The 141,492-nt window shown below is 35.8% G+C and overlaps 15 protein-coding genes across 25 annotated transcripts; 8 read left to right on the top strand and 7 right to left on the bottom strand.

Moving 5' to 3' along the window:
* Window positions 1–25,941: 25,941 nt before the first annotated feature.
* LOC110629682 (cytochrome P450 CYP82D47) lies at window positions 25,942–27,826 on the top strand. The gene is made up of 2 exons (XM_021776770.2): window positions 25,942–26,923; window positions 27,000–27,826. The coding sequence occupies exons 1-2, from the start codon at window positions 26,000–26,002 to the stop codon at window positions 27,630–27,632; spliced, it is 1,557 nt and encodes a 518-aa protein (XP_021632462.1). The 5' UTR covers window positions 25,942–25,999; the 3' UTR covers window positions 27,633–27,826.
* Window positions 27,827–33,801: 5,975 nt separating this feature from the next.
* Window positions 33,802–39,817, top strand: LOC110630496 (ER lumen protein-retaining receptor erd-2.2). Of its 3 annotated transcripts, none has more exons than XR_006348312.1 (7): window positions 33,802–34,136; window positions 37,396–37,595; window positions 37,965–38,105; window positions 38,203–38,283; window positions 38,851–38,978; window positions 39,258–39,347; window positions 39,559–39,817. XR_006348312.1 is itself a non-coding variant. In XM_043949935.1 (6 exons), exons 1-6 carry the CDS (start codon window positions 33,911–33,913, stop codon window positions 39,295–39,297), a joined length of 816 nt encoding a protein of 271 aa, XP_043805870.1. In that variant the 5' UTR covers window positions 33,802–33,910; the 3' UTR covers window positions 39,298–39,488. The 3 variants fall into 3 exon arrangements, 1 of the variants encoding a protein (XP_043805870.1); XR_006348311.1 differs by having other exon boundaries at window positions 39,522–39,817; XM_043949935.1 differs by lacking the exon at window positions 39,559–39,817 and having other exon boundaries at window positions 39,258–39,488.
* Window positions 39,818–41,023: 1,206 nt separating this feature from the next.
* LOC110629868 (nuclear transport factor 2) lies at window positions 41,024–48,739 on the top strand. The gene is made up of 10 exons (XM_021777045.2): window positions 41,024–41,246; window positions 41,582–41,637; window positions 41,737–41,874; window positions 42,388–42,676; window positions 42,777–43,021; window positions 43,216–43,396; window positions 43,546–43,667; window positions 43,756–43,815; window positions 47,353–47,416; window positions 47,997–48,739. The coding sequence occupies exons 2-10, from the start codon at window positions 41,596–41,598 to the stop codon at window positions 48,284–48,286; spliced, it is 1,431 nt and encodes a 476-aa protein (XP_021632737.1). The 5' UTR covers window positions 41,024–41,246; window positions 41,582–41,595; the 3' UTR covers window positions 48,287–48,739.
* A 5,730-nt stretch (window positions 48,740–54,469) lies between these two features.
* On the bottom strand, window positions 54,470–57,169 carry LOC110629909 (galacturonosyltransferase 8). The gene is made up of 3 exons (XM_021777116.2): window positions 56,861–57,169; window positions 55,276–56,523; window positions 54,470–55,019 (listed from the first exon to the last, which is right to left on the bottom strand). The coding sequence occupies exons 1-3, from the start codon at window positions 57,017–57,019 to the stop codon at window positions 54,744–54,746; spliced, it is 1,683 nt and encodes a 560-aa protein (XP_021632808.1). The 5' UTR covers window positions 57,020–57,169; the 3' UTR covers window positions 54,470–54,743.
* A 1,728-nt stretch (window positions 57,170–58,897) lies between these two features.
* Window positions 58,898–61,450, bottom strand: LOC122721245. The gene is made up of 2 exons (XM_043949780.1): window positions 61,402–61,450; window positions 58,898–59,925 (listed from the first exon to the last, which is right to left on the bottom strand). The coding sequence occupies exons 1-2, from the start codon at window positions 61,448–61,450 to the stop codon at window positions 58,898–58,900; spliced, it is 1,077 nt and encodes a 358-aa protein (XP_043805715.1).
* A 1,459-nt stretch (window positions 61,451–62,909) lies between these two features.
* LOC110629051 (wound-induced basic protein) lies at window positions 62,910–64,167 on the bottom strand. Its single transcript, XM_021775898.2, has 2 exons — window positions 63,966–64,167; window positions 62,910–63,276 (listed from the first exon to the last, which is right to left on the bottom strand). Exons 1-2 carry the CDS (start codon window positions 64,034–64,036, stop codon window positions 63,204–63,206), a joined length of 144 nt encoding a protein of 47 aa, XP_021631590.2. The 5' UTR covers window positions 64,037–64,167; the 3' UTR covers window positions 62,910–63,203.
* Window positions 64,168–73,845: 9,678 nt separating this feature from the next.
* LOC110630189 (ethylene-responsive transcription factor-like protein At4g13040) lies at window positions 73,846–81,344 on the top strand. Of its 5 annotated transcripts, none has more exons than XM_043949786.1 (8): window positions 74,027–74,645; window positions 75,339–75,451; window positions 75,758–75,888; window positions 76,637–76,721; window positions 78,301–78,349; window positions 79,485–79,665; window positions 80,665–80,786; window positions 80,870–81,344. In XM_043949786.1, exons 3-8 carry the CDS (start codon window positions 75,866–75,868, stop codon window positions 81,013–81,015), a joined length of 606 nt encoding a protein of 201 aa, XP_043805721.1. In that variant the 5' UTR covers window positions 74,027–74,645; window positions 75,339–75,451; window positions 75,758–75,865; the 3' UTR covers window positions 81,016–81,344. The 5 variants fall into 5 exon arrangements, with proteins under 5 accessions (XP_021633239.1, XP_043805721.1, XP_021633243.1 ...); XM_021777551.2 differs by lacking the exon at window positions 78,301–78,349 and adding an exon at window positions 74,758–74,860 and having other exon boundaries at window positions 74,033–74,645; XM_021777547.2 differs by lacking the exons at window positions 74,027–74,645; window positions 78,301–78,349 and adding an exon at window positions 73,846–74,005.
* An 804-nt stretch (window positions 81,345–82,148) lies between these two features.
* LOC110630501 lies at window positions 82,149–94,985 on the top strand. Its single transcript, XM_021778025.2, has 4 exons — window positions 82,149–82,438; window positions 82,531–82,644; window positions 93,630–93,734; window positions 94,443–94,985. The coding sequence occupies exons 1-4, from the start codon at window positions 82,336–82,338 to the stop codon at window positions 94,706–94,708; spliced, it is 588 nt and encodes a 195-aa protein (XP_021633717.1). The 5' UTR covers window positions 82,149–82,335; the 3' UTR covers window positions 94,709–94,985.
* A 486-nt stretch (window positions 94,986–95,471) lies between these two features.
* LOC110630500 (FHA domain-containing protein FHA2) lies at window positions 95,472–99,595 on the bottom strand. 2 transcript variants are annotated; one of them, XM_021778023.2, is made up of 3 exons: window positions 98,835–99,595; window positions 96,775–96,941; window positions 95,472–95,917 (listed from the first exon to the last, which is right to left on the bottom strand). In XM_021778023.2, the coding sequence occupies exons 1-3, from the start codon at window positions 99,442–99,444 to the stop codon at window positions 95,708–95,710; spliced, it is 987 nt and encodes a 328-aa protein (XP_021633715.1). In that variant the 5' UTR covers window positions 99,445–99,595; the 3' UTR covers window positions 95,472–95,707. The 2 variants fall into 2 exon arrangements, with proteins under 2 accessions (XP_021633715.1, XP_021633716.1); XM_021778024.2 differs by having other exon boundaries at window positions 96,775–96,932.
* A 1-nt stretch (window position 99,596) lies between these two features.
* Window positions 99,597–103,057, top strand: LOC122721534 (DNA-directed RNA polymerases I, II, and III subunit RPABC5). The gene is made up of 4 exons (XM_043949406.1): window positions 99,597–99,785; window positions 100,326–100,384; window positions 102,165–102,259; window positions 102,634–103,057. Exons 1-4 carry the CDS (start codon window positions 99,750–99,752, stop codon window positions 102,657–102,659), a joined length of 216 nt encoding a protein of 71 aa, XP_043805341.1. The 5' UTR covers window positions 99,597–99,749; the 3' UTR covers window positions 102,660–103,057.
* A 2,413-nt stretch (window positions 103,058–105,470) lies between these two features.
* On the top strand, window positions 105,471–110,613 carry LOC110629463. Of its 2 annotated transcripts, none has more exons than XM_021776444.2 (2): window positions 105,471–106,087; window positions 108,965–110,613. In XM_021776444.2, exons 1-2 carry the CDS (start codon window positions 105,831–105,833, stop codon window positions 110,352–110,354), a joined length of 1,647 nt encoding a protein of 548 aa, XP_021632136.1. In that variant the 5' UTR covers window positions 105,471–105,830; the 3' UTR covers window positions 110,355–110,613. The 2 variants fall into 2 exon arrangements, with proteins under 2 accessions (XP_021632136.1, XP_021632137.1); XM_021776445.2 differs by lacking the exon at window positions 105,471–106,087 and adding an exon at window positions 106,110–106,544.
* A 1,697-nt stretch (window positions 110,614–112,310) lies between these two features.
* Window positions 112,311–116,248, top strand: LOC110629092 (oleoyl-acyl carrier protein thioesterase 1, chloroplastic). Its single transcript, XM_021775960.2, has 7 exons — window positions 112,311–112,753; window positions 113,504–113,637; window positions 113,727–113,840; window positions 114,291–114,386; window positions 115,406–115,493; window positions 115,611–115,679; window positions 115,770–116,248. The coding sequence occupies exons 1-7, from the start codon at window positions 112,415–112,417 to the stop codon at window positions 116,034–116,036; spliced, it is 1,107 nt and encodes a 368-aa protein (XP_021631652.1). The 5' UTR covers window positions 112,311–112,414; the 3' UTR covers window positions 116,037–116,248.
* A 2,734-nt stretch (window positions 116,249–118,982) lies between these two features.
* LOC110629093 (E3 ubiquitin-protein ligase RNF4) lies at window positions 118,983–121,188 on the bottom strand. 2 transcript variants are annotated; one of them, XM_021775962.2, is made up of 6 exons: window positions 121,027–121,188; window positions 120,701–120,767; window positions 120,256–120,535; window positions 120,115–120,187; window positions 119,835–119,965; window positions 118,983–119,408 (listed from the first exon to the last, which is right to left on the bottom strand). In XM_021775962.2, the coding sequence occupies exons 3-6, from the start codon at window positions 120,493–120,495 to the stop codon at window positions 119,181–119,183; spliced, it is 672 nt and encodes a 223-aa protein (XP_021631654.1). In that variant the 5' UTR covers window positions 120,496–120,535; window positions 120,701–120,767; window positions 121,027–121,188; the 3' UTR covers window positions 118,983–119,180. The 2 variants fall into 2 exon arrangements, with proteins under 2 accessions (XP_021631654.1, XP_021631653.1); XM_021775961.2 differs by lacking the exon at window positions 120,701–120,767 and having other exon boundaries at window positions 121,027–121,187.
* A 2,047-nt stretch (window positions 121,189–123,235) lies between these two features.
* Window positions 123,236–126,094, bottom strand: LOC110629609 (cell division control protein 45 homolog). The gene is made up of 2 exons (XM_021776657.2): window positions 125,642–126,094; window positions 123,236–125,502 (listed from the first exon to the last, which is right to left on the bottom strand). The coding sequence occupies exon 2, from the start codon at window positions 125,209–125,211 to the stop codon at window positions 123,424–123,426; it is 1,788 nt and encodes a 595-aa protein (XP_021632349.1). The 5' UTR covers window positions 125,212–125,502; window positions 125,642–126,094; the 3' UTR covers window positions 123,236–123,423.
* A 1,024-nt stretch (window positions 126,095–127,118) lies between these two features.
* LOC110630313 (RPM1-interacting protein 4) lies at window positions 127,119–133,316 on the bottom strand. Of its 2 annotated transcripts, XM_021777743.2 has the most exons (5): window positions 132,902–133,316; window positions 130,025–130,089; window positions 128,253–128,822; window positions 127,560–127,751; window positions 127,119–127,454 (listed from the first exon to the last, which is right to left on the bottom strand). In XM_021777743.2, exons 2-5 carry the CDS (start codon window positions 130,058–130,060, stop codon window positions 127,425–127,427), a joined length of 828 nt encoding a protein of 275 aa, XP_021633435.1. In that variant the 5' UTR covers window positions 130,061–130,089; window positions 132,902–133,316; the 3' UTR covers window positions 127,119–127,424. The 2 variants fall into 2 exon arrangements, with proteins under 2 accessions (XP_021633435.1, XP_021633436.1); XM_021777744.2 differs by lacking the exon at window positions 130,025–130,089 and having other exon boundaries at window positions 132,902–133,308.
* Between the last annotated feature and the right edge of the window lie 8,176 nt (window positions 133,317–141,492).

The following is a 141,492-nucleotide window of genomic DNA, read 5'->3' as shown; positions in this document are numbered from 1 at the left end:
AGCCCAATATTAATCCTCAATACATAACCATACAATACCTTACTGTAACGACCCGGAAACCGGTACCCCTTAGTAACGGTCCGAACCATCACTGGCACTAGGATCCAGATCGGCTTAAGGCCGCCGGGACCCGTAGTCAGCCAACTATACTCTCTGTGTACCTGATAAATCCCATACATGATACAAAAACGACTCAACAATCCTGTAAAACTCTGTAGGCTTAACTGCTGCTACTCAGATATGTCAATCTGAAATGGCCCTCAGGGCCTATACCAGGGACTACTATCTGCTGTGGGTCAAGGGATTGAAACCCTTTTAATCTGTAACACATCCCATTGGTATCTCATCAAAGCCATACGTTAAGCCCAACTCACACATTTCGCATCAAGAAGCGTAAAACAGGATGCATGTACAAAGGGATTAATCATACAGCACACTATGACAAAGACACTAGAGAAAGCACAAGTCTATCCAGTAAATGACAGTACATATCGACACATTACATGACAACTAATCTTTTAATTACATCATGTCCACTATGCTATTACAACCATACATTCATGCATCACTGTTCTCTGTACTCTTGCTGACTTTGACTTCCCATAGCTATCTCAGAACCTGCAAAACTGGGGTTAAGGGAGTGGGATGAGCTACTACAGCCCAGTGAGAAGGAACAGTAAACAGTTCATTAATTACATGCTTTCATGAAATGTATCTCATCACAAACATATCACCTCAAGGATGAACTTGTCACCATAGCCCTCTACATACATAATAGTATGTCCAACTGTGCCAGGGGCGATTAGGCCTCACCTGGACTACTCTGAAATAACTCATATCATAACATGTCCAACTGTGCCAGGGGCGATTCGGCCTCACCTGGACTACTCTGATCTCTGATCTGACAGACTGTCTGTCTAACTCATAGTACCAGGAGCGACCTGGCCTATCCAGGAGCGACCTGGTATGGCTACCTCATGCCATAACTCTGTATCTGTACTCTGTGCTCTATCAAGGGCTAAGGATCATCCAACATTCATCCATACAAATATCATCTTATGCAATGTATCAAATTCGTGAAACGAATGCAAGACAACCTAATATAACACATGGCATTTTATGCATGGAGCATGCTAGAAGTATGTCATTTCTGAATTTAAAATTATAAAGTGTAGTTCCACTCACCTGTAGCCTCTGCTTGGCTAACTCTGGGCTAACTAGCTCTGGACCAACTCTAACTCTGAAGCAGCTACTACTGCTAAATACCTCGTTTTTTCGGGTCCAATCCTACAATGAAGGACTTAAATGAGGTACCAAACATACTCTATACACAACAGATAAACATCTCTTATACACCTTCCCAAAACCCCTCTAAAACACCTCAAAACAAGCATGCAAAACAAGCAAAGGAAGGCTGGACAGGGCACCTTCGGCAGCACCTTCGGCAGCACCTTCGGCGGCCGAATGTCTCCTCCAGAGACGAAAGTCAGGCATGTTCGGCGGCCTAACTTGGACTTTCGGCGGCCGAACCTGAGTTCATCCAGAACTCAGTTTCGTGCACAAGGACGCCTGCCAGTCCCTCCATCACCTGCTCAGCCCTCAATACATACATGTAACCCCTCTAAAACATGCATAAACACTTTAACAAGCATAAAGGAGCTTAAAACAACTTAAACTCCACCAAAACAAGCTCACAGCACATAATCATGCTTTCACCATGAAAACATCAAACCCAAACTCTACAACCTAAACATGCAACTCTACCCTTAACCTCTTTCAAAGCTGGTAAAACCAATAAAACAAGTATAAAGCACTCTCTTACCTCCTGAAACTAGAAGAGGAACAACTTGAACTCAGCAAACCCCCTTCACAAGCTTCAAACCACCAAAACCTCTCTTTTCTCTCAACACCTTCAACACTCGTTGAACACACTCAACCTTCTGCATAAGCTGATAAAAGCTTGCAAATGAGTCAAGGGAGACGTGGCCTAACCTCTGGTCATGATCTGGAGGTGAACACCTGGCCAAACCACGGACTGAGGAGTGTGCACAACTAACCGACCACCTCAGCTTCGGCTGCCGAAACTGCATGCAAAACCATGCAACTTTCGGGGGCCGAACATCACCTTCGGGGGCCGAACATTGGGCACTTTCGGTGGCCGAACATTAACCTTCGGGGGCCGAACATGACAGAAACTCCTTTGGCCAATTCTCCACAAAACTCAATCAACAGCTGAAAACATTTGCACAGTTTAGAAATAACTTCCATTTACCCTTCTAGAACCTCTGACATCTCTGACTTCCACCGGACGATAGAAATTCCGATGTCTGAATCTGATGGGTATTACATTCTTCCCCCCTTTAAAAACATTCGTCCTCGAATGTGCACACAACAAACACACATGCATATAAGCACGTAAGGAAAGCCTAACACCTTCCTCTGCAAAGAGACACAGAGATTACTGATGGAAACCCTCTCGGGTTATCTAGACTTCTTGACCCTTAACTGCTTAATCTGTGTTCACACTTTACACTGATTGCTAACGTTTCTTTCTCTTTGACTCTTCTTCGTTGTCTTCATACTCTTCTGCCCTTGCCTCTAGCTTTACCTGTCTATCTATTTCATGCCCCAAAACCGAACTCGTCTGAGAGAACTTGGCCTCGATGCCGTGTTCTCGTAAATTCTACACTACGTCGTAGATCATGGGCATGCTTCTCTTTTTCTTTTTTTTGTTTTTTTACTCAACTGGCTTCTTCTCTTTTGATCCCTGCTAACTATACTGGACTATCTCTAGCTCTCTAGCTCGCTAGCTTTCGAGCTATCTGTTTCTATAGGATAAACTGATAAACGACTTCTGACTGAGGGCAGCTAACATCTCATCTGCCTCACTCAGTAATATCTGTCTTGTATACTCAGAGTCGCTGAGCAGTTTATTGTACCCTTTACCTCTGGTATAGACTCTTTACTACAACTCTGATCTCAGCTCTATTCACTTGCTTTTCTCTACCTCTCAGCACATAGTGTCTGAATCTCAAATCTATCATCATCAATTCGACATGAGAACACCTGTCCTTGGTAGTGATTTTGCATCAACTGCTCACAGTCGTTACAAAATCTCAAGGTTTCATCCTTCGTTTCTCACACCAACACTGGAACATTTCAGGGTGAGGTCCTAGGTCGGATAGAACCTTTATCTACCAAGCTTTTCTATACTACTCTGACTATGCTCTCTCTGCAGGTGCCATCCTGTAGGGTAGAAGGAAAGAAATAGGTCCGCGTCCAGACACCATTTCTATTCCAAATTCTGACTCCCTGACAGATGGTAAACCTGACAGCTCGTCTGGGCAAAAACATCGAGAACTCATTAGCAACGGGCGTTGAGACTGATTCCCTGACCTGACTACTACACATGCGCACAAGAGCTAGAACCCTTTGACAACCTTTCCTGTGTAACCGATGAGCCTAATGGGCTGACATTAACTTCTAGGCACCCCTATACTGTCCCTCTAACGGACTGCCTCTGATCCATCTTAGCCTCTGAACTCTGAACTCTCCTATCTTGTCTCTGCAGACACAGGTAGTATGATGAGTAGTTAGCCAATCCGCCCTAGATTGACATCACCAGTCAACTCTAGAACCATAAGGTCAGCTGGATTGCATCTACTCACCACAAACTCTAAGCTAAACTGACTGACGCTGCCTCAGATGTATCATACTCGGGTCCACTAACCCAGAGAAACCACTCGAAGCCCAGAAGTCATCAAACCCCCCTCTATCTCAGGCTCTCAAGACAACAGGGAAAGAAACATCAGGGTCCACGACAACCTACACATCTGAACACCCTCAAGTGAACGTATCTGACGTCACCGTGTTCGATGTGTGAGCCTCCTACTGAGTCAGGATGAAGATCCAAGCAAAAGCTAACGACTCTTCCCTCAGGACGCTACTGAAGAAAAGACTGACTCTTTTCTCTGCCTCAACTACTACCTAATCCCAGATTAAACTGAAAGCTCCTCCTAAACTTACACTTATTCTTCCTCTTTTCTTTTTCTGTTCTCTTCTAGTTTACTTACTCTTCTCTTTCTTATTTTGTTCTCTGACTTATTGATTATCCTTGAGGGCTGCACTCGGAGATGAGAGATCATTCTCCCTATACCTGGATAAACTCCAAGGCCATAGCATCTCATAGCAACACTCTCAAGCATCTTTCCAGGCTTACTAACTCTAGTTACTTACTCATTTGGCTTTTTCTATCTCTCTCACTCTACTGGTGTCATCCTGCAGAGAAGACGAAGAATGGTTCTGGATTTAGACATCAGTCCTATATCCCATTCTAGTCTCTTAGCAGGTGGTAAACCTGACGGCTTGTTTGGAACAACATCTAAAACTTTTCTCTGGCTGCGGGCACTCAACCTGGTTCCCCTCCTAATCTGACGAACTGCTATACTCTGACATAAGCACGAAACCTCTGATAACCTCTCGTAACCAGTTTACGAGCCTAGAGGGCACTGTCCCCTCAACATACCACTTGTGAGCCATCCTGATCTCTAAGCCTGACGACTCTGTCTCTGCTAATTTCAAGCAAGACTATGAGTAGCTAGCCCATCCACCCCTAGAATGATGTCAATCAATCACTCTAGAACCACTAGGTCAGTTGGAAGGCACCTACTCACAACTAGCACTGAACTAGCATTGAACTCAACTGGCAGACTACCTCTGCCGCTGATGGATCACACTTGGGTCTATTGACTTAAAGAGGACAATCTAATCCCTCAAGCACGAAGGAAAATGAAGCATAAGAGTCTCTAAGAGTAGACACATCAAAACATATGGAAGTAAAAAGTACCTGTCACCGCCATGTCCGATGTGTCAGCCTCCTGCTGCGTCAAAGCGAAGATCCGTGCTGGTACTGATGGACCTTCACCTGGGGAACCTGTGGAAGAAGGAGTGATCTCGCTCCCTCTGCCTCTGCCCAACGCCAAGGCTAAAGCTCCTGGCTGAGTCACTCTGTCTGAGGCTGTCTGCTGGGACTGTGTTATCAAAGTCGCGGTGGAACACTCACGTGCTATGTGCCCCTCCTGTCCGCACCTGAAACATGCTGTTGTCCCTACTAAACAGACTCCCTTGTGCGGTCTACCACACCTCGGACATTTGGAGTTTGTCAAACTAGAGCTCGCTCCCTCACCTATTCCCAGACCAGACTTGATCTGCTTCCAGAACTTGTTCTTCTTTGATCGTCTGAGGCCTCTACCCCCCTTCTTCCTTTCGATACCAACCTCATGCAGAGGGGAGAGATTCACATCACTTGTCCCTGCAAGTTTGGCACTAGCTTCTCTCTTCTGTGCCATATCTACTATATCATGGAACCGCTTCCTTGCGCTATCTGGAAAAGCCCCTTCGGCAAACTCTGTTGCAAACTGCTCCCAAGATAAGCTTTCTACCCTCGAGTTCACATACTGGTTGAACCATTCCCTTGCCTTTTCACATTTCAATGTGACCCCTGCCATCTGAATGGCTCTACGCTCACTGGCTCCCAACTCATCAGTTATCATCTTGACCGTTCTGAGATACTCAAAAGGGTCATCACCAGTCTCAAACTTGGGAACAGCTAACCGCAAATAGTCTGTCATCTGTACCCTACTTCCTCCAGGTGAACTAGGCTTAGGTATTTGGACAACTGGGGCTACTGGTTCTATTGGTGGTGGAGGAGGTGCAACATTCCCTGAGGTAGGGTTTGCTAAACTTGGATAACCAAAGAAGGGTGGAAACATGGTATACTGTGGATGTGGCGGTGGATATGGCGGATAAAAGGAAGGATAGGGCATAAAGGTGGGATATGGGTGATAACTAGGAAACTCTGATGTACCTCTCATCGGGTACTCTGCCCCCCACTGGTAGGGCGGATACTGAGGTGGAACAAATCTCGAGGCCTGAGTGCCTCCTTGAGACTCACCCATATCTCCTCCTAACCTGCTCCTGCCAAAGCTACCATCTCTGCTCTGCACATCCTCCTCTACAACTCTCATAAACCCTGACATACCACTCTGCACAACTCCCCTTCTACTCTCATCACTAGACCTTCTAGGGTCCCTTGATGTACCTTCTCTGCTTAAACTATCTGATGTTGCCTTTTGCAGAACAGGGAGTTGGGCATCCATGCCCTCATTCTCCGGCGGAGCTCCAGTCAATCGAGCAGATCGACGAGTTCCTCTCATCCTGCCTCTGACAAGCACAACATCACACAAAAATAGCATCAAATGATCCATATGAGAACACATGAATCCACAACACATATCAAACATATCAATAATGCACATGCAGCTCATCATGGCATTTCACATCATCATGCAAGACAGGACTCCACATCCTATCCTCGTGGACATGATTTACCTATTGTGCTTCCCTTCCTATACCAGACAACACCTCTTTCCGATGTGGGATATCTCTAGTCCTTGAGCAAAGATGCTCAGCACACCGTACTCTTGAGGCCCTAAGCTCTGATACCAATCTGTAACTACCCGGAAACCGGTACCCCTTAGTAACGGTCCGAACCATCACTGGCACTAGGATCCAGATCGGCTTAAGGCCGCCGGGACCCGTAGTCAGCCAACTATACTCTCTGTGTACCTGATAAATCCCATACATGATACAAAACGACTCAACAATCCTGTAAAACTCTGTAGGCTTAACTGCTGCTACTCAGATATGTCAATCTGAAATGGCCCTCAGGGCCTATACCAGGGACTACTATCTGCTGTGGGTCAAGGGATTGAAACCCTTTTAATCTGTAACACATCCCATTGGTATCTCATCAAAGCCATACGTTAAGCCCAACTCACACATTTCTCATCAAGAAACGTAAAACAGGATGCATGTACAAAGGGATTAATCATACATCACACTATGGCAAAGACACTAGAGAAAGCACAAGTCTATCCAGTAACTGACAGTACATATCGATACATTACATGACAACTAATCTTTTAATTACATCATGTCCACTATGCTATTACAACCATACATTCATACATCACTGTTCTCTGTACTCTTGCTGACTTTGACTTCCCATAGCTATCTCAGAACCTGCAAAACTGGGGTTAAGGGAGTGGGATGAGCTACTACAGCCCAGTGAGAAGGAACAGTAAACAGTTCATTAATTACATGCTTTCATGAAATGTATCACATCACAAACATATCACCTCAAGGATGAACTTGTCACCATAGCCCTCTACATACATAATAGTATGTCCAACTGTGCCAGGGGCGATTAGGCCTCACCTGGACTACTCTGAAGTAACTCATATCATAACATGTCCAACTGTGCCAGGGGCGATTAGGCCTCACCTGGACTACTCTGATCTCTGATCTGACAGACTGTCTGTCTAACTCATAGTACCAGGAGCGACCTGGCCTATCCAGGAGCGACCTGGTATGGCTACCTCATGCCATAACTCTGTATCTGTACTCTATGCTCTATCAAGGGCTAAGGATCATCCAACATTCATCCATACAAATATCATCTTATGCAATGCGTCATATTCGTGAATTCTAATACAGCACAACCTAATACATAACATGGCATTTTATGATGCATGGCTCATGCTAGAATCATGACATTTCTCTATTTCAAAACCGCAAGTTTAGTTCCACTCACCTGTAGCCTCTGCTTGGCTAACTCTGGGCTAACTAGCTCTGGACCAACTCTATCTCTGAAGACTGCTAAACACCTCGTTTTCTCGGGTCCAATCCTACAATGGAGGACTCAAATGAGGTACCAAACATACTCTATACAACAGATAAACATCTCTTATACACCTTCCCAAAACCCTTCTAAAACACCTCAAAACATGCATGCAAAACAACCAAAGGAAAGCTGGACAGGGCACCTTCGGCAGCATCTTCGGCGGCCAAATGTCTCCTCCAGAGACGAAAGTCAGGCATGTTCGGCGGCCTAACATGGACTTTCGGCGGCCGAACCTGAGTTCATCCAGAACTCAGTTTCGTGCACAAGGACGCCTGCCAGTCCCTCCATCATCTGCTCAGCCCTCAATACATGCATTTAACCCCTCTAAAACATGCATAAACACTTTAACAAACATAAAGGAGCTTAAAACAACTTAAACTCCAACAAAACAATACACATAACACATAATCATGCATAAACCATGAACACACGAAAACGAACCTATATAAGCAACTCTACCCTTATCCTCTGTCAACGCTGGTAAAACCAATAAAACAAGTATAAAGCCCTCTCTTACCTCCTGAAACTAGAAGAGGAACAACTTGAACTCAGCAAACCCCCTTCACAAGCTTCAAACCACCAAAACCTCTCTTTTCTCTCAACACTTTCAACACTCGTTGAACACACTCAACCTTCTGCATAAGCTGATAAAAGCTTGCAGATGAGTCAAGGGAGACGTGGCCTAACCTCTGGTCATGATCTGGAGGTGAACACCTGGCCAAACCACGGACGGAGGAGTGTGCACAACTAACCGACCACCTCAGCTTCGGCTGCCGAAACTGCATGCAAAACCATGCAACTTTCGGGGGCCGAACATCACCTTCGGGGGCCGAACATTGGGCACTTTCGGCGGCCGAACATTAACCTTCGGGGGCCGAACATGACAGAAACTCCTTTGGCCAATTCTCCACAAAACTCAATCAACAGCTGAAAACATTTGCACAGTTTAGAAATAACTTCCATTTACCCTTCTAGAACCTCTGACATCTCTGACTTCCACCGGACGGTAGAAATTCCGATGTCTGAATCTGCTGGGTATTACACTTACATTACATTACATTACAAGTCATCTCATATCCACTACTAAACTATTACATAACAAGCCTTTACCATTGACGATTTCCCGGACTATCCTGAACCTGCAAACCTGGGGGTTAGAGGAAAAGGGTGAGCTACTAAAGCCCAGTGAGCAGAACAATAAAACAATTTAATAATTACATCCTTTCATGAAATGCATCACATCACAAACAATTCACATCACGGATAGATTTGTCGCCACTAACCCTCTACATATCCAACCATGCCAGGGGCGTAGAATGGGCCTCATTGGTCTTTCTCTTATCATAACATAACTTAACATATCCAATATGCCAGGGGCGTAGAATGGGCCTCACTGGTCTTTCTCTTACATCGTGCCAAGGGCGTAGAATGGGTCTCACTGGACTTCCATACTGTACCGTAACATATCATCTCGAGGGCTAGTGGGTCATCCAAAATCCATCCACAACAACAACATATTATGCAATGCATCATATTCGTGAATTCTATTGCAAAATAACCTAGTACATATCATGGCATTCGTGATGCATGAACATGCTAAAAATTTCATTTACTTTAAAACATAGTTTAGTTCTACTCACCTCTGGCTGACTCTGAGACAGCTAACTCTGCTGGCCTCCTCGGGTCCGATCCTATACAGGTGGACTCAAATGAGGTACCAAACAAATTCTAACATAACTCTAAACATCTCCCCAAAAACCCCCTAAAACGTCACCAAAACATGCATAGAAAACATGCAAAGGAAGGCTGAACAGGGCACTTTCGATGGCAGGTGTAACGACCCGGAAAACCGACCCGTAACCGGCACTAGGGTCCAGATCGGCTTAAGGCCGCCGGGACCCGTAGCAAGCCTACATACATCCTGTATACCTGTTTAATCCCATACATGATCAACAAACATACTTAAGAATTAAAACTTTTCTTTTTCTTCATACACCAAACTCAACCTGTGCATGCACTGTATTCATCATATACATAAACATTAATCCCTCTGTGGGATTTCATCAAAGCCTCAATGGCAATATAAAATCTGTGTTGAGTTGGTTCACATACACATCAAATAATAAGATCATGTACATACCAAGGGATTAACATATACTATGGTCAAGCACAAATCTATCCTCAATAACATAATTACATTTCATTCTTATCATATGTCATGTCCACATACTCTAGCTATTACATACATATGACTTGACTTCACTCTAGCCGACTTCTTGATCTCTCCTGTACCTGCAACTCTGGGGATAATGGGAGTGGGGTGAGCTAAAAGCCCAGTGAGCAGAAACTAAAAACATTTGTTTTAATTCCTCCGTTTTTAGGTATATTATTATTCATTTTATTATTATTTAACTTTTTCTTTCATTTTCTCATTCATGCTTTCATGTATGCGCCATAACACAAACATTTCACAACAAGGATGAACTTGTCACCATTTAGCCCCTATCCTTCTTACTTATACATGCCGGGGGCGTAGAGCCGTAGCAGGCACACCCGGACTTCCATCATCAATCATAGTGCCAGGGGCGTAGAGCCGTAGCAGGCACACCTGGACTCACATAGGCTATCATGTCATACGAGGGCTAATGGATCATTCAATGTTCATCCACATCAACAACAAATTATGCAATGCAACATATTCGTGCATTCTAATGCAAGCAACCTAATATTGCATGGCATAATGATGCATGGGCAATGCTTTATGATTCATTCATTTATTCAATTACTTTAAAACTTAAGGGGTTGTTCCACTCACCTGGTAACTGAAGCTTGACAACGAACTCTGAACAACTATCTCACAACCGGGGGTCTCGGTTCCTCGGGTCCGAACCTACACAGGTGGACTCAAATGAGGCACCAAACATACATGAACGTGACTCTGAAAAGCTCCCCAAAAACCCCCTAAAACATCCTGAAAACATCACATGAAAACATGCAAGAAATGGCTGAACAGGGCACTTTCGGCGGCAGGTTCGGCGGCCGAAAGTCCCTCTGCAGCCGAAAGTCATGCAGGTTCGGCGGCACTTTCGGCGGCCGAACCTCCCAGACAGAGACGAACCTTGAGTTTCGGGGGCAGGCTTCGGCAGCCGAAACTGCCTCCACAAGGGGGTTCGGCGGCCGAAAGTCACTTCGGCGGCCGAACCTGAGTTTCTGCCGAAGGGCAGAAACTTGGCTCCCTTGTGTCCACAGCCTCCAAAACGCCTCAAAGCCTGCATAAACTTGATTCTACTCATGCATACACATCATACCAGTTCCTAGGGGCCTCATACAAACATATGCCCCAACTACAACACTTCAAACACACATCAAGCAAGCCACATTGTTCAAAAAAATCACATAAACCTAACATATGCTCAACTAACTCTAACATGCTTCTCTACCCCTTAAAACTTCATGAAACTCATTTGAAACATACATTGAGCTTAAGATCGGCTCTTACCTCTTGAAGATCGAGGAAGAGACGACTCAACTCGGAGATCCAAGCACGAGAGCTCCTGAGTTTCCAAAGCTCCAAAACTTGCCTTTAAAGCTTAAAACTTGCAATGTGGGTTTAAAACTCAAGAAAGATGGAGGAGATCTAGTGAAAGAACACAAGATTTGAGGAGAGGGAGATCGGAAGCTTGTTGTGGCCGAAAATGGGAGAAAACCTCGCCCATTTCGGCTAAGGGTCCCTTTTATAGTGGCTGGCCAGGCCACGTTCGGGGGCCGAAGGTGCCTCCGCATGCATGCAAGGTTCGGCGGCCGAACATGAGGTTCGGCGGCCGAACCTTGACTTCCCTCACTCAAAACTTTCGGGCGCCTAAAGTCCCTCCGAAAGCATGCATGTTCGGCGGCCGAACCTCAAAGTTCGGCGGCCGAACCTGGGTTTTCCTCCAAAGATTTTTCATGCAAAAACTCATTTAATTCTTACTTAAAAATATGAAAACATTTCATAAAATCATGGTTTTACCCTTCTAGAGGTTTCCGACATCCGAGGTCCCACCGGACGGTAGGGATTCCGATACCGGAGTCTAGCCGGGTATTACATTCTCCCCCCCTTAAGAACATTCGTCCCCGAATGTTCCTCAACTAACATACAAAGCATGGCATCAATCATAGCATACGACATGGCATACAATATCTCATACATGCAACACATAGAACAACTAACACTCACCTCAAAACAGATGGGGGTACTGCTGGAGCATGGACTCACGTGTCTCCCAGGTGCATTCCTCTAAGTTGTGGTGGTTCCAAAGGACCTTTACCATCGGGATTTCCTTGTTCCTCAGCTTCCTGATCTGAGTGTCTAGGATCCGCACTGGCTGTTCTACATAGGTGAGATCCTCATGGATCTCCATATCAGGCTCACTAAGAACCTTTCCAGGATCCGACACGTACTTCCTCAACATGGAAACATGGAAAACCGGATGGATTCTCTCCATAGAAGCAGGCAAGTCTAGCTTGTACGACACATTACCGACCCTCTGAAGCACCTCGAAAGGACCGATGTACCGTGGAGCTAACTTACCCTTCTTCCCGAACCGAACCACTCCTTTCATAGGAGACACCTTGAGCAAAACCAAATCCCCCTCCTGAAACTCTAGCTGTCTTCTACGGATATCTGCATAACTCTTCTGCCGACTAGCAGCAGTCTTGATCCTCTCTCTGATTATGGGTACCACCCTACTGGTAAGCTCTACTAACTCCGGACCCGCAAGAGTCCTCTCTCCTACTTCCTCCCAGCAGATAGGTGATCTGCACTTCCTCCCATACAAAGCTTCATATGGAGCCATCCCTATGCTAGCATGATAGCTGTTATTGTAGGCAAACTCCACCAAAGGTAGATGCTGCCTCCAAGAACCGCCAAAATCTAGCACACACATTCTGAGCATATCCTCTATTGTCTGGATGGTCCTCTCTGACTGTCCGTCCGTCTGTGGGTGGAAGGCAGTACTGAAGTCTAATCTGGTACCCATAGCGTTCTGCAGACTCCGCCAAAACCTGGAGGTGAACTGGGGCCCTCTATCTGACACTATAGATACCGGGACCCCATGCAGTCTGACAATCTCATCTACGTACACCTGCGCCAACTTGTCCACAGAGTAACCACTCCTGACAGGGATGAAGTGAGCAGATTTGGTGAGTCTGTCCACAATCACCCATATGGAGTCCAATCTGTTGGACGTCGCCGGTAACCCCACTACGAAGTCCATAGCTATATTCTCCCATTTCCACTCTGGAATAGGTAGCGGGTTCAACATTCCAGCCGGCTTCTGATGCTCTAGTTTCACCCTCTGACACACATCGCAGGCTGACACGAACAGTGCCACGTCCTTCTTCATAGCTGGCCACCAATACACTCTCTTCAGATCCTGATACATCTTGGTGGCTCCAGGGTGAACACTATACCTGGTATTATGGGCTTCCCCCATAATATCTCCCTTCAGACCAATGTCATCTGGCACACATAATCTGTTCCCGTAGCGGAGGATCCCCTTATCATCAAACTTGAACTCATTACTCTGGCCTGACTGAACCGTTCTGGCTATCCTGACCAACTCTGGGTCCTCATGCTGTTTCTGAGCTACCTGCTCCAGAAACACGGGTGTCACTCTCATCTGAGCCACTAAGGCACCTGTGCCAGACAACTCCAACTGTAATCCCTCACTCATAAGTCTGTGGAACTCCTTCACCACCGGCCTCCTCTCTGCTGAAATGTGGGATAGACTGCCGAGTGATTTCCGGCTTAGGGCGTCTGCCACAACATTCGCCTTACCCGGATGGTACTGAATCTTACAATCATAGTCACTCAACAGCTCTACCCATCTCCTCTGCCTCATGTTCAGTTCTCTCTGACTCAAGATGTACTGCAGGCTCTTATGATCTGTGAAGATCTCACACTTTACTCCATAAAGGTAATGCCTCCACATCTTGAGTGCAAAGATCACTGCTGCCATCTCTAGGTCATGTGTGGGGTAATTCAGCTCATGCTTCTTCAGCTGTCTAGAAGCATAAGCGATCACCCTCTCATTTTGCATCAGCACACAACCCAGTCCCACACGGGATGCATCACAATATACTGAGAAGTCATCATCACTTTTTGGCAGAGCTAACACCGGTGCTGAAGTCAACCTCCTCTTAAGCTCCTCAAAGCTTTCCTCACACTGATCGGTCCATATAAACTTCTGATTCTTCTTTGTCAATTTGGTCATAGGAGCAGCAATCTTTGAGAAGTCCTGAACGAACCTCCTGTAGTAACCTGCTAAACCCAGAAAACTTTTGATCTCGGTCACTGTGGTGGGTCTAGGCCAGTTAGCTACAGCCTCTACCTTCTTGGGGTCTACTTCAATACCCTGTTCTGACACAATGTGCCCCAAGAATGAAATGCTCCTAAGCCAAAACTCACACTTGGAGAACTTGGCATACAAGCCATGCTCTCTCAAGGTCTGCAAAACTGTCCTCAGGTGATGGGCATGCTCTTCTGCATTTCTGGAATACACTAGGATATCATCTATGAAGACAATAACGAAGTGATCCAGATACTGACTGAATACTCTGTTCATGAGGTCCATGAATGCTGCAGGGGCGTTGGTCAACCCAAACGGCATCACAAGGAACTCATAGTGCCCATACCTGGTCCTGAAAGCTGTCTTCGGTACATCTTCATTCCTTATCCTCAACTGATGGTACCCTGATCTCAGATCTATTTTGGAGAAACAACCTGCTCCTGCTAGCTGGTCGAATAGATCGTCGATCCTCGGCAAAGGGTACTTGTTCTTGATGGTGGCTTTGTTCAACTGTCTGTAGTCGATACAAAGCCTAAGGGATCCATCCTTTTTCTTTACAAAGAGCACTGGAGCACCCCAAGGTGAGGTACTCGGTCGGATGAAACCCTTGTCCACCAGTTCTTGCAACTGTTCCTTTAGCTCTTTCAACTCTGCTGGCGCCATCCTGTAGGGAGGGATAGAGATAGGCCTAGTTCCAGGCATCAGCTCTATTTCAAACTCTATCTCCCTTGCAGGTGGTAGTCCTGGAAGCTCGTCTGGGAAAACATCTAAGAACTCACTCACCACAGGCACTGAGACGGGCTCTCTGACATGACTATCTAACTCCCTCACATGAGCTAGAAACCCCTGACATCCCCTCCTAAGCAACCTACGAGCCTGAAGAGCTGAGATCAGACCTCTAGGTGTACCCCTCTTGTCTCCTCTGAAGACGACCTCTGACCCATCCTGATCTCTGAATCTGACTACCTTGTCTCTACAGTCCAAGGTAGCACCATGGGTCGATAACCAATCCATCCCTAGAATGACGTCAAAATCTGTCAAATCTAGAACCACAAGGTCGGCGGAAAGGCATCTTCCCTCTATGAAAACTGGACTACATTGGCAGACTGCCTCTGCCACTGACGGGTCACATTTGGGTCCACTGACCCATAGGGGACACTCTAATCCAGAGACCATCAATCCTACCCTCTCCACGACTCTCGGAGCAACAAAAGAATGAGATGCACCCGGGTCCATTAAGGCATACACATCTGAACAACCAATGATGAGATTACCTGCCACCACGGTGTTGGATGTGTTGGCCTCCTGCTGAGTCATAGTGAAGATCCGTGCCGGAGCTGATGGACCTTCACCTCTGTATCCTGCTGATGAAGAGGCTGACCCTCTCTCTCTGCCTCTGCCACTGGCCTGTGTTGTGGCTGGAGCTACTGGCTGCACCACACTGCCGGAGGTTGTCTGCTGAGACGGTGCTGTAAAGGCTCCTCTAGGACAGTCTCGAGCCAAATGACCCGCCTGTCCGCATCTGAAACATGTGTTTGTCCCTGCCAGACATACTCCCTTGTGTGGTCTCCCACATCTCATACATGCTGTGACCTCTGCGCCAGAGCTTGAGCCACTGCCTAAACCCAGACCTGACTTGATCTTGTTCCAGAACTTATTCTTCTTAGATTTTCTGTGGCCTCTGTCCCACTTCTTATTGCCTGCAACTGCTGTACTCAGAGAAGAAGAGTCTAACCTTTCCCCACCTGGGGTCTTGGAACCAGAAGACTGTGCCACTGACTGTTTTACCTTCCCCTCAACGATAGCACTAGCCTCCATTCTCCTAGCCATATCTACTATGGCATGGAAACTCTCCCTCTCTGATGACTGTACCAAGGAGGAATACCTGGAGTGCAGCCTCATAATATATCTCCTCGACTTCTTTTGATCTGTGTCCAAATTCAGCCCAGCATATGGCAACAACTCCAGGAACCTGTCTGTGTACTCGTCTACACTCATGTCATCAGTTTGCCTCAACTGCTCGAATTCTATCATCTTCAATTCCCTTGAACTATCAGGGAAAGCCCATCCTGCAAACTCGTTTGAAAACTCTTCCCAATTCATGCTGTCCACTCTCGGGTTCACATAATTCTTGAACCACTCCCGTGCCTTCTTGCACTTAAGCGTGAACCCGGCCATCTGAATGGCTCTACTGTCATCAGCCCCTATCTCATCTGTAATTGCCTTGACCCGCTCCAAGTACACGAACGGATCATCACCGGTTTCAAACTGGGGAGCACCCAGCTTCATGTAATCGGTCATCTTGACCTTGCTCCCTCCAGATGAGGTAGGTTTGGGTACTTGTGTTTCCGGGACAGTAGATACTGGTGGTGGTGGAGGTACAACATCCCCTGGGGTAGGGTTTGCTGTACTGGTAAAGGGAGGTGGAGGTGGGTACATGGGGTACTGAGAGTATGGTGGGTAGTAAGGTGGGTATGGCATATGTGGAGGATAAGGGCTAAAACTGGGGTAATCCGATGTACCTCCCATCGAATACCCTGGATGGTGTGAATAGGGTGGGTAGTGATGTGGCTGGACATAACTCGAGGCCTGAGTGCCTCCTTCTGATTCTCCCATGCCCTCTTCCGGCATGCTCACACCGAGACTGCCATCCCTCCTCTGGTCTACTTCCATATCCTCAGACATTCCTCCCTGCACTGTTCCCCTTACTGATCTGCTTCTACCCAGATCCAAAGACCTTCTAGGGTCTCTAGCTACTCTGTCTCTGTTGGACCTACTGGACATTGCCCTAGGCAATGCTGGAGGACGGGCATCAGTGCCCTCGTCCTGAGGTGGCACTCCAGTCAATCGTGCAGATCGACGAGTTCCTCTCATTCTATCTTCTGAAAAACAGCACATAGCATAAACAATCATTAGCATCATATGGTTCATGTGGAAACACATGAACCCTCATCACATACATAGCATCACATCATAGCATTTATGCACATGCATATCATCATGGCATATCATATCATCATATAGACAGGACTCTACATCCTATCCTAGTGGACATGATTTTCCCTAGTGTGCTTGACCTTCTAGAACATCTATGAGCCCGACACTCTAGGTCCGATCATATGAACCTAGGGCTCTGATACCACTCTGTAACGACCCGGAAAACCGACCCGTTACCGGCACTAGGGTCCAGATCGGCTTAAGGCCGCCGGGACCCGTAGCAAGCCTACATACATCCTGTATACCTGTTTAATCCCATACATGATCAACAAACATACTTAAGAATTAAAACTTTTCTTTTTCTTCATACACCAAACTCAACCTGTGCATGCACTGTATTCATCATATACATAAACATTAATCCCTCTGTGGGATTTCATCAAAGCCTCAATGGCAATATAAAATCTGTGTTGAGTTGGTTCACATACACATCAAATAATAAGATCATGTACATACCAAGGGATTAACATATACTATGGTCAAGCACAAATCTATCCTCAATAACATAATTACATTTCATTCTTATCATATGTCATGTCCACATACTCTAGCTATTACATACATATGACTTGACTTCACTCTAGCCGACTTCTTGATCTCTCCTGTACCTGCAACTCTGGGGATAATGGGAGTGGGGTGAGCTAAAAGCCCAGTGAGCAGAAACTAAAAACATTTGTTTTAATTCCTCCGTTTTTAGGTATATTATTATTCATTTTATTATTATTTAACTTTTTCTTTCATTTTCTCATTCATGCTTTCATGTATGCGCCATAACACAAACATTTCACAACAAGGATGAACTTGTCACCATTTAGCCCCTATCCTTCTTACTTATACATGCCGGGGGCGTAGAGCCGTAGCAGGCACACCCGGACTTCCATCATCAATCATAGTGCCAGGGGCGTAGAGCCGTAGCAGGCACACCTGGACTCACATAGGCTATCATGTCATACGAGGGCTAATGGATCATTCAATGTTCATCCACATCAACAACAAATTATGCAATGCAACATATTCGTGCATTCTAATGCAAGCAACCTAATATTGCATGGCATAATGATGCATGGGCAATGCTTTATGATTCATTCATTTATTCAATTACTTTAAAACTTAAGGGGTTGTTCCACTCACCTGGTAACTGAAGCTTGACAACGAACTCTGAACAACTATCTCACAACCGGGGGTCTCGGTTCCTCGGGTTCGAACCTACACAGGTGGACTCAAATGAGGCACCAAACATACATGAACGTGACTCTGAAAAGCTCCCCAAAAACCCCCTAAAACATCCTGAAAATATCACATGAAAACATGCAAGAAATGGCTGAACAGGGCACTTTCGGCGGCAGGTTCGGCGGCCGAAAGTCCCTCTGCAGCCGAAAGTCATGCAGGTTCGGCGGCACTTTCGGCGGCCGAACCTCCCAGACAGAGACGAACCTTGAGTTTCGGGGGCAGGCTTCGGCAGCCGAAACTGCCTCCACAAGGGGGTTCGGCGGCCGAAAGTCACTTCGGCGGCCGAACCTGAGTTTCTGCCGAAGGGCAGAAACTTGGCTCCCTTGTGTCCACAGCCTCCAAAACGCCTCAAAGCCTGCATAAACTTGATTCTACTCATGCATACACATCATACCAGTTCCTAGGGGCCTCATACAAACATATGCCCCAACTACAACACTTCAAACACACATCAAGCAAGCCACATTGTTCAAAAAAATCACATAAACCTAACATATGCTCAACTAACTCTAACATGCTTCTCTACCCCTTAAAACTTCATGAAACTCATTTGAAACATACATTGAGCTTAAGATCGGCTCTTACCTCTTGAAGATCGAGGAAGAGACGACTCAACTCGGAGATCCAAGCACGAGAGCTCCTGAGTTTCCAAAGCTCCAAAACTTGCCTTTAAAGCTTAAAACTTGCAATGTGGGTTTAAAACTCAAGAAAGATGGAGGAGATCTAGTGAAAGAACACAAGATTTGAGGAGAGGGAGATCGGAAGCTTGTTGTGGCCGAAAATGGGAGAAAACCTCGCCCATTTCGGCTAAGGGTCCCTTTTATAGTGGCTGGCCAGGCCACGTTCGGGGGCCGAAGGTGCCTCCGCATGCATGCAAGGTTCGGCGGCCGAACATGAGGTTCGGCGGCCGAACCTTGACTTCCCTCACTCAAAACTTTCGGGCGCCTAAATCCCTCCGAAAGCATGCATGTTCGGCGGCCGAACCTCAAAGTTCGGCGGCCGAACCTGGGTTTTCCTCCAAAGATTTTTCATGCAAAAACTCATTTAATTCTTACTTAAAAATATGAAAACATTTCATAAAATCATGGTTTTACCCTTCTAGAGGTTTCCGACATCCGAGGTCCCACCGGACGGTAGGGATTCCGATACCGGAGTCCCTCCAGAGCCGAAAGTCAGGCACTTTCGGGGGCAGGTTCGGCGGCCGAAAGTCCTTCCAGAGCCGAAAGTCCTTCCAGAGCCGAAAGTCACCCACTTTCGGGGGCAGGTTCGGCGGCCGAAACTCCCCTCTAGAGCCGAAAGTCCAAACTTTCGGGGGAGAGATTAGGCGGCCAAACTGCCTCCACAGACAGGTTCGGCAACCGAACATGGCTTCGGCAGTCGAACCTGGGTTCTCCAAAATGGCAGAACCCAATTTCGCCTCATGCATTCAGCCACCCAAAACTTCACAACATGCATTTAACCATTCTAAAACATGCATAAACACTTATTCAAGCATATAGGGGCATAAAACTAGCCTAAACACCAACAAGCATCACATTTCACATAAAGGGTACATAAACCCTTAACATTAAACAACTAGCCTAATCATGCATCAAAACCCCTTAACCCTTCATAAAACTTACTCAAAAACATAAAAGAAGACAGGATCTACACTTACCTCTTGAAGATCGAGAGGAGATGGGATTCCTAACTTGGAGATTGGGAGAAATCGAGTTCCGGGGTCTCAAAGGAAAATACAAAATCGACCAAAGGAAGGAAAAATCTCACCTATGCTCGAAAATAGGGAGAGAAAACTCGCCAATTTTCGAACAAGGGGCCTTTTATAGGTGGCTGGCCAGACCACCTTCGGGGGCCAAAGGTGCTTCCGAAAACTCCCCATGTTTGGCGGTCGAACCTGGGTTTTCTTCCTTGATCTTTTCTTTCAAAACTCAATTTCTTTCTTCGTAAAAACCATAAAAACATATAAAACATTTTAGAAAATCATTAATTTACCCTTCTAGAAGGCTCCGACATCCGAGAAATTTCGGATTCCAACGGAGATTCCGCCGGAAGGTAGGAATTCCGATGCCGGGGTCTAGCCGGGTATTACAAGCAGTCTACTCGCTTGTATGCAATCCGCTTCAACAATGGCCTTCAAATAGCTCGGGAGTCTCTTCCTCTTCCGCTTAGCACCCTTCATGCTTTAGAGTATGATTCTGATGGCGAGGAGGTTCAATATGGCCCTAATGACTGTGCTCTCCTCAAGGCCCGTCCACCTGCTTCTCAAGGGACATTAGCTCGTCTTGCTGCTGAGTTTGATCAGATGTTGGTCAGGTCGGTGTTGATCCTCCTAATTCTGAGGTTGCAAATGCATGTATTGATTCTCCTTTAGATGGTGATACCTCAGCAGATTCGACTATTGTGATTACTCTACTTTGAAGAACACCTCTGAAGTTGAGCCTAACTTGGTAAGCAACTTTGCTTCTTCTAAGGACCATTAAAAAATTCTATTTGTAAATATATCGGGCTACTTTTGTTGTAGTATGAATTTGTAACACATATTTTCCATTAATAAATTTTAATTTGTCTATTTGTGTTATTCTTCTTTTTGGTTTCAATATGAGTGAATATTTTATGCTTTTTTCTTAGCAAATGTACTTAGCCATGTGATTTATACAAAGTTGTAATGTCTCATAGCGATCAATAAGTTATTTGTGACTTTGTTTGGCCCTTATGGCTTGCTAAGCTGATGACACTTAAAGTTTGTATAAATGAATAAGGTGGCGCTAAGCCTTAATATCTTGTAAAAGTCGGCAAGTTATTTACGACTTTGCTTAGTCCTGATGACTTGCCGAGTTGAGAAGACTTAAGGTGTAACAGCCCGGAAACCGATACCCCTCTGTAACGGCCCAAACTGCTCGGCGCTACGATCTAGATCGGCTTAAGGCTGCCGGGACCCGTAGCAAGCCTAAACTGAACACTGTGTACCTGCTCAATCCCATACATGATCCAACTAGAACATTAACCTTGAAAAACTTTTCTGTAAAACCACCAGGCTTAACCTAAAACCACAGCCTTCAAGGCCTACACCAGTGATCTACTCCTAAACTGAAAACATAGAACCCACTCTCTTAGGGTCAGCATATTACAGGCTAGCCTTACTTTCTGTTATGGGTCAAGGGGTTTTATACCCTTTCTTCCCTCTCAGATGGGTCAAGGGGTTTTATACCCTTTCTTCCCTCTCAGCTGGGTCAAGGGGTTTGATACCCTTTCTTCCCTGATCACTGGAGTTTTATAAACACAGCATACGTTAAGCCTAGTTTGACACATTTCTCATCAAGAAACGTAAAACAGGATACATGCATAAACTAGGGATTCAGCATATACTAGACAAAGCACAACTCTAGACATTATCTCATTATACTCTATCTCTTTACCACATGCTCTTTCCATGCATAACCTGTATATACATCATGTTAAAACATCATGTCCATACATCATGTCCACTACTATACTATACAAACAAACATCACATATACATATCATCCTTTAATCTTTACATCAGCTTCCATAAACAGATACATCAAGCTTCTTTCATACATAAACATGCCACATACCACTCTATCAAAACCTAGCTATGCTATTACAGCCAAACACGACAACCCATGCTTAAACTCTGCTTTTCCCACAGCTCACTCTGCTGAACTCTGGCCCTGCAAAACTGGGGTTAAGGGAATGGGGTGAGCTACTAGAGCCCAGTGAGTAGAAACCATAAAACAGTTCATTATGCAGTATATGCTTTCATGGAATGTGGCATAGCACAAACATATCACATCTCGGATTAGACATGATCCCAAAACTCCCTCTGTCGGTGCCCGGCCCCTATGGACTCCCAGGTCACTACATGTACTAGAGCCCGGCTCCTAACTGCGGAGCTCCCAAAGGTCTTATCTAGACATAACAGGTAGCGGGCTACTGAGATCACCTTGGTCCAACCCCTCAACAAGAACAATGCAATGCATCATAGTCGTGATCTCTAATGCAGTACAACCTAGTATCATATGGCATCCATGATGCGTGTCTCATGCTCATACTGTCACTATCTTACCATTAGCTTTAAAACATGCATAGTTAGTTCTACTCACCTGAAGCCAAGCTGTGGCTAACTCTGGGCCAACTCTCACACTGGAGCTAAACACCTCGCCTCAGATCTGATCCTACACAGGTGGACTCACATGAGGTGCCAAACAACTCTAACATAACTCTGAAACATCTCCCCAAAAACCCCCTAAAACACCATAGACATGCATGGAAAAACATGCAAAGGAAGGCAAAACAAGGCACTTTCGGCGGCACTTTCGGCGGCCAAAAGTCCTCTCCAAAGACGAAAGTCAGGCATGTTCGGCGGCAGGTTCGGCGGCCGAATCTCCACGCCAGAGCCGAAAGTCCAAACCTTCGGGGGCGAGTTTAGGCGGCCTATCCCACCTCCTCAAGGGTTCGGCGGCCGAAACTCCTTTCGGCGGCCGAACCTGAGTTCCTCCAGAACCCAGATCCATGCACCAACAAGCCTCCCTAAACCTTCATAACCCTCTTAACATGCATATAACCTCTTAAAACCATGCACAAACCCGTACACACACATATAGGAGCTTAAAACAACCTTAAACTCCCACACACAACATCACAGAACCACATATAGCAAACAAAGGCATAAAGGATGCATAAACCCCTTCATGCACAACTCATGCAAACCATGCAAACCTACCCTTTATCCCTCCATAAACCTTGCTTAAAACACCATAAAACATAAGGATCAACACTTACCTCTTCAAGAACTAGAGTTGGTGTGATCCTAACATCAAAAGCTGGAGAATCCAAGCTCTAAAAGCTCCAAACTCCAAAACCTTGCTCAAAGCTCACAACTCTTCAAAACAAGGATAAAACTCATTAAAAACCATACAAGAACTTGCAAAAACCATGAAATCATCTCAAGGAGGACATGAGCTCACCTTGGGTGGGAAGAGGAAGAAACCTTACCTCTTGAACCGACCTAAGGGCTTATATAGGTGGCTTGGTCAACCATCTTCGGCAGCCAAACTTGCACCTGCAACTCAGCCAACTTCGGCGGCCGAACCTAGCTTTCGGGGGCACAAACTCTACCACCTTCGGCGGCCGAACCTCTGTTTTTCCCTCCTTGACCTTTTCTCTTCAAAACTCATTTCCTTCCCTTTCAAAACCATAAAACACTTAAACACATGTTAGAAAACCTTGTAGAAAACTTCAGTTTACCCTTGCACTACCCCTTAAAACGAATCCGACATCCGAGATTCCACCGGACGGTAGGAATTCTGATGCCTGAACGAGCCGGGTATTACATAAGGTTTGTATTATAGATGAGTTAGTGACTTAGCCATTAACAATATGGACAACTATTTTCTATCTTGCTTTATCTTTATAGGTTTCTATACTTAATGTTTTGCGAGAGGTTTTACCTTGGTGTCTCTTTTTAACTTTCGAGTTTCTCTAAGCTTATTGGCTCTTTATCATCTTCTGGACTCTTTAGCCTTTAGTCTTTATCCGACCACTTTGGCTCTTTGTCATCTTTCGGCGTCTTTTAGCCTTGAATCCTTATCCGAGCTCTTACGCTCTTTGTCGTCTTTTGGGCTCTTTAGCCCTAAGTCCACGTCCGAGCTCTTAGGCCGAGGTCTTCGTCCGAGCTCTTAGGTCCTGTGTTGTTTTCCGAGTTCTTTAACCCTAGGTCTTTTTTCCGAGCTCTTCAGCTCTTCATCATCTTCCAAACTCTTTGGCCCTGAGTTTTCATCCGAACTCTTTGACTCTATGTATTCAGACTTATAGCATCACTGGCGATTCCGAGTATTCAAGCTTGTACCCTTGCCGGCGATTTTGAGTATTCAGGCTTATGACCTTACTGGCGATTCTGATATGATTTTTAAGGATCATACTTGAAACCAAAAATTTCAATATGGTTCTAATACAATTCTAAGTAATTTCGGTACAAATTCGGTTCTTTTTTTTCACTTTAATTTTAATTTAATTTTAATTTAATTTCTATTCAAATATTGATTTTTGAAAATAAAATTATATTTTAAAATAGTAAATAATTAATACTAAAATAATAATAATAATAATAATAATAAAATATATTGTAAACCATTCTTAGTAAAAAATTTATATTATTTTATATATAATTATTAATTATATAATTTTATTTAAAATATATGTATAATTAATATATATAAAATATTATATTATTAACATATAATTCACTTATATAATTAAAATTATATAATAATGAATATATGTATTGCTGAAATAATAGATACATACACATAAATACATATATATAATCTAAATAGTAAACTATAATTAACTAATTAAATTATTTAAATTATATTATTGAAAATTTTTAATAATTAATTAGGATATACCTTTATTTTATATATATATATATAATGGACTAAATTTTTATTAAGTTAATTAGTCTCAAATAATTTATAAATAATTATTTAATTTATATATTTATTTATATTTTATATTATATATAATTTAATAATTTATAAAATTAAAATTAGAATTCTTTAAATAAAACCATATTATTTTTTATAATAAAATTTATATAATTATATTAGAAAATATATAAAACATGTTATTGAAATTATATTTAATAATTGTAATATTACTAAAATTATTAATATATAAATATATATTCGATTTTTGATGGGGTTGCGTTCACGGTTGAACCGCTGGATTTTTTATATTTGGAGTGAGACTGGATCCACTACTCCAAGTCCTAATCCGGACACATGGAATATGCCGGATAGCTTATGGACGCGGCCAAACAAAAAATATTTTAGCCGGGCGATAAATAAGAGACAGATGGCACTGTAGCAGAGAGATAGAAAGAATGTGATAACACCCACTGTAATTTCTATTTTCTTAATCTCAAAACATGAATGATAATTATTGATAAAAAATTAAAATTATAAATAATAAATAAATTCAATTCTTACAATAATAAATTTTTTAATATAATTTTCGATTTAATTCGATATTTTCAAAAACCATCGACAGTTTTAGTGTGGATACATGTACTATTTCATGACTGATATACGTATGTATCTTCCAATTCTATTTCATATCTCTTAGAATTCAATGAGCACAAAAATTAAGCCTCGCTTGGTGATATAATCATCGTCCTATCCTTCTTCAAACCAATTAGGATTATCATTCGCGTATTTTATTCTAACTCTCTCTCTTTGTTCCATGTGACATTTATTTTATAACATGTCCTTTCTTTTTTGAGAAAAGCATATTATATTTTTTTTAAAATCAAACTTTTGACTTCTATGATAATTTAATATTAATTGATTAAGAAATAATCATTTTATATTAAAACGAAAATATTATATTAAATAAACAAGTGAAATTGTAGATCACTTTGTGTACCAAGAAATAAGAAATTCCAAAATATAGCCACTCAAACTGACTGGTTCTCTTGACTGAGACGCTGCTTACGATATTCATGGCCTAAGCCAAATATAATTTCATCTTCTTCTCATTTTGGCAACTCGATTTCCATATATTTAATATTATTATAATTTAAAGATACTGGAACTGCACATCAAATTAAATGGAGCTTTATGCTCTGCTATGAATATATATAGAGATAGATATTCATCCAATTTTCTTCAGACCCATCATGGATTTCTCTTCAAATCTCGTTGCAATTATTGGGGCTGTGGCTCTAGTGCTGCTATGTAATCTATGGAGAAGAAAAAATTCCAAAAAAGTTATGGGCAAGTTAGTCCCGGAAGCACCAGGTGGGTTGCCGATTATCGGCCACCTTCATCAACTCGGCGGCAAGAAATCGCTTGCTAGAACTTTAGGGGAGATGGCTGATAAATATGGGTCCATCTACGCTCTGAGGCTCGGAGTACACAAAACTGTTATTATCACCGATCACAAGGCGATGAAGGATTGCTTCGGCACAAACGACAAGCTTTTCGCCAATCGCCCTCATTCAAGTCAAGCTATGATCGTCGGCTACGACTACGCTTCCTTTGGTTTCGCCCCTTATGGCACCTATTGGCGAAACATGCGTAAGTTGGCCACAGTTGAGCTCCTCTCGAACCACAGGGCTAGGTTGCTGAATTACGTTCAGATATCAGAAGTGAATCATCTAGTCAAAGATTTATACTTGCATAGCAAAAGAAAAGAGAACGCTAAGATCAACATGAGTGAACGGATCGAACATCTGATCTTAAATATGATCACCAGAATGGTTGCCGGGAAGAGGTTCTTCGACGGCGACAAAGAAGCTAGGAACGAGAAGGGACGTCCGATTGGGGAAATCATCAGAGAGTTCATGTTCATCACAGGAGCTCTTGTTCCTGGAGATCTAATTCCATTCCTGGGATGGTTTGATATTAAAGGAATTCTAAAAACCATGAAGCGTGTGACCGGTGAAGTTGATGAAATCGTGGAGAGTTGGATTGAAGAACACAAGATGAAGAAAACAGATAACGATGCCAAAAAGGACTTCATCGATATTATGCTTTCTGTTATCGAGGACGATGAATCTATGGGACTTGATCGTGAAACCATTATCAAGGCTACAACAACAGTAAGTACCGAGTTAGAAGTCGTTACAAAATCATCCTAATGCATGCATGACATGTTCTAATTCTGGGAATCCGCAGGTTATCATCCTGGCAGGCTCCGACACGACATCAATCACCACAATATGGGCCCTGTCCAGCTTGGTGAACAACAGGCGAGTTTTGCAACGTGCCCAAGAAGAGATTGACGAGAAAGTTGGCAGAGATCGCTGTGTACAAGTCTCTGATATTGAGAAATTGGAGTACCTGACGGCAATTATAAAAGAAACCTTGCGATTATACCCTCCAGGTCCACTAGGAGTTGCACGAGAGGCAGCTGAAGATTGTTACATATCAGGATACTTTATCCCAAAAGGCACTCGTTTGTTTACACATTTGTGGAAGTTACATAGAGATCCAAATGTTTGGTCGGATCCTGAGGAGTTTATTCCAGAAAGATTTCTTACAACCAATGCCAATTTGGACATTACAGGTAAGCACTTCGAGTATTTACCATTTAGTGCAGGAAGAAGATCTTGTCCTGGGATGAACTTGGCTATGCAAGTGATGCACTTGACTCTTGCAAGATTGATTCAAGCATTTGACTTGAGAACTCCGACGAATGAGCCAGTGGACATGACTGAGGCACAAGGAATTGTTATGCCAAGGGCAACTCCTCTTGAAATTGTTGTCGTCCCACGCCTTGCTGCTCCTGAGCTTTATGAACAAGAGTAGCTTTGTAGACTAGTTTTATTAAATGAGTTCGCAAATCTGCCCTTGTGACTTGAGTTTAAGGTGGGGTTAAGCCGGTTCATATACAAATATGTCTTATTTAATATGTAATGAGTTATTATCTTATTGTAACTTTGTAGTAATCATGTGTAACGTTAACATTTATAATAAAAATCTATGTCTGTTTCATTATAGCACACAATTAATTCTAGAGTAAAATTTGATAAATTATAGGGAAAATCTCTATAAAAATTCTAAGCATTCCAAAACTAAGGGCTCCATGATAACTTTTAAGTTATGGGGTTTACATATATTACTATATGTCAGCTGATAATTTCCATTAACAAAATATATTTTGAGTTTTCAATAGGATTTATGGTAGTGTGAGATACAATTTTTCATTGTCAATTATGGAAACTTTTCTTAATAGACAAAGAAAGCAACAAATAGACCCACAAATTCTCATTGTCAATATTTGAATAAAAATATTAAAATAATATTTTCTTCTATATTTTTATTAATAAAATATTAATTTTGTTTTTTCTTTCAGCATCTTCCTTACATGGCCAACAATCGTCTCCAGGAACAAAATCTCCGCTTCTGCTCCTTCTGCGGTGCAATCCAGTCGTCTCCACCTCTGGCGACTAACTTCAGAAGAAATTAGTCAATTGCCTTAGGCATTTAGAAATGATTTTCCTAAAATGCAATTAAAATGTTGACTTGTTTTAAAGACTCCTTTGTTCAAAATACCATATTTTTTATGAAATATATTTCTTAGAAAGCACATTTTCAAGAAATTTATTGCCGGAAAATATGACATAAATTTATTTAATATATAAATCAATTTCTTAAAAAATAAAATTATTTATGAGCGGTAAAATATAATAATATTTATAATATAATTTTAAATAAAACAAATTAAAAGATAAATTGATAAAATTATGAAATTTAATCAGGAAAGTGTAAATTACTAAGTTCTAGCTAAGCAAATAATTAATGTTTTATTTTCCAGAAAATTAACTTAAAAATACAAACTAAATGGTAGAGATTTTTGCTGTTATTAATTAAGAAATGACTTACTTCCAAATAAATAAGGTCTAAATTTTAAGGTGTTTTCCTGTTTTTTTATTTTTGTTTTAATTAAAAAAATAGTATATAAGTTTTAATATTTAAAGATTGAATAAATATTATTTTATTATGGAAAAATTAATGCTTTTGGATGTTAGGATGTATTTGACTTCAATGTAAAGTTTTCATATTATCAGGAGAAATTAAAGCTATGGATATCTAGATATGCAACCATTATGAATTTGAATCTAATAAATTTTATCATTCACCAACAATAATTTGGGATAAAGTTATTTCATTGACATAATCAAGTTTTAAAAGTGCATTATATTTCACTACAAAACTTTTCAGGATTACCAACGGATTTTTCCGTTGGTAATCCTATAAAAATCCGTTGATAAACGAATTATCAACGGATTACGATCTGTTGTTAAAAAGCTCGTTGGTAAATTTTTACCAACAGCTTTAAAGTCTATTAGTATTACTAACGGATTTACTAACGAAATTTCCGTTAGTAATATTAACGGATTTTAAATCCATTAGTAAATTGAGAGAAAAATAATTTACTAACCGATTTTAAATACGTTAGTAAATCTATTGAAAATTTAAATATTTTTAAAATAATTATTATTTCAATTAAATAATAAATTTCATTATTAATATTATTTTTTATTTATTATTTCAATTAAATAATAAATTTCATTATTAATATTATTTTTTATTAATTCAATAAGATTTAAAATTATATTATTATTATTACTAAGTTTGTAATTTATGTCCAATATTTATTAGAAATATATAGAAAGTAGAAATAAGAGAAAAGTAGATGAGAGAAAATGATAAAAAAAAAAAGAAAAAAGAGAAAAGAAAAAAATGATAGAAAAATAAAAATTATGAAAAAGAAGGAAGAATGAGAGTAGAGTAAAAAGATGATAGAAAAATGAGAAAAAAAAGAGGAAATGATTAGAGAAGAAAATAATAGAAAAAGTATAGATAAAAGGAAAATGATAGAAGAAAATAATATGAGAGGAAATAATATGAATGATAATTATAGAGAAAATTAAGAATAAGAGAAGAAAAGGAAGAAAATAATGGAAAGAAAATAGAGAAAGTGAAAGGAAAATTATGGAAGAAAATAAAGAAAATAATTGAAGAGGGAAGAGAATTAGATAAAAAAGGATAAGAGATGAAAGGAAAATAATAGAAAAAAACAATGAGATAAAAATGTGAAATGAAAGAAAGTAATAGAAAAAGAAAGAAAATGAGGGAAAGGGAAAGAAAATGGAAGAAGTAAAAATGATAAAATGAATGAATGATAAAAGGAGAAAAGTTTGTATTATATTTATAAAAGTAGATTATTAACGGATTTCCTAACGGATTCAAATCCGTTAGTAAATTCTGAAAAAAAAGCGGGTTTTTTCTCTCTAAAAATTACTAATGAATTTTTAAATTCGTTAGTAAATCCGTTAGTAATCCGTTAGTATTACTAACGGATTTACTAACTGATTCAAATCCGTTAATAAATTCTGAAAAAAAAAAAGAACGGACTTTTTCCCTCTAAAAATTACTAACGGATTTTCAAATCTGTTAGTAAATTCGTTAGTATTACTAACGGATATTTATTCGTTATTAATCCGTTATTATTACTAACGGTTTACCAATGGATTTCAAATCCGTTGGTAAATTTTTACATAAAATTTTTTTATATTAAAATTTACTTGAAAATCCGTTAGTGAATCCATTGAAATTACTAACGGATATTCATCGGTTAGTAAACCGTTAGTAAACCAACGGATTTTAAATCTGTTGGTAAATTTTTACATAAAATTTTTTATATTAAGATTTACCAACGAATTTTTAAATTCATTAATAAATTCGTTAAAATTACTAACGGATTTTCATCCGTTAGTAAAATCCGTTGGTAAATCACAACTTTCTTATAGTGTTTAGAGATCAAAGTTATAGTCAAAATTAATATTCTTTAAAAAAAATATATCTTTATAGTTTAATTAATTTTTTATTTTAGAGTCTGTAAAATAATACAAGATATATAATTTAATTTTGTGTTTTAATAGTAACTCATGATAGTTTGATCGATTTTTCATTTTAGAGTCTGTAATATAATACAGAGTTATATAATTTAATTTCATATTTTAGTTGTAATTTATGATATCGTATCATTTGTAAATAACAATAATCTTTAAATTTCATACTAATATAGAACTCATATCACAATATATTATTTTAATATAAAATTAAATTATAAATGTCAAAATAAATTATATACTTCAAAATAAAAGCTGATAAAATTATAAAATATTTTTTATACTTCTTTGAAATATTTAATTGTCCATGTCATAGGAAATAGCAATTGTATATCGAAAAATTTTCTATTTAATTTATATAATATAAAAAAAATTTTTATTGATATCTTAATTTTAAAAAATATATTAAAATATTTAAAACGTTTATTAGTTAATTTTTTTTATTAATTTTAATTATTAAGTATTTTAATATTTAATCTCTATAATTTAAAAAAAAAACTCTTTAATTGATTTTTTAAATTTTTTAAATTTTACTAATTAGTTTATTTATATTGAAAGTATTTTAAATTTTTTTCAATAATTAATCACTAAAATTAATGAAAAAATTAATTAATTAATTAATTAATTTTTTAAAATATTAAAAATATTTTAATATATTTTTTAAAATAAAAAATTAATTAATTAATTTTTACGTAAAATAAAAATTAAATAATAAAATTTTCGTATATATTTCGGTTACTTTAATTGTAATGATTAACCTAAAATGTAAATGTAACCCAAGGTTGTTCTCAAAAAAATTTAACCTAAAGATACGATAAACATTTAAAATAGAAAAATTCATTATAATTTGAAATTAAAGAATTAATTAAAAACATATATGTACATATTTCGAAATCATAGTTATTCATTTGTTTTTTCGAATTCATTTGTTTTTTTGTTAGTTTTTCATTTTAAAAAATTTAAAAGAAATAATTTTTTTACTTAATTTTTATATTTGGTAAAATTAATTGTGTAACAATTTAATTCCTTTAAATTTTTAATGACAATTAATTTTAAATTAAAAATAATTTTTTGTTAAAATTATTAAAATTTAACAAGAAATTATTTCATTTAAAAATATTTATATTAAAATTAATTAATTAGCGTTTAAAATTTCTTTTTATTTGTTTTATTTTTAAATTTATTTATTACTTTTTTGTTTTAATTTTAATTTTATTTCTATTTTAATTAATAATTACTATTTATAAAAATTATTTTAATTTAATATTAACTATTAATACTTAATACGTTTATAATTAATATTAACAAATTTCTTATATTATTTTATTAATTTAAAAAATATATTTTTAATGGTAAAAAATTATGTAAAATTTAGATTTTAAATTCTATAAAAATATTGATAATGAATTTTCAATAAATATAATAAAAATTATTGTTATTTATAAAAATGAATATTTATGTTTAGTTTAAAAATAATAACAATGATGAATAAATTAAATTAATTTAAATTTATTATTAATTTATTTAATATAAAAGAGTTAAATAGAATTTTATTATATTTAAATTGATTTTATTTAAATAAATTATTTTATGAATAGAAATGAAGGGATGAAATGTATATTAAATAAATTGAATTCTTTTCGAAGAAGCAGTGTATGTCAAATAAGAAAAAAATGTATTACAAACAAACTAGGGTTAGAAACGAATCAAACTATTCATGAACTATTCGAGTCTGATTCGATAAAAATTCGATTGGGTTCGATTCATTTTCTAAACGAGTCAAATTTGAGTTCACTTTTTAGCCTCGTTTAATAAACGAGCCGAGTTTGAGCTTAGCAGTATTCGGCTCATTTAGACTCGCAAATTCGGCTCGTTTTCAAGCTCGTGAATATGGTCTTGAACAAGCTTGTAATACAGGCTCGCGAACAAGTTTGTGAGTTCGCCAACACCAATTCCACATCGAAAGTTGAAGAGATATGAAGGATTATGACTTCTCTATAAAAAGACAACCTTCTAATTTTTTTTTCATTAATTTTGGATTCGAGAGATTTCAATTAAATAAAAAAATTTAATTTAAAAGTCTTTTAACGACATTATAATTTAAATTTTATTTTCAATTTAAATTTATTTATAACTTAAATGAATTTAAATTATATTGCGCTTGTTTATAGTATAATCGAGCTTATATTCGAGCCTAAATAAACTTGAATTCAGCTTTTTGAATGGAATTTGAGTTGGCTCGTTAATATGATAAACGAGTTTATTACAAATAGAGATCGAACCGAACTCGAATTTAATATTTATTTTATAAATCAAATTCGAACTTATAAATGAAACTCTAATCGAACTCGAATTTTTAAATTTATTTTCTAATCAAACCTGAACTTATAAAAACTCAGGTGGATTCAATTCGATTACAGCCCGAAAACAAACAAATGAATACTTTTATCAAAAATTATATTATGAGTGTAAACACTCATTATTTTTAAATAATAAAAATTTAAATACTTTAATTAAATTTTAAAATAATAAAAATAAAATTTAAAATAAAATATTTATTAAAAAATTCACTTATTGAAATAAATTAATTCAAATCAAATAAAAATTAAATTTAAATTAATTTTTTTAATTCGATACGATTTAATTTATTGAAATTTAATTTTTAATTAACTTGATTTAATTTACTTTTAAATGAATTAATGAGAAGTGAATCGCATTTAATTTTTTATCTATAATCTATTTTTTTATTTTTATTTTTATTTCCTCGTCAAGCAGCTCAACCCCATAAACACTAATCTTGCAGTCAAATTGTAACCGAAACCAAAACAGAGGTCTAACACTTATTAACTCAACATTATTCATATCTTCTTATCTCTTCTTTTTAAAAAATGTCAAAAAAATCAGAATCCCAGAACAGGCAAGGAATCCAATTCAGATACTAATCATAAACAGTGATAACGTGTCAAACTCTCATTGGCTTCTAATATGGCAGTATAGTAAATGCCACGTACCTCATCAGACTCCCTGCATGCTACCTCCGTGTCTTTCCGAAACGACTCCGCGAGAGAGAGTCTAGAGACTCGTATAAATTTCACTACAAACAAAGTTTTCAAATCTAAATTTTCGTACTCTCGATCTCTGAAGAAAGGAGTGAATTACCGACCGACAATGGGTCGGCGAAGGAGCTCCCCGGCGACGGTGGTGTTTGGATGGATGAGAAGACAGTCAGTGAAGGTGAAAAGCTTGATCGGAGTGATAATTGGATTGTGTTGTTTGGTTGGTTTGAAATTAGCAGTGAAAGATCATAATCATTTCTTTATAGCGTCTGAGACAATCCACGCTGCTGGGATTTTGGTTTTGATATATAAGCTCACAACGCAGAAGACATGTTCTGGTAATTCATCCTTAATATTTCAGTTTTTTTTTCTTCAGAATTTTCCTTCTGCTTTAAATTTCTGGATGTTCGAAGTTCTTCTATTTAGGCGGCTTCAATTTCTTATCTAAGATTTTTATTTTTTTGGTAGCTTATGGTCGATTAATTCATGGAATAATATTTATTTCAAAAAAAATTTCATGGAATAATATAGAATATATGCTGTATAGGATGAAAATTGAATCATTGTTTTGGTTTTTATAATTTTTTATATAAAAAAAGGTAAATTATTCTAGAGTTCGGGTGGCAATGAGTGGATATATGCGAAAATTACGATATTGGAATCAAATTTTATTAGTATTTTTTAATTAAAGTTGATTTTTTCCAAATTTAAAATTGATTAAAATTTGTTGTAAATTATTTAAAATTAATTTAAACCTGATATTGTTATTATTATTAAAACTGAAATTGAAGTCATTTATATATTTTAATTAATTCATAATCTATGTAAAATTTGTTATTAATAATTTAAATTTTAAAAAATTTAAAATTTATGGAATAGTTAAATTAAGTTTATTAATCACAAATATTTAAAAAACTTAATTATTATAATAATATATATTATATATTTAATTATTATTTATATAAATTTGAATCCAATAAAGATATTATTTATTAAATCTAAAATCTGTTTTATTTGAGTTTAAACTATTCAAATTTGTCCTGTAAAAAAAAATTGATCCGTTCTACCAAAAAAAAAAAATCTGATCCGGAGAAGTTGTTTTGTTTGTGTACATTTAATTTTCATATTTTTCTACATTGCAATGACGGTGGTTAAATACGTAACTTTCTTGAAAATTACTTCTGATAAGACTTTCGATAAAAACAGAGACTCCTTCACCTTTGAAATCTTTAAGAGTTTTATTCTACTTTTACTTTTATTTTCCACAAATTAGCCTATGTACTATCCCTTTGGAAAAATTTTTTAGAGGAAAAAAAATAAAGAGCGGCAAATGCGTAGGAAAGATAAAAAAGAATAGTACTTTTAGGAAAGTTATACAATACACTCACGTGAATAAAAATAATTTAGTGGATTAGTAATTATTTTTATTTATTTGCTATATTTTAATAATATAGTAATAAATATTTTAATTTTATTGTTTGGGATTATCACGTTATTTATGTGAATTTCTTTTTTTTATTATTAAAAGAAAAATAAGAGACAAAAAAATAATTATTTTTAAATAGGAAAATATTTTGTTTGCACTCTTCTATTTATTATTAAAATAAATTATTATAAAAATAAAAATATAATTTTACTAAATTACTCTTTACTTTCTCTCTAGAGAAAAAGTTGCTTGAGAGTCTCACATAATATTTTCTTTGCTATTTTCTATGTCGATTTTATTTTCTTCTTTTCAAACAAGTGAGAGTGGAAAATATTTTTATTTTCCTGTCTTATTTTCTTATTTTTTTTTATTTTTCATTAATCCAAACAACTTATATATGTCTGTTCGTCTTTATTAATAAAAATTTAATTATTTTTAATACTATTGACAGTGAAATCCACCCTTTGACATAATCATAATAATTTTTTTTTATAATTATGACATAATAAATCATAATCATAATATTTTCTTTGCTATTTTCTATATCAGTTCCTGTCTTGTTTCTTTTCTCCCTTATTTTCCATCAATCCAAATAATTTATATATGTCCGTTCATCTTTATTCATAAATATTTAATTTTTTCAAAATTATAGATATTGAAATCCACCCTTTGACATAATCATTATCATTTTTTATCATCATTTTATCTAAAGTAATTTATGTAATATAAACAAAAATCACTTTATACGCTTTACTATTATAATTCAAAAATAACATCACTTTGATCACTAATTTTTGGTTCAAGTTCTTTGCTTTCTAAAAATTAACTTTCATTCTTTTAACAATTTTTTTTTCTATATATAAAAAGTATCTTTGGCGAATATTGTAATTTTAACTTTTTCTTAATGTATCTGATTGGCGGAGGTGAAGTGTTGGCAGAGGAAAGTGTTGATGACGTTGGAGCTTGAGGGGGGGGGGGGGGTAGTGAAGCTCTTTTTTGTTGTTGCTTCTTATATATATATATATATATATTTCATTTTATATAAAAAAAATGTTTAATTTAAAAAAAATCAATTGTCATATGCAAATTAATTGTATTTATTTTTACTTTGAAAATTAATTAAAACAAAATAAAAATCGCGAACCAAATGTTGTCCTAATTATTGTTAATTTATATAAATTAAGTACATCTCTTAAATTTTATTTTGCTAAAAGAAATTACTTAAATATGAACTTTGAATTGAGTTGAGAAATATAATTATTTTAGATTAACAATCTTACTTTTTTATTATAAGAAAAAAGAAGGAAGGGAAGAGAAGGAATGGAATAAAGGGAAAAGAATTTAAAGGTCTACTTCTTTACTCAATTTCTATCTTCTTTTATATATATATAAAATATATTACATATTTATAATGAGAAATTACCAAAATATAAATCTTAAATTTAGGAAAACACATTCTTAAATTAAGGAGATATTTAATTTCTAAGTTAAGGAGTAATATTTTCCTTTAAGAAGAATCTCACCCACAACGTTGGGGAAAAAAAAGTAGTGACTTCAATTCTTGAACACCGTATTTTGTAAAGATAATTATGAAAAAAATAGGGGCTAATTATAAGTTTAAAAAAATAAAAATTAAATAAAATCAACACCACACAACTCAAATCAATTATTTCAATATCAATTTTTGCTTTCTTTTAGTTTTTTTTTTTTTTCATATTTGATGTCCTTGTTTATATTTTGCTAGTAGTTTAACTAATCTCTTTAGGTGTTGCAATATTGAATTGCCTAAATATATATCCTCATACTTTTATCTGTGAATTAAACATTCTACTTCATCAAATCTTTGTACTTAGCTCCTGTATCTGCACAACTGGACAATGATTGTCTAAAGTGCTAGTAACACACTACGCCACAAAAGAAAATATAATATAAAATGGTGATTCCATGTCACCAATTCGCAGACTTATAAGAAACTTAAGGCACAGTTATTTAAAAAAAAAAAACTGCTTGGTGGTTTTTCATTATGGAGTTCACTTTTTCCTTTTTTGGCACATTTTTACTACTTGTTAAAATTTTATTCGTTTGTCATTTGATGTAAAATTACCGACACGGAATTATTGTGAATGTGTGATACTGTATAATTACTCATAAACCACTGGGATTTTGGACAGGTCTTTCACTTAAGAGCCAACAACTCACGGCTTTATTTTTAGCTGTGAGATTGGTTTGTAGCGTCCTGATTGAAGGCGACATCCATACAGTGCTAGATTTTGCCACATTAATTTCAACCACATGGGTTATTTATATGATACAATTCAAGCTGAAGTCCACCTACATCAAGGAACTAGACAACATGCCTTTGTACTATACGGTAAAACCATTATTAGTTATTCCATTTTCCTCTTTCATTGTGCAGAAGAATTGTTATATTAAATATTTGTATCTAAATTTATGTAAAATTAATTAAAATGAATACTCAAATCTAAATATAAATATAAAGTTCCGCAATAATGAAAATGAAAAATAGTGATACAAATACAAATAGTATTTTGAGTGATTGTATCCCTCTTTCTTCTTTTTATAGTAGTAAAACTTTATCTAACCCGTGAATATTAATTTTACTGTCAAATCACATTAAATATTTTATAATAATTTTTCTATTTTTTAATATTGTGATTAAAAATACATATGTATTATGTGTTTGTCTAAACACTATCTCAATAAATGCTTTGTGTTGTAGGTTGTGCCTTCTGCTATTCTGGCTATACTAATCCACCCCTATGGATCGAGTTTGGGCATTAGTAGATTTCTTTGGGCTTTTTGTGTATACTTGGAATCTGTCTCAGTGCTGCCTCAGCTTCGTCTCATGCAAAATGCAAAGGTTTTTTTATCCTCTCCAATTGTGTCAACATGAATTTGACAGAAGTTAATAGCTACATGAACTAAATTTGTTGTGATCTTCTCATATTGGCATCCAGATGATTGAACCATTTACAGCTCATTATGTATTTGCATTGGGTATTGCAAGGTTCTTAGCATGTGCCCACTGGATCATCCAGGTTAGTTATGTTCTTTTTGGTTTTTAAAATTCTCATGCATAATTAGAAGTCAGGAATAAGTTCAAATCCGTCTCTTTATTTTCATTGGAAGCCAAACATGCCTATTTTAACTTTTTAAAGCCAAATAGGCTCACGATTTTAGACTTAAGATTAAATATGCCCTAACATACTAAAATATCAATTTTTAAAGGTTTTTTGGAGTATGATTCTTTATTGTTTTATTTTTCATATTCTGTTTTTATTTAATTAAAAATATTATATATTTTTAAATATTTAAAAATTAAAGAATTAATATTTTATTATTAAAAAAATTAACATTTTAGTATATGTTAGGATATATTTAGCCTTCTGCCTTGATAAATTTGAATGCATAATGAATTTCAACCACTAAGGTAGTATTGCCTTCATTTTTTTATCTGTCTCACAATATTATAGGCGAGGGCGACTTTCTTCTATAAGAATATAATGTATTTAGTAGTTTACTAATATATCCCTAGTGAATATACTTTGAAAAATTAAAATACGTTAGTTACAAAATCTAAACATGGTCGCCAAGTACATACGCAGGTTTACGAGACTGGTGGGAGGCATCTATTCTTGATTGGGAGTGGATACTTGTGGCTTCCTATGGCACTTCTTTCAGAAGGTGTTCAAACATTCATCTTGGCTGATTTCTGTTACTATTACATCAAGAGGTAATTAATCAAACACTTGCTGCTTTTCTTTCTATGCAAATGAAACTAATCAAACCTTATTGCATTGATATTATTTATATTATTCCCTCTGAATTACGGTGCCTACGTTTCTTTAACATGATTTATTTTAAAAAAAATTCAAATGAATTCTTATAAAATCATACATGATTTTATTTTGAAATTTTGTAAGTTAAAAAAAAATGAATCGAATTGAATTCTTGTAAATCTTTTATTCTCAACAAAGGTTAATGTTTTAACCTTACACTATTTAATATGCAGTTTCATGGAAGGCCAGCTTCTGATGAGAATGCCAGTTTAGGATGCCTGATTATGAAGAATTGAGGACAACTTAGAACTTAATTTGATGATGTATACATATGGTTTTCTTTCTTCCCTTTCTTCTCTTCTATTTTCTTCTCCAACTTTTCGTTTAAGCTTACATACTGAATCGGTATTCCTCTTAAAAAATATGATAAATTATAATAAAATTTAAATGACTCAAAATAAAATAAATTAATCAATGTTCATTCTGTTGATATGTAGATTATTGTGTCATGGGTCTAATTAAACTTTCCATTAGAGTTGTTCTTCTGGCGGTGCGAAGAAGGTAAACCAATGTTCCAAATAGTTCGAGATCATCTCTCCAGGTTGATGTTTGTATTTTGGGCTTTGGATCAGTGTCTCTCCAAAACTTATGTGCTTATTAGCTGGATTGGTGTTCAATCCATCTATCTTGTAACTTTTGTTTTTCTTGATATATTCTCCTTTTCAGTTAAAAAAAAATAAAGAAATCTAAAATTTGGTTTGCCGCATCATAAAAGAGTCAATTCATTAACAATGGGTTTAGTTTATTAATACCGTATTCTTCTTCAGATTGGGAGTTCTTGAATTGACTTATATGAGAAAAGATCTTTCATGCCCCTATATTTACGCAGCATTGTCATACTCCACTATAACATGTTTCCAACTTATTGACCATACCATCTGTAAGTCTTCTAGCATCGACATTATTGATAGTACTTATTTCTAGATTAAGAACAAAATCCTCAGGCCAACCACCGAAATGGTTCCTAAAAACACAAGGCCTAAAGCAAGATTAGGCAGACCTCTCACTACTCTATTCGTTTTGAGTTCAACCTATGAAACATATGCCTATGAGAAGAAGAGATGCCAAAAGTAGATATCTAATAGGATACCCTCTTTACATATCTTTGAATCTACAATAGCAAAATTTGTAAAATTATTTATTCTCTACAGGATATGAGAGAGGACTAAATTTTAGATTAGGAAGGAAGGCTCCCTTTCTAGAGGGGCAAGGAAAATTCCACGATGGTGGTAGATGAAACATGATGAGCCCAAAAGAGAAAGTTGAAAGGAAAAAGAAAAGATTCTTTTCCAACAAAATATAGAGAGAGAGGAAAAAGGTTAAATACTTGTATGTAGGAAGTAGGAAGTAATATTAAGACCAAAAAATATTTATTTATATTTTTTTTATGTTTAGGACACTTAAAAAATTAATTAATAAATTTTTTTTTAATTAAAGTAAAAATTAAGTTAATTTAAAAAAATAAAAAAAATTATTTTCTGTATTTTGAAAATATATTTTATTTTTAAATTAAAATTAAATAATAAAAAATAAATTATTTCATTATAAAATATTTTTAAAAAAATATCTTTAAATATAAATTATTTTTTTGTAAATAAACTAACTTTAATAAAAGTTTAATGATGAGTAATTAAGATAAGTTAACTAAATATTAATTAAAATGATATATTTTTAATTGACAAGCTTGTAAATATTAATTATAAATTAAATATCAATAAAAGAAATAATTCCATCCTAACTAAATGTTGATAGAATCTTAAGTCGTTAATTATACTTTCGCCTATTCCTTGACTAAAATGATTGTTTGATACCACTTCAAGTGAGCCTTTTAAGTTTTCAACCTTTATTTCCAAAACGACTTGACGGCTCGCGTTTTACCGCCGTTCTGTTGGAAGAGGGCGTTACAGAATTTCTCTGGCTTCTGTTGGTGGCGACACAAAACCTCCTCGAAATTACTCCTATAAAAGCCCCCAAACCCTTCACGTTGGGCTTTCGATTTTCCTCTCTGCCGCGCCTCTGAGCTCCTCAGAAGATTAAACAAACCCTAGAAATCACCATCTCAGAAAGGGAGGTGAGAGAAAGACACAGCTAATTGCATAGGTAACCTTCTTTCTCTCACCTCACTCGCTTGCTGCCGCTCTTGGAACCAAATCTGAGCTCAGGTACACTTCTCTCGTATCATTTCTGTGTCTCTTAGCTTAACTTTCTTTAGTTATGGCTTTTGGAGTGAATGGAAATGTTTCTCCTAGAACTTGCTGAATTATGAAGTGTAAACTGAGTGCTTATAGCTAAATTCTAAGAATCCAAGCTACTAACGATTAACAGGTTTGTAAGAGCTATGTTTGCTTAGCGTGGAAGGATTTTCTCGGGAATCTTTGTTGTTGACTGTTGTGTGATGTTATCTCGATTAGCTTTGGCGAATACTAACCTGCACTTTTTTCTCTAAATTTGTAAATTTCATAATATAGTTAATTGGGTTTTTTCGTTGATTGATCAGATTTTTCATCAGCGATGGCAGCGTCAGTCCAGCAAGCCTCAGTTCCTCCTGATGTTGTATGATGTTTCTGTCGGCCTTTGTTATTGTTTTGCATATCTACATTAATGGGCTTTTTATACAATTTTAACTTAAAATTCAATTTGTTGTCGATTTAGGTTGGTAATGCGTTTGTTCACCAATACTACCTCATCTTGCATCAGTCGCCCGAGCTTGTTCACCGATTCTACCAGGATGTTAGTAGGCTTGGTCGTCCAGATGAGGGTGGGATCATGAGTACCACAACCACCATGCATGTGAGTTTCACACTTATACACACCCACGAGGAGAATTTTGTTTAAACTGGTGATTGTGAATCTATTTCCTTGTTTCCTTTTCAAAATTATTGTGCTCCCTTGAAAAACTTATAAATGTTGTGTTCAAGGTTTGGGGATTATAATGTTTATTTGCTATTTGGATTTGGAATGTAAAGCAAAGGAAAATGCTAAAATGTTCTTTTCTGGGATTCGAATAATTTAACTTAACTAAATGTCAGCAAGTATGGGTTTTGCTTTGTTTTGTTTCTCTTGAATATTAAATCTTTTGCCCTGATTACTTCTTTAGGAGGTAAGCTTACATCCGAGGAATGTAGTAGAGAACAAGAGATTAATTGGGATTTGGGCTTTCTCTAATGCCTTTCTTTTTAATTATAATTTTCACCATATTAGGAGTGCAAAAGTGTATGCCAATTGCCTTATGGAAGTAGAGGTTAATTAACATGATTTATTTTGAATTTGTGGTGCTGCACTTGACTGATTTTTTTGATGCAGGCCATAAATGAGAAGATACTCTCACTTGGTTATGGAGAATTCAGAGCAGAAATTATCACAGTTGATTCACAAGAATCATACAATGGAGGAGTCCTTGTCCTTGTGACAGGATATTTGACTAGAAATGATAATATTCGACGGAAATTTACTCAGACTTTCTTCTTGGCACCTCAAGACAAAGGCTATTTTGTTTTGAATGATGTCTTCCGTTATGTTGATGATGCCAAGCATCAAAACGGAAATCTTGATGTTGCCAATGGTGTTGAAGCTCCAGTTACTCCTAACCAGGGTAATGGAAGAGCAAATTGCATTTTGAATATTCTCTCTTTATTACATTCTGTTGTGATCTTTTCTTCTTCTCTTTTTTTTTTTTTTGTGTTTGGCCCCAGAAATTCCTTCTTTGCTAGAAAATCACATTGCTGAGCAAACAAGTGCTTTCTCTGAGGAAGCCAATGGAGAGGAAGTGTGCAATCCTTTTGAGAATGGGGATGGAGCAATTGAAGAAGCAGCAGCACCAGAGCCTGAAGTTGTTGGTGAAATTCCTGATGATTCGCAGATGGTGATTGATCCACGGATTGTGGCTGAGTCTAATGCTAAGATTGAAGAAGTGCCAAAAAAGTCATATGCATCCATTGTAAGTGGCTATCATGCAGTGTTATTCTCTCACTTCTTTTGCAAACTCATACTGTTTTTTAACATAATTGTAGCATGTTGGTGATCTCAGTGCCCAGAAATGCTTATTGGTGAAATCATGAGAGCAGGAATGATTGATCTCCTTTTATTATGTCTATGTTTCCATGCTATCATTTGACTTTATATTTTGTACAGGTAAAAGTTATGAAGGAGAACGCCACACCTTTTCCAAGCCCTGCCCCTGCTCCATCTCCTCTAAGGTCTGCATCGAAAAGCCAAGAACAAGTAACTACTGCAGTGACTCTTGTAGTGGCATCCGAGACACATGTCTCGACTTCAGACACTACTGAAAATGGGAATTCTCAAGAGAGTGAAGGTGTTTTGTGCTTTATTTTTCTAGTGTTCTTGTATAAACAGATTAACTTTTATACATGTTAAACATTTGACATATTTTACTCTGCTTGCATGAACATATATTCATTTATGCAACTTTTGTAATCTACATATCCATGTATTTATTTACAGCCGAGGGTACTTCTATTTACGTGAAAGGCCTACCATTAGATGCTACGCCTGCCTTACTCGAGAATGAGTTTAAGAAGTTCGGACCTATTAGGTCTGGTGGTATTCAAGTTAGATCTCAAAAGGTGCAAGTCAATTGCTAATCCAGTTCATCATTGCTTGTATATGCTTGTATCTGCTGCTCATTCACACAATTCATATGTTGCACGACAGGGATTTTGTTTTGGCTTTGTTGAATTTGAAACAACAAGTGCTGTGCAAAGTGCATTACAGGTATGCTATGCCTGATCTTGTTTTATCTGTTATGGCTTCTTGATTATCTAGAGATGAGCAAGTTGTTTTCCTTATTTGATCATGATTATTTGCTCCATTCCAAGAAGGGGAAAAAGTAAAGAGAAAAAGTAATTTTATTAAGAATTTCTGTTTGTAGATTTGAATCCTCTTGAAGGTTGCTATCTATTGCCTTGCATGGAATCCCTTCTTTATTTTTTTTAATATTTATGCTAATTTAAATTCTGCATGATTTCTATTTTGGAAAAGGGAATATTCACATTCACATTTAAAAGGGAAATTTACTATTTAGTCTATATAGTATGTGAAAATTCATTAATTGGTCCCTCGATTTTGGAAAATACATTAAAACGTTTCTGAGGTGTTAAAACATATATTAATTAGTCATTCTGTTAGTTTTAACTATTAAGTGTTTTACTATTTAGCTCCTATGGTACAGAAAAACCTGTTAGTTGATCATTTACTTTTGTAATTGAGGCATTTTAGACTTTTTTAAACACTTAACGAATAAAATTGATGGAGAGACTAATTAGTAAATTTTTTAAAACCCAATGATGTTTTAATGTATTTTTCAAAACCAATGGACTCACTAATAGGTTTCCTTATACCATAGGGACCAAATAGTACTTTTCCCTATTTAAAAAAATAAAGGATATTTTGTTTACTTGTTAGTATTATTCTGTTATACATGGGATGACAGTTTGATAAAATCGAGATGCATCTGTATATGTGTGGCATGCTTCTGTTCGTGTCCAGTTTAGTGTTGCATTTATATTTTGCACAAGTAGTTGAGTGGAGCATACCTACTAGATAATTGTCACTAAAATGTTAAAATGTGGATGTAAAGATGGATTTCTGCTGTTATAATAATGACGGATAAGGTTAGGAATGATTACATCTTCCAGTGAGAATGTAACACACTGGGGGTAAAATGAGAGGGTCTACTGAGATTCTTTGTCATGATCAACGTGGATCATCAAATCCCTACAATGGAAGTTGGTAAATTACTAGTGAAATGAGAAGGGAAATTGGGAGGTTTACAATGATGTGAAAAGAAGTATTATCGAAAGGTTTAAATTCATTGATGCCAAATTGGTTTCAAGTAAAGTTGAATGTTGAAAAGAATTCATATAGCCGACCCTAACTAGTTCGGAATTAAGATTCAGTTGTTGTTAGTACTTGGGTGGCACAGCTATTAAGACAGATGATATTGGTACATACTGTCACATGCACAATTTGTACACTAAAAGCAAGTTACAAATGTAGGGGTGAGAATAATTATAATGGTTGAGACAGTTGCACTTGGTGGTAGAGAGTAGCGTATTATAACCATATAGGATAGACATCTGCCATGGGTACACGATATGTCTGTGCCCCTTACTTAAATATGTCTAATGACTTCTTGAGGGTCTTTGTTAAAGTTGGACATATCATGTAAATTCTGATCTTAATCCAAATGTAATAGCATTTTACAGAGGTGAACTCAGGACTATTTTGTCTTCATTTCTATGGACCTTTAAGCATAAGTTGCTTATAGGGGAAAAGGTGTAAATGTGCATGTGCATTACTCAAAATTTGAAAGTCACCTTTTCTCTTTCCCCCTTTCCCATTTGAACATAATGTCTATAACATGTTACAAAGAGGTTAATTTAAATAGAGCAAGGAGTGGAAGATAAGTGTTAAAAGACTTCATGGAACTCCTTGTCGTTTACTGTGATAGTGACAAAAAATGACATTACATTCAGAGGCTAGATATTTTGGCATTCTTTGTAGGTGATTGTTGAAGAACAGGTAATGGCACGGTTTTAAATAGAGGTTGTTACATAATGTAACAGTCATTATATAGAAGTTTTGAAGGCCTCCATCGCAATAGCTGATGGAAATGTAGGGACCTTATTACCATCAATGGTAATTACTCCTGTAGGATTCTTTTTCTTGTCTTTAAAAAAGAAGTGGTAGGCAACTCATTTCAATCTTTTTATTTCTGGTTTTTGTGAGTTTCCTCTTTTCTTTCTCACTTTATCTCAACTTTCTATCTAAAACTTGTATCTTTTAACAAAATTTTCACTTCTTGAGCTAAGATTCAAATTATTTGAACCTTGAAGTGAATAAGAGCAATCACCTTTGCATAGAGCAAGTTATCTCTTTCTTCTGTTTTTCTTCGGCTTATTTGTTAAAAACAATTTATGTTATTCTAGGTCGTTTATGAAATTTATAGTATGAAGTACTAAGTTGCCTGATTTATAGTTTATTGCCTTGTTCCTGATTCCTTATCTATTTTCATAGTTATTTTTAGTGAAATACAATAGTACTTGGCAAACAACATTAAAAAAAGAAGTTTTAGACTTCAATAGTGTTTGCCAAGTATTATTTAAGACTGGGTGAGGTAAAATTTAAGAGAAATAAATAATCATGATTTCCTTTGTAAAAAATATTTTGAAATTAAATTTTGTAAGTTAAATAGTAAGTCTAAAAGTTCATTTTAAATTATATGCTTACCTTAGTTGCTGTACTTAATGCATAAATAAGTCAATTTATATGTGATGTATTCAGTTTCTGCTTTGGATGCATTGGTGCTTGTTATTTGTGTTCTCTTAGTTTTAGTCATGTCTTTAAACATCTATTTGTTTGTATTATCTTTGCAATTTCTTTAAAAAAAAATTGGGAACCGTTAGGCTGTTATTGTTATGTCCTGGCAGTTACAAGCCTATTTCCTGTACCCTTGACTGCGACTGCAAGTGCAGCTGCAATTTAAACCAATGATTGTGCCCATTATGGGTTTATCTTTTAGATTTTTTTGGTCTATGTTATGTAGCCATGTTCCATACAGATAAAGGTAGAGAATTGGAAAGAAAATAGAGAGAGACGAAGGAATAGAAGAAGAAGGAAAAGAGATATTTTGTATTCATATCAGTTACAGAATCCCTACAACCAGGTTTCTAGCTGTATTCATGCAACCCATTCTACAGTTGCAGTTAATTCTAACTATTTCTACTTTCCTCCATTTGCTAACTACTGTAACTACAATATACGACAATTCTCCCTTCCATTAGTGCTTTCTTGTCCCTGAGAATGCTGAAAATCTGGAACTGACCTCCTCAGTCAGTAAGTTGGTCCATTGACCGAGTCCTTGGTGAACTTTCTGGAAACCAATTTTGCAACAACTTGGAGAGCCATTTGGTAAAAACAGCTGCAGCAAGGGTCTGATAGCACTTATGGAAATAAAGCATAATGTAGACTCAACTCAAATAAAGCATCCTGTTATTTGTGGTTATTATATGTTCTTTCTATTATAAACATTGTTAGGCTTCCCCCCTGCCTGTCAGTATTTTTCTGTTACTCCTTTAGCATTCATAATCTTCATGTTTTATGAGTTTTAATTATCTTAAGTAGCTGGAATTTTGTGTGACGTGAAACTCAATTCTGTTCAATATTTACATTATTACAATCGTCTGATATTGTATAATTGTAATTTTTTTAAAGCTTTTTATTTGAGGCATGTTTTCACTGATGTTTCAGGCTTCTCCTATCATGATTAGTGGATGTCGGGCTGTAGTTGAGGAAAAGAGGTCTACTTCTCGAGGCAAGTTGGTTTTATTGTCAATTTTACTTCTTGAATATTGTTCTGTATTGTCCACATACAATATCTTTTCAACTTAAATATAGTGAATTTCATGTGAAAATTCTCAAAGAAAATCAATTGAAGTTGTTGACTTAATTTAGTTGAAGGTCTGAAAAAAATTTTCAATCTATTTAGGAGTTAGAATGTATCAAGTTAGGGAACCACCTTATGGTAATTTAGATCTTAAAAACATAAGGAAAGTGCTTGTGTTAAATTGTGTGTCATTTCGCTGACATAAAATTGCTATCACTGTAATAAAAAGGGGGTTAGACCAAAGAAAAGTTTTTAACCAAGTCTGTGTGTGGTATGGATAAAGGTGCATGTATCCGACAAAACAATTCCTTTCTCTGGCCTTGATAATTTTCTCATTGACTTGTGATAAGATTTTGTTTTTCTAAGTTAGGATGGGTGGCAGATGATAATTGAACAGAGGAAAAATGGTTCCAAGTTTTATATGATCTTGTCTCTAGATTGTGGTTTGCAAGTCTGCTTCAGGCTCTCTGTAATTTTTCATTTTGTTGATGTGACCCTTCATATTCAGGGAACAATAGGGGGCGATTTTTTGGAGCAGGGGCTGGATATAGGAATGAGGGAGCAAGAGGGCGTGGAAATTTTGGAGGGGGTAAAGCCTATGGCCGAGGTGATTTCAGTAACAGGACAGAGTTTGGAAATAGGAATGGTAACCGGGGTGGATTTCAAAATCGTGGAGGTGATGGATACCGTAGGAACGATAAGATGGGGAATAACGGTGGGCGTGCAAACCGTGCTGGTGGTTTGGCTTTTAATGCTGCAGCTAAAACAACAGTACCACGGGTATCTGCTACTGCTTGAAGATGTGTAAAATGGAAAGGAGGTAGTCAGAAGAGATCAAAGAAGTTTTGTGGTTTAGAGGAGAGGTTAGCGTTAAAGGAGATGATACATTTGGACTGGTAAGCTTCATGAGATTTTTGTTGAGGATTTGGTTGTCTTTGATAGAGAGTCTATTTTTGGGCGGACGGAAAGCAGTAAAGTTTTGTGTCTGGTAATATACTAATTTGATGTCTGATTCCCCATGATAAAAGGATGGAGTCCACTTTTTGGCAAACCTTCAACGAATAGTTTGTCTGGGTTTCGATGCTCTTATGACTTGTTAACAGTTCAATCAAGCTATTGTTCATGCATGGAGTCGATTTGTTGTCTTAAATATTCCTGTAGCTGTGAAAATTCTGTTATTTTAGAGATTATTGGAAATTTTGGTTGGTCATACATTATTTTGCCTCTAAAATGAAGCGTTTCAATTCATCATACTTGTCTAGCTGAGCAATTTACTTATTATTTATGGGTGAGGCCATTTACCATCCCTAAATTAGGAATTAGGGCATAATGATTTGAGTTGAGGGAGCAAATTGATGTGTCAAATCGTGTCGATGTAATTGCATAATACAGTTTGTATGATACTCAACTAAACCTGAACTCCCTATCTTTTAAAAAAAAAATGAAATTCGCTAAATAGATTATAGTTGCTATGAATGTGATTTTGCACAATAAAGTTGTAAATATAGTTCATTTACCCTTCGCAAAACCAAATTTCCCTTTACAACCTTTATGTATAACAACTATAGTATGCACATCATTTCAATTAGTGCTAAGCATCAGTACTTAAATCAAATATTTGTGAATATGAAAAACATAAAATATATTTACTATGCTATATTATATTATTATATAAATTATATTTATTTATTAAATATAAAACTTAAATCAACAGTATTTTTTTATTAAATAAAATACAAAGGGCTATGAAATAATTACTGTTAATTTCCCAAGTTTATCTTAAGACTTTTGGCTTGAATTTGCACTAATTAAAAATTCAACAATCCACAATTTAAAATTTTGGCAATAAGTATTAGTTTAGATAAATATTTGGGTTTTTAATTCAATAAATCTAAAATTTTTTTATAGATTTAAAGATATAATAGATTTCACTTAAAAATTGAGGCGTGTGATGGATTAAATCGCTTCATATGCTAGTTATAGCCGTTGGACATGGCCTGCCCAATCCAGGCCTGGCCGAAAGTCTGCTTGGATTTTTTCTATGATAACATTTATTCCGTTGACATGAAGGAAAATTATCAATTTTAAAGTTTTTTTCTTTTCAGCAAACATAATTATTTATATGCTTATAGGGTAATTTAGAAGATTTCATTACTTTCCATCAACTCAAACTTCAATTACAAAAATCCCAACTCTGATTTAAGTCGATAAAAAATTTCTCTCATCCATTTTCAATAAGATTTTTGTAAAGTATAGACTCCAAAGGTTCATGAGAATGAGCATGATGGATACCTCACATCCATCTAGAGAATTCGTTATTGTGTTCTAGAGAATTCTTTCCTTGTTTTTTCTCCATTAAACCTTTTAATTTCATTGATGGTGTACTTCACCAAACTCAAGAAACTTTGGGATGAACTCTCCTGCTGCATAATTTTCCAAAATGCACTTGTGATGCTACAAAGGCTAAAGCGAACCTTGAGAATGAAGATAAGTTAATTTATTTTTTTATGAGCTTAAATGATACTTGTGATGGGGTTAGAAACTAAATTTTGCTGCAGGAATCATTACCAAATGTGAACAAAAGCATATTTTACGATGAACCGATGAAAACAATGGAAAGTACTGATTATTAATGATTTGCATGATAGTGCTCGCACTTTAATGATAAAAGATTTAGGAAATATAAATTTTTTTCTCATAAAAACAAATATTATCAAGGAAACAAGAAACGTGGATATGGAAAAAGGAAAGATAGGCATTGTGCATACTACAAAGCACTGAGGCACATTAAGGACTCGTGTTTTAAAATACATTAATTCTCATACTGGTATAAAGAATTGCGCCAAAAACGTATAAGACATACCAATCAAGTTCTTATTGCTCAAACACCAATATTATACTAACCGAAGAGATGACATTTCTCAAATGAATGAAAATGTAAATCTGTCCAACATGATCCAGTTGGAAATAGCAAACACTATCAGTTATTTTAATTTTGCAGGTACTGAATTTCATCAATGTTTTTTTAGCAGCAATGATAAAGACATTAATTCCTGGGTAATGGATACAGAAGCATCTGCCCATATTTGTTTCAACCTTTCTATTTTTCTCACAAATAATTACTCCAAAAAATTATTTTCATTACCGGGACAAAACAAAATGTGGTTAAATTAGGTACTATTCATTTGCACCCAAAAATTACTCTCACTAATGTTCTTTATGTGCTGTCAATCAAGTATAATTTTCTATCATTAAGTGCCTTGCTGAAAAATACTAATATTTCAATTTCTTTTTCTTCTGTAACTTGTACCTTACAGGGCCAATAGACTGAAGAAGTTATAACTATTGGCAAAATACAAACTAATAGATCTTCCTTTCTAAATAAAACTTGTACTTATAGTGTTCAAACATCTTATATTCCTTGGTATGAACGACTTGGGCATGTACCTTCATCTATTTTAATCAAAATGCCTTCTATTATTGTCTCTCTTGATGTTAATTTTCTATATGAAATTTATCCATTATCAAAACAACATTGTTTAACTTTTCCAATCAGCACTACCTCTATTAGTTTCATTTTTAAATTAATCCATGTGGATCTTTAAGGACCATATAAAATACCTTCACTTACAAGAGCACATTACATCTTAATCATAGTTGATGCCTATAGCCGAAGTACATGGACCTATCTCATTCGGTATAAAACTCAGGTTGCATCCCACCTAGCTATATTCTTCAACTTAACCAAAACTCAGTTTAATGTACAAGTGAAAATTGTTTGTGCTGATAAAGATACTAAGTTCACAAATCATGCTTGCCAATTCTTATTTCATACTCATGAAATTTTGCGCCAAAAAATGTGCTCTACGCTCCTCAACAAAATGGTGTAGTGAAACGTAAACACAAACATCTCTATCAACTCGCCCAAGCCTTTCTCTTCCATTCTAACCTTCCCAACAAATTTTAGGGTGAAGCTATTCTCACTGCCACATATCTTGTTAATCGACTTCCTACACTCGCTCTATCTTGGAAAACACCTTTTGAAATGCTTCATCAAACAACATCTATTTATCAAAAAGCATATAAAATTTATGATTTGAGTTCCCACAAGATTATTATCTCTAGGGACGTTATCTTTCATGAGCAGATTTTTCTATATCCCTCTCTTTCTACTGCAAATCAACCTTCATCACTCATTCTCCTTACTGTTTCGAATTTACCAAATAATAAGATCCTTCCTCACCTTCACCACCTATCTCTATCACAGATCATGCCCAACAACACATTACATCCCCTTCACCACAACCTCGCCGCAGCACCCATACCAGGATCAAACACATTCCATTGTTGCTACAATTACAAATAATGATTCTTTACAATAGCTATGGCTTTTCCAGACTTAATATCTGCAAGTATTTTTCTTCCCTATAATCATTCTGTCTCTGCTCCTAATTTTAATTCATCCTACTATGCTTTCTTTGCTAATGTATCCATTACCAAGGGACCAAGTTCATATCACCAAGCTAAATAAGACACTCAGTGGATTCAGGCCATGGAAACAGAATTACATGCTCTTGAACAGAATGGAACTAGGCAACTTACATCTCTTCCAGTTGGAAAACAACCAAGCGATTCAAAATGGATGTACCTTATTAAGTATAACCAAAATGGTACTATTGATCGTTTTAAAGCGAGGATATAATCGATTGAAGGAATTGATTATCATAATAGCTTCTCCCTGGTTGCTAAAACTGTTACAATGAGAATATTTTTATCCATTGCATTAGCTAAGGGCTGGCCCATTCACTAGGTTGACTTGAATAATGCATATTTACATGGGTTTGTTGATAAAGAACTTTACATGACACCTCTCTTTAGTTACATAAAAGCCCAATCTGGCCAAATATGCAAATTGGTTAAATCAATATATGGGTTAAAGCAAGCTAGACGCTAGTGGAATAAATAGTTCACCAACAAATTGATCGATTTTGGCTTCCTGTAATCTTCCTCATATCATTGTCTTTTTTACAAAAAGAAGTGGTGATGATTTTTAGGCGCTATTAGTGTATGTAGACGACATCATCCTCACTGGTAGTCATGAAAAATCCATCAACCTCACAAAACAATTCCTAGACTCAACATTCACTCTTAAGGACATGGGCTATGTTCGCTATTTTGCATTGAAATTGTGAGGTCTACCAAAGGAATTTTTCTAAACTATCATAAATACATTCTTGATCTGCTTAATGAGATGGGTCTTTCTCAAGCCAAATCACAACCACTTCCCATGAATAAAGGTCTTAGACTGGATGATATTTCAGGCAGCCCATTATCTGATCCCACACAATATAGACGGGTTGTAGGCAAGCTGTTATATTTAAATATGACAAGGCCTGACATTACATTTGCAGTTAAGCAACTAAGTCAACATTTACAAGCCTCAAGAAGTCTACACTAGAATGCCCTTAGTCTAAATGCACACTTCCTTCCTTCATTTTCCTCATTTTAGTTGCAAGCATATTGTGACGCTGATCGGACAACTTGCCAAACTACCTGACGGTCCATTTCTAGATTTTGTATTTTCTTGGGACCATCTCTCATATCCTAGAAATCAAAGAAATAAAACACAGTAAGTCAATTCTCAGCAGAAGCTGAATATCCAAGCATGGCCATTACTTCTTGCGAGCTTAAATGGATCCCATATCTCCTCCAAGAGTTCAACATCTCACTTCATACACACATATCATTACATTGTGACAACCAAGCAACAGTTCACATTAGCAACAATCCTACCTTTCATGAACATACCAAGCATATTGATATAAATTGTCACATTGTCCGCAGCCATATCCAAGCTGGTTTCCTCAAAACTGTGCATCTTCCTTCTCGCTTTCAACTTGCCGATGTATTTACAAAATCCTTGACCATCAATAGCTTTCAATTCATGTTATCCAAGCTAGGACTCTTTGAAATTCATGAGTCTCCAGCTTGAGGAAGGAATGGAAAGTATAGATGTGAAACATAGAATCATCTTTAAAGGCTCACGAGAATGAGCATGATGGACACCTCATATGCATCTAAAGAATTCATTATTGTACAGCTGTGTATTCTAAAGAATTCTTTCCTTGTGTATATATGTCAAGGCACTGCGCATACATAATTGAATATAGAATTTATTTCTTCTCTATTAAACCTCATAATTCCATCAATTTCCAACTAATTGTTGATCCAGAGATACAAATATGGATCAAAATCAATTTAAAGATACTCTCTCTTTCCGCATAGAATATACTCTACTACTCTCTCGCATCAGAAACTATGAATTTTAGTCACTAGAGAGACGATGATATATTTTATATGCTTAAACATAATTCTATTGGAAGGCATTTCCTTTCCACGTTCGTTTAATGTTTACTTTCCATTTTCTTTACTTAGATTCAATCCCATCCGCTTGTTATCAAGTTTCTACGCTTTGTCGAAGAGCTCTTAACCATGAAATTAGAGTGAAAATGGAGCTTCTAGAGTTACAACTATTGAAAGAGATATTAGTTTCTACAAAATATTGAGTTTAAAAAGGTAGTAAAAAATATTGAAATAGATATTAGCAGTAGTTTTTACAAAATATTGAGTTTGAAAAGGTAGTAAAAAAAATCAAGTGCTTTGGAGAGTAAAAATGAGAAAATACCTTAGACTTTCAGAGACGGTGGGTAAAACTTTCATCTTTCATATCTCCAATATAAAACCTAAGAACGCACAGTATTGTATTATTTAGTCTAACTACCAAAGTTGGAAAAGAGGAATAGTTATGAATACACCAATAGGTCTCTGTAATAAGTGCATGATAGTCTATTGATAGATGGTGCAGCCGTCCCATCTGAATAATAAAAAATAAAAGGAAATAAAAATCCATTGGAGTAGCTGATATGATAAGGCTTTGATTGGGGACGTGGGAACTGAGATCAGATCAGTGCAGAGATACCATGCGAGAACAAACGATCGTAAGCTTCTTTAATGCTATAGCCATATTCTTAACAGCTACACTTGCCAAACACAAATTCTAGTTGCTTGACACGTATAAATAACCTGAAGACGAAATCTAGAATTAATATTAAGTAATATGCTACACTTGAAAAGATGCCGCTGATTTTTTTTTCCCATGTTAAGAACAATTGGTGATCGTGTAACGAAATAAGTAGCAGCTTCAAAAGATTTGATTTTTGTTGCACAACTATGATTTGGCAGGAGCATGAGATGACTAAAGACCGAAATTGCAGGCCTGGACAAACTCCAAGTCATAGTCGACGTGTTTTGTCCAAAGTGGTTTAAACTGCGTCATGGCAATGTCAAGCCACGGCTTCATGTTTCCATTGAAGTGCACCACTGCAGCATTGCGAATCTCGTCCATACTGATGCTCGGATTGTAGCCAAGCCCCAGAACATGCCATGACTTGTCTAATGGCTTCGTTGTTGAGTAAAAGGTGATTAAACCTGGAGGCAATGTCCCCAATTTCCACAAGGTTCGGTTCTCATTCTGCAATATCAGCAGAATCACGAGTTAGTGATGGCACTAAAACACACTAGAACTCCAAAACCAAATGGGAAAGTATCACAATAAATCAAATTTTGAATCTACAATGCGGCTAAAGTAGAGATTGCAACCCATGACTCGTATCAGAAAGCAACAAACAATAGCTAAACACTTCTTGCATGACCACCAATTAACTAAGCATATGAAAAGGGAGATGATAAACAAAATACAACTTGCAAAAAAAGTAATGCAATCTTACCAGATTCTGCCAATAATGATATTGCTCTGTGCATTTTTCCCTCCTCCAAGCATCCAAATCAAAGAAGTTCATCCCATAAGCCCAAGCACATGCCTTGGGATTAAACTTCTCCTTGATCAGAGGATGTGAGAAATTCATATATTGTGCATACCTATGAAATGACCCAAAACAAGTCTCCACTGCCCCATTAACCTTCCCATCCATATCGATCTTCCACAACCCAGTTAAGTCCTTCTGCACCACGATATCATCATCTAAAAACAATATCCTGTGCAACTTAGGGTACATCTCAGGCAAGTAAAACCTCAAATGATTCAAAATTGACAAGTACTTGGGGTTCCTGAACTTCATATTTGTAGTATCCTTGGTTGCATTCTCAAGCTTGTTCTCAAAGTAAAACCTCTGCAGATTTGCAGATTCCAATTGCTTAAGCACGGGCACATAAGACGAATTCAAGAATTTATAATCCTCTACAGCTTTCACTTCTATATGTGCCCCATTATAATCCTTCAATTTGAACATAACCTGCATCGCCCCCAGATTCATTTTATCAGTCACAACATGAAAAACATGTTTCCAGGGCTCTTTTGCATTTTTCACTGCAGAGTTCACCACCACCGAAGCAGCAATCACATTATCTGAGAAAATCGCATAATGGTAAAGCTTTGGATCCTCCAATTCAGGTGGCTGTGGCTTCCCTTCATCAGTATATTTCTCAGGATGTGCAATTCTCTCCTCCATTAACCTCATAGAAAGGCAATGCAAGCTTTTAGGTATGGACTTTGCAGCGATCAAACTCGAGAAAGCCCCTTGCTTTTTCGCTTTAGTTAATTGCTCATTAACAGCAAAAATTGTATCCTTCAACTTTTGAATTTTCAGCTGATTGTCAAAACTCTCTTTTGCCTCTGCAATTACTTGGCGAGTGACTTTGATTCGCTCTTTCACCTCCTTCTCGAATTGACGTAGCGTGGATTCTTCAATGGAAAGCGAATCCGACTCAAACAGAACCCGGTATGCAGGCTTGTTAAGGAGATCGGTATAGTTTCTCGAGAGATCCGCAAAAACCCTAACGAGCTTTGAGTTCTCGAGCTTGAGCTTCCTAGCATAGGATGCGTATGCCAGGGCGAGAGATCGGTGGTCGTCAGCTTGTTTTCGGATCTGGTCCAATCGTGGCTTCAGCGGATCCGATTTCAGTGCGAGTACGGATCTTCTCCCGGATCCCAATCCATAATGTACGCTGCTGAATCCCTAATAGAAAATACAACCCAACTGAAATCAATTTTTTTTGAAAAAGGAAATCTCGATCTCACTCAAATTTACCTAGAATGAATTGAAACGCTAATATCCATTCATTTTTTTTAAAAAAAAAAGGAGGAAAAAAGGCAGAATTTTACAATAGTAACAAACAGGAAGAAGAAAATGCTAAGATCCATAAGTGAGCAAACATCATTTTAGGTTTCTGTTGTTTTGAGAAAACATTTCAATTCATCTGGTAGTAGAGTTCACAATAGATCTCTCTTGTTTCTCGAGAAAGAAAAAATAAAACAAAATAAGCAATTGCATAGAGAGAGAATGTGCAACTTACAAAGTGGTGGAGATCAGAAGAAGAGTGAGAGTGAGAAGTGAAAAGGAAGGAGACAGCGAAGAAGAGAAACACCGCAACCGTAATGGCGGAGGCCAAGAGCCTAAACGACAAACTGAAACTCCGTATCAATCCAATTCGCGAGCTTCGATGATTCGCCATTTTGCCCTTTGATTGATTTGGTTAGCGGGAGAGAAGAAGAAGAAGATAAAACTGTCACAGAGACAGAGAGAGAGAGAGAGAGAGAGAGAGAGAGCTCTCGACTCTTTGTGCTGCTATTGGCTTTCGCTATCCAAGGGGAGAAGAGAAAGGGAAGAGATTACGTAGTTCAGGAGTACAATGTATGCAAAATGTGGGCCGTCAGATTATGTGCGGCCCACGAGATCTGCGGATGAGTTTAGTTGAGGCCAGTTGGGAAATTGGTGGAGGCAGTGACAATTGGGAAAAAACGCGGGATCACAGTGTCAACTGCGCTAGTGTGAACTCATGAAGGTGTCGGTGTGGATTTTTATCTCCTTTTCCCCTCAATTAACGATTTTAAAACTCCCTTTCCCCTACTTTTTTTTATATTAAAAAAAATTAATTATATTTAATAGCGGATAAATATTAATAATAAAAATAAGTCCGTTTTCAAACGCTAAAAAATTTAATTTAAATTTTGAAGTTAATTAAATCAATTTATTTTTTATGAAATTGATTAAAAAATATTTTTTATGAAAAATATTTTTTAAGTAGAATTTTATTTTTTTTAAAAATTGATGATTTGGGTCTGACTAAAATTAGTTAGGCCACTAGATATTTGAGCCGAGTATGTCAAATTAAAAATGGACCTACCTCCACCATTCATCGTTAGCTATTACACTTTTTGCTAAACTCAAACAATTTGAGAAAAAAAAATACAACAATATTATCTGTATAGATTTTCTGGAAGACTCTATATAAACTTTTAATTTTTTAATTTAAATTAAATTTTAAATTATTAAAATAAATTAAATAATTATTTTAAACTTTAAATATAAATTTTTAAAAAAACATAATATATGTTTGAAATTTAATAAAATCTTTCATTTTTAAAACTAAATTAATTAACCTCAACTTTCATAACTAACATTTAACTTATATTTATTATTTTTTAATAAAATAATTTTATTGTTTAATTTTAATTTAAAAAATAAAATTTATTAATTAATATATATATAAAAATCTTAATAAAATTTATTTTGACACTTTTACATTTTAAAAACTAAAATAATTTTATTACACTTTAAAAATATGAATTTTCGCTCCGTTAACACTTTAGAAAGAGTAGGAGGATTTGAACTGATTTTTCTTTTAAGGTTCACTAAAAAGAATAACATAAGAGAAAATCTAAGCTAAAAGACAAAATGCAAACAAACATACCTTGGATGCTTGGTGAAAGAGATGGTGGGTTGATTGAAATATTTACTAATAATAATAACTGAACCTTGAATTATTGCAATTCTCTCATATTGTTTGTCTGTCCTGCAAATTGAAATGAATCACACCAACCCCACATGTGAATTGACATTTCTGAAGGACACCAACACACTTACCTTTAAAATTTGGTTAACTTTAAATGAAAAATCAATTATTTTGATGCCAATGCCAAAGCCCCTATCTCTCTCTGGATCTAGACATGGCTTGGTTTGGATTGTGAGCGGGATCAATAAATTTGAGATACCGAAACTAGACCATAACAGTCAAGAAACCAAAACTGTTTTAAATCATTAAAAATCAAACCAGTTACGACTCAATCCATAAATCATACCCAACCGCCTATTCCAAATCGGAACCGCCCTTGTGAGGCTTACCTAGACCCAATGCAAGGGAGCCCCTACTGGGCAGTAGCACAAAATACCCATATCAGCAATTTTGTCTAGCAAAAACTTGTTTATGATTAAAGACTTTCATTTCATGTAAACAAAGAAGAAATAGAACATATTTACTTTGATTCTTAAACCAAGTACACATAATTGTTGAGCCATTTAAACACTAAGATTTAAGAATCTTATTATTAAATTAATAGTAAACCTTCTTCTTGGAGACATGGTGCAACCATCCAATTCCCTTCAGGGCCTTAGAGATCTTGACAAGACTAGGCCTTCCCATTCCCAAATTCATCTTCCCAGCTGAGAATTTGAGAGCCTGCAAGCAACAAAGTTGCCCATTACTTTCTTCTTCTTCTTCATCATCATCATAATACTCAACATTTCCTTTCTTTCCCTTCTTTGTGTTGCCTTTTGCCTGCATTTTTATAGAATCAGTCTCATATGTCTCCCAAAGCAAATCCATCCCTTCACCTCCTTCCACATTATGCCTTTCTTCAAATAGCTTGCATGCCAATGTCCTCCTCCACTCTTTTTCTTTCCTCATTGATCCAAAACTTCCAAGATTTGAACCCATTGACTCGGAACTAGTCCAAGGATTTGATCCAAGTTTTTGAGAATTCACCCTTGAAATGCACAGCCCATTATCTTCTGCTCTTGCTTTTTCATCTGTAGTTAAACTCATTGCCTTTGATTCTCTCTGTTCTTCAACTTTATTGGAGTTGCTGCTCAGTGGCTTGACTTCTTTTTCTCCCTTTTGGATCTCAAATTCTTCAAGCTTCTTCTGCTTTTGGTGCAATAACACTTGTAATTTGTTTTCTTCTGACAACAACTGAAGAGAAGTTTCTGACATTGTAATAATCCCAACTGAATTTTCACTTAAATTATCACTTACCACTTCAGAAACACCTAGATCAGAATCTTGATTTGTTGTGTCATTGGTAATCTGTGCTTCATTGCTTGATAATCTGTTTTCTTTAGCTTCTAACTCAGAAACTTCAACTGGGGTTCCTCCATTATCAAAATTTGACATCTCAAACACAATCTTATACTCTTCTAGCTCCTCAAATTGATCAAACTCTTCATTCTCTTCTCCCTCAATCCGAGGCCGCAATCTCTCTACGACAGCTTGGTATGTTCCAAGAAGAAAACTGAGTTTGGATTCAGACAACTCAGGCTTCAAGTTCTCATGGACAAGGTTAGGAGAGAAGGTGAGAAAGACTAAGAGTAAAAGAAAAGTAGTAATGAACAGAGGAGAAAGGAATGAAAGGAGCTTGAAAAGATAAGGAAACAAGAAAATGAAGTATAAGAAATATATTGGATGAGACCAAATGAAGGAGAAGAAGATGAACAAGTCAGAGAGGAGAAGACTTGAGATTGAGAAATGAGTTTTCTTGGAGTTGGTTGAAGATAAAGAAAACTCGGACATTTTTTAATATAAATTTTCTCCTGATGTATAGAAATCTAAGGGAGAAACAGAGCAAATTGTGATCGTGATAGAATATGGAGGAATTTAGAAAGAAGTTTGGCTGTTCTTGTTTTAGTTGAACAAATGGAAGAAAGTGTGAAATTGGAAGTAAGAGCGGCGTGAATAAAGGAGACAAAATATATGAAAATGGAGAGAGAGTATAACTAACATAGACAAGAGAGGGAAAAAGAAAAAGAAAGCAACTTTGGAAACTTTGCTCTTTTACTATATAAACCACCAACTTTATTGAAATTATTATTCTATTCAGGATTGTAAAAGCAACCCTTGAACAACCCTTCAGTAATAACCATGGAATCTTCATCTTCATCAAATTAAACTTGAATATCAAGAGGCATCTGCTGCTGGACTCTAAATCTACAAGTGCTTGCTCTGCCAATTATGTAAATCTACAATGGTGGACAATTAAAATGGAGGGTATTAGTAGAGAGATATTTTTTCTTTGTCTGTGTGACTTCTTTGAGGTGTCGACCTTTTTGTTTTCGCCATTTAGCGGCTCTCTCTACCCCGAGCTTCTTCCTCTATCTATCCCAATAGTGGTTTAATCTGTTCTTTTAAATTTGATAGGTCTTGGTAGATCTGATATTTTAGGGGAGCTTTCCTTTAATCTACCTTTGTTTCAGTGGTTTACGTCTGTCATGTTTAAAGGAAGATTTTGTCAATGTAATCCCTTAATTAATGAAACATCTATTTTTCAGTCGTGAGGATGATTGTTATAGTTTTTTTTTTTTTTTATTTCTGAAAATCAGATAAATAGTTTAATGCCATGTTCATGCCATCTGCTCATACAACAATTATGGCAATAATGCATTAGATGATGACCCAATACAAATAGATTAGTCTCCAGTTTGAAAATAAACTCAACTTCTACCTATAATGAAACCTACCTATAATGAAACCTGTAAGGTCGATGTTGAACCTATATCTGTCATGATAAATTCATTAATTTCGAGCTTTTGCCTGTTTTAACTCTCTAACAAGTAACCAAATCCATTTATTACCACCATAATCAGTTAGGAACCAACAATTGATTTATATGGTTATGCATTGTAGTGATTATCTAAATTCAAAGCTTAAGAAGCAATTGGCAATTAGCCAAAGAAAAATCATGGGGATGATTATAGGTGCCAGGAGTAGACCGAGGGGGGTTTGGAAATTGGATTAGAGTGGTTGCACATGGGCAACCACTCATGGCTAATCAAGTACATGACCTGCATGCACCTCCTTGGCCTTATCTTTTTCACCAGATGATGGACCCATGTGTCTTTGTCACACTTTTGGTTCTCTATGTGGCTCCTCATGGAGATTTTTAGATCTCTTTTACCATACGTTTGACCATTAAAGTCTTCCATTCATCAAAAGGAGGATTCACTTTCACAGTTGATTCACAGCAGAAGTAAAGAAGAAATAGCTTAAAAGAAAATTGGAGAAACACTTTTATGTTTTTCCCGAAAATTGCATTGGAGAAAATCACAATTTGATTGTTGAAGAAATGAATAAATGCAATTGATTGTTTAGTGGAAATCTACTCTTCCCTTTGTGCACAGAGAATCATAAAAGAACTTACTTAGTTTCACTAAATTGTAGAGACTAATTAGTAATTTTCCCAAAAATTAAAGAATACCATCTTCATCGCAAATAATTCAGTATCCGCTTACATTATTTAGATGAAGAATTACTCCATTCACAACATTGGATCCATAAAAGATGATATGACATGCATAAATAGTCCAAAAGCAGATCAATTTTTAATCTAGAAACATTAATTTTCTGAAAGGAACTCAACTAAAAAAAGTGCTAAAAAGCGTCCATGATTTTTATTTTCAGCTTTAAGTCAGGAACTCAATCTAATTTCACACGCATCTAAATTTGAAAAAAGGAAGACACTCTCTACCACCATATAAATCTGAAATAATCAAGACGAACTATCTACCCTTTAATTGCCTATGCCCTAATGCCACAAGTTTGCCATTCTAAAATCCCCTCATCAATTTCACCTCCTAAAGGATTGAAAAAGAAAAAATGACAATGCTGAGGTAGTTTGCTCTCTGATGGCTATTATGTCTAAACAATCATGGTCTAAGGGACCCCCTGTTGACAATTTTGTGGCCCACGCCTAGAAACTACATTCTCATTAAGTCTTGCCCAAAGCACCCTTCTTTAGGGTCAACTAGCAGACAGAAAGATATTCCCCACTGCCCTACTTCCCCTTCCTCTTCAGTTTTTCTTTTTTAATAAAAATTATTCAATGGTAAAAAAGAAATTTCTTACACCTATTGTATGCAACTCCTACAAGAAAAGGTACATCACTAAGACAAAATGATGGGAAGGAAATTATTATCCAACCACCCGTACAACATATACAGTATCATTCACACTTTAGCCGTTTGTTACATTACATAACAAAAAAGGTAAGTCTTCATTTTCCTCATATAAACTATAGAGCTTCAATGATTCAGCAGTCGAGAACATCCACACCTCCAATGCCAAGTGAACAAGCAATTCATACAAACAAAACAGAACGTCATTTAATTCATCAAACGTATTACTAGACTATTCTCTTTCCTTGGTGCTACATAGATTAGCATTGGGTGCCACCACCACCAACGACTTAAGTAGATAATTCTAATTAATCCTACCAATACTTATACTTCACTGTTAAACTATTTACTCACTAGAACTTTATTTTTTCACATACTATGAAAAAGAATAACAATTCTTTAGAAACAGAAGTCACATATGATTTAATTGAAGTTTGCTATCTCATCATCTGCTTTTCAAGAACATCCATTGCTCAACAGTTTCTCAGAATACCAGGTCCATCACAAACTCAAATTAACAGCCATGTCGAAACAAGCATTCATCACAAACTCACATCTTTGTCTAGAAATACATTCATTTAAATTGGCCAAGAAAAAACTCCTAATATGATAGCATTTGAAATAGGCTTCACCCATTCTAAACCATTTTAAAGCGTGATAGACAAGGCACCTGTCCCTCCGTGTTAACAGCTTTACTCTGTCATTACAGGCTTATTCTCACTTGCTTTGGGTTTTTGCTCCTTGGGCTTCTGTTCCTCCATTTTCCTGAAAAATCCATGAGCATTACATGTATACTTCAGATTGTCCAAAACCAACATGCAAATCATGCAGAACAAGGATCAACGAAATATGCTAGGAACAAATCAGCAATGGTGGACTAACTGACCCCACAATAACCAGGATATAGTCACAGTTAAATCCAATGCCATTCCATTTGCAATTTTGGAAACAAAGACTCAGGGTATCACGAACATGTCACGAAATGAAAAATGGAACATAGCAGGCAAAAGTGCATTGACGGTCAATGAAGCAAAGAATAAATAAATTAATACTTGACAAGAACCTCAAGTAAATTTCTGGCACTAATTAAGAACAGGGTGCCCCAGTTGATTTATTAACACTATATGTATATAGGCCATATGACATTACGTACCACATACAGGACTAACAGGTTAGAGTTATAATCAAGGCGAATCGAAGAAAAGAACCCCGCATTATATGTTCAGTAGTAAAGAGTTAACAAACAAGGGCCTAATTTCTTCTTACATATCTAGTTTATGTCATATTCAAACATAAAAAATCACTTGGTAAGAGCATTGGAATCTCATTTTTTCCCCAGAGTCTCAAATCCGAATTTCAATACAAAATAAAGCATAAAGCATCATATAAAAATCCATGAAATTAAATACCCATCCAACCAGTAACAATCCAAGGTAAACCAATTCAGACAATACCTCTTATCAGAAGAGCCACCCTTCTGGCTGAGGAAGGAACGGAAGAGAGGAGAGTTGACGTCGTAGATCATTGTAGAGACAAATAGAATGCTTGCCTATAAACCCTAGATTCAGTGTGCCAGTAAGCTTCTGCGATTGCAACTCTTATCCCTTGAATGCTCACAAACTAAAAACTCTTGAGGCTCAGCGTTTTGTGGCAAGATTAATACTCTGGCCGATATCAGAGGTCATGTAATGTGGGCCTAGTCAAAAGCCCAACCATTCCGAGCTATCTACTTCATATTCAATTTAAATTTTAAAAAATTTATTATTTAATCACTCGATATTATTATTATTAACAAGTCAATTTATATATTTTCAGAAATATATTAAAATATTCTTATTTTTTCTTTCCGTCAACAAAATAGTCCTTCCATTCTCTAAAAATAGACAAAAAATAAAAGAGAATATTTTTAAAATCTAATTTTACCCTCAAATAAAATTTTTTATTTAGTCCCTAGATATTATTATTATTAACAAGTCAGATCTTATATTTTTAAAAATCTATTAAAACGTTTTTATCTTTTTTAAATCTATTAAAATATATTTATTTTTTCTTAAATCTATTAAAATATTTTTCTTATTTCTCTCTGCCAACAAGGTGCTTTAGTTCACTCGCGAGCTCTCTTAATATCTCATCTTTTAGTTCAAGTGAAGTTTTTTTGGTTTGAATGTTTGTAAGTTTCTGACTATGAAGTTCAGAAGATGTTTTTTTTTTTTTGAAAATGAGAGAAATATTATTAATTCAAAGCGATCAAAGAAACTATATGAGGAGGGTCAAGAATGAGCCGATATTGCTAGATCATGAGCGAGATCATGAGCGACATCATTCGCAGACCTGTGAATAAAACCACATCTTATTTCTTCATAACTGGATAGAAGCAATTTACAATCTTAAACCAAAAGACCAAAATGTGATAAATCATCTAACAAAGCATTATTAATGGACACAATAAGAACCTGAGCATCCGATTCGAAAAGAACTCGATCCCATCCGCACTCTTTAATCCAGCTCAATGTCTCTCGAAAAGTCATTGCCTCAGCACACTTAACCTCCATCTGACTGCAAAAACAGTCTGCTTTAGCCTCCATAAATCTACCATTAGCATCTTAGACTACACAGCCGAAACCTAATGAATTTCGTTACGAGTTTAAAGAGGTATCAATATTAATCTTAATCCAACCCTGCGGTGGAGGAGACCAAACGGTTAAAGCCGACACAATATTAGTGTAGCTGATAGAATCGGAGCAGGCCCCCTCCATTGTTGCGAAAAATTCAGTGCCATGAAGAACACACCACTCGGAGTTCGACCCCAGTTCGCAGTTCAGGAGATGTTGAGTGATTATAGAGTTTACATTTTCGATGCTTCAATAAATTTTCAGTTATCCTTTCAGCGATTAAAACTAGTCTCTACACTAGAGTCTCAGCAAGACTCTTTACCCAATTATTTGAGTTAGAGTTTTTTCCTATTTTGAACTTGAACCCTTAAGTTTAACTAATTGTTGGGCATTGTATTTTCTTGCTTAAGCCATATAGTATATTTTGAGCTTTTTAACTGTTTTAAGAAATGAATACAACCTTCCTAAAAGAAATTTTCTTCCCATACTGTCTTAACTTGTGAAATTATTAGTGGTCTCCAATTGTATTCTCTCATTCACTACCACCAATAATTCCACTGGCAATAACATTTAAAATTCATCTTAGTTTTATAAAATTAGAATTCTTTTTTTTTAATTACTTTTTTGGTAATTTAAATTTTAATTGCTTTATCTAAATATCTTTGTATTAAATTTAGTTATTGAAGTTTTATTTTATTAATAAAATGGTACATTAATTTAAACTTTATATTTTTAGTTACAATTCATTCATATATTTTTGTAAATTAATCTATAAATATTGTAATTATTTGTATATAAGATCTTATACTTAAAAAAATAAAAATTAAATTGAGATTTTGGCTATTCCTTTTTGCCCTCATATTTTTGTATTCTTTTGAGTTTAAATATGGAAGTAGAATGAGTCTATATTCTTGATTTAATTTTTATTTTTTTAAATAAAAGATATTGAAATTTAACAAACATGAGAAATTAGTTTGTAAATATGTAAGGATTATTTTTAAATAATTATAATATTTAAGGATCAATTTGTAAAAATGTATAAATAAATTGTAATTAAATGAACTATTTTATTTATAAAATAAAATCTTAAAAACTAAAGTGTATATTTTACTAAGTTTTAAGGATTGAATTGTAACGTATCAATAATTAAAAATATTTTTAATTAATTAAATAGTAAAATATTTACTTATTAAAAATAATGAAAAATTAATTAATTTGATAATATTTTAATATATTTTTTAAAATTAATAATTTTTTTAGCCGGGAGAAGCTTTCCCAATTCCCGTAGAATGAGACGATAGAATATGAAAAATATTCGAATTGGTAAAGCCATGGGATAATTGCCCAATTTTTTAAAAGAGTTTCGTTTTACTTCTGATCATAGAAAAGTCAATGATCCTCTGCGGCAACTTTTGGTCCACACGTGGGGATGACCGCAACTCCAAAAGTAAAATTTTTATTCCCCTGCATTTGACCATCTGAAAAAAATATTCCTGCAATTTTATTATTTACTTTTAATATAATTTTTTAAAATTAAAAAATTAATTAGTGAAATTTTTTAATATATTTTTTAAAATTGAAAAATTAATTAGTAAGTTTTTTAATATTATAAAAATTAAGTAGTAATTTGTTATTATTATTTATTTTTTAAAATATTATTATTTAATTAGTATAATTAATTTGTTAGTTTATATATTTTTTAAAAAAATATTAAATAAATTTTCTGATTTCAAAAATTCAGCTAAAAGATTTCTATCATTAAATTGTTATCATTAGAAATTAATGGCAACAGTGTAAAGTTAACGATAAATTATTATTTTTAAATAAAAATTATTATTTTTAAATAAATATAATTTTATTAAAAGCTGACTTGATATTTACTATAGAGGGTTTGGTTTGATTAATTTTATTTCAAAATTTTCTTATTTAATTTGATTCATTATTGAATTAATTTTTTTTTTACAATGTTAATTGTAAACGGATCCACCATATTAGTATTTTTACTTATTTTTTCCGCATTATGGTAGAACTGATTAATTCTTAAAATTTAATAAAATTTAAAATTTAATCCTTAAACTTTTATTCTATTGACAAAAATATTTTTTTAATTTTATCGTTTATTAATTATTAATTAAAAAATTAATTCAAATTAAATAAATTAAATTATTAAAATTATAAATATTAAATTATAATAAAAAAATAAAATTTTAAAAATTAAATTATTATAATTTAACAGTAAATTTTAATAAAAATATTATTTTATTAATAAAAATAAATCTTAAGGATTATATTATTTATTATTAAAATAATAAAAATTAAATGGTAAGTTTTACTAAATTTAAAATTAATTATAAATTACCTAAAAGTAAAAATAGAGATATCTTAAGGTTTAACTGGGAGGCCGCCCAGCCAATCAGAGCTCGTCGGTGGCAGTAGCTCGCTGCCAACCAACCCCGTCAGTATTAAATTTAATAGGTTTACCCAAGCCTCAACCATTTTGTCCATGCCCTCAACATTCTCCATATTTCCTAATTTGTCCCTTCTTCTCCAATTCCCAATTTTAACCCTCGAAGATATATATATTTATTGAAGATTGGATAATTTAGTTAGACTTTACTCAAACACAATAATAAGAAAAATGCTTTAAAAAATATAATAAAAAATTAAATAATTTAATTTAATTATAAACTATTTCAACTTTATTAAAATTTTAAGTAATTATGTATTTTATTAAAATATTTATATATAAGTGATTAATAATCTGTTAATATATTTATTAATAAGTAATTTATAAATATATTTATTATTAAAATTATTAAAAAATATATCAAATAAACATATAATGAAACTTTAAAATTGAATAAGAGTCATATATATTATTATAAAATAAAATTGAGAATTAGCGATTAAAATTTTAATTGTTAATTTTGATAAATTTGGTTGATTAATTAGCGATCAAATGAAAAGGTCAATATCACAATCTGCAATCAAATTGTTGAAATGTTAAAAATAGATTTTTCATTATAAAATTGATTGCTAATTTATTACAAATAGGCCAATAGGTTAATCGCTAAATATAATCTCCTTTTAAGTTTTCTTTTGAAATGTTTAATAGTCGCTGAATGATCGATAAATAAATTATGATCGATAAATAAATTATACTGATAATTTGAGATCTAGAAAATAAAATTTTACAATGGATTCTGTAAAACTGAAAAAGTTTAGTCTATGAAGATTGTGTTTCTCCTTTTATTTCTCTCTTTTTGTCTGCTAGTGACGTATAACAGACTGGCTATCATTGGACCACCTGTGCCTGCCACATTGATACGGACGTACGAGGAAATCAGATTTTTGCCCCACGCGTAACGGCCTCTGGTTCTTTTCGGACGCGCATACGGGTGGTCCCCTGTGACGGATGGGTAGACCTCCCTCTTGATCCTGAGTTGGGCCAAAAGGTAGAATTAAGACTGAGTTCAGAGAGGATCTGTTCGTTAGACCGACAATGTTGGGCCGGCCTGACTGAAGAGACTAACTGGAGTCCGGTTTCAAAGCTGAGCGAATCGGACCTAGTGCATGTATGAGGCTTGTGGACCTCTAGATAATGGGCTGGTATCGTAGGTCTGACTCCATACTGGGGAGGAGAAATCTAGCGGCCATCATATACGCTATATGATCATTAATTGGTCGCATTTAATTGCTAATCAGTAGTTAACTTGAAATACCTATTAATTATTTAGGTCGTTTTTTTTAATTTAATAATTGATTTTTTTCTAAAACTAATTTATTATAAAAAAAATAACCATCATACATATCTCATGACATTCATAAAATAAAAAAAAATTAAAAAAATAAATAATTTTCTTAGGCTATACACAAGCTATAATAACTCTAAATATCCATATTTATATGTGACACAGTCTAGTTTAGTTTTTTTAAGTTACAAGATTATACTGATCAATAATATAAATTACATACAAACCACAATTTAAATTACTTGAGCAACTTCTACTTCTTCTATTACCACTCATCCCATTCAACTTTAATTTTTCCTTGAACATTTTTATAAAATATTGATTATAATAAAATAATTAAATTTAATTTTTAAACTAATGAAAAAATTTATAACATCATGAGTTTTAAATTGTAAGGAATAGCCTCCAATAGCTCACAGGTATATTGAATCACAAATTCCAATTATGTAAAGCATGCATTAGAGTCATCAACAAAGGAAATAAGAGTAAAGGGAAAAACGACAACTTAGTGCAAAATTGATCTTGAGCATCATATCCACATTTTTAGTGCAAAATAACAACTTACTTGATCTGGACCGCATCATGTATGGTAATTATATTATAAACTTACCATTTTTTTTTGTAGTGGTAACATTTTAGTCAAATTAAATTATAAACTTACTATTTATAAAGACCAAAATAAAAAGTTGATTTCCTTATCTTATTTTCTAAAACTTATAAAATGAATTTATAAGTTTAAAAATATTATAAATAAATGTGCAATTTATTTTTAAAATTTATCAATTAATTTGACTAGTTTATATCTGAAAACAAATACTCATAAATAGAAAATTTGTTGTTATTGATATATATATATATGTGATGAAAGAGACTTTTGGGGTGTTCAGATCTTGACACTTGGATAGGCGGTTTGATTCAATGGCAGTTCTCTGAGAATGTGGTTGATTTATTAGTGGAGTAAGTGCAGGTGAGTAATGAGAGACTTAACTTGGTCCTCGGTAGGGGTGAGCATTCGGTCGGTTCGGTTCAAAACTGAACCGAACCGAATAAATTAAAAATCGAACCGAATTGATTTTGGTTAGAAATCGAATTGAATCGGTTCGATTCTATTCGATTCGGTTTGGTTTGATCGGTTTTGATTTTTAATAATTTTTTTATTTTTTACACTTTATTTTGAGTATTTTAAAATTTAATTAAAATATTTTAATCTTAATATAATTTAATTTCTCTATATTATTAAAAAAACATATTATTTTCACTAATCGGTTTGGTTCGGTTTTTTCAGTTTTTTCTGATCAAAACCGAACCGAAATAACCAAAATTTTTAACATTAAAAACCGAACCGAACCGAAATGTAAAAAAAACGTAACCAAAATTTTAAATCGATTCGATTCGATCGATTTTTTCGGTTTGAATCGAATACTGCTCACCCCTAGTCCTCAGTTTATAAAGGTTAAACTTTTTGTGTAGCAAACTAGGTGGGTTTCTCTTGTTGGGGAAAGAGTTTGATGGTATGTATATCCCGATTAGACTGTCACATCATCGTCAATTCTGCTCGAGATGTCTATTTTTTATCATTAGTCCCATCATTAAGTTCATTTACGGCGGGTAGCTTAGCAATGACTAACTTATACGTTTTTAGTCAAAGATGTTTCATTGATAATTTCCTATGCATGCACATTTAAGATCTCACGGTGGTCCGACTTTTGAGAGGCTTACTTTCTATACTGCTCATGCTTCAACTAGTCTGAAACATTTTAAAGATTGATCTTGTTATTGTTCAGTTGAATCGATTTACAGAATCTTTTTATACCGTCTATGTCTTGACAGACATATGTTGTAATTTTAAATGATCATTTTATTTATGTATCATCAATATCTATATATTTTTATTGTATAACCACATGTATTTCTAGCGTATTGAATTAAAATTAAAATTTATTCACACAATATTAAAGGATAAAAGTGTTACCGCTAATATTTAATGATATTAATCTTTCTACTTTAAGCATATAAGGCTTTAATATAGATTTAAAAGAGTTCAATTGGAATGTGAGCTTAATAAGTGAGTAATATAGTTTAGAGAGTGTTTGGCCAAACTTATAAACCGGTCAAATTAGCTTATAAATTCTAAAAATTAAGGGACAAAATTTATTTATAGGATAGTAATAAATTTATAAATGTAAAAAAATAAATTAATTATTCACATTAATTTATTAAGATTAGGAAGTGTGAGAGTAGGTACTCAAATTAAATTAATTATTCACATTGAAGCGAAGAGTAACAAATTATTTTAAATACTAAAAAAATAAACATTTATAATTATTCAGTCGAAAAAAACCTATATTTATCCGAATAATAATAATATTATTATTTTAAATAAATAAGTTATAAGGAAATTTATTTAGAAATTTCATTAATGCAATCAATATTTAATTTTTCAGTACAAAATTGTACTTTTTGTTTTAAAATAATGAAATTAAATGTATGAAAAATAATTTTAGAAAGTGAGTCATAATAAAATGTTATATTTATAAAAAGAGGGTTGATTTAAAATAAAATAAAATAAAATAAATTTATTATGAAATAAATTAATGAAAATATATTAAATTAAAAAAATTATTTTTCATATAAATAAATATATATTTTTTGAATCATTATAATAAAGTTATTTTAACATTATTATTAATTAAAACTAATATTTTACTCTACCATTTTATAAAAAAAAAGTGGTAAAGCTCAAATTGTAATTTTAGACTTGCAAGATGATTAATATAAAGCATTTTTTCAAATTTCCAAATATTTTTTTTAATTTAAATTTATTTATTTATAAATATAAAAAATATTTTTTAAGGTAATTTATTTTTTATTATTTAATTTTAATTTAAAAAATATTTTTTAAATTTACTAATTTTAAAAGGTTCGCAATAAAAAAATAAAAAATAAAAAATTATATAGTTTATGAATTATAATCGGATTGGTGTCTCATTCGAATAAAAACAAATGAGTAGGGGTGAGCAATATTCGGTTCAAATCAAAAAAACTGATCAAACCGAATCGATTTGAAAATTTGGTTCGGTTTTTTATACATTTCGGTTCGGTTCGATTTTTAATTTCAGAAATTTTGATTATTTCGGTTCGGTTCGATTTTGATCAGAAAAAAAACGAAAAAACTGAACCGAACCGATTAGTAATAATAATATATATTTTTTAATCATTTAGAGAAATTAAATCATATTAAAATTAAAATATTTTAATTAAATTTTAAAATATTAAAAATAAAGTGTAAAAAATAAAAAATTATTAAAAATCAAAACCGATCAAACCGAACCGAATCGAACCGAATCAGACCGGTTCGGTTCGATTCGGTTTCTGACCAAAATCGGTTCGGTTCGATTTTTATAAACACTAAAATTTCGGTTTTCGATTTATTCGGTTCGATTCGGTTTTGAACCGAACCGACCGAATGCTCACCCCTACAAATGAGTATGTAAAATAATTTTCATAATAAAAATTCTTATTCTTTTATGTAAAATATTTTTCTTTTAAAAAATATAATAATCATTTATTTTCAATGTGTTTCCAAATCATCGCTTATCAATGAATGACTAGTCAATTTCCCCCCTCAGTCCAAAAGAACAGGAAAATGACTAGAAGAAAAAAAAATAGTCTTTAATTCTTAAAATTAATTATTTAATCTATTTATTTTAAAAATATATTAATTCATGCTTAATTTTTCAAACAATTATTATGCACTAATTTTTAATCATTTATTATAATTTTAAAATATAATTATTTAATTTTTTGCAATTTTTTAAAATGTTGACTCAAAATTACAATCACCAGTTTTTATAATCCACAAAAAATATTATATAATCATTAATTTGTAAAATAAAACTATATAATATGTTTTTTCAAAATAGATAATTATTATTATTAAGTCTCAAAATTTATTAATTATTTAATTAAAATATTTATATGTTTTATAAAATTAAAATATTTATTTTTTATAATAAAATGTTTCTCTCCTTAAATATTTATATGGTTTAGTCATTAATTTTTAATTATATGCATTATTTAGCTCTAATAATTTTAAATATTTATATTATTTAATTTATTTAATAAAAATTAAAATAAATCGACTAATAATTTATTTGCTAAAATTATTAAACGCTTTAATTTTTATAAAATTTATGAATATTTTAATTTAATAATTTTTAAATATGAATCGATTTAAATTTTTTTAAAAAATTTAATATCAGATAATAATTCTTTATTTTGAAAACAAATGATCCAAATAGGTAAGTTTATAAAATTATAATAATTAAATAATAATTTTTGTATCTGAAAAAATTATTATTTTATTTTAATTTATAAAAAAATTTATTAATTAATTGATGAATCTTAAAATAGTATATTAAAATAAATTTAAAATTTTAAAAATCTGTTAATTATTCTTTATTAAGGTTAACGATTTAATATTGTAAAAAATTTAAAATATTTTTAATGTGAAGATATTTATTAGTAAATATTTTTATAAAATTAAAAAATTAATTATTATTTTTTATATTATAAAAATTAAATAAATAATGAAAAGATGAATTAATATATATTTTTTTTAAAATAAAAACTGATAGAATAAATATGAAACTTAAAAAGGACAAAATTGGAAACAAAAAGGGTACAGAAAAGCACGGCAAACAAAAATGGAATTAGTAAGGCCTCAAAAGGGCAATGAAGGAATCCCAGCTATAACTAAAAGTACACAAACAAGCATACGTTCCCTTTCCATTTGCCAAATTACCATTTAGCACCACCACCCACCACCATCCACCACCACCCCACCACCACCCCCACCACCCTCATAAACACCACCAACCTCCTCCCTATATAAAAACAACCAAAGGTGGTAGATGCATGAGCTTCCTCTTTATATATATATATATATATATATATATATATATATATATATTTCCTCTTCTCTCTTTGTTTCCCTTTTTTGACTCTTCTTTGTTTTCACCACCTTCCCTTCTTAAATTCCCTTAACCCCTTTTTTCTCTCAACTGATTTCTCTGTTTTTCTCTCTCCTCGGTTTCTCCAACAACAATCATCACCACCCTCCGCCTTAAGGTACTAACAGATACCAACCATCTCTTTATCTCTTCCTTGTGGCTGCCCTGTGGCCGCTCTCTGTTGCTGTTGCTTTGTTATTTAGCTTTCTAAGATTGTTCATGGTTGGTTTAGTTGGTGTGTCAACTCTCAGCAGTTCATGGGCATTTTGCTTTTGTGGGCCTTGAAAAGATGCAAGAGCTTCGTTTTCTCATGTTGGGCTTTGTGGGTTTCTCGTTTTCTTTTGAATTTTTTTTTTTCTTATTTAGCGTCTGGGGTTTTAGTCCTTCTTCCTATCTAATCCTCCATGAAAGGTGGTAGGTTGATGGGGGTTGACTTCTTTTCTAAGAGGGAGAGAGAGATGGAGAGAATTGGAATTCTCGCAACCATTACCAAGTCTTTGGGCGTTTTTGTTGGTTTCCTTTCAACTCTATGATTCTAATCCCCGTTTAGTGATGTGGGTTTTGTTTATTGCCGATTTATCAACACGAGATTTTTTCTTTTTCCTTTTTCTTTTTCTTGGCGGTGCTGGGCTTTCTGCCACCCTGCCCCTTGTTTGTAATCGATTGTCTTCTGTTGTTAAAGGATTCTTAAGCCAAAAGAAGTTGTTTTTGCTCTTTTCTTGTTCACATTCTGTAAATTGAATGTGGGAATGGATTATGTAAGTACATCCATAGTTGAACTCCTCATATCTTAGCTAACGCTTGAATTTTTTAGCTTCACTTTTGAAGTTAATCGTTGTTCATCCTTTCTTTGATGTTTTTCTGCTGTAGTTTAGCTGTATCACTAGTTAGCAGCCTATTTTCAGCGATTCTTTTTTCTTTTTTCCTGTTCGTATTTGTAGATAAAGGTGGTAGCTCTTGAATTGAACCAATGGTATGTCAATAGTTCATCTTTCATCCAAACAGCAATACATTTTTTTTCTGGCACTTAAGTGGACTTCACTCACATTGCTTGTTAGTCAATTACTAATAACGAATTTTTGCTATGTGGGTTGCATTTTTTAAGTATATCACATGCTTTAATCAAAGTTCTCTCAGTGTTCATATATGGTATACAAAGGACTTTATTCCCTTCTTATGTTAGTGGCAAATAGATGATTGAGATAATTCTTCTTTTGTTAGTTTGAAGAGACCTTTATAACTTGGAAAGCTGCTTTGGCCCCAGAATTTTATTTTTAATTTTATTGATTTTTTCTTGTCAGTTTCTTGTAATAATATCTCTCAGTATGATTTGAGCGTTATTTACGTGACTTTTATCCTTTCTTGGTCATTTAACCTTCAAGTGTTATTTAGATCATCTCCTTTGCATACCTGCCTCCATTTGTAATTGATTTTGTCTTCTGTGATCCAAGGAGCAAGGTGATAAATGCTAAAGGCTGGTGTTTAAGCCATTGTGGACTGAGACAAAGACTGTAATCCTCAATGGTTAGCTTACGAAGGCGTAAACTCTTGGGACTATGTGCCGGTAAACACTAACTGAAATAGATTTTATGTGAAATGATTGATTCAAGATGTTGAATTTGCCAAATTGGATGGAGTTTTATAGTTAGGATAGTCATCAAGTAGAAATCGTGCCTAAATGTTGTTATTCTGTTTTCCTCTTTTGCTGTTTTCAAGTGCATTCCCAAGTAGATTAATGTCTTGATGTTTAGTATTGAATTAAAAGGGTCTTCTGTCTTCAATTAAATTACTTGTATTTATATTTTATATTCTTTAATGCTTTATACATGCTTGAACAGTATTATGTATCAAATTTGGTTGGCTTTTATAGGGAGAAGTTCTTTCTTGAGTCCACTACCTCCAATTTTTAACAATGGAACTGCTCCTTTAAGCTCTACTCAGAATAGCAGGTCTGTCAGTGTACATCCCCTCCCATCAGATGATGTCAAGCTGCCAGGGGAGGTAAAGATAGCTTGTTATTTCAGTTTATTTCATAGCATGTGATGGAGAAGTGTTTGCTTTTAAGGCTTTAAATGAAATGTTGTTGGGTCTTGTGATTTAAATTTTCATTTGCATATATCTAATTGTATGAGCTTCATACTTTTAGGGATAGTTTTTTTTTTTTTTTTTTTTTAATTTTTTAATTCTGCAAATGCGGGGGAGTGCTTTAAGTTGGTAGGGAAACTTGCTGTATTTAGAAAAATTGGAAAGCATTAGATAGCATTTCTATTTTCTTTTACTTATTGCATGTGCACGTGTAATTATGGGATTTGTGGTTCACCTTAGCCAATGCTTGTATTTCCATCTGGTGAGAGAGTGAATTAAGGATGTACTAAGTCCATAATTTTTAATATTGGTGTCATGGTGAGATGCTTTGAAATTATAGGTTCCTGATAAATTGGGGTGTAAAAAGTGTCCTGCAAAGGTTTGGCACACTTGTGCCTCCAACTTCTCAAGGTTTGACATGGATGGTAAATTAGGTCTGTTTGGACTTGCTTTTAGGTTAGAGCAAACAAGTTTGAGATTCCAGTTTCATAGGCCCCCATTTGATGCATCCAGTGGGTTGCTTTAAACTGTCATGTAATGACCTATGATGTGAAAACTGAATTATCCTTATATGCATTACATAATTTAATGAGTAAGATTCTTTGCTTTATTGATGTGGAAGATAGATGGATTTATGCATATTATTTTTAATGTTGTTTGCCAGAAAATTGTTTCCAGATTTGGAGCTGGTTCATCAAATCTGTCGGCTTCTAGCTCATCGAAAGAGCAGCAATCTCAACCATATCCAGGTTTGTCTATGGAGAGAAATATCCCTTATGTTTGTGAGCTTAGCTTAATGAATCAGATGCAGAATTAAGTATTGATTGCCACCGTCTTGGTTATTACTTTTTGGTTTCTTCTGGAAAATGAGTTCTTAAAATATAAAATCAGTCATTTTTACCTTAATACTATCAATAAATTCATGCAAAATTTGCCACTTTCATGTAATTGTCAGAAAGGTTAATTATAGTGTTAGGAACAATATTATACAAAGGAAGATGGAGAGGGACAAGAATGGGAATGGTAAAGTGAGGGAGAAAAAAATAATGGAATAGGTTCCTGCAATTAGCATGATACACTTTCAGATCAAGGTCACATTTATGGTTTCAAATAACGACAGTAATGTAATGGCCGTTATTTGTCAGTTTTCAAGACCCCATTAACCTTATTCTGTTACCCTGTTAGTTGTATGCAAATTATTGGTTGCATGGGTCATGATTACTGCCATTTTTAACGGTGCTATTACCTTAATAATTCAAATGCTTTAAATCACTTGCAGGCAATGTTTTCTTCATTTTTCCCTATTTTTATATGTATCTTAGTTTTGCTTATACTTCTTCAACTTTGCAAAATTTTCAAAGAACTTTATTGTGCCTGGTCATTACTGTTAGTTGCAGCCGTTCTGGGCCTCTTTCCATTACTGCAATTTAAAACCATGGTCATGTCTCCATTTCATAATACTCCCATTGAGCGGAAAGTTTATATTTTACTATCTAAAGTTTTATTTAAGGGAATCTCATGAATCAGGATTACATAATAAAACCTCAATTATCAGAGGATTGTTTACAGTGTTGCTGTAACTCTTTTCTCAAACTCATGCCTACATTTCTCAATAAATAATTTCCTCATCGATTTTCTTTTCATGAAGAAACAAAATCATGTTTTCTGACTTTAAGTGGCCTTTGCTTGTGATATTCTTGAAAGAATTAGAGCATTTGAATGGATGATTATGTAGTCAATTAACTAAGTTGTCCAAGTCTAGGCTTAAGACATTGGTAATGTGAAATAGTAAAAAATCATCTGTTTTGGAAGATATATTTTGAGTGAGGTAACTCCCATATTGGAGAGAAATAGTTCTGGAAGTGTTTCTGGTGATGAATGTGTAGCAAAGTTAATGGGAGAATCAACTAGCTAATTAATGTGCCAGCTCACATGTGGAGGGATAAAGTGTATATTATAATTGTGTTTCATCATGTAGTGAAAAGAAAGGTTTTCACTAAAGCTACAAAGTTTCACTGCTTGCATGTAAATTGATGATGTAAGCTGCTCACTGCTCAGCTAATAAGATAAAAAATGTTTGCAACAATTGCACTGTTTATTTCATGTCATGGACTGAATTAATTTATGGTTGAAAGGAATATTCATTTATCTTGTGAAGCATAATGTTTTACTTCTTCCTTTCATGACATCAACAGTCACTGTATATTCTAGTTGGTGTTGTGAGATCACTTCGTGTTAGATTTTTTTTTTATTTGTCTATGCTGCTCAACATGTGTAATAGATAAATCTTTATTCTTTGAATATTGTTCTTTTACATGTATTTTATAGGAACGATATACGACACTGAGTTTTCTATATGCTTCATTTTGTTTATATGGTAAGTAAGCACATCTTTCTCTCATCTTTGTTGGATCCTCATAAACTTTAAACCCAACCGAAATAGATTGAACCATGCACAGCTCTACAATGGGAGGCTAGCTATTTCACCTGTGCTTCCCATCTTATTTTTGTCATACTAGTAGGAATCTCAGTGCACAAACTGCACCATCATAAACTCAATCCTTTATTACCAGTGTGCAATAGCTTAACTTCCGTTGTCTTCCAACATGAACACTCATGAGTGGTTGCTCTTAAATGGCTTGGTTACATGCATTCTACATAATCCCAAATTAACTTTGGAGCAACTTACTATCTTTGTATTACTGTTTGTCCTTTTGCTGCCCTTTATCGCTTTTTTCTTTTGCTGTTTTGTGTCTCTCTAAATTGAAGCTGTTGAAACAAGTGTCAGTTCTGCAAAGCATTAACTGTGAGTTGTTTTAGGCTTAATTAGCAATTTACCTTCATGTGTCCTTTATTAGTAATCCATATGAATACTACTATACATGCATCAAATATTCTTCCCAACTTCATTCTCATTTATTTTTCCAAGCTATGTAATTTTATAACTGACCGGTTGTGCTTGTGGATTTTTCACTAATAATTACTTAAAGTTGAGTTATTTCATAGAGGTTATTTGAAAATTTAGATGAGATTCACTCAAGTCTCACGACTCATTAGATGGCTGTTAATGCTGTTTGATTTCCTTGAAATGTTACCTTCAATGTTCATTGAAAAAAGCCCTTTATCTTATGCAATATATCTGGAGTAAATGTGATTGATAATTTTGGCAGTACTAGTAGTCCAACCATTCATTCGTCACATATATTGCTTCGTGGGTGTATATTCAGGGAGCACCATTGTTGGTTCCATTTCTCTTTTCTTCTTTTGGAGGATTAGAGCTTATACATGCATATATTATTATTCTTTTTTTCTTTTTCTTATTGGCATTCATTTTATTTATATTTGGCATCTAACTATCTTGCGCATTATCTTTTATAGCTTACTTGTTTTGGTTTATGTAACAATATGTGGATCTGATATTTCTCAGAACCAAGTGCTTGGTATGATTCTGGTAGGTGACTGATTTGTATTTGGAATATGTCTGAGCTGCTCATGATTTTTGGTGTTTTTAGGGCAACCAGTCAAACGCAGAAAGCGACACAGGAGAAAGCATGTTCAAAACCAGGAACCATGCGTAATGAGAGGTGTCTATTTCAAAAATCTGAAGTGGCAGGCAGCAATTAAAGTCGACAAGAAGCAAATCCACTTGGGGACTGTTGGTTCACAAGAAGAGGCTGCCCGATTGTATGACAGGTATGAGTATCAATTGCTACAAAGATGGAAGTAATGGTATATCAATATCCTGTTAATTTATAAAGAAAATCTTGCTCCTTTAGTAATGCATAATTTTAGTCATCGTAGATTATTATATGATACATGGGCAGAACTGTTCATGCTTAAAGATCATCTCAGTTCTCTGACACGGGGAGTCCTCATGCACGCACTTCAAAATGGTGGTGGGCAACTATGAGGTGTATTTAGACCGCAATTCCATTGTTTAATTGTAGGAGTGAATGAGATATTTGATAGTTCCATGTGTTGTCCCTAATTGATTTGGGACGTGAATTTAATATAAATATAAGGACTTCAGCATTGTTCCCTCCTTGAACTAGTTTTCTGGGGCTTGGCTCGGTCCATTTTCTCGATATGGTACAGATCATGTTCCTGTTTTAGTTTTTGCCACTTGCAAAATGTTTGTGCTTGCAAATTTCCCACACTAGATGTTCATGCGTAGGCATGAGGAAGATATGTTGTCCCACGTAGGTTTGATACTAAATATTAAAGATTTGGGCAATTCTCCCTCTTTGAGCTAGCTTTTTGGGATGTTGTTAGGCCAGGTCCATTTTCGCAACACCATATGCTCTAATTAGAAAGATGATAATGTGAATGTTCAAATGACAATGAACAAGAAACTTTGGGACTTGTCATTTAACATTTGTGACAAAGATAATGACCTTCATTTCATATATATCTGAAAAGAAAATAACAATACTGGCTGATTCCTTCAGCTTTCTATGTTATCATGGTTAGGCTTGTATCTCATGTTTGTGCTGGTTTTCCATGCATTTTTAAAAAAAAAAAAGCTAATAAAACAAGAGGAAGATTTTTTTATTTCCCCTTGTTTAAGATGTTTTATTTGAACATCATATCTGGAAATATGTCATCTTCATCATCATCTCCAGGGAAAACAGACCTTGTGAGGTTCGCCTAAACAAACTTCTAAAACTCACCGAAAAGGTTTTGCATCTGCAGGGCTGCCTTCATGTGTGGGAGGGAACCAAACTTTGAGCTTTCTGAGGAGGAGAAGCAAGAACTTAGAAAATACAAATGGGATGAATTTTTGGCAATTACTCGCAGTGCGATTAACAATAAAAGTAACTATTCTTAATACCCTTTTTTGCTCATCATATTACTCCATGAAATCTTTGATGGGTATTATCATTAACAATTGTTTCAGAACACAAGAGACATAACGGAGCAGGGTTGCAGAAGAGATCTGAACCTGAATCTGAATTGCAGAATGTTGGTGAATGGGATGACAAGCAAGGAGTAAACAGCTTCTCAGCTTCAGAAGATGGGGAGCCAGATTCATCCACCTCCTGAGTATTTTGGTTTGAGAATGAGGCTGAATAATCCAGTTTCTAACAGTGGAGCTATAGCTTGTCCTCCATTTTTGATGTACAGAGTCTCCTACTAGGTTCTTTTATTAAGCAGATGTTAGAGTTATAAATGAATAAAGAGACAGAAAGCTCAGATATTAAATAGGCTGCTACTGTCTGAAATCCCCATCATCTGCAGACCTGTTAGATGCATAGATATACTTAGTTACTTGACCTTTTGTGCCTCCATTGTGAGATGCTGGAAACAGCAGAACAGAATGTTGGAGAAACTTGGTTTCAAGAAGTGAGGGGCCACAATTTTTCTGTTGTTTATTTTTCATTTTTTTTAATAAAGTTTTTATTTTTATTTTTCATAGAAAACAAGAAAAAAAATGCTAGACTTGTTCACCATGCCTTTTTAGTTTAAAAATGAAAATATTTATATCTTTTATAATTAGAAGAAGTTATTATAAAATATATTTAAAAACTTATTTTATATTTTAGTTCTTTAATATATATATTATTTTTAAATCACTGTTTCTCATTTGAGAAATAAATTGCAACTAGCATGGTGGTTTTCTTTACCTGTTAATAATTAAAAATAGTTTATAAATTTAAAATAATAAAAATAATCATAACTTTTTAATTAAAAATAAATTATTTACAACTTAATTAGTTTCACGTTTAAAATTTTTATTATGTAATATTAATTTATTTTCTAATAATATAATTATTTTAAATATTTTTTGAAATAATTATTTAATTTTAGTCATAAAGATCTTATATTATATTAATTTTTTTTATAAAAGAGTTATTGTTTTTATTTGAATAAGAAGTAAAAAAAATATTTTTATTAAAAAGAAAAATTGTGAAAAATATTTTAAAATTATTTTTCAAATCATAGTTAAATATTGAAAAATTAAAAAACACTGATTTTCTAGTTTTATGTTCTGAAAATTGACATATAAACTCTATTTTCTAATCTTTGAAAAATTTTCCAGAAAATCCTCCAAGTGAATATACCCTCAATTTACTTACTTTAAGATCCAGCCCATCATTAGAATTTCATAACCCAATCACATATCTCCGCGTGGATTACTATATACTTACATATACATATGTAAAAGAGTTAGCAATTTGTAATACGCCGTCGTTTTCTGACTAACAAAGTCCGACCAAACCTGAATGTGGGCTAAATCCAGTCCAGACCATAATCACTCCTCACTGTTCTTCGCCGGAACTGAATTCAATCTCTGTCAAGAGTTCTCGTTACCGATTTGTCAAATCAAAGCATCAACTAAAACGAATTTAATCTTTCTTCAAAATGGTATCAGGCGATCCACCTCAACCGCCGCAGCCTCCGACATCATCTTCTTTGTTCTCTGAAAATTGGAAGGATCGTATATTAATACCCACTCTCCTTGGAGGTTTTTTCTTTTTCCTCTCTTTTCCCCCTGCTATTTCAATGTTAATCATCTCTTTTATATTAATTTAGTAGTTTTGGAGTTTCTATATGCAGGGATTGCGGGTGGAGGAGTTGGGTTGGTGTCTAAGTATCGAAAAGTTCATGGACTCGCTAACATTTCTGCTACTTATGCTGCTAATTTTGCTATTGTCACTGGTTGCTATTGCGGTAATCACATCTAATCTCTCACTGCATGATCTCGTTGCCAAGTCGAAATATCGGTTATGTATGTTGATGCTAGTGCTGATTCTACACCATGGGTTGTGAACTTGCATCATCTCCCAGTTTGTCTTGTGGAATTTTCGATGATGATACATTTGTAACTATAAAGTGCATGAAGATGCTCTGAACTTCAACTTGTGGGATTGGAAGAATGTAACAGCCCGCTTACCGGACCATCACCGGCACTAGGATCCAGATCGGCTTAAGGCCGCCGGGACCCGTAGTAAGCCACCTGTAAACTCTGTGTACCTGATAAATCCCATACATGATCACACTTAAACTTAAAACTGTTACTTACTCTTCTCTATTATTTTCTTTTTTTCTTTCTTTGCTTGACTATCTTTTCTTTTCTTGAAACTTTTCTCATCAACTAAGCCTGAACTATGCATGCTCTGTCTGTATGCACTCGAAGAGTGATACCTGCTATGGTACCATACAGTAACTACAGAGATAGAAATACTACCATGCACCAAGCCTAGCTCATCATACATTATCTCAATCATAAAAGGATCATGTACAAAGGGATAAACATACACTAGGGCCAAGCACAATACTCTAATACTCTATATAACTTGCTTTTACATCATGTCTATACATTACATCAACTCTGTACTGTACATCATTATCATGTCCACTATTCTATACTATTACATATGCCTTTACCCTTGCTTTCTCTTTCTCTTTCTCTTCTCTGAGGCCCTGAAAAAAATGGGGTTAGGGAGAGGGATGAGCTACTAAAGCCCAGTGAGCGGAAACCATAAAAACATTTAAAATATGCTATAATGAAATGCATCACTGCACAAACATTTCACATCTCAGATTGGACATGACCCCAAAACTCCCTCTGTCGGTGCCCGGCCCCCAAAGGAGCTCACACAGGTCTTTCACTAACTACTCATGGTGCCCGACCCTATAAGGGCTCTCACAGGACTCATCCAAGTTAAATGCCCGGCCCCAAAGGAGCTCACACAGGACATACAATAATGACAGACTTATGGGCTATTGGAGTCGCCTCGGTCCAATCCACATAAACAAATAATAATGCAATGCCTCAACTTGGTGAATACTAATGCAAAGCATCCTACATAAACATGGCAGTAATGATGCATGAATCATGCTAAAACATTCATTAACTTAAAACAAAGTTCTGTTCCACTCACCTCTGTCAACTGCTGGGCAGTCTCTGTAACTCTAACTCTGTGGGCCTCCTTGGTCTCTCGGGTCCGCACCTACACAGGTGGACTCAAATGAGGACCAAACTTACTTAAACATAACTCTTAATATCTCCCCAAAACCCCTCGAAAACATCATAAGCATGCATGACAAAATGGGCAAAGGAAGGCTGGGCAGGGCACTTTCGGCGGCTGGTTCGGCGGCCGAAACCTCCCTCCAGAGACGAAACTCATGCATGTTCGGCGGCACCTTCGGCGGCCGAAAGTCTCGTCCAGAGACGAAACTCATGCACTTTCGGCGGCCGAACTCCCTCTTTCGGCGGCCGAAAGTCTCTTTCTCACCCAAAAGCCTAGCTTTCGGGGGCAAGGTTTGGCAGCCGAAACTGCCTCCACAAGGGGTTCGGCGGCCGAACCTTGCTTCGGCGGCCGAACCTGGATTCTCCAGAAAGGCAGAATCCCGACCCAACTCAGGGTTCCAGCCTCCAAAAACCTATAAAACACCCATAACATGCATACCAACACTTCTCAACTAGCACATAACATATCTCATGCATATAGGGGTCTATAAACTAACTCAAACCCCTAAAACAACATCAAATAGCATATGCTCAACATATGCTCAACTCAAAGCTCCACCAACAACTAACCCATAAAACTCTCTAAAAACTCTTAAAACTTACTGTAAACATAAGGGGAGGTGAGGATCCATGCTTACCTCTTGAAGAACGAGAGGATTGCTGGTCCAAACTTGGAGATGTGGTGGAAAACTACTCAAAGTCTCCAAGTTGCTCAACTTTGCTTCCTTTTGCTCAAATCTCTAAAACAAAGCTAAAAACATGTTAAAACATGCAAGATTTGAGGAAAACATGAGAAACACACCAAGGAGAGCTTGAACCTACCTTTGACCCAAAAACAGAGTGTTTAACACTCAAGTCTCGGGCAAAGGGGCTTTTGTGGTGGCCAACCGACTCTTCCTTCGGCGGCCTAACGTGCATGCAAAACCATGCAACTTTCGGCGGCCGAACTTCACCTTCGGCGGCCGAACCTGGCTTTTGTCCCCTTGGCCTTTTCATTTCAAAACTCAATGTTCTTCACTCAAAACATGCAAACATGATAAAAACACTTAAAAACATCTTAAAAACCTTTCTTATACCCTTAGGGCAAGCTCCGACATCCTCGAATCCCGACTTCCAACGGAAAATCCGCCGGAACGTAGGAAGTCCGATACCGGGGTCTAGCCGGGTATTACATTCTCCCCCCCTTAAGAACATTCGTCCCCGAATGTTCCTCTCTAACTCAAACATACTCAAAACATAACATAAAGCACATAAAGAACAAAAGAAGCTAAAACTAACCTCAAAAGAGATAGGGGTACTGTTGGAGCATAGACTCCCGTGTCTCCCAGGTGCACTCTTCTATGTTATGGTGGTTCCAGAGGACTTTCACCATCGGGATCTCCTTGTTCCTTAGCTTTCTGATCTGGGTGTCAATGATCCGCACTGGTTGTTCTACATACGTGAGATCACCTAGGATCTCCACATCTGGTTCGCTAAGAACCTTACTCGGATCTGACACAAACTTCCTTAGCATCGAAACATGGAAGACTGGATGGATTCTTTCCATAGACATAGGCAAATCAAGCTTATACGACACATTTCCGACCTTCTGCAAAATCTCAAAAGGTCCAATGTACCGCGGAGCCAACTTACCTTTCCTCCCAAAACGAACCACCCCTTTCATTGGAGACACCTTCAACAAGACCAGATCCCCCTCCTCAAACTCTATGTGCTTTCTGCGAACGTCTGCATAGCTCTTCTGCCGACTAACAGCAGTCTTGAGCCTCTCTCTGATAATGGGCACCACCCTGTTCGTGATCTCTACTAACTCAGGCCCTGCTAGGGACCTTTCTCCAACCTCTTCCCAACAAACTGGTGACCTGCACTTCCTCCCATACAGAGCTTCATATGGGGCCATCCCTATGCTAGCATGATGGCTATTGTTGTAGGCAAACTCCACTAAGGGTAGATGCTGCCTCCAAGATCCGCCAAAGTCTAGCACACACATTCGAAGCATATCTTCTATGGTTTGGATGGTCCTTTCTGACTGTCCGTCAGTCTGTGGATGGAAAGCAGTGCTAAAGTCTAATCTTGTGCCCATAGCCTCTTGCAGACTTCGCCAAAACCTGGAGGTAAACTGGGGTCCTCTGTCAGACACTATAGAAATAGGCGCCCCATGCAACCTCACAACTTCCTCAAGGTACACCTGCGCTAGCTTGTCCACAGAGTAGCCACTCCTGACAGGAATGAAGTGAGCAGATTTAGTCAGTCTATCCACAATCACCCATATGGAGTCTAGTCTGTTGGACGTCGCCGGTAACCCCACTACAAAATCCATCGCTATGTTCTCCCATTTCCATTCTGGAATCGGCAGTGGGTTAAGCATTCCAGCCGGCTTCTGGTGCTCTAGCTTCACCCTTTGACATATCTCGCAGGCTGACACAAACTGTGCCACTTCTCTCTTCATTGCTGGCCACCAATACACTTTCTTCAGATCTTGATACATCTTGGTGGCTCCAGGGTGAATGCTATATCTCGCATTATGAGCTTCTCTCATAATGTCTCCTTTCAAACTAATATCGTCTGGTACACATAGTCTATGCCCGTAGCGGAGAATCCCTTGGTCGTCGAATCTGAACTCTTCGCTCTTGCCTGACTGAACAGTCCTGGCAATCTTGACCAACTCTGGATCCTCATGTTGTTTCTGAGCCACCTGCTCCAGAAACACGGGTGTAACTTTCATCTGTGCAATCAAAGCACCTGTACCAGTTACCTCTAACTGTAGCCCTTCCTCAACTAACCTGTAGAAGTCCTTCACCACCGGCCTCCTCTCTGCTGTAATGTGAGCTAAACTACCTAGTGATTTCCGGCTTAAGGCATCGGCTACAACATTTGCCTTTCCCGGATGATACTGGATCCTGCAATCATAATCACTAAGCAATTCCACCCACCGTCTCTGCCTCAAGTTTAACTCTCTCTGACTCAGGATGTGCTGTAGGCTCTTATGATCTGTAAAGATCTCACATTTCACCCCATAGAGGTAATGCCTCCACATCTTGAGTGCAAAGATAACAGCTGCCATCTCAAGATCGTGTGTTGGATAGTTCAGCTCGTGCTTCTTCAGCTGTCTAGAAGCATAAGCGATTACTCTGTCATTCTGCATTAACACACAACCTAATCCCACTCGGGATGCATCACAGAACACTGTGAAGTCCTCATCACTAGTAGGCAGAGCTAACACCGGTGCTGAAGTTAATCTTCTCTTTAGCTCTTCGAAACTCTCTTCACATTGGTCAGACCATGTGAATCTCTGGTTCTTTCTGGTTAATCTGGTCATAGGAGCCGCTATCTTGGAGAAGTCCTGAACGAACCTCCTGTAGTAGCCTGCCAAACCCAAGAAACTCTTGACCTCTGTCACTGTGGTGGGTCTAGGCCAATTGGCTACAGCTTCTATCTTCTTGGGGTCCACTGCTATACCTTGATCTGACACTACATGCCCCAAGAATGAAATGCTCCTTAGCCAGAACTCACACTTGGAGAACTTGGCATATAAACCATGCTCTCTCAAGGTCTGCAGGACTATCCTCAGATGATGGGCATGCTCCTCTGCATTCCTGGAATACACCAAGATATCATCTATGAAGACAATAACAAAGTGATCCAGGTACTCTCTGAAAACTCGGTTCATGAGATCCATGAATGCTGCAGGGGCGTTAGTTAACCCGAACGGCATCACTAAGAACTCATAATGCCCATATCTGGTCCTGAAAGCTGTCTTAGGTACATCCTCTTCCCTGATTCTCAGCTGATGATAGCCCGATCTCAGATCTATCTTAGAAAAACAACCTGCTCCTGCTAGCTGGTCGAATAGATCATCGATCCTGGGTAGAGGATACTTATTCTTGGTAGTGACTTTGTTCAACTGCCTGTAGTCGATACAAAGTCTAAGGGATCCATCCTTTTTCTTGACAAACAACACTGGAGCACCCCAGGGTGAGGTACTTGGACGGATAAAACCCTTATCTACCAACTCCTGTAGCTGCTCTTTTAACTCCTTAAGCTCTGCTGGTGCCATCCTGTAGGGAGGAATAGAGATCGGTCTGGTACCAGGCACTAACTCAATCTCGAACTCTATTTCCCTATCAGGTGGTAGTCCTGGAAGCTCATCTGGAAACACATCTGGGAACTCTCTGACAACGGGCACTGAACTGGGGTCCCTAAACTGACTGTCTAGCTCTCTCACATGAGCTAGATACCCCTGACATCCCCTCCTGAGCAACCTACGAGCCTGTAGGGCTGATATCAGACCTCTAGGCGTGCCCCTCCTGTCTCCTCTGAAGACAAACTCAGATCCATCCTCATCTCTGAACTTAACTACCTTGTCTCTACAGTCCAAGGTAGCTCTATAGGCAGATAGCCAATCCATCCCTAGAATGACGTCAAAATCTGTCAACTCTAGAACCACAAGGTCAGCTGGAAGGCATCTACCATCTATAAACACTGGACTATGTCGACAGACTGTCTCTGCCAACGATGGATCACATTTAGGGCCACTGACCCATAGGGGACACTCTAACCCAGACGTCATCAAACCCACTCTCTCTATGGCTCTGGGAGCAACAAAGGAATGCGAAGCACCAGGGTCTAACAAAGCATACACCTCAGAACACCCAATGAGAAGGTTACCTGACACCACGGTGTTAGAAGTGTTTGCCTCCTGCTGTGTCATCGTGAAAATCCGCGCCGGAGCTGACGGACCTCCACCTCTGGGACCTGCAGATGAAGAGGCTGACCCTCTCCCTCTGCCTCTGCCCTGCGTCATAACTGAAACTGGTGGCTGTGGCATGCTAGCTGGAGCTGTCTGCTGGGATGGTGCCGTGAAAGCTGCCTGAGGGCACTCACGAGCCATGTGTCCCTCCTGGCCGCACCTGTAACATCCTGTAATCCCAAAGCGACAAACTCCTCTGTGCGCTTTACCGCACCTATTACACACTGGAACCTCTGAGCCTGAACTCATGCCACTGCCTAATCCCAGACCTGCTTTAATCTTGTTCCAGAACTTATTCTTCCTCGACTTCTGAGTGGAACCACTCCACTTCTTCCCACTGGAAGTTGCTGCACCCTGTGAAGAGGGATCTGACTTGCCCCTACCTGGGGTCTTAGAACCAGAGGACTGTGCCGGCTGCTGTTTCACTGTACCCTGTATAATGGCACTAGCCTCCATCCTCCGTGCTAAATCCACCACGGTGTGGAAACTCTCCCTCTCGGCTGCATGGATCAAAGAGGAATACCTGGAATGCAATTTCATAGCATACCTCCTAGCCTTTTTCTGTTCAGTATCATAGGCCTGTCCTGCATACCGCAGCAACTCCAGAAACCTGTCAGTAAACTCATCAATACTCATATCCTCAGTCTGCTTGAGCTGCTCAAACTCTATCATCTTTAGCTCTTTCGAACTATCTGGGAATGCCCATCCGGCAAACTCATTAGCAAACTCCTCCCAAGACATGTTATCCAACCTAGGGTCCACATAGACGCCAAACCATTCCTTCGCCTTCTTACATTTTAAAGTGAACCCTGCCATCTGAATGGCTCTGGTATCATCTGCCCCTAGCTCATCTGCTATCATCTTGACTGCTTTAATGTACTCAAACGGATCATCTCCTGATTGGTACTTAGGAGCATCTAACTTTAGGTAATCAGTCATCTTTACCTTGCTCCTCACAGATGGGCCAGGTTGAGGTGTTTGGATAACTGGGGCTTCTGGTTGTACCACTGGTGGTGGTGGGGGAGGTGCAGAACTTTCTGGTGTAGCGTATGCTGGACTGGGGTAAAAAGGCGAGGGTGGATACATGGGATATGGTGGATATGGGGGGTAATACGGTGGATAAGGCATATATGTGGGATATGGGTGAAAACTAGGATAATCCGATGTACCTCCCATCGAATATCCTGGGCCCTGTGGATAGGGCTGATAGTGGGGTGGATAACCATAGCCCGAGGCCTGACCGCCTCCCTGTGATGATCCCACATCCTCCTCTGTAGTGCCAACACCTAACCCTCCATCCCTTCTTGGATCCACATCCATCTCTTCCCTTGTATCACTAGATCTTCTTCTCTGTTCTGTCTCCCTCCTGCTTTCATCAAAAGACCTTCTAGGGTCCCTTGATGATCTTTCTCTGCCTGCCCTTTGGGACATAGCTCTTGGCAAAGCAGGATCCCACATCCTCTCATTTTAGCTTCTGAAAACATAACATAAACTTTAGCATCATATGATCCATGTAACAACATGAACCCTCAACTCATAGCATAGCATATCATAGCATTTAAATGCACATGCATAGCATCATGGCATTACACATCAAGACAGGACTCAACATCCTATCCTAGTGGACATGATCTTCCTCTTGTGCTTGCCCTCTAAAACAACCTCTTTCCGATGTGAGATATCTCTAATCCCTGAGCATCTTAGCTCAGCACACCGTACTCTAGAGGCCCTATGCTCTGATACCAATCTGTAACAGCCCGCTTACCGGACCATCACCGGCACTAGGATCCAGATCGGCTTAAGGCCGCCGGGACCCGTAGTAAGCCACCTGTAAACTCTGTGTACCTGATAAATCCCATACATGATCACACTTAAACTTAAAACTGTTACTTACTCTTCTCTATTATTTTCTTTTTTTCTTTCTTTGCTTGACTATCTTTTCTTTTCTTGAAACTTTTCTCATCAACTAAGCCTGAACTATGCATGCTCTGTCTGTATGCACTCGAAGAGTGATACCTGCTATGGTACCATACAGTAACTACAGAGATAGAAATACTACCATGCACCAAGCCTAGCTCATCATACATTATCTCAATCATAAAAGGATCATGTACAAAGGGATAAACATACACTAGGGCCAAGCACAATACTCTAATACTCTATATAACTTGCTTTTACATCATGTCTATACATTACATCAACTCTGTACTGTACATCATTATCATGTCCACTATTCTATACTATTACATATGCCTTTACCCTTGCTTTCTCTTTCTCTTTCTCTTCTCTGAGGCCCTGAAAAAAATGGGGTTAGGGAGAGGGATGAGCTACTAAAGCCCAGTGAGCGGAAACCATAAAAACATTTAAAATATGCTATAATGAAATGCATCACTGCACAAACATTTCACATCTCAGATTGGACATGACCCCAAAACTCCCTCTGTCGGTGCCCGGCCCCCAAAGGAGCTCACACAGGTCTTTCACTAACTACTCATGGTGCCCGACCCTATAAGGGCTCTCACAGGACTCATCCAAGTTAAATGCCCGGCCCCAAAGGAGCTCACACAGGACATACAATAATGACAGACTTATGGGCTATTGGAGTCGCCTCGGTCCAATCCACATAAACAAATAATAATGCAATGCCTCAACTTGGTGAATACTAATGCAAAGCATCCTACATAAACATGGCAGTAATGATGCATGAATCATGCTAAAACATTCATTAACTTAAAACAAAGTTCTGTTCCACTCACCTCTGTCAACTGCTGGGCAGTCTCTGTAACTCTAACTCTGTGGGCCTCCTTGGTCTCTCGGGTCCGCACCTACACAGGTGGACTCAAATGAGGACCAAACTTACTTAAACATAACTCTTAATATCTCCCCAAAACCCCTCGAAAACATCATAAGCATGCATGACAAAATGGGCAAAGGAAGGCTGGGCAGGGCACTTTCGGCGGCTGGTTCGGCGGCCGAAACCTCCCTCCAGAGACGAAACTCATGCATGTTCGGCGGCACCTTCGGCGGCCGAAAGTCTCGTCCAGAGACGAAACTCATGCACTTTCGGCGGCCGAACTCCCTCTTTCGGCGGCCGAAAGTCTCTTTCTCACCCAAAAGCCTAGCTTTCGGGGGCAAGGTTTGGCAGCCGAAACTGCCTCCACAAGGGGTTCGGCGGCCGAACCTTGCTTCGGCGGCCGAACCTGGATTCTCCAGAAAGGCAGAATCCCGACCCAACTCAGGGTTCCAGCCTCCAAAAACCTATAAAACACCCATAACATGCATACCAACACTTCTCAACTAGCACATAACATATCTCATGCATATAGGGGTCTATAAACTAACTCAAACCCCTAAAACAACATCAAATAGCATATGCTCAACATATGCTCAACTCAAAGCTCCACCAACAACTAACCCATAAAACTCTCTAAAAACTCTTAAAACTTACTGTAAACATAAGGGGAGGTGAGGATCCATGCTTACCTCTTGAAGAACGAGAGGATTGCTGGTCCAAACTTGGAGATGTGGTGGAAAACTACTCAAAGTCTCCAAGTTGCTCAACTTTGCTTCCTTTTGCTCAAATCTCTAAAACAAAGCTAAAAACATGTTAAAACATGCAAGATTTGAGGAAAACATGAGAAACACACCAAGGAGAGCTTGAACCTACCTTTGACCCAAAAACAGAGTGTTTAACACTCAAGTCTCGGGCAAAGGGGCTTTTGTGGTGGCCAACCGACTCTTCCTTCGGCGGCCTAACGTGCATGCAAAACCATGCAACTTTCGGCGGCCGAACTTCACCTTCGGCGGCCGAACCTGGCTTTTGTCCCCTTGGCCTTTTCATTTCAAAACTCAATGTTCTTCACTCAAAACATGCAAACATGATAAAAACACTTAAAAACATCTTAAAAACCTTTCTTATACCCTTAGGGCAAGCTCCGACATCCTCGAATCCCGACTTCCAACGGAAAATCCGCCGGAACGTAGGAAGTCCGATACCGGGGTCTAGCCGGGTATTACATCTCACTGCATGATCTCGTTGCCAAGTCGAAATATCGGTTATGTATGTTGATGCTAGTGCTGATTCTACACCATGGGTTGTGAACTTGCATCATCTCCCAGTTTGTCTTGTGGAATTTTCGATGATGATACATTTGTAACTATAAAGTGCATGAAGATGCTCTGAACTTCAACTTGTGGGATTGGAAGAATGTCTTTGATCTTGCACTCTCCATATTTGAATATTGCTCTTGCTGAGCATACTATACATTTTTACTTTCTTGTTCAAATGTGAGCTGTTTTATAATTGTGACTGACCATGTAACTGCCACTCTCTGGATTTCATTGAAATCCCAGTAAAGATAGAAAGTAGGTTGAGATTTTTAGTCTTTACATCTTCAATCATCATGGGGTAATCCATAATGCCCATACGATGGTTTGATTTTTTTCTGGGTGAGGATCCTTTGACACCATAGGATTTCTTTGTATGAGAGACACTTGTTGCACGACATTTTTGACAGACAGTTATTTGTGTTTGGTTCTCTGAAACTTCAATAACATTAGAGTCCTCTATTTGTGACTGGGAATAGCTTATTCTCTGTTACCGTTTGCTATAAGTTGTATCTGACTTAGGACATGGTTTGAGGAATATGCCATAGCCTCGGAGTATGTCAGTTGTTGCATGACATGCAAATCTAATACTATAAAGCGCATTCAAATCAAGCCTAGATGAAGCCTTTTACCGGAGCATTGGTGTCAAAGCATGATGTATATCAGAATATGAACTGTCATTCCTGGGTTCATCGTTTGTAGGACAAATGTGAAAACTGCTAGTTTTTGAAAAGGATATTTACAGCTGGATTTTTGTAGAAGGACAAGCCATTTCTCTGACTTGTTTGTTTGACTTTGAAGGGTGATTCCTATTCCTTAATTCTGCAGGGGCTCGTGAATTTGTAAGGATAACTCGGAAATCAGAACAGGATGATCTAATGAACTCTGCAATTGCAGGCTTTGGTACTGGTGCTATTCTTGGACGTCTTCAAGGTTAAGTGTAGAAGCTATCTTTTTCCCCATAATTTTGGAACATTTAATTTGCATCAAGTTTTAAGTTAGACAATAGATATGGACCATAAATCAGTATGCGCAATGCCTCTACTATCTCCTTTGCTTTCTCCCTCCTCATGGAGGGGCACTTTTCTCTGGCTTTACATGAAGTTTTGTTTGTTTTATTGGTGATCCACCTATGAGGTTGAATATAGAAATCCTTGTTCCAACATATAAGGCAAATCCAGAATTTTTCCTTATATAGAGGATGAATTCTTTGGATTGGGATTGAGACTAAGAGAATTTATGTAACAGTCCGGCTAAAATTGACCTAAATAACTTTTGGACCCACTTTTCCTTTCCATTTGGTCCAAAATAGTTAACCCAAATCATTTAGTAGTTTTGAGCTGGCTATTATATAACTATATCAATTTTAGAAATCTATCGAAGTTGGTCTAGATCCCCAAATCTAGATATTCAATCTCAACTGAGCTGGAATTCCCTGATAAATATATATTCAAGATCAAGAAGAAGAAAATTCTGCAGTGATTGGCTTTGTGGGTGCACATTGAGTGGCTTTCAACTTGATGGCATTAGGCAATGAAAATCTTAAATCGTCATCTTTTACTTATCTGTATCTTCATCTTTTTTTATCTCTTTGGCTATTATAGTTAAAAAATATTAGTTTTCTTTTTCTTGGTCTTACAGCTGGCCAATTTGGTGCCATCCGTTACTCGATCATCTTTGCTGTTGTGGGAACAATGGTGGATTTTGCTACAATTAAGCTGAGACCTACTGCGATGAGTTTCAGAGAATCCATATATGGGGACAAAGAGAAGAAAGGTGGTTGGAAGTTACCAGAGTGGTCTCCCATTCAAGTACTTGACGAGGAGGCTCTTGCTGCTAAAGAAGCTAGGGAAAAGCAACTCTATGCACAAAGAGCTCTCGGTAAATTGAGCAAAGAAGAACCTTGAGAAGACTTCATTTTTTGAAACCGAATTTTGTTGACTTATAGCTACCAATAACATATTTGTTTGGCCTGCTTTTTTGGCTGATTAGAATTGCCAAGGATGTACTAGTCTTGAATCTTTTTACGAAGCAGGGATTGTGTTATAGTGACCCTGTTATTTCTTTATTATTGTATTTGCCATTGTTGATTTGCACGATAGTTCATACTGATGTTTAGGAACTTCCTACTTCTTAGTTTAGTATCATACTGATGATATTCACCGGCAGGAGTGCTTGATACTATCTGGTTGTGGTCCTACTGTTTACTTGCTTCTTTTTCCTTTTTCTTTTTCATTATTTGAAAATCTATGATTTGCTCAGACTTTATGAACCCTTTGATGGGGGAAATGAAAGAGAGTAAGAGACGAACTGTGTACCTGATTGAATTTCCACAAGTGAACTCGAACAAGGGATCTTGGTGAGGCAGTCGCATCTCAGTTTTGTGGATGGAGCTAGATTTTGCAGCCTCTTTCGACATCCTTGAAAGCTAAGTAATCCAATTTTTTCCATTATTTTCATATCCATAATGGTGTGAAAAGAAGTTTCAATATATTTCAACATACAAATCTGGGGACTTGGTCTAAATAGTTGAACGTGGTTCATTTTATGGATGGATTTTCTAGCGCTTGGTAGATACCAAATATGTGAATTGGATACAAAGATTGGTGGAAATGGAGGGCTGAAGCAATTTTGGAGGTATCGAAACTTCTCAAACCAGATAGATATACATTGGCCGAAGAAGCTGCCAGTCTATTGGATGATTGCATGCTAAAACATCACGTACAAAATATTCATCACAGACAAACAATAACAGAAACTGCTTTGATTTTACATGCATTCAAGCAGCTAGTCCAGACTTATTCAAAGACTGAAGATCAACAATCAGCCACTTAATTCACTTTGTGGAGAAAGTGCATGGTGCTAGACACATGTTAGGGGATGAACCTAGTTATGTCTGAAGGATCCTACGAAAGCAAAGAGACGAGAGAGACAAACTCCAGAGTGACACGGCCCTTGGACCTCGTGTTGATGACAAAGTGCTCTGGGTATTTTCTCAACAACATAAGCAAGCCGTACCAGGGCTTCCCTTTGGATTCAGGACCAGGCCAGTCCTCAGATGTGAGGTATCTCCGTACCCGAGTATGATGCCAGACATTGCTAAATTGCTCCACCAACTGAACAACATGTAAAAGCACAAGGAATAAGCAAGTGAATCACACACTGAAGTAACCAAAACCAGGAATGAAAATAAAGTAAGCCAAAAACAGCAAACTTTGGAAATTATGAAGTGATCACTGAAAGCCGTTGGACATCATGTGCAAGGAGGCATAGCTAAATGATCTACAGCAATTTAACAGAAAGATACAACCTCTGGGGACATAGTTTGAGAAATTGATCATAAGGAATACATGTGATTCTCAAGTTGAAAATGACCTGTTAAGAAAAGTCTTGATTATTTGCACAATCTGACAATCCGTGTATCCAACATCGACTCAAGCAGTGTGATGCCTCACACTTGTTAATCCTTTCACATACAGGGGTATGCTATAATAATGCTATAATATTTCATTTGTACATCAGAATAATTTTTGGAAACATCATCCAGTAAATAATTTGCTGCAAGTGGCATTCCCAATATAAGAGAATGACATCCTCCATCCAAAGCCATTGGAGTTGCCTAAATGACTAGCATCTAAAAACAAAGGGATTGAAGAGATGGACTCAAGAATTTAAATTCTCCAAATGCCCCATAGAGTAATAAGTGTCCCTTTCTATAAAGTGAAATAGCCAACAAAAAAGCTTATGTAATTAAGCTGCAAGCCAGTAACAAGGTTTTCCTTGACAATCAACCCTAAGATGAATTATGTGAAAAATGATTAAGAATATGTAACTAGTTTGAGTACAAAAGGAATCCAGAAATTTCAAGTATTTGACAAATTAAGTGATTCATTAATGAAGAGGGGATTTTTGCAAGCTGTGAGGCCAAGATAATTCAAATCACTAGAGATACTAATTGAAGACAGGAACTAACCTCAGCATGGAGTTTCTCCATGGGCATCCATTCTCCAGGACCACAAAGATCAGACAGCACAGTAGCAACAGATGACACTACATCTTTTTCCTCCAACTGCATAAGCTGTTCATTATCGGAATCACGATCAACCCTTGATCTTCCATCTATTTTCTTATCTGCATGAACTGGCCATGATACCATGAAATTATCATGCAGAAGTTTTTGTAGTAGATAGAACTCTTGGAACTTTGGGGCATAAATTAAGGAAATTCAATTTATTGATACCAGGTTGTGATGAATGACCTTTGGATTTTACAAGAAATTAAAGCAATGAGGAAAAATGACTTCATAGCCACAATACAATTTTAGGCATCTTCAGATTGCTTATTTGGAACATCATGCGACTATCTGGAATGTAAAATATTTTTAGTATTGCATATGCAATGAATACATGCAACATATCCTTTACTAGAATGAAAAAGTAATAATCAGAAGATTTTTCTGCTATCTTTTAGGTACAACATACGAGGTTCAATAAAAGCAACCATGTCCACTACTTAAAAATGCTACCAAAAATATCCAAACCCCAAAATCTTCCAGAGATTGATAGTAATGAAATTAGCTGAAATTTGTGTTACTAGCCCTTAAAAGTTATTGTTCTAAAAAGCAAACAAACAAGGGCTAGTAACACAAATTTCAGCTAATTTGTGCTAATTTGTGATAAATAGCAATTTCACCATCCAATGCTAATTTGTGACAAATAGCAATTTGAGATCCTCAAATCTCTGGAGGGTCTTCCAAATTGTTATTAACCATTTCCAAATCTTCCCCACAAATCACTAGAGGTGCAGCTATTTATGGTAACATTGGTTAGAACATCATCAAATATTTGCTTTCTACAACATTTCAAGGCAGAAACGCTCTCTCTAACCACACATCACCAGAAAATGAAGGCATCAACACTATTCTTCTTAAGAGTATGAGGAAATGACAAAAGACATCAAAGCATAACATAATAAAACTGAATACTGTAATTAAAAAAATAAAAGAAGAAAGAATAGGAAGAACAAAAAGCATCAATAAGAAATAGAACTCACATGCACAAAGCCTGATCAAACCAATGCAATAGATAGAGGATTTCTTTTTCCTTTTCTCCTTCCAGATTCAAAGCACATGCAATCATTAATGTGTTATAATGATCAGCACTAAATGCACTAGGAGGACTAACTAATGCCCAGTAGCCCAGATCAGATGTTGAAATACCTGATTACATCCCTAGGCTGAACAACAAATAACAAGAAAATATGCCTACATTGAATTCTCTATACCGTGGGATCAAATAACCACCAAAATGGCAAAAATGAACATCAATATGCTGGCGATAACTATATTCGCAGTCAAAATAAATTCATCAAAGTCTCAATGGCATCTACTTATTTTCGACCAAATATTAAGTTTAATAACTTACTATGCCATGCACAAGCACACAAACTGAATGTGGGGAACAATTCGACAAGGAAAAAGAGAAAAAAGACAGACAAGCAAGAAGAAAACTAAAAGAAAACAGAAAACAGCAAACTCAAGAAAACAGAGTTGTCAGACCAATTAATCCATAAAAAAAGAGCTGCAGAAATCCTGACAAATCAAAACAACAAACATTCCAAACAGTGGAAGCAACAAGTTCAATAACACAAATCAAGAGCTGGTAAACAAACCACTAGCATTTGATCCTAATGCAACACTTGAAACCTATCATGGAATTTAGAAACAAATTTCCCTGATCAGATTTTCACCTCAAGAAGAATACAGAAAAGGACCAATTCTAAAACTATACCTATTATGCTTAAAGAGATACAAAACCCAAGCCACAGTCTAGGCCATATTCATTGTCAGAAGTTCAAATGATAAAAGAAAAAGAGAGCTAAATTAAACAACAGCAGCAAATGCTTAGTCCAACACAAAATGCAGAGATTAACATTAATAACAACTATATCCGTGCACAAAACTTCCAGTGGATTACTAAAAGCAACAGTCCTCAAGCTAACAGCAGGAAAGAGAGAACAATCACTGCTACTAACCTAACGCTCCAGCCAATCCCACTTTCCCACCTGCACCGTATCCGTACCCATCAAACCCCTCTCTTCTGGCCTTCTTTCCACCACTACTACCACCACCAATCACCTCATCATCATCGTACTCATCCTCGTAAAATTCTTTTCTCCCTTTCTTAACAGCCGCCACCGCCGCTGGCCCCGCCATCCTCTCCGCCCCGGCGGAATGATAGCCATATTGAGACACCACCGCCATATGATGCCTGGGTACAAAATGGCTGCCCAAAATACTCCTCACTGGAAGCAGAAAATAGAACTCCTTATCCCCAATTTGCAATAGATCTTGGGAATCAAGCTTGACGGGAGGATTGCCGGGGAGATGGAGGACGCCTTCGACCAAGCAGCCGTTCTTGCCAAGAACCTCTAGGGCGAAACGACGGCGCGTGAAGTCGTAAAAGATGCGAGCGTGGTGGCGGGAGATATTCATGCCACCACCTAGACTGGAGAGGTCGACGTCGACGGTGGATTTCTTGGAATTGCGGCCCAATATTATGGAGTATGTTTGCATGTAGTACTCGAAATCCTCGCCTTGCAGCTTTGCAAAACCGGCTTCAACGTCGCTGCCTGTCGTCCCCATTGATAGGGAGGAATTGGAAATGAACTACACAGAAGGAAGGGACTCCTTTTGGGAGAAGAAGAAGATTGTTTGGTTTGTGGAACGAAAGAGACGCTGCTTTCTTGGCAGGTGTTTGGTTGTGGGTATTAGCTTATCCGAAGTGGAGACTATGAAAAATGAACCCTTTCTCTCTTCGGTCAACACAATGGCCGTGGCCCAACAGCCCTTTGCATTAACATAAATCCTTCATCTTCAGAGACCCGCTGTTGAGCCAGACTCTTGCAAAAACACATTGAGAGACAACAGAAGCAGAGAGGCGAAGGAAGATGATTATACCAGTTCGTTGTTTCACTTGCGGGAAGGTAATATTTATGCTCGCTTCCTGTTTTTTACATAGCCCACAAGATATTATTTCTAGGGTTTTCTGTCATTTATTCTCGAGATAGCTTGACCCTTTTCTTCTACGGTTTTATGATCAGTTTAACTGCAAATGATGTGTGTGTGTGTGTTTCCCCCATTTGATGAAGATATATTATAACCTAATGGGATTCATGTGTCTGGTACTCCGGTTCAGTTAGCTTGGGGCAGGTGCGTTTCCTCACAGCTGGATTGGCTTTCTCCTTGCCGTTGTTTGTTCCAGTGAAAGTGTTTCCACTGCTAGAATTTATCAGGAAAAAAGATTCATGATTAATTTCTTTTGAGACCAATTGAATACTTAAATGTTAAAAAGAAAATTTGGAATAATTTGTGACTGAAAATTTTGAGATATAATGAATGCTTTGCCATGTTCTTTTTAACTTGGTTTGAGCAAGGAAAAGGAAAAAAAAAAAAAAGAAAAGGTTTTTGTCTATCTTCTTATGTTGTATTATGATTTATGACGTTGATTTTGTGATATGTTTTAGGTGATTGGTAACAAATGGGATGCATATCTGGATCTCCTTCAAGCTGATTACTCAGAAGGGTGAGGTCTTCATTGACCTTTTTTTTCTATTGTTTTCTGTTCACAATTCTATTTATGTTTACAATTCTATTTATGTTTGTAGAATTCCTAGAATCAAGGGAATCCATTAAAGTCTTGTGCATTGAAACTCTTTTCCCCCCTTTTTCCCTTTGGATCCATGCTTGTGAAAATTACGTTCCTATTACACGGGCTAGATGCTCACCATCCATGATTGTCAAAATCATACTTTTATTAGTTGGTTTTACTTGTAAAGCACCACTGGAGTAATTTTTTTTTTTTTGGCTTTTGTGCCTTAATGATTTGGTTTTAATCATTGGATGGTGCTATATATGTAAACAAAGCAAGTATAATTAAATGGAATCAACTCTTAAAAGGTGAATATTACCATATGTGCATGTGCCTCTATTAGAATTTTGGAGTGAAGGCGAGAGGTAAATGAATGGGCTAGAGGTGAGAGTCCATGAAGTGGGATTGGACTTACTTGGACTTGGACCAACCATTATTAGAGGGATAGTTCTAACCAATTAGTTAGTCAACCTATGACCCTCGTATAATTTGATTTTATGTTTTCAATGTGGGAGTCTCAACACTCCCCTTGAGGGGCAACGGGGATGGTTGACACTTGAAACTTGAAATCCTCCTCTGAAACTTTGAAATGCAGCAGCAACATTGGGAATTGAACTTGAAACTGAATTGAAATTAGAAACTCAGCCTGACCTGTCCGATACCATAGCCTAATATTGAAGTGAAGGTTAGAGGTGAGAGTCCTGAAATGAGATTAGGCTTACTTGAGTTTGGACCTGCCACTGTTAAAAAGTTAGAATTAACCAATTAGGTAGATGGTCCTTAGTCCTTATAAACCCCTTTGAAATATGCTTTCTTTCAATGTGGGAATCTCGCCAGCCTCTTGTTAAACTAAACTTAGTAGTTAGTAGTTACCTTCTTTATCTCATGTAGCTTGAGGTAGAATTTAGAGTTTGTTATTATTTATATAGAACTAGTCTCAATAGTTATCTTGTATGTAATATTTGATTTATTCTGAAATTTTAGGTTTTTTTATTTCAATTACTCATATTTGAAATCAAAAGCATTATAAATGTAACTTCACATTTTATTAAATATGCACCTCAGATCCCTGAGGTGTGTGCTTGTGCCTTGTGCATGAGTCCTAGATATCCTATGTGCATTGTACCTTATATGACAACTGTGGCTTATCTATAGTATATATTGTAGTTTAAGATGGAAAAGCAAACAACTGTAGCTTGGTTATTGGTGTGTAATGACTAATGATGTGCTTATCCATATGCCTTGTTTCCTTTTGAAGTAACAGTTAAGGATCATATGAATTAATCATGTATATCTAATTGCAAGCGGAGTCATGGTTTTCCTGTTACTAATTTTTCACTCCATTTTAGTTATACTTTTGTGTAGCATGGGTTCCTCTTAGGGGTGTGAATGAGTTTTGAATGATTGAAGTGCAAAATTTTATGTGTTGGTAAATGGAAATAGTCTAAATTTGATGCTTAAGCTACAGGTCTTAAGTTTGGTAGGGTTGTTGAGCGTCAGCTTCTTCTTTTTCCATATGTTTCACTTCTGGTGTTAGTTTTTTGCACTTCTTGACATGCAAAAGAAATTGTCCAAGAACATTACAGCCTAATTTATTGCTGAGTGCTGACTGTTAACATTCTTCTATTTATATGCAATTGGATGACAATAATGAACATAACTTGTGGAGGACACCTAGAAGACTAGAAATGACATCTTGCTGTTTGGCATGCAGAGATGCTCTTGATGCTTTGGGATTGGTCCGTTATTGCTGCAGGCGAATGCTCATGACTCATGTTGACCTCATTGAGAAGCTTTTGAACTACAATAGTAACTCTCTCTCTGTACTGTTTTTTCGAATTTGAAACACGACTTCTTTTGTGGCATTTGTGATATTGGCAATTTTGCCATCTGTTTTGATCCTGCTTCCAAGTATTTCTTAATTAAATCCACCTATGCAGTTTGATCATGATTATATTTTTTTATGATTAAATTTGTTGTTATATTTGTGACTCTGATCTTGTGAAATTCGCCTAATTGCTTTTGAGTCTAGAATTTAAAGCTGACATGAAAATAATGAGAGATTTGAATTATCTAATCATGCACTGAGCTTTGATGTGATCCCTACTCACAAACTTGGACTGGTTTCTGATTATTGTTGGATATGGATATCATTTCTGTTGCTGACAGAAACTCTTTTGCAGCTCTGGAGAGAAGTGAGGGCAGTTGAAGGAGGCTGTGGAGGTTACGAGTGTTCTCAAACTAGCTACCAAAGATGTGTGGTGATTATGGTGAAAGTGTACGCAGACAATGGAGAAGACATCTGAGAATGTTCAAATATTGTGTGAACATTAATCATTGTCGTTTTTCTCCTGTTTGAAAACCTATACTATGATTTTGAGGCTGTTGGAAATAGTCTTTAAAATAGTGATGATCTCTCATGATCAAGATTGTGTTGCTGCTAGGATATTTGGAAGTGCATGAATTTATAATGCCCCATCAAAGTTTGGAGTTTTGCTGCAAGCCATACTGGGATTTTGCTGCTAGCTTCATTTGTATTAGAGTGAAAGTAAATTAGGTATTAGTATGTTGTCATTTGTCAATGCAGGCAACTTCGGCCACCCAAAATTTCTCATCTTATTTAATAATTATGTTCTATTTATTATTAAAATAATAAATAAAAATAACTTTTAATTAAAAAAATTAATCACTTAAAAAGGTATTTTAATCATTAATAAATATAAAATCTCTAATTAATGGTCAATTAATATAAATTTATATTTTTTTAATGGAAGAACTGTTTTATTAAATAGAAATTAAATTAGAAACTAATTTTTTATAAAAAATTTAATGAAAATTTATATTGTAAGTTTTGTCAAATGTGAAGCAGTTTCTGTAAAACTGACAAGTGAAGTGATTCTTAACTTGGAGTGAAGAGTGAAGAGGTTCCCATCATAAAGAGATTGGTTTTTTTAATAAAAATAGGAAATGAGTGCAACCTTTTTTGCCAAGTTATGGCAAAGGTTTAGTGCAGCTAATGGGTCAATGACAGTATAAGCTTTGTAAGCTATTACATTCTTATTCTTTTTAGTATTAGTTTCACATGTTTTCTCCATGTGCACCGGAAAAGAAGAGAAAGTCTCTCCCTTTGCTTTGCTTTGCTTGTTCACAACTCATGTTAGCTGTGATCTATGACTGACTTTCAATCCACATAGTTTCTGGCAATTAAGATCAAATTCAATGTTGCCTCGGCAGTGTAAGATGTTAATTCGAACAACTCCATTCTTTTTAATAATCTACAATCAAAAGAAAAAAAATAATAATAATTGCCACCTTTCTTAATATTAATATGAATTTAATAATGATGTTATGAGATTAAGAGAATAAGGTTTACATAATGAGCGTAAACTTGAGTGGAGAGAAAGACATCCCTCTATTTTATTTCTTTTCTTTTTGTTCGCTAGTGACATTTAAAGGCCTTCTGCTACAGTGATACATGTTTCTGTTACTCAGGTTCGTACATGCGGATGTGTCAGAACCTCTATTCACGCCATGTAACCATTTAATTCTCCCGACGCATATACAGGCAAGGCTGCAAAATGAATGAACCTGCCTTATTCCTCACGTCAAATCAGCGGACTGAATTATTTCTTACTAGATCTGAACTCGCAGTTGACCCCGCCTGCCCTATGTATCTGAACGAAAATTTAAAATGTTGGATCAGTCAGCTATTATTATCTTGAACTCGGTCTCACTCAAAATAGACCAGACCGATGTTCATGAAATAACAATAATAATTCATACTTTCTTTGATAATAATTCATGTTTCTCCAATAATGGAGGTATCCCACCATGAGCAATGACAGTATAATGTGATGAAGGCTGATATGTTTCATCTAATCAAAAAATAGAAAATAAATTTTTAATTTTTTAAAAAATAAAAAATACTGAAATGATTATTTTTTTATATTTTCTTCATTATATTAAAAAATTGAAAAATATAATGAAAAATACGAAATTCCATATGCAAATAGGTTTTACATAAATAAAACATAATTTTTAATAATTATATGTATATATTTAATTAAGTATGCATGAATTTTTCTCTTTATTTTAAAATAAGATATAAATTAAAATGGAGAGTATTGTAAAAGAATAAATATATTTTCTGTAAAAAAAATAATAATTTAAAATCATTCTATATTTTTGAAATTTGAAATCATTCTATATTTTTTACCCTCAAAGAATACCTTCTATAACTTGGTGAGGCTGTGACGTTATTTTAATTTTATTTTTAAATAATTTAGGTATGTCTAATATATTTTTCAAATTTCAGAGTGGCATAAATTTTTTATGGTAAAATTTAGAAGCATAAATAATATTTTATTTTTTAATTATTTAAAAAAATAATATAAAAATATTAATTTTATATCAATTTAAATTCTTCTTAGTTTTACCAATAAAAAATAAAATATAAAACTCATTTAACTTATCACCTTAAAGGGTTGAAAATTGACATTTAAAAATTTTTAAACCTCTATAAATTTTGTAATTCTCTAAAAAAAAAGTCATAATCATACTCCTCAAATAAATATATTAATGCGACATAATAATTATTCAAAATTAATCTGCCGATACTCATTATAAATATAATAAAAATTTAATAAAATGATAATCGCAAAAATCTCGCTCTTAAAAAAAAATTAAAATACCGTAAACACCTATTTTTTTATCTAAATTTACTTTTTATTGAATAAAATAGACTTTAATAAAAAGTTATAATTAAATTTTTAAAAAATTTAATAACCAATTTTATTTTTTTATAATATTAAAGTAATTTTATATACATTTTTACATATTTATTTTAAATTTAAAATAATTTATTAATTCATTTTATACATTATTGATTACTCAAATTTTCATAATAACTATTGCTAGTATTTTTTTTTTTTTTTTTGCCGAAGATTACTAGTAAATTAAAATGATAATGTGATTGGGCCCCATGTATCTTTTGAAAAAATAGTCGCGGACACCCAAACTTATCCCAAATGCTGAAACGCAGCGTTGCAATCGGCTTCACCATCGCTCAAAAATCTCCCCACTCTCTCGCAGTAGTTCTAGCGTAGGCGAAGGAGCAACAGCGCTTTGTTTCCTGAAAATTATAGCTCAGAGACAAATACCCTTTACTTCTCTGACGTCCATCTCGTCTCCATTGCCTTTCTCTCACTTTTTTTTTCTCCAATCCACTGATATTATTCAACACCCATTTCTTGAACTAAAAGCTCAAAGTGCCACTCTGTTTAGATCCAACCCAGTTGTGATGCTTTGATTCTTGACCAAAAACTAGCAAAACCCACTGTTGTTGTTCTTAGAGGATAACAAGTGATATAGCTTTTTGAGAATGGGAGTTTTGATTGAGTCCTGGTGCTTTTGCAAAGGAGTGGGCAAGTCGGAGAGAATGAAGGCCGCCATTTTCTCCAGTAAGGGCCCCGCTATGGCCACAATCTCCTGCTCCAGCAATGGAGCATTCGGCACCGGATTCCTGATCCACCGGAATCTCCTCTTGACTACTCATGTTAATATTCCTTCTGTTGCTGCTGGTGAGAGTTCGGAGATCCGGCTCCAAAATGGCGTCGCTGCTAGCCTCGTCCCTCACAGGTTCTTTTATTTTTCTCATTATTATTGTTGTCGGTGATGTTGACATTTTTATCTGATTGTATCTCCTCGGTTTGTGTTTGTTTGACGGTAAAAAATGGGATCTTTTAATAGAAGTTAAGTGCTTGATAGAGATTGATTTTTGAAATGGTAGAAAAAGGATCGTTTGAACTGAGCCAATGGTTTGGGTTCGGATAGCAAGTGAGGTGGATTTTTTTGGCGGATTCAGAGGGAGAATGATATTAATAGAAATGATTCTGTGGTTGGGATTGTATGTGTTGGTGGGTAGTCATGTCCATCAAAGGAAACTGTACATAATTGTGTAAGCACTGGATCTGATACAAATACATGCTTGTGTATGAGAAATTACACTTGCGTAAATGTTAGCTCCTTCTGCTAAATGAGGAGCAGTAGAAATCCTTATGTTGTATTTTCTATGTGTGACTGCATAGATTCTGAGGTACTGTGCATTAGTTTTTGTTCTCTTTGGGGTGCCTAACTGTGATAGCAACTCTCAGTTTTTTGCATTCACTAGATATATACGCCTTAAAACTAAAGCCAAGTGCTCATGATTCTATTATCAAAAGTCTCCCAAAATACTTGTATTTGGCAGATGTCGAGATTTGGTAACTCACCTCACCCAATTGTGTTAGTAATCCTTTAAAAGAAAATTCATGTGAGAACTGGAAGACTAAACTTGGATTGGAATGAGCTAAAAGCAACACACTTAGAATGTCTTAAAACTTACGCTATTTCACTGGAAATTGCATTCATCCCTTGCTTGCAAATTTGCCCATTAGTAAGAAAATAAAATCAGAAAACCTTCACTATGTCTCAATCTATCAAATGATGGAAAGCTAGACCACATGTAACCTTGCATGAAACAACAAAGGCTTAATTAAAAAACAGTTGGGTTCACCTATATTGATCTTTTGTTTCCATTCAGCCCTATCAGACAAACTCTTATTAATATCAAGACTTGTAAATTATTTGATATTACATCCATCCACGTCATGTCTCCCCCTTCTCTTTCTCGCTTCTTTTCCTACTTACTTACCATACATCTGCACGGGGGCATGAGGGTCCTTTAGAGAAGAAAAAAAAATACTCCTTGTTGCCAACCATTGAGTGAGAATGGCTTGCAATAGCTTTCTCTTAATGGTATGCCTGTTGTATGCATACTGAATTACTTTTCCATGTAGAATAGTAGATGCCATTACGTACATGCATGCATCCAGTTTGATGAGTTATCAATTTTGGTGAAGCCCATGTTTTCCTTAGTTTAAGCTTTCTTAGTCATTTAGGAAAATATGCTGTCCTCTCTTTGATGTTAACTATTATGGTCCATAGAATAGGATCTAGTTATGGGTTTGTGTAATGAGTCTTTTGGCAAGATAGGAGAGAGCAAGGATGGACTTTTCTTTTTGCGATCTATTTTGAAAAGCTGTCAAAGACTTTTTGGAAATTTTTTTTAGCTAACATTTATTAATCTGCTGTCAACTTAAATACAAATTGGAGTTTTAACTAACTCCCAAAAAATAGGAACTTAAAGTAGCATAGTGGAGGCTAACGAAATGAGAATTTGGAAATAACTAAACAAGAAATAACTAAATAACTAAACAGAACGTGGTGTAGTGGCATTTTTACACATAATCTATGCCACTACCCACTACTGAATAACTACCAACTATTGCATCAATGATGAATAATCTATTGAAGTTGTGGTTTGCTAACATTAACATATTCAGCACCCATAAGGTACTGCCCACTTCCATTATCAGTTACTAAACTATGTCATGGTACTGCTACCACCACCCAATTAGCCTAGTTGCTATCTTTTCTATGATGACTACATATGCATTGGTTATGACTAGCGGGCATAATCTGAACTCCATTTTTTTAATATAAATTGAAGGCTATATATATAGGTTTTATAGTTTACTGCTGGACTTGTAGCTGCCAAACTTGACTTCATAAAGGAAGAATTTAATTTAATTTTTTTTTTCATTTTAGCTGAATTGTTAACTTCATTTGGATCTCTTTTTGAAAAAACTGTAAGCAATGGCTATTTTGAAACAAATTGGGTTCTCCAGTGGAATTTCTATAATATCCTGATGTAGGTGATCCCATGAGAATTGCTGGGTTGTCATAACAGTGGGTTATTTTTATTAAGAAAAATGTGGCTTTTATTTTTTATTCTTTTTGCTAATGGTAATTGGTTCTCGTGGGGTCAACTTGATCCTTTCTAGCACAAATAGAAGCATAGGTTTCAATATATATTGACTTGTTTGTAATGATCAAGAAATGACTTAGACTCCAAATTTGATAGAAGGCATTTCCTCTTTTGTGAGCCAATACTTTCAGCAGTAATCCTGGCTGCATGATACACAACAGACTCTCTTTCTTAAGACCTTGTGCTGTGGAGTCCTGAAGGAAGTCCTTATGTCTTTTTATGTCTGCCCAAGATGGAGAGTTTTGAACATGAAATTTATGCTTGAACATGACTGGACTTCTTAATGATGTTCTATTTTGATCAAACGGTCTATTGCCTAGTGGTAGTGCCTACCTAGCATGCACGGTGGTTGCTCTGCAGCATCTTGTATAATGACATGTTTAGTTGTCTATGAACAGTTATGGTGTCCACATTAGCCTGTTTGTTCTGTTTTCTTGTGGTTTTTTACTTCGGGATGATTTGATGAGTCATATCCTGCCTTGCTTTGCATGGTCAATTTATACTTCTTATTGTACCTAATTCTGCCGCTGCACCTGTTGCAGCACTGTACTTATTTCAAAGGAAAGAGGTGGTGACTTTTGTTCCAAATCACTTCATGATTCTTGACATTCTTCAGTGAATTTCTCATGTCTATTATTTAATTTCAGGTTTTTCATAACCAGTTCTGTTCTGGATCTTACAATAGTGGGTTTAGACGACATGGATGGAGACTCCAGTGCCCAAGGTCAACAGCCTCACTACTTGAAGACATGTTCAAAGCCAAATCTGGATCTGGGCAGTGTTGTTTACTTCTTGGGCTACACGGAGAAGGAAGAACTGACCATTGGTGAGGGAAAGGTGGTAATAGCCACTGACAATCTTATAAAACTGTCAACTGATGGAATAATATGGAGCCCTGGATCTGCTGGATTTGATGTACAAGGAAATCTTGCTTTCATGATCTGTGATCCTATGAAATTAGCCACATCTCCAAATACCAAATCTTCTTCGACTTCATCTTCATCCTCCACATCATTGAAGAAGGATTCTCCTACGCAATTTGGTATCCCAATTCCCATCATCTGTGATTGGTTAAACCAGCATTGGGAAGGCAACCTTGATGAACTTACCAAACCCAAATTACCAATCATTAGATTGATGTCCACGGGCCAGAAGAGTGAGCATTCTTGTGCTTCCTTCACACTCCGTCCAGTTTTTAAGTCAACGGATGTGGATAATGATGGAACCCCTTCGTCATCAAATACAATCTCTAAACCTGGGGACCAACATGGACCGGGTTGTTCTGGAGTGGCAAACATTGCAGAAGAAGAAAACATAACCACTGAACCTCAAGCAGTCCACGTACAGGGAATCTTGACTCCAGAAATTTATGAGTCACGAAAGCTGACTGCAGCTCCTATTAGGAAAAAGGAAAGCTCCCAAGTTCAGCTTTTGGATATTAATTTCCCCCCAAGGACCAAAGCTACCGTTCAACCACCACACAACCAGCTGCCCCCTAACTCTGATGAGAATTGTGTCAAGGAACTTCCTCTGCAGAGCCCTTCAGGTGGAGATCAGATCTCAGATACAGGAATTGATTGTCCTGAAGCAGATCCTGAGATTGCATCTACTGGTTCTGTAAATGGGCCCCAAAGCGAGGTCCAGTCTAGTTCGTCACCACTGGAGGTTTCAGAGATGCATAATGGATATAGCAGCGAGGAAGAAACCATGTACTCTGCAGAAACTGCTGAGAGCCGAAACTATCCAAGTCCTAGAGAGGGAAGATTTCAGCACATGGGAAGGAGCCAAAGTTGTGTGAGTCACAATAGGTGGGGAAATGCTGCCCATAGGAATCCAGCAGCCCGTCGGGCAATACTAGAACAGCAGAGAAGCCTCATCCATGGAAGAAAGATGCATTCGCAAGGCGCAACGTCTCAAAGGAGTAACGACTACTTCAGTCCAACTGTGTCTTCAAGAATGAAGAAGCGAAACAACTCGGAACAGCCAACCAAACCAAAGCAAAGTGCTGTTCATTCTTCTCCAAGATGGGTATTCTGATTATTCTAGGTTCATGAGATAACCAAAAGGGATCAAAAGAAATCTCATGTTTGTTTTGTTTGGATGATGTCCATTCAATTGCATATAGTGTCTAACTAATTTATTGATACCATGGGGAGACCAAATCTAAGGTAAATAAGAAAAAAAATTCAAGAATGGTAGCTTTGGTCAGGGGTTCAAGTGTATAATTTGTACACAATTGAATTCCTAGTTGACAGTGCTTAAAGGTTTGATGGACAATTACACTGGTTTAGAAATCTCTTGCATCCTTCTACTTCTATTACCGTTAAGGTCAATGCCCATTTTTAAGCGGGTAAACTACAATTTGTCGTTTGATAAATATTTATATTTTAAAATATTTAATCTTTATAACCTAAAAAAATAGATTTTATTATGAAAACTATAAGGGAAAATAATTTTTTAATTTTTGTGATTTAATAAAATTAACTATTTAATCCATATATATTTAAATAATAATAACAGTTGGATTTTAAATACTACGACTTAGTCTATGAGAGAAGATCGCATTGTAGCTCGGTCAAAATCCAACACACCGGTTCACTCATAAGTGCGGGAATCATCGTTAGACTGTCATTCAATTGTATAGTTCGAAATGAACTGAGAGGATTCAACCCAATTGACTTGATGAATTAGGGGAGAAATAGATTCCTTTGGATCATATCTCCTTTAATGAGATAGTATTCCATTAGCATTCAATAACTTCCTTTGTTTGCCCTTTCATATTTAAATAACTTTTTTTAATCGAATAAAGAATTTTTTAAAACACAAGGTATAGGTGTTAAAATACACGATTTACTTATTTCTCTTTTATCATACTTTAGGTCTTGTTATCCAATGAATTTCTATTTTTAAAAAGAAAAAAAAATTTCAGAACATATTTAATTACAAAAAAACTGGTATGTTTTCTTAAAAAAAAATTATAATTGTTTTTCAAAAAAATTAGAAAACGTACATGTTTTAATTTTTTATTCTAATTAAAAAATAAAAAATAAATTTTCTATTTTCTAAATTTTATAAAGAAATAAAATACTGAAATGATTTTTTTTCATTTTTTTATTATATTAAAAAATTAAAAAATACAGTTTTTCAAAATAAAAAATATGGAACTCTGAATATGGAGACTTTTCATAAATAAAATATGATTTTTAATAATTATTTTTATATATTTAAGTATGAATAAAATTTTCTTTTTATTTTAAATTAATAATTTAAATATATTTTCTAGTTTTTTTTTTCAATTGAAAATAATTTTTAATATTATATGAAACAAACACATTTTCTCAATTTTTTAAAAAAATAAAATAAAATAATGAAAATAAAACTAAAAATATTAAATATTAAATTATTTTCTGTAATTAAACGTAACCTTATTTTCTTCTTTTTTTTTTTTTAAATTTTTTTTATACATGATTAAGACAGTACCATATTATTCAGAGCAGCTGAATAACTTCAACATGCTACCTTAAAAAAACACAGTAGGGATTGTAAATCAAAATGGATCAGCTAATTTGATTCTATTAAAAGAGAGGTTTTTACTAAAAAAAAATAATATTTTTAAATTAAATATTAAAGACTATAACTTTTAAATATAATTCTGATTTTATTCATCTCATTAATAAAGATGAGCATAATTTAATTTTTATTTTTTAATTTAATTTAATTTTTTATTAAAAAATAATAAATTTTAAAATTTTAAAAATATTTTAATATATTTTTTATAAATTAATATTAAAATTTTTATATATTATAAAGATTAAATGGTAAAATTATAAAAGAACCAAAGCTTCAAAAGTTCAAAAAAACGAATGGCGTAGGCACGTGATGGTAGTGGCAATCTCGTTATTTCCACATAAACCCGGTGGCGTTTCCATTCCCTTCTCATCCCCCTGATCCCATCGACGAAAGTCATCTCTCTTTAATAACACCCAAAATGACACGAGGGGAACACAGAGAGAGACAGAGAGACTGCGAGAGAGAGAGAGAGAGACAGAGAGGGAGAGGGAGAGGGAGGCGGCTCTTGAACTAAGCTTGAAAACACGATGTTGAAGTTGCCCTGTAATTATGCAGACCACCAAATCCAAACCATTGCTTCCCAATGCAGATTCCTTACCAATCACCATAACAGGCCTCGTTTCCATCGCCGCCCCAACGCTGTCGTTTCATGCTCCCCTGCATCTAAGAGCTCCATTGTTCAGGCTGTTGTGTCTGAGGGAGGGACCACTCGTGTGGATTCCGTCTGTGAGAGCTTGGGCAGCCGCCTTCGCTTGGGGAGCTTGACGGAGGATGGTTTGTCTTATAAGGAGAAGTTTATCGTCAGGAGCTATGAGGTTGGGATTAATAAAACTGCCACTGTTGAAACCATTGCTAACTTTTTGCAGGTATTCTTTTCAATTTTATTTCTATTCACCTGTCTTAATCTTGTTCTTGTAGTTGTTCTTCTTCTTCTTTTGCCTATTTCCATTTCCTCTTCTTTGTTCATTTTGTTTGATTTGGAGTTTCGAATTTTTTGAGAGTGTTTATTGACCTCTGTAATTCTTGACCTTTTTACCTTAGTAGCGTGGAGTGCATTGCTTAGATTGAATTCTGGAATTTGTGGGCAAATTTTGTGATTTTTGGCATCTGGGTAATGTTTGGTTTTCCATTTCTCTCACTTGCACTTGTGAAGATATGAAATTTGGCAGTTTTCAGATGGTGCGTCACTTGTTTTGTTGGTTTGTTTAACCGCCTCCCTTAAAATCGTCATTTTTCTTTCCTTTAATTTTCCTGATTCCCATAACTATTACCTATCAGTCTTTTTGTTTCTATTTCCGTGAGCAGAGGAACGCTGATAAACAGATTCAAATCGTTACTTTCATAGTATAAGTTTTGTTTGGGAGAAGTACTTGTTTTTCATTATTGAATGATGATTTTGCTCAACAGAACTGGGATCTGGTTGATTACTTTCAGAGAACTGGATTCCATTTGATTGTGTCACATTTAAGCATTAAACTTGGTTGGGATATCCAAATGGCTCCCCCCCCTAATAATAACATTATCTGAAGATCAAAATGACTGTCAATGAAATTTAATTTTCATCACGTAGTTTTTCTTATGTTTTTGTATAATTCGTGGGGAAATATGTTCTCTAGGAGGTTGGCTGCAATCATGCTCAAAGTGTTGGGTTTTCAACTGATGGATTTGCTACAACCCACACAATGAGGAAAATGCATCTCATATGGGTAACTGCTCGCATGCACATTGAAATATACAAATACCCTGCCTGGTGGGTTTATTTCTCTCTCATCAATGACATTTGAGAAAGTTTTGGGACGTAATTTCCCTCAGCTGTTAAGAAATGGATTTGTGAAACAGGAGTGATGTTGTTGAAGTAGAAACGTGGTGCCAAACTGAAGGAAGAATCGGAACCAGACGTGATTGGATTCTAAAAGACTGTGCCACTGGTCAACTTATAGGGAGAGCCACAAGGTGCATTTCTAATCTGCTCTTTTTATTTGCAGTGAGAAAAAAGAAACAAAATGAAACAGAGAAACAAACTTGGATGAAAGCTACAGACAACTCTGTGTCAGACCAGAGTCTTCTGCGGATGTGCATACTTATTTATTGGACCTCAATTCAAGGACCATGGGGTTGATTTTCAGATTTAATTGATCATTTTTATCTTTTACCCTTTAATTCTTTTATGTGAAGCTTTGCAAACATAGGATGCACAACCTTAGCTATTAAAAACAATGTTTTTTTTTTATTATTTTCAAGAAAATTTTCTGGTTTGGTTGCATGAATAATACGTCTGTAGCACTTTTCCTCTTTAGGTTTGTATTATTGGTTTCATGACTCTGTCCAAAGTTGAACTTTGCAGAAATCTTTGTGAATAAAGTTGTCTTATGGCAGTTGATTATATGTTTAATTTGATTTCAGCAAGTGGGTGATGATGAACCAAGACACTAGGCGGCTTCAAAAAGTAACGGATGATGTCCGAGATGAGCTCATAGTTTACTTCCCACGGGAACTCAGGTAGGCACCACTTCTTTTCATGAGGCCTAAATCACTGTTTATTGTCTCATGTTACTGCATCCTGGTTCATAATCAATAACAAGGCTGTATTATTTACTGCATTATTAGGTACCTTCCTTTGGCATTAAATGATTATTGAAACTCTTGTCCCTACTAATAAATTGATGCATTTAAATTTAAAGCTTGATACCTTAGAAGTAAATGTTATCAAACATTTCTTGGCTTGTCTACATCAATATTCAAAACTATGCTATTCAGAAAATGATCGGTATGTGGATGTGATACAATCTGAATTCATTTTCCTCCAGAAATGATTGGAGAAACACATCCAAATTATAACTGGCTGTTTTAGGCTCCTTTATTTTCCAGGAACACCATTAGAAGGTCCTTTTGGATATTGTATTATGGCAGATACTTGGTTGATCTTTTAAACACCCTAGCAGATGAGTGTTTTTTTCTTTTTTTGAGACCATGACGGCAATATCAGAAAAGTTGAAAGTAGAAGAGTGTTTGGAATATTTTGAGACCATGAAGACAATAACATAAAAAAATGGAAGTGCATGAGAGCATCTTGGAATATATACTAAGAGTGCAAAGTTGACATAGTTTCTAAGTCATATTATCATGCTTCAGTGCTCCCAGTTCTACTCTTTCTTTGTTGCTATTGTAAAAATGACCATTTGATATGATGATGATGTTCTAATGTTAAGTAACATGGAAACACAAACCAAATCATTGATTGGTCAATATCTGAACAAATTTTATTTTGCTTGATATGTTTCAGATTCTGAATTCTTTTTTTTTTTCCGGTTAATTTCTTGTTTTCCTTGTATTGTTATTCTTGCCACATGTTTTGTTTAATGTCTAAGACTGTATATCTAGCTAACAGGATGAAAGCTGCAAGTTCCAGGAAATTGCCTTGATTGTATGGAATAATGGATAACCAAACGATTCTCTACCATTTAGAATGTTTTGTTTGTGATAGACATAAAATGATTGGATCATATGTAATTTGACAGATTGGCATTTCCAGAGGATAATAATAGTAGCTTGAAGAAGATTGCAAAACTAGAAGATCCTGCTCAATATTCCAAACTAGGACTTGTGGTAAGCTATTTGATTCATCTAGATTCTAACAACTCCATTCCAAACTTTCAATTTATTAAGGTTCATCTCAAGCCTGTCATGTTATTCTGACCTGTAAACATGCTTTTAATTCTGCAGCCTAGAAGAGCAGATTTGGACATGAATCAACACGTTAATAATGTCACTTATATTGGATGGGTTCTGGAGGTTGGAAATTGAATATCATCTTGAATGGTTTGTGTTGGTTTTTGGCCTTCGCTCCTTGGTCTAACTAGTTCATGTGTCTCTTCATGACAGAGCATGCCTCAAGAAATCATCGACACGCATGAACTGCAAACAATCACCTTGGATTACAGAAGGGAATGCCAACATGATGATGTAGTTGATTCCCTCACAAGTGTGGAACCTAACGAGGATTCGGAACTTCATGGAACAAATGGTTCTGCCACTGCGACTGCTGGCAACGAGGATTGCCCAAGCTTTTTACATCTACTCAGATTGTCAAGCGACGGGTTTGAAATAAACCGTGGCCGCACTGAGTGGAGAAGGAAATCTACAAGATAAAATAGAAAAAAAAAAGTGTATTTCTGTGCCTTTTCCAGTTTTTGAGATGATTCTCTCCTACTTATTTTCCTCTCATTTCTTGCAAGTAATATTATGATTTTGTTGTATTAGGTAAGAGGTTGCGTTGAGAACATAAAGACATTGTTTGAACACAGAAAATTGTACTTTATTTTCACAATAGTTATGCTTACCTCACCAACTCAATTAATCAATGTTATGCTTCTATTTCAGTGATTAGTCCAGATTCTTGGAAGCTCAACTACACAGGACTTTGCAATGTCAACTTCTCTCAAAGGCTTCATCTTTCAGAGAGTTAGAAAATAGAAATGTTCCTCCTCTAGGATTTGATTTCTCTAATTTGGTAAACTCTCTTTAGCTAATAGGATTTGAACTTTACTTTTATTTAGCAGAAGTTGAAACAGGGACTTTCCAAAGAAAAAGGAATTTTTTAAAAAACAGGGAGAATTATTATTTGGTTCTTCAAATTTAATAAAACGTATTGGTTAGTCTATTGATTTTGAAAAACATATTAAAGTATTTATAAGTATTAGAAAATTTACTAATTAATTTCTCTGTGTGCTATTAAGTGTCGAGAAAAATTTAAAATTTAAAATGAGAGACTAATTAGTTTAACAAGTGTCGAGAAAAATCTAAAATAAGAGACTAATTAATTTAACTTTTATAAAATTAAAGGATTAATTTGAATTGTCTATAGGAAATGAACTCAAATATGTTTAGAATTATGAATAAGAATGGTGCATATCCAAATACCTTACCACAAGTAAATTCCCATTAAATTAAGAGTTAATTACTTTAGTGCTTACTTCCACAATTAAAAAAAATTAAAGTATATAAGTATTGACTTAAATGCAATAAACTAAAATAAAAAGGCCGAGTAGGTTCTACTGTTCACCGAACAATTTTTATTTAGAAAATGTGAAATATTTGACATGTACTTTATTATTATTTTATATGTAGGTTTGATTTAGATAATTTTTTATTTTTTATTATTTATTTGTAATTTTAAAAGTTAAATGGAGAAAGAAAGAGATGTGAACAAAACAAGGTATATATATTGTACAATTGAATTAAATCTCAATTTTACCCCCCTATTTACTTTTTTTATTTAATTTTTATTTAAATAGTTTCAATTTAAACCAATGTTAGCCCAAAGATTGAGAGATTTGAGAAACTTAGCTTCTTCAATCATTGACTAAATCAAAAAGAAAATTAAGAATTTAGTCCAATAATCATGAAATTGAGCTTAATTTCAATAAATTTAGGCTAAATTTTGAAGATAAATTGAGTTTAGTTGAAATTTTTAAGCTAATTTGAATAAAAAATAAAAAAATGGCTAAATTAAACTTTTTAAAAGTACAAAGGTGAAAAATGAGCATTTACCATCATTATTAAATTTGTTTATTTCATTTTTTTAAATTTTTTTGCATATGTCACACAATTTTAAGTTTTTGATAGAGAAGGGATTGATTTGATCTTAAAAAGATAGTTATAGATTTATTAGGATGGAAAAGTTAATACAGTTATCATTATAGCTCTTTTTTTTTTGAAGTCATCATTATAGCACTTTTATAGTGAAAACTACCAAAATGCAATAATAAAAATTACTATTTAATTTTTATAATTTAGATTAATCGTTGTTTCTCTTTATTTTAAGAATCTTTAGTCAATCATTATTTTTTAAAATTGTTTATTATTTAGTTATTTTTATTTAATCTCTATAAAATAATTAAAATGCTGTAATATTTAATTACTTTCTATAGTTTTAAAAACAATCATCTAGTTTTCATAATCTCAAAACTATAATTATTTAAACTTTTGGCAATTTTAAAATTATAAACACATAATAGTTTGTGATTTTAGGAATGATTAAATAATCTCTCTATTTGGCATGATTTGTATAAAAAATAAATTTAAATAAATTTTTATTTAATTATGTATGATTTCTTTTTTAAAAAAATAAAAATTTTATATCTCAAAAAATAAACAAATTGTTTCATTTAAAAAAAATTAATAAAAAAAATAAATTGAATTTTTGTGAAATTTTTTATTTAAATAAATGTGTTCTAAATATAAAGATAGAATAATTAATTTTATTAAATTGTTGAAATTAAATAATAATTTTTTACTGGATAGACGCCAAAAGCTAAAATAACAATAGAAATGGTAGGGTATGAAAATCTTGTACTCACATTTTTTTGTGATGTATTAAGCAAAAAAATATTAAAATGTTAGTTATTTTTCTTCCTATCAGATTTTGATCGGAAGAAAATTGAAGAGAAGAATAATATACATATAAATACTACATATTTTCTCTTAATTTAGAGAAAGTGAGATGAGAGTGAAAATAATAATAATAACATAAGTCTACATTTTATTTTTTAAGAAAAAAGAATAAAATAATAATTTTATTATTAATAAAATGACTTTCCTTTCATATTTTTAGATAAATATTTTTTAAGATAAATATTTATTTTATTTTCCCTCTATATTTTCTATCTTTCAATCTAAATGAAAAACAGTGGCTAATTAGTAATTACTTAAAAAAAAAAGACCAATTTAGCATCAACATCTACACATTTTTATATTTTAATCCAAACACCTTAACGTAAATAATAAATATTCAACTTTTTTCATTTTAAGTGCAATTTTAACAAAATTTTAAAACTAACATATGAAATTTAATTTTAACCGCCATGTGGTTTGATAAAATCTTTCATCCCACCCCTTTTCCCAAATTTTTTTTAAAACTTTTTGGCACCAAAAAGCTAGAAAGCCCGAATCCACAGACATGCTACACCCAGTGTTTCATCTCTCAATCCCAAAGCTGGTTCTATCAACCCTGCTGCAGAAAATGGTTTTTCTCATCACCTTGAGATGACAGAATGGAGATAAAAGAGAATGTATTCATAATGAAAAACAAACACATGAAACACATTTGGTACCTCCCATAATAAAAGCCTGTTTCTTAAAACAAAAAGAGAGAAGACATCAAAATACTTGAACATAACATCATTTCTTTTTGTACTATAAATATATTGGACATCTGTAAGTAATGTTTCTTTTCTACTAATGACCACAGGAATTACAAAAAAACTTGCATGAAAAACCAATTGGTCATGAGCATCACAATGAACTGGTTGCTGGAAGGAACACCCTGATAAGGTTCTTAACCGAGATTTTTTTCCTACAGGTAGGACATTTTGCCTGTACTCTAATTGCAGCCTTAATGCAAGCCTTACAGAAAATATGCCCACATTTTGTTGATGTCTCCTCAACAAATGGGCCCATGCAAATTGGACAGTTGAAGGTTGGCTCCTTTGGAAGTGAAGGTGCTGATGGTGCATTATCTCCCTGCAAATGAAATATAACAGTAAGCCTCACACCTTCAAAAAATTCCTTAAAAGCAGTGAAATGAACATGTCCAATCATTTCGTAAACAATTTTTCCATCCTTTAAATGCAATTAATCATAAAGTTGATAAATAAAAATAAAATTATAACTCCAACAGCAAATCAACATTTCTACAGATATAACCACATTTAACGTTCCCAAATAAAATTTTTTTGCAAAAGCTTTTAACAAAATTGCCAAAGAAAAATATAGAGTGAAGATAGAAACACCAACAACTATGAAGATAAATTAAGAGTGAGTCAAGCCAATCATTAACCTTAATAGTATAAAGCATATGATACATCTTTAAATATAGCATGCTGAGCTAAAACCCGATAACAATAAAACAATGACCATGAGAGGTAGAGAAGCGGAGCATAGGCATACACTTTCAGATATTACTGTAGAGCTGCCACTGCTTTCCAAATTTACATAATGTTCACAGTTGATAATTGTTTGGTTTGGTAGAAGTCGTCTGCGCTTGTTATGGTTATTATAAGTCAACCTAGTTGTTTGTCCTGGAACAAGCAACATACACACTTCAGTTGACAGAACAAGTAAATATAGAAACAGCACTTCCAATCAATATCACTGAATAAGCACTATATGATGCCACATAGTTTCTGTGGAACGAAATATTAAAAGGGAGAAGCAAATGTCATATTACCTGAATCTACATCAACTACAACAGCACTTCCATGAGTTCTTTGGGCATTGTTTCTTCGAGCATTACTCTTGGCCTGACAAGAAAATAAACACATCAGAATATGAACACTAATGGTTAGGGGGAGAGAAACAGAAAACATACTTCAGCAAAAGCCCTTGGTGAAGATTCAATAACGTCATCATCAAAAGCCTCAACATCAATAGTAGCAGGTGGTAAAGGCTGGCCTTGTTGGCTTGCTTGCTCTCCATGCTGCACATCCTGAGTTGAAGTTCCTTCCTGATCCCTGCTTTCACTTGGAAGCACATTTAAGTCCAGCATTGTCTTCCTCCTCCGATACCCCCTTAAGGTAGGGCCTCTCACTCCCTGAGCTTGAGTACTCATGCTCAATAATCTTGCTATAAAAATTTGCAGCCTTCAAAACCTTGAAAAAACAATCCAAATAAAAGGGAAGAGTCAAGGCTTTTAACAAATGCATTCACCAGGTAGTTTCCTTTTCTTTTCAACAAAATGAAAATCCTAAGTCGGTTAAAGTAAATGCCAAAAAAGATTAATGGTACAGAAATACAGTCAGATAGTTAGTTCCTACCTTTAATGTTTTGTGCTTCCGAAATTTAAAATTTCAATTTCATGACCAACAAATTTTCCTTTCTTTTCTGCAGAAATTCAAATACCAAACCCCAGTATTCATAAATCACGCTATTAATCAACAATGATTTCCATTTATAAAAAAAAAATACCCACTGAGACGTAATCAAGGCAAACACCAATAATAATTACAAGAAAACCAATCTAAATAGAAAATTAAAGAAAATTGGCAAAAAAATGCAGATCAAAAGGCCAATCCGCTGATTAATTGAAACAGATATGACAATTTAGAGATAAAAAAAAAAACTTGGAAGGAGAGAATCGAACCTTCAATCTAAGACCACGCAAACCAAATCAATTAGCGTATACATAAAAAAAAGGTCGATGATCGGAAAGAGATCGAATTCTTCCCCGTCCAATTTCCAGGGTTTAAAACAGGGAAGGGAAGAAGAACGAAGAGAAGACTGAAAGGTAAAACGCAAAGAAACATGCTTTTCATTTTCTGGGTCTGTAACAAACGAGTCGGTAAGGCCCAACTGTGTCCACGTGGCACCACTCATAAACTGTTACGTTATCATTGCATTGCATTTCCAGCGCGTGCTTTTCAACATATCTCATGGCTTTCGTCAGCGCTTCCTGCTCTGCCTTGACCGGTTGACGCGTGAAATTTCCTTACAGTTTATCTCTAGACTTACAAGAATTTAATTTCATTTAATTTAATCCAATTTATTTATTAATTTTGTGTTAAAAAATAATAAATAATTCAATGCATTTTAATTTTTAAAACAATTATTATAAAGTCAGTAGAATTTACATTTTTTTAATTCCCAGTTTATTCATTAACGTGACTAGGTGAGTCACCCAAGTCCTTAAATTATTAATTGTAAATCAAATTCTAATTTTTTTTAATACTCTTTAGATAATATGTTATAATTTTCTCAAAACTAATAATAAATAAATTAAAAATAAGGATAATTATTTTTTTATTATATGAATAAAATTATTAGTTAGTTTTTTAATTTTAAAAAACATATTAAAAAATTTTTTTAATTATTTTTATTATAAAATATTTTACTATTTAATTTTCATAATTCTAAAAAAATTATTAATTAGTCTCTTAAATTTTTAAAAATTTATTAATTAATTTTTTAATATCAAAAAAATTTTAAATTTTTTATAATATTTAATAGTTAAAATATCAAATACATTTTAAATATATTTTTTAAAACTAAAAAATCAACTAATAAACCTTTTTATATCATAAAAATTAAATAATAATTTTTTTCTCCAAAATAACTTTAAAGCTTATTGACTAAAAAATAAAAACATTAAGATTTTTTATATTTATAACTTAAACTTTTAATCAAAAAACTTTAACTATTGAATTTGTTATAATTATAGTAATTTTTTAAATTAATTTTCATCAAATTTAAATTAATTTAATATTACATATTATTATTTTTATCACATAAATAACTTAATTAAATTGCATTAAATTTCAATTAAAATTCTAAACTTTTAATTATATGAAAATTTTAAATTATATAATTAAAATATTTAATTCTCTTATATTCAAATAAAAATTTTAATTGAAAATTTTAAATATGTTAAAAGCTTAAAATTTTAATTAAAATTTAATTCAAATTAATTAAATTACTTATATAATAAAAATAAATACAAATGGTATGGCACATGAGTTAATTTAAATATAGTTAAAATTAATTTAAAAAATTACTATAATTATAATAAATTTAAAAATTAAATTCTTTTATTTAAAATTAAAAATTTAAATTTTTTTTTGAATTGGGATTTAAAAATTTAAATTATAAATATAAAAACTCATAAAATTAAATTTTTTTTAACCAAAAGCCTAACTTTAATAATTATTGAATAATGGTTAAGATCTAGTTTAAATCTGTTTGAAATAACTATTACAGCGGCTATGAGGAAACCAATTTCTTAACAACTACTTTTTTCAAGGATATCGAAAATAGTCTCCTTTTTAAAATTCTCAAAATCGATTCGTGCACCCAGATAGAAACATATCATTGAGCACCTTTTTATTTTCTTGGGCAACCTGTTTTACATGAAACTAGGAATGGCCTGAACAACAGAAAAAAGAGAGAGGAATGAAAGCAAAGTGAAAAAAACCTCGCCTTTCTGAAATGGAGCCTTTCAGTTTTCACAATAACAAGTGGACCATTTTGGCCTATATATATATTTACCTTGCACGTGCAATGCAGAGTTAGTACATAAAAGTAGAATATTCTACATAGCAGTGTAATCTAAAGATGACCATTCTTATCCTTGTGTTATACAACCTCTTCAACACTTCAAAAACAACTGAAGATAGGAAATCATAGAGATTTTTACGTAAATATCATAAAAAAGTTTCACGTTTGACAACAATAGCAGTGCAAGAATTATGAGACACATTCAATGCTTGACATTGAGCAACATAAGTAGCAATTTCGTGCATCTTTTGAACTGAACAATTACTATGTAATAGCAAAAATAGAGAAACAAATTCTTGGACTGTAATCAAATTTGACTTCGCATTTATGAATCATTTCAGACATGGCAGGAATAAGAATTCAGAGACACAGCATATATGTTATCCTCCCCCAAGAACAGCACAGCTACTGTTGTAGGGAAAGAGCAGGGCAATTAGAGAAGAAAGAAAAGAAAAATAAGAGATATATCTAGACACTAGACAGTTCTCCATCATAGCTTTTCAGTTAATCTGATCATAAAATTATTAACTGCACCTTTATCTAAAACAATCCATGAGGATTCAAACAACTCATGAAAGAACTCAGCTCCAATTTCTTCGGCTGCATTTCTGAATGCAACGCCAAAGGCATTTCCTTGAACTGCACCAAGTCGAGGTTTTCCACAAACCCCAACGATCAACATCTTGTTTGGCTCTTGTGATAAGCATGCACAAAGCAAGGGCTTTGCTCTAGCTCCTTTCTCTCTCAAGGCATCCATCAGAAAATAGCAGAATTTTGTCAAAGCCTGTGGGTATCCCAACAACTTAGCGTCCACTGAATCCTCAAGCTTTACCCATCTGAACTTTCTTCCACTTCTGATAGAACCACTTTTTGTGATTGCTGTACTTCCTTGTCTGAGAATTGATCGCTGTACCTTGATCGCTTGTTGCATTCCAGATTTCAGCTTATCCAGATTATTCAAGGACAGTGCATCATATGCCTCCCCAAACTGCTTAGAAGCACAAGAGCCATCAGAGTTAACAAATGACTCGAGCAATGCAGTAACCCCATAGACCACATCTGCTGCAGAAACCCTGGAGCTATACCCATGAAGCCTCAAGAAACTCCTGTAGTAAAAATCATTAAGCCCATATTCAGGTAAAAACCGTTCAAATTCATCTTTCATCTTTCTCTTCACTTCAAGATTCATGTATTGAAACTTCTGTTGGCAATCCACAAGTGCAAATCCCATTCTTGCAAGGAGAAGCTTCAGCTTCTTCATTCCATTGTCGCTCCAAGTCTTTAATTTTGTGGCAATATATGAAGAACATAGCATTGAATCAAACAAATTCCACTCCCTTAACAACATAAGTCTTGGCTCATCTTCATATGCTATCCTTGATGATTCAGGGGCTCGAATCTTTGTTCCATCTTTGAGAGTCACCATAGAAACAGCCTCCAAATTACCTGAACTATTGATATGCTGCTCAAGCTCCATAACCCCGGCTTGATACCTCTCATCCGTTAATCTCTCATGAACAAACTGATCAGTTAGTGAAACACAAGCCAACCAAAGCAATTCATTTGTGTTCTTCCTCAAAGAATGTGACAAATCAAACATCAAACACCCGGAAGGCCTTCCATGGAAAGTACCCATGTGATAATATTCTTTCTTCAATTTCCTGAAAAGCTGAACTGGGTCGTCTTCATTCTCCTTTGCAACCCTCCTTCGCTTCCTTGACCCACTGCTCCCATTCTCTTCACCTTCACTTTCACTGTCTTCCTCCTCTTCACTATCTGAACTATCGCCATCCTCATCATCACTATTCAACTCACTTGCATTAGCCAAAGCCGAAACATCAAAGTCATAAGCCAAATCAGCTTGATGTTCATCATCATAGGTGTGAAGCACAATCACACTGTCATTCTGCTCGCTCAGGTTATGCAAATGGATAGGGCGGTGACTATCAATGACAAAAACACGCGCCCCAGGGCCTAAATTGAGTAACCTCCGCAAATCACGCTGGCAACCCCAATTAATTAATAGGATTGAAATGGGTTCACTTGAAGGTGAACTCAAGTCAGGGCCAGCAAATTTATGAATTTCTTGGAAAGAGGAGACGGGATAGCAAGAGTAGCGGACAGAATCAGATTCAAGGATGTGAAATATGATTTTAAGAGCACATAGGGAATCAACATCAGAAGTCGAGGGAAATATAAGCAGAGGAGAGAGCGAAGAAGCCGAGACTGACTCGCGAAGGCGAGTGTAAAAAGACTCCAACCTTTGCTCTCTCACCATAATTAACCAATTGCCACCACAAATATAGAGAAAAGACAGATATTGAAGAGCCCACAACTGAATATCAAGCTATTGAACTTCCTTTTACTGATTTCAGATGTTCAAATTGGAAAATAGAGCTGAGATCTATATGGGTAGGTCGTAATCCATTATTTTTTCTTGAATTTTAAGCCGTAACAGCTCAATTAAGCGGAAAATTTTAGGGGAAGATAAGAAAAGGGGGAATTTTAGAGAATAATTGGAATTGGGTCATGTCTGATAATGTTACAAGATGTGAAACCACTCAATTTCCTGGAAAAAATACGAGAGAAGTAAGATTACCCAGAAACTGTTTCAGATTCTACAACAGAATAGCAGCCGAACTGAACTAAATAGCAACCCGCATGAACAAAGGACACTCAAATCAGAGGTAGAGATGGAGGTGGAGTACCTGAGACTTGTGCATAAAATGAGAAGCCCTCTGTTCCTTTCAACTCTAACATCCAGATCTTACACAAAGAGAGAGAGAGAGAGAGAGAGAGAGAGAGAGAAAGTCTGTGTTTGTTGTTTTTAGGGATTAAAGTGTTGTTTTTGAATCCACCGTTAGTTTTATGAAATTTTAAATTTTCGCCTTACCGCCAAGTTTTGGCGCTAACTTATAATTTACCCGATCTATTGTAGGGTCAAGATCTCAAAGTAAGCTCATCTAATGGCCTACACAGGATGTTTGCTCTAACTAAAACTGATATCGGTTTTAGGATATAACTTTCCCCAAAACAATTTTCAAATCAGAGTAATCGGATTAGTTTTCAATGTTGGGTGTTTTGGAATTCAAATTTTGATTTGGATAAATTGTTAATTAATTTTGATTTGGATAAATTGTTCTAACTAGCATATCTCTATTTTCACTAAAATTGATTAATTAATTTTTATTATTTTAATTATTAATCAAATAAAATTAAAAAAATATAAAAATTAAAATATAATTTTAACTAAATTTTTTTTTTTAAATGGAATCGATAAATCTCTTAAATTTATTCAGATCTATCTACCATTATGTTAAAATAATAAAATATTATTCATAATTATAATTTACTCTTTAATATTTAGTTAAAACTTATATGTAATATATGTATAGAATGTTAAACCAAATTAATTAATTTTTTTTAGGGTTCGATTTTACAATATAAAATAAATAGCTGATTTTGATAAAGTATAAAAAGTTCATATTTTTCTCCATTATTATTATTACGTCATTATTTTGTTAAAATTAATTATTTAATTTTATTTATAAAAAATAATATAAATATCTCTTTATTTTCTAGAATGAAACCATTTAGTATTATGTTAGATTTTTATTAAAATCTAACTTATTTTAACTTTAATTAAAATAAACCATAATTCAAATATAATTTTTTTTAAGAATAACTATAATTTATACTTAAAAGTATAGATATTAAATCTAATATAAATATTTAATGAAAAATATGATTATTTTAATTGAACTTTAAAATACAAATTAAATAGTTAACTTTGATAAATTATAAAATCTTATGATAATTTATCTTTTTAAATTAAGATCAAGTTTAAAAAATAATAATAATTTGGCAAAGTTTTTAAAAAAATTTTGTGCTACAACCGCGAGACATACGAGCGCCGAAAGAAAATTAAATAATCTCTGTTATTAAATAACTGATAACCGATTAACAGAGTCCCTACCTACGGTCAGGTGGTACTGTAGCAAATGCCCTTCACATGGCGAAATTGTGCCTCAGATTGCAGCAAATGCACTTCACATAGCACAAATATGAGGAAACATCAACAACCTGAGAAAAAATGAAAATTTTTCTATCCTGTTAACTATTTTATAGGAGAAGGCAAGGCTGCAGTTTTCGTCTACATATCCCTCAAAATCGATGCACGAGGAAGACAACAAAGAAAACATTACATCTAGATTAGAATTAAAGAATTTGTATCTGATCCTTGCCAGACAAATATAGCTGTGAAAGCTACTGCAAGTGACAAATCTTAAAGTGAAAACAATAAGACCGAAAAGAACAAGAACAAGAACAAGAACAAGAACATGTTTCCAGAAATACATTGTTTATCATCATAAACAGCCAAGCATTTATATAGAAGGAATATACTCAAAGGAGTTACTCTGCATGAATAGAGCCTTCAAAGTATTTACAAGTTCCACACAACTCGTAGTCCACAAATATTACTCAAAGACATCACTTTCGGCCCCATGGAAAGCAGCAACTCTGAAAATTTGAAAATGATATCAAATAATATTATGCAAATGATGATATCTTAATCTGAAAGTATGCAGACCAGAGAACTTGAATATAGATGGAATGATGGTATACCTTGGAGCTGTTGTTGGGGGTTGGTTTCCGAGCATTGCTTATAGATGACCTGGTTGGCGTGCCAGGGACTTTACCTGCCTCGATTTGCCTCTCCTCCCTCACTTTGTTGAAAATGTGAGTATAGCCATCAGCAGATGCAGGGTTGTTCTCGTCCCATTCACCAAATTTTGGAACAGCAGCACCCTTATCAGGCTGACACATCAAAAACAACAGACAGAAACATTATTTCAGCAAGGATTAAGGGTCTATATGGCGTTTTTGTTAGAACTATTGTTAAGAAGAATGCTTTTTTTTAAATATCTAATTATACTTTTTTTAAAAAGTGCATTTTTGACCCTAAATTTTGATGCCGACCAGCACCCAAGATACCCAAGAAAAACAAAACTGAAAGGTAATTCATTATAATCCTCGATCCTTGCACTATGAGTTCATATTTGATAAGAGGAAAGGCATTAAAGTAGCTTGAGAAGCAAATTTGTCCTGAAAGGACAATTTCAGATTGTCAACAAGATAAGCTAAGTTCAAGTTATGACTGTTTGCACTCAACTTCTGAAGGAAGAAGATCATAATGCACAATAATAATGATGATGATAATAATAATAAGAAGAAGAAAGTTACTTATTTACTAACAGATCAGCAAACAGTCAAATGACTACTTAAATAATAGTCTGGGGCATAAGAGAGAAGAATTACACTTTCACTGCCTTTTGGTTTCAATCGGGATCTTCCAGGAGTACCATAGCTACTTTCAGATGAACCTTTTCCTTCCCAGGCAGGAGATGGAGCCCCACTACCTCTCCCTGAGATCCTGGCCTTGTGATGGAGTGGGGACCGCTCCATGCTGTTTTCAGACCCCACGCTTTTTGCACTTGGTCTTCCAGTTTGTCTGTGGGCTTCACCGTAGCTTACTCCACGGCCACCATAACGCGATGGGGAAGGCTCACTGCCAACTACCATATTCATGTTGTCATGGCGTGCTGGAGACTCAGTAAACTGTCTGAATTCACCATCTTCCTTGCTCCTTCGACGCTCATGTGCTTGTCTAACAGCCCCCTGCCCTGTTGGTTCCTCCATGACTCTGCCTCCAGAAGGAGGCGTTTGAGCTGGAGCTGCATCATCAGAGCTTAAATCAGGATTCTCTTCAGGATCATTTGGATTTATCATCTTCCCACCTCGACCCTTTCGAGCCTTTTCAAAGTAAGCTGTGTAAGGAACATTCTCTTCACTTTCCCAATTGCCAAACTTTGGCACATGCGAACGTTGCTGCCACAACAAAAATATATTATTTATCCAGAATGTAATCTGTAAAAGGAGGGGAGGGGTTCAACATTGAAAAAATCCAACAGTTCATCTATCAGGATCAGTGAATCATTTTCATAAAGTTAAAAGGTATCATATTGCTTATTATAGAATTTTCTTTTATAAGCAGGGTTACAGTCTTACAGATGGGGTGAAGCGAACTGAATCAATAAAGTAGCTTCAAATATCTGAAAAGGAGAGAGGCTGCATTGCACCACCATGAAACCATATACCTTATTATTTCCAGAACTCAGAATATGATATAGGCCATTGTGCACCAATGCAGCACATTATTCATGTTTTACTCTGTTTGTGCTAATGATTTAAAACAACTCAAATCATACTCACAGCGTAACTTAGTCTGGAGAAATTTATTTGCTATTTAAGGGAAATGTTGCAAACAATGATAAAAAAATTTGGAAAAACAAAAAATGGAATTCTTGATTGAACATGTTATATTTTTGCAGCAAATGTGTGCATGAATGCAATCACAGCTAGAAAATGTGTTTAACCTAAGATTATACAATAATATTACGACATAGAGCAAATTAGCTTTCAGACATTTCATGTCTCTAGTTGTAAGCTACATATCAATATTACTTCAAATTGTGCCTCAGAACTTGAGCTGAGATTGTGTTTTTCTCATCAGCAGAAAAGGTTAACATGAAAAGGAGAAGGAGGAGCTGATGATGATAAGTAACTGCCATTTTAATACCCAGCAAAAGAGTTAACTTTATATCTGCATGCAATCTATTCTTGTGGAGTCCTTTTCAGGATTTTCAAATAGCTTAACAGAAAAACCAAAGAAAAGCCGACAAGTTGGGTTTTCAATCTAAGGGAAGTCAACAGATATCTCCTATTCTGAAAAATTTTTAGCTCAATCTCCAAACTCATTCATTCATCATGTGACATTAGATATAGTTAAAGAAACAAATCAAACTAAAATTAGGGATCAAGATGACAAAATTATAGAACAATTATGAAACAAGTACCACTGTAACAGCCTTGACCAAATTTGGGCTGTCAACCTATGAGTACTTCTTCTAGTTAGAATTACAAGTGCAAAACCAAGGTAAGAAAATCCATCAAATACAGTAGAAGAACTAATCCTTCCGTCTGCATATCAAGCATGCCTGTGTGCTGTGAAGTGTAATTAGTTTATTCACCTTCTGACAGATGTGCGATCCATGCACGCTACCCATGCTTCACCTCAGAGGTAGCAAACTAGCAACTGAGAAAAAAAAATTGCAACCACAAAGGGCCAATTTTTAGAGAACTTATGAATTGAAGTTCAGTAGTTGTGTGTTGCTTCATTCTCTCTGTGCCACTAAAAGTTATAATCTTGAATTGAAGTATACCATTTCAATCCTTCCATTGACCCTTTTGCTTGTCGTGCATTTGGATTCTTGTTACTATTCTTATTTGGCTAATCACTGTATTAAGTTGACCAAGCACCTATACTTTATCAGGATGATGTTCTCTGTTTTGCTTGAGAGGAAGCACAACTACAGCACACTAAAATTATTACAAAGGAAAAAAAAAATCATTCTCCAGCTCCCTTGGTGACGTAGAAAGCTAATCTGAAAATGTTGATCTACTTCCTTATTTTCGTTATATAAAAGCTAGGGGAAAACGATGGTAACTCTTGTCAATTTCATGCCTTCATGTTTTTTTAGTTTCAGATAGTTTGATAATTTCTACTACCTTCATTGCTCATTATTGTCATTCCACAAAAACCCAGCACTGTTTATTATATTTGGATCAACAAACTAATTCAAGAAAACTTTAATCCATACGCTCGCAAATTCAACTTTCTTAAGAAGTTATCTTCTTAAAAGAGAAACAACCGTTGTCTTCTTAACAAAAGTAAGTTTTGTATGAAAGAATTTCAAATGAGAGTTAAGGGTGAGAAAAATAGGGATTAACAAGTTTTCTATGCACATCTATAGCCTGCACCAGTCGATCCTAGTAAGATATGTGGTACTTTGCTGGAGCAAAGTTATAAAACATCAGAAAAGGCAAAAACTGAGCTCACAAGATTCCAGAAATAACCTACCATGGAGGCATGGTGATAATAGCATCAAGACCATAAAATTTTACGAGGAAAATGATTACCAATCTTTTGTCAACATATACCAAAGATTTGAGACTGCTCAGGTACAGAAAAATGCCAAAAATAGAAAGTCAAACCATACAATCACCAAAAGTCAAGACGCTAGCTTGTTTTAGAAATTCCATATTTCAACAAATTCAAAAAGAGCACCATCAAATAAATAGTGAAGAACCTGTTTTCCATAGTACATATTATGTTAGCTAATTGGTGAAGCATAAGAATGAATTGTGTAGACTTCCTTGACCAGCATTCACAAATAAGAAAGGAAACTCTAATCAAGCAACTGTCACCTAAAGTCCCTGAACAATCAAACCATCAGTCTACCAAATGAGAATGGCTCAATTAATTCATGCAGATATAAAATCAAGACTGTGTCCTAACCTAACAGCCAAATTTCATTGTTTTACATGTTCTTTAATCCTTATACAATTACTGAGACAATAAAAGAAGTAAACTACACGAGTGCAAAAGAGAAACCCCTTTTACACCACCCCTTCTTCCTCTCATCTTTCTGTGAATGAAGCAGTGCATCCGGGCCCTTGGCTCCAGTTGTAAATACAGAAACCAAACAAGTAAAAGGAGCATGCCTCTTATGTTAAAAGAGAAATGCAACGAAATTGCATGCTGTTTGCTATTGACAATTTCGACGTATGTTATGAGACAAACCTATTTATTTTCATTAGACCTAAAGTGTTCTTGACAATACCTACAGAAATTGTATTCTATAAAGAAATTCAGACATCCATGCAAGAAAGGGATGATATAAGTATTTTGATTATCAAATTTCACAGTTCTACATACAAAAAGATTCATAGCCAATAAAACCAAAAGGTTTATTTTGAAACAATAATAATAAGTTACGCCACGCCCAGTTGCAATTTTCTTATAAAAAAATTTGATAATCCTATTCCTAATATGCCCAAACAAAACCACATTTCACCTTCTAACAACATAACATATTTTAGACAGCTAAAGAAACTGTATAATATTAAGGCAAATTCAGTTTATTGGCATAAAACTTCAAAAAAAAAAACATTTTAAATAAGGAACTGAAGTTAAACATCTTTCATAAACAAGAACAGCTGGCTTAAATTTTCAAGTAAAGTTGATGCATCATGCATGTCCAATAATGTTTCAGCCTGAACCTGAACTTAATATGCAAGACATTTATCAAATCAATCAATGTCTCAATCCCAAGGGGGAAAGATTCCTTTAAATCAAGGGCAACATGATCCAACAGAGAGTGTATTGAGAACTGTCACAAACCAAACGAAAACCAGTTAATCCTATCAGCCACAATATTCTAAAATTAGGATTATTATTGCGTAAGCTCTTGAGATTAGTAATAATTTCCAATTATGGTGATTGGGTTATGTCTGATGTTGATATCCACCTAATTTGTATACATTTCCTTTCTTAGTTTATTTGCATTCCATGATTCCCTTGCAAGCTAATACATCAAGCAATACAAACAAAACTAAGACAGACAAACTGCCAATTTACCTAATAGTTTGTAGAAATTATTGTTTCTCTACGCTATTAAGATTATTCATCTTTTTTTTTTTTTTTTTTTTCGAGTCTATCAGGTGTACTGTTAAAAATTCAGTACTAATTCCAATCCATGTAATTCATACCCAAGAACAGACAATCAAAGCAAACTCAGATTAACAGAAAACCAGTGCAACCATGTGACAATCAACGCCAGATAAGAAAGCCCAACATTGCCAATGAAGAGCATTGCAAATTAACATAATCTACAAAGATTATAGATGCTGTTTTTGGTCCTCAGAAACCAGAAGGGCATATTTTCTTTTTCTTCTACAACTTTCTCAGCAACCAAACAGCAAACAATGAAAATAACCCAAACCAAATAAACATAAAACACAAATAACCAACAATTTAGGGAAAAAATAGAAAGGGCAAAACTTACTGTCATTTCTCTCTCCACCAAGATTGGAAGAAAACCCAGAAAGCAAATAACAATATTTAACAAAATTCAGCTTTCTTCGGACAAAAGAAGCTCAAAACTCCTTCAAAGAACCCTTCAACGACCCAGCAAGAAAAAGAGAGACCTTTGCCCACACGGAGAGAGAAAGAGTGAGAATCCAGAGAGCCTTTTTGACAGAGAAAGAGATTGTTTAAAAAGAGGTTTATCCACCATTGACGGGAGCCAAGGGTAATGTTTTGACCATTCTATATCTTCTCCTCTCTCTCTCTGTAAAAAAGAAAAAGTCTCAATTTCTTCTCGGTTTCCAGTGTCTCCATCACCAAGTCACCGTACGTTCCTGTACATGCCTCCACTACTGTATTTTTTGCAATAGCCAATAGAATAAGCCAGTTGGGTGTGGAAGAATCGATCCCGCGTTTGATGGGGTGTATGTAATAATCTAATCAAACTTTTATTAAAATTTAATAAAAAAAATTAATCACGTTTTGTTGAATTACACGGCGAGAGTTCATACTCTGATGGTAGCAGTTTTTGTAAAAATTTCCAATTTTTATCGTTTTTGTCTGTTTCCGGTGGATAGTCTGTTTTTGGGGTTAAAGTTAACGGCGTGACTGTTAATGACGGCTGACCATCCTCACCATAAAGCTGCATTTGTCTCTGTCAGCAGTGAACAGTGTTGTCTTTGTATTTTTCTGTTCAAACATTAATTTCAGTTGACCTTTCTTTTTCCATTCCCAAATTATTGTATAATTAAATATAATAAATTACCATATAACCCTTTAAATTTTATAAAACTTATAATTTAATTTCTTTATTTTTAACATTAATATTTCATTAATTTTAATTATTAAATATTTATTATTTAATTTTTATAATTAAAAAATTCAATATTTAAACTTTTAATTATATAAAATTCCGTTAATTAATATTTAAAATATAATCGAAGTAAAGTTTTATAAATAATTTGGGATGGTTATAAAGTTTTTACTAATCGAAATAAATTCATTATAATTGAAAAATTAATGATTCAATATATTTTTAAAAAAAAAAAATATAAATATTTATATCCGCCTTCACTGGTTGATTTTTATTATTTATATGAATTAAATTTTGAATTTTTTCTCCTTAAGTGAAGTTAAAAATTTAATAAAATTAATATTTATTAAAAATATTTTATTTTTAATGAATCAATTTATATAAATAAAATTTAATTTTAATTTTATGAAATGACTATGCGTGTAATTAAAAAATTAATAATACAGGGAAGGAAGAAATGCCAAGCACGTTGTTTACTTGGAGATATATATATGAAGTGGTGGAGGTGAATTATGAGTTGTCACTCAAGTTTAGGAATGAATTTGGATGAATTTAATTTAAAATTGAATTCAATTAAATAAATTAAAAATTAAATTTTAATATTTATAAAAATTGAATCGAATTAATTTTAATATAAATTAAATTGAATTAAATTGGTCTGATTCGATTCGATTTAATTCAATTTGATCGAATTAAATTTTTAATATATTTTTTATATTTTATACTTTAACAATTATCATAAACTGGAATCAGTTCAATTCAAATTTTTAATTATTTTTATTAAAATTAAATTAAATTAAAATAATTAAAATTTTTAAAATTAAAAATTGAATTAAATGAAAATTAAATAAAAATTAAACTAAAATTTTAAATTAATTCAATTAGATCGATTTCTTAACTTTTATTCCGTAATGGGAGATTAAATCATTTTAAATTATTTTAAAGTGAAAATATATTTTAGAAAATTATTTTTTAAAATCTTTAATTATTTTAAATTAATTGGAAGCTGATGATCTGAGATCCAATAGAATAGGGTTTTACAAGGGTTTTGTATTACTGAATAAGGCCTAAGCTTTCTGAGGAGGGGACTCCTCTTTTATACATTATCTTGCTTGCTGGTGACGTGTAAAGGTCTCTCCAGGATTGGGCCACGCGTCTCTGCCATGCGGATTCGGAGGTACTAGGGTATCAGCCACCTACTCCATGCATAACGGCCTCTGATTCTCCTCGTGCGTACGTTCGAGCGGATCTACCAAGCTGTCTAGTGAATATTATTCTGGATCCTGGACTGGGTTGAGAGTTGGGCCGGATGCTAAGCCTGAGCGGAGAGGGCCTGCTTCGTGCGGGCCGGGCCGGCTTGAGTGAGGAAGATGGGTCGAGCCCGGCTTTGAAGGTTGGATGAGCCAGGCTTGTTATATATATCAGGTGTGTGTGGGCCTCTACGTCATGGGCCTTGGGCTGTGGTCAAGCCCCTGGTCCGGGGTGAAGGAATTCAGCAGTCATCAATTGCCCCTTCACCTTCTCGGCAGTTATTGCTCCAACTGCCGAGGGGGTGAATACCAAGAACTATTATGATCGCGTCTGTTCGGGTTCAGGTGCCTTAATAACATCCTTTCATCTTTCAGTCGTTGCGCAGTTTCTGAATTCTATCTGTTCTTTCCCCTTTCTGTCTTTTCTCTATTCTCCTTGTTCTCTGCCGCCTTTACTTTCTTGTCATCATTATCTGGACATCTCCTTTCTTTCCTTTTCCGTGAATATCTTTTAAGAATCTGATATCGCTGGCTTAGAGTCTAGTGTAGTTCTGCCCCGTACTAAGTCCACAGGCTCCGAGTATATATCAGCGCCAGCTTTTCTTCATTCTTGAGCCTTCTGTTGAAATGAGAAATTCTTGTTTTATCTGTGGCAGGTCTATTCGACACCTTCTTCGAACAGATTGCCTTGTGCCCCAGAGGTTTGCTTTGATTTTGCTCTTATCATCCTAAGGGAGAGTTGTTTCTTACTTGTCTCTTTTTTGAAATTTTTTTGCAGTTCCTGAAATAAAAATGGGTCAGTATAAAATTCTTGCAAATTTGATGTTACCTCTAAGGCGTCTGGATGGTGCATCGGAGATCCTTCTGGTATGGCAGCCGAAGGATGGGACCATTCGGGAAGCTGCTGAAACTGCTTTACCCAGGTCGTCTGGCCGGCCTCCTCCTCTGCTTGTTGTCCGGGCTCCAGAGAAGTTCTGGGCTGTTGAGGGGTTCGCTCTAACTTCGCCCTTTTCCGCAGAGAAAAAGGGAATTTCCTCGATGCCCCTGTTGTCCTCTTTTGAGATAAATGGGAGCGGCGCCGGCGCTCAGCTCGTTGTTCCTTTTGGTGTGAAGTACCAGTATTATTATTCCCTTTGGTGTGAAGTACCAGTATTACGTGAGGCTGGGATCTGCTGCATTCAGTCAGGTCTCCAGCGATTTTTTCGAATGTGTACTTCACGATCTCTTCGGGGCCATAGCCTCGAAGACTTATGTTTTTCAAACGTGGTGCACGGTCGGCATACCATATCTGAGCTTGTTCGTATGTACCGTGCATCACATTTGGGTAACCGGATGTTCGCCCAGGGGAACAGTGAGAAATGCTTATGGGAATCAACTTGTTCAGTTCCCCTGTGATAGCGAGACAGATCTTGGCCTTTTCTGAGAAACTCTCATTCCGAGCTGCGAGAAGTCCTCCGAGCTGAAGACTAGAATAATAGGATAGGTGATAGTCACAGATGAGGAAGTATCTAGATATGTAAATTCTTTAAGGATAGTCTTTCATCCCGTAGTGTAGGCCTTTGTAACGTGCTATAATGTGCTTTTCTTTTAATGAAGTTCTTGTTTTGTTCTCATGCTTAAGCTGTTCTCTTTTTATCATGTGTGAAATACTTCAGATTGCTCACCTTATAATTTTAACCAACTGAGCTCTGTCCTGCTTTTTCCCGAGCTAATCTAACCTATCTGCGAGCTCTGATGGGTTGAACTCCGGATCCACTTAGTCAACTGGGCTTTCAAGTTTTCGAACGGGACCGTCTGACCGACCTGTGAGGTCGGTCTTTATTTCGATGAATTGAGCTTTGAGACTCCTTCATCCGTCCGGGCTCTCAGGTTATGTTGTCCGAGCGGAATTGACCGACCTGAGAGTGCTGTCCTTGCTTAGTGAAATGAGCTCGGAGTTTCCTTTAGCTGGCCGAGCTCTCAAGTCGTGCTGTCCGGGCTGGACTAATCCGACCTCTGAGTTCGGCTTCTGATGAGTTGAACTCTAAGCTCTCAGCTTTGTATGACTCCGAGGTGCTTTTGGCGCTCCGTTCCGATCTCCCACCCTTTGTTTAATAGCGGTAAATCAAATCTTGTAATTTTTTAAGTGATGCACAAATCTGACCTTTATCATGCTCCCATTTGCTTGTACTTTTGAGTCTTTTCATAACTTGCCCCTCTGTGTCCTCGGCATTTACCATAGGGATGGTGAAGTAGTAGGCTAAGTTGCTCTGACTGATGGGTTGGGCCTGTATTATGTGGGTGGCAAATGGGCTCTTAAATGATGGACTGTCATCATATACTTGGCCTTTGATAAATGTAAAGAAGCCCAGCGATCATCCTTTTGCCCCTTTACCGTCTCGCCGGTTGTTACCTAACCGTCAAGAGGGTAAACTTCGAGAACAATTAATGATCGCACTGCTCCAAGACAAAACTGTTCAGTATCGACGCTTTGCCTCATAATAGCCTTTCTTTCTTTCTTTTCGAATTCCTTCTGTCCTTTGAAGAACTAGCGCTTGGTTGCTCTCTGTCTCCCTGCAATTCCTTCTACGTTTCTTCTTTCATCCCATCGTGTTCTCAGGTACGCTTCCTTGTTCTTCTATGGCAAGTTTAAAGCTTCCTGATGTTTTTGACCTTGAGTCGCATATTACCCCTTCCAACATAACTAATCACATTTCCCGGAGGCTTTTAGACACTCCGTTGTATCTTATCCGAGCACCTCTTCCAAATGAGAGGATAGTTCTTCCTTACCCTCGCCCTCCTGGTTTAGTAGATCCCCAAGAGGTTCGTAGTATAGTGTTTTTCCTGAAGCAGAGAGAATTTGGTCTACCGCTTCCTTTTACTCCTTTCTTTGTTGAGGTTTTTGAATACTTTGGGGTAACTCCTCGAATGTTGTCTCCAAATTCCATTTTATTCATGTCCTGTTTCGAGTCTATCTGTCTGGGTTGGGGTTTTGCTCCTACGGCCTGTCTGTTTGTCACCTTTTTCCGCCTGGTCAGGGCGAAGCAAAATTTCTATTACTTGTCCCCCCGTAATGGGCTGTCTATTCTGACGGGCTACAAGGATTCTATAAAGGGATGGGTAGAGAATTTCCTTGTGGCGGAGTTGAAATTAGGGTCCTGCCGATCGTGGGATGTGGATCTGAGGTGGGGGGAGATCTTTCCAGGCTGCAACGATCTGCCCGAATTGAGTCTTATTGAGCAGGTCGGGTTGCTTCGACTGACTTCCGTTGAGAGGAAGTATGATGTCGAGAAGTGTATGTCTGCGTCAAACCTTAGGGATATCCAGGACACGGGTATAGTGCTTTGTTCGGTTATTCTATTTTTTTTTTCTTTGCCCATGATATCAGGAAGTATGCTGACTCTTTATAACTTCTTGTTTCTCGCAGCTTCCGAGGTTAGAATGGATAGCATCAAATTCCCCAAGAATTTTGAACTGTCTCGAGAGAACATGCATGCGATTTTTGACGCCTTTGGGGATGGGCGCTCTGTAACTGAGGTTGCTGCAGAGCTGGCTCAAGCCGCTTCTTCCAAGAAGATCAGCCGATCTCTTGTCAAAGCCTCTGCTCGGGCTTCCAAGCCGAGCTCTCGCAGCATTAAATCAGCTCGGACATCTGGCCAAGGTGGGTCGAGCTCAACTTCAGAGGTCGTGAGGGAAACTTCCCTAGCTGTTACTGAACAAGGGGGGCAGGGTGCCGTCCATTCTGCTGAGGAAGTGTTAGGGGGGAAACTTAAGTCCCCTGTTGACGAGAAGGAGGCCTCTGGGATAGGGATGGAGGTCATCCTCCTAGAGGATCAAAGCCCAGAGGTTTCTGGTGAAGGTGCCCCTGCCCCTGCGAGGACTGAGCCTGAGGGATCTGAAGGTGTCCCCTCAAGGACTGGGTGCAAGCGCCCGACCTCGTCTGAAACGCCTGTCCCATCTCCTGCTCGGAAAAAATCCCGGACTGCTGTGGGTCCTTCCCCACCTCTTCCTCCCATTGGGAAAGGGAAGGGCGTTTCTGCTGTTCCTTCGTCGTCCCCTACTGACAACATTCTGGACTTGTCAAGCATTTCCTCGGAGTCTCCGGCCTCCGCTGTTGCCGCACTTCTCCGGGAACGGATGTTCGGCGGGATAACAGAGGCTTCGGATCCTCGTCTGCTGGCCCTGACTGGTCAGTTGGCCAGTTCTACCAAGGAACAGGTGTCCTTCCAATCTCGCTCTCGTGAGGAGCTCGGAACCACAATTGGAGAAATGCTGCTGATGGTAAGTTATGTTTTTACCTGTCTTTTGAGTTTGCTTTGTGCCTTTTCTTGACAATTGTTCTGCCGTCCTAGGTGTTAGGCCTGGTTATGGAGGTGGATGCCCGTGATCGCTCTCTCCGGGAGTCCGTGGACCGCCGGATCGAGGAAGCGCGTCGTGATGAGAACCTGACTGCCACCAGCGACGCGAGGGGCCACCTGGCAGCCGCCCGGGAGCAGATCCAAACGCTCCGAGTGGAGTTGCATTCAGCCCAGGAGGCTTCTAAAAGAGCTGAGGACAAAGCAATGGAGGCGGCAGAGCATAGCAAAGCCCTGGAGTCAGAGCTATCTCGTACACGCCGAGTTCTTCAGGAGTCTGATGAGAGGGCAGCTGAAGTGGAGACTCGTTGTGTAGAGGTTGTAAAACAGCTGTCCTCTATGACGACGGCCCTTCAGGAGAGGGATGAGGCTGTTGGCCAAAAAACCGAGATCCAGTGTCAACATGAGGCCTTAAAGGCTGATTATAAGGGGCTTCAAGCTCACCTGAGTGAGGTGAAGGCTCAGAAGGAAAGTGCCCTAGCCCGGGTGGAGGTCCTTGAGCAGGAGTTGGGCACAAGTTCTGAACGTATCAAAGATCTGTCTTCAACGGCTGAAGAGTTCAACCTTCGCCAACAACAGCTGAAAAATGAAGTCAGGGTTTTGGAACGTAAATGTTTAGCCCTGCTTGAGGTGGTAAAGTATGCCGAAGGGAAGGTTCAGCTGAAGCGTGAACAGTATATAACGGAGTATCAGGAGTCTGATGAGCTGAAGGTGAAAATTGATCAGGCCTGTGAAGCTCATCTTCAGGACTACAAAGACTCTTCTGAGTTTAAGGAATTTGTGGCTGAGGCTTGTGAAGAACACCTTAATGAGTATAAAGCTTCTGGTGAGATGAAAAAGGCTATCCTTGATAAGGCCTACCGCATGTATGTAACTGGCTACAATCGCGGTTTAAGAGAAGCTAGACAGGCTCCTGATGTTCCTTTGGCCGAGCTTCGGAGGCGCGAAGTGGACTCAGATGGCGAGTCAGTGCTATACGGGGAGGATGATTGCCCTTTGCCCCGAGGAGATTCGCGGAGGAACAGAGACCGGCCATTTGAGTCTTCGTCAGAGGAATCTGAGGTAGGGTCGGAGGAAGATGAGCTTGATTCTGAGAAAGACGGCCTCCACCCTAGGTCAGAAGTGGCCCCTATCATTAATGTTGAGAGCTCTGGCCCCAGGGACACCGAGCTTCCTTCAGGGATGGCTGTAAATAGAGATAATGTGGGCGAGGGTGTACTTACTGATGTAAGTCCTTTAAGGACTATTTATCCTCCTTCCTCGCCGGAGAAATAAATTGTAATAGTCAGTAGTGCAATGTTAGTTTCTTTCATTTTATCTCTACTTTTTGTATTTGTGATGTAAACTATATAATTTTAGGAGCTCTGAATGTGCGAGCTCAGCTCTTAGCTGATGATTGTGGGAGATCAAGACTCATACCACTTTAATGACAATTATCATGTCAGTTTTTGGCTTTTAGTCCTGCTTTCTGCGCTGTGACTTTGTATATTTAGATAAACTGATTTAGGCTTTGATGATAGCCTTTTTTATCCTTCTAAGGGTATTTTATGCGTCCTGCTATGGAGGGAGCTCGGCCGTTCTGTTTTGGCCTTCGTATCTAGATCCTTTAAGGATATAAGTCTACCCGAGTTTGAGAGCTCGGTCTTAGGCCTTTGCGAATCATCAGTCCGAGCTGGGAGCTCGACTTTGAGTGTCGTAAGAATATAAGTCTGGTCGAGCTGGGAGCTCGGTCCTCCTTTTTTTTTTTTTTTCTGGGCTTTTCTCTTTCCGAGGTCGGAATTGGATATTTAGGCTCGGGGCCTCGCCGGTTTTTTGTTTCCAGGAGATCTTACGGGATCCTGTTTTGTCTTTGAATTTCCGGGACGACCTCGGGGCCTCGCCGGTTTTTTATTTCCAGGAGATCTTACGGGATCCTGTCTTTTCTTTGAATTTCCGGGACGACCTCGGGGCCTCGCCGGTTTTTTATTTCCAGGAGATCTTACGGGATCCTGTTTTTTCTTTGAATTTTCGGGACGACCTCGGGGCCTCGCCGGTTGTTTCTTTGAATTTCCGGGACGACCTCGGGGCCTCGCCGGTTTTTTGTTTCCAGGAGATCTTACGGGATCCTGTTTTGTCTTTGAGTTTCCGGGACGACCTCGGGGCCTCGCCGGTTTTTTGTTTCCAGGAGATCTTA

The sequence above is a fragment of the Manihot esculenta genome, chromosome 13 (genome assembly GCF_001659605.2).
Source record: "Manihot esculenta cultivar AM560-2 chromosome 13, M.esculenta_v8, whole genome shotgun sequence".
Classification (NCBI taxonomy): Eukaryota; Viridiplantae; Streptophyta; class Magnoliopsida; order Malpighiales; family Euphorbiaceae; genus Manihot; species Manihot esculenta.
Note: the sequence above shows the minus strand (reverse complement) of the source record. Positions and strands in the feature narration are given on the sequence as shown.

Bases quoted from the DNA above. Each gene is read 5' to 3' on its own strand.
- LOC110629868 (XM_021777045.2), top strand. From the start codon at position 41,596: ATGGCAGCGTCAGTCCAGCAAGCCTCAGTTCCTCCTGATGTT. The intron at 41,875-42,387 runs GTGAGTTTCACA...TTTTTGATGCAG, and splicing joins GTACCACAACCACCATGCAT to GCCATAAATGAGAAGATACT. The intron at 43,022-43,215 runs GTAAGTGGCTAT...TATTTTGTACAG, and splicing joins AAAAGTCATATGCATCCATT to GTAAAAGTTATGAAGGAGAA.
- LOC110629682 (XM_021776770.2), top strand. From the start codon at position 26,000: ATGGATTTCTCTTCAAATCTCGTTGCAATTATTGGGGCTGTGGCTCTA. The intron at 26,924-26,999 runs GTAAGTACCGAG...GGGAATCCGCAG, and splicing joins TTATCAAGGCTACAACAACA to GTTATCATCCTGGCAGGCTC.
- LOC110629909 (XM_021777116.2), bottom strand. From the start codon at position 57,019: ATGGCGAATCATCGAAGCTCGCGAATTGGATTGATACGGAGTTTCAGT. The intron at 56,524-56,860 runs GTAAGTTGCACA...ATTTTCTATTAG, and splicing joins CTTCTGATCTCCACCACTTT to GGATTCAGCAGCGTACATTA. The intron at 55,020-55,275 runs GTAAGATTGCAT...CTGATATTGCAG, and splicing joins ATCATTATTGGCAGAATCTG to AATGAGAACCGAACCTTGTG.
- LOC110630500 (XM_021778023.2), bottom strand. From the start codon at position 99,444: ATGGGGACGACAGGCAGCGACGTTGAAGCCGGTTTTGCAAAGCTGCAA. The intron at 96,942-98,834 runs GTTAGTAGCAGT...TATCATGGCCAG, and splicing joins GGGATTGGCTGGAGCGTTAG to TTCATGCAGATAAGAAAATA. The intron at 95,918-96,774 runs GTTAGTTCCTGT...CATGTTGTTCAG, and splicing joins TGGAGAAACTCCATGCTGAG to TTGGTGGAGCAATTTAGCAA.
- LOC110629093 (XM_021775962.2), bottom strand. From the start codon at position 120,495: ATGAGTACTCAAGCTCAGGGAGTGAGAGGCCCTACCTTAAGGGGGTAT. The intron at 119,966-120,114 runs GTAATATGACAT...TGCTTGTTCCAG, and splicing joins TGTAGTTGATGTAGATTCAG to GACAAACAACTAGGTTGACT. The intron at 119,409-119,834 runs GTATGCCTATGC...TTTCATTTGCAG, and splicing joins CTACAGTAATATCTGAAAGT to GGAGATAATGCACCATCAGC.
- LOC110630496 (XM_043949935.1), top strand. From the start codon at position 33,911: ATGGGTCGGCGAAGGAGCTCCCCGGCGACGGTGGTGTTTGGATGGATG. The intron at 37,596-37,964 runs GTAAAACCATTA...TTTGTGTTGTAG, and splicing joins ACATGCCTTTGTACTATACG to GTTGTGCCTTCTGCTATTCT. The intron at 38,106-38,202 runs GTTTTTTTATCC...ATTGGCATCCAG, and splicing joins GTCTCATGCAAAATGCAAAG to ATGATTGAACCATTTACAGC.
- LOC122721245 (XM_043949780.1), bottom strand. From the start codon at position 61,450: ATGGGTCCATCATCTGGTGAAAAAGATAAGGCCAAGGAGGTGCATGCA. The intron at 59,926-61,401 runs GTCATGTACTTG...TTTTACTCTTAG, and splicing joins GGCCAAGGAGGTGCATGCAG to TCTTTCTCACCTTCTCTCCT.
- LOC110630313 (XM_021777743.2), bottom strand. From the start codon at position 130,060: ATGGGTAGCGTGCATGGATCGCACATCTGTCAGAAG. The intron at 127,752-128,252 runs GTAATTCTTCTC...TTGATGTGTCAG, and splicing joins AACCAAAAGGCAGTGAAAGT to CCTGATAAGGGTGCTGCTGT. The intron at 127,455-127,559 runs GTATACCATCAT...TCAAATTTTCAG, and splicing joins CCCCCAACAACAGCTCCAAG to AGTTGCTGCTTTCCATGGGG.
- LOC110629463 (XM_021776444.2), top strand. From the start codon at position 105,831: ATGGGAGTTTTGATTGAGTCCTGGTGCTTTTGCAAAGGAGTGGGCAAG. The intron at 106,088-108,964 runs GTTCTTTTATTT...ATTTAATTTCAG, and splicing joins GCTAGCCTCGTCCCTCACAG to GTTTTTCATAACCAGTTCTG.
- LOC110630501 (XM_021778025.2), top strand. From the start codon at position 82,336: ATGGTATCAGGCGATCCACCTCAACCGCCGCAGCCTCCGACATCATCT. The intron at 82,439-82,530 runs GTTTTTTCTTTT...TTCTATATGCAG, and splicing joins AATACCCACTCTCCTTGGAG to GGATTGCGGGTGGAGGAGTT. The intron at 93,735-94,442 runs GTTAAGTGTAGA...TTGGTCTTACAG, and splicing joins TATTCTTGGACGTCTTCAAG to CTGGCCAATTTGGTGCCATC.
- LOC110629092 (XM_021775960.2), top strand. From the start codon at position 112,415: ATGTTGAAGTTGCCCTGTAATTATGCAGACCACCAAATCCAAACCATT. The intron at 114,387-115,405 runs GTAGGCACCACT...GTAATTTGACAG, and splicing joins TACTTCCCACGGGAACTCAG to ATTGGCATTTCCAGAGGATA. The intron at 115,680-115,769 runs GTTGGAAATTGA...TCTTCATGACAG, and splicing joins ATATTGGATGGGTTCTGGAG to AGCATGCCTCAAGAAATCAT.
- LOC110629051 (XM_021775898.2), bottom strand. From the start codon at position 64,036: ATGATCTACGACGTCAACTCTCCTCTCTTCCGTTCCTTCCTCAGCCAG. The intron at 63,277-63,965 runs GTATTGTCTGAA...TGGATTTTTCAG, and splicing joins GGTGGCTCTTCTGATAAGAG to GAAAATGGAGGAACAGAAGC.
- LOC122721534 (XM_043949406.1), top strand. From the start codon at position 99,750: ATGATTATACCAGTTCGTTGTTTCACTTGCGGGAAG. The intron at 99,786-100,325 runs GTAATATTTATG...GATATGTTTTAG, and splicing joins GTTGTTTCACTTGCGGGAAG to GTGATTGGTAACAAATGGGA. The intron at 100,385-102,164 runs GTGAGGTCTTCA...TTTGGCATGCAG, and splicing joins CAAGCTGATTACTCAGAAGG to AGATGCTCTTGATGCTTTGG.
- LOC110630189 (XM_021777547.2), top strand. From the start codon at position 75,409: ATGGTTAGCTTACGAAGGCGTAAACTCTTGGGACTATGTGCCG. The intron at 75,452-75,757 runs GTAAACACTAAC...TGGCTTTTATAG, and splicing joins ACTCTTGGGACTATGTGCCG to GGAGAAGTTCTTTCTTGAGT. The intron at 79,666-80,664 runs GTATGAGTATCA...TTGCATCTGCAG, and splicing joins GCTGCCCGATTGTATGACAG to GGCTGCCTTCATGTGTGGGA.
- LOC110629609 (XM_021776657.2), bottom strand. From the start codon at position 125,211: ATGGTGAGAGAGCAAAGGTTGGAGTCTTTTTACACTCGCCTTCGCGAG.